General features: G+C 33.2%; 16 protein-coding genes across 35 annotated transcripts; 10 read left to right on the top strand and 6 right to left on the bottom strand.

The window, feature by feature from the left end:
- The first annotated feature begins 4,339 nt into the window (after positions 1-4,339).
- Positions 4,340-7,324, top strand: LOC123218564 (transcription factor bHLH162-like). 4 transcript variants are annotated; one of them, XM_044640053.1, is made up of 5 exons: positions 4,347-4,543; positions 4,629-4,985; positions 5,080-5,178; positions 6,014-6,045; positions 7,074-7,324. In XM_044640053.1, the coding sequence occupies exons 1-3, from the start codon at positions 4,424-4,426 to the stop codon at positions 5,164-5,166; spliced, it is 564 nt and encodes a 187-aa protein (XP_044495988.1). In that variant the 5' UTR covers positions 4,347-4,423; the 3' UTR covers positions 5,167-5,178; positions 6,014-6,045; positions 7,074-7,324. The 4 variants fall into 4 exon arrangements, with proteins under 4 accessions (XP_044495989.1, XP_044495988.1, XP_044495987.1 ...); XM_044640054.1 differs by lacking the exon at positions 6,014-6,045 and having other exon boundaries at positions 4,340-4,543; positions 4,635-4,985; XM_044640052.1 differs by lacking the exon at positions 6,014-6,045 and having other exon boundaries at positions 7,083-7,324.
- A 1,991-nt stretch (positions 7,325-9,315) lies between these two features.
- LOC123218487 (eukaryotic translation initiation factor 3 subunit D-like) lies at positions 9,316-13,155 on the top strand. The gene is made up of 2 exons (XM_044639951.1): positions 9,316-11,138; positions 12,769-13,155. The coding sequence occupies exon 1, from the start codon at positions 9,421-9,423 to the stop codon at positions 11,134-11,136; it is 1,716 nt and encodes a 571-aa protein (XP_044495886.1). The 5' UTR covers positions 9,316-9,420; the 3' UTR covers positions 11,137-11,138; positions 12,769-13,155.
- Positions 13,156-18,086: 4,931 nt separating this feature from the next.
- Positions 18,087-19,495, top strand: LOC123218486 (non-classical arabinogalactan protein 31). Its single transcript, XM_044639950.1, has 2 exons — positions 18,087-18,587; positions 19,025-19,495. Exons 1-2 carry the CDS (start codon positions 18,143-18,145, stop codon positions 19,318-19,320), a joined length of 741 nt encoding a protein of 246 aa, XP_044495885.1. The 5' UTR covers positions 18,087-18,142; the 3' UTR covers positions 19,321-19,495.
- A 5,924-nt stretch (positions 19,496-25,419) lies between these two features.
- On the top strand, positions 25,420-26,425 carry LOC123218485 (VQ motif-containing protein 4). The gene has a single exon (XM_044639948.1). The coding sequence runs from the start codon at positions 25,576-25,578 to the stop codon at positions 26,293-26,295; it is 720 nt and encodes a 239-aa protein (XP_044495883.1). The 5' UTR covers positions 25,420-25,575; the 3' UTR covers positions 26,296-26,425.
- Positions 26,426-34,574: 8,149 nt separating this feature from the next.
- On the top strand, positions 34,575-41,134 carry LOC123218484 (protein SMG7L-like). The gene is made up of 6 exons (XM_044639947.1): positions 34,575-34,767; positions 35,870-36,007; positions 36,101-36,706; positions 36,820-36,942; positions 37,053-37,261; positions 38,774-41,134. Exons 2-6 carry the CDS (start codon positions 35,945-35,947, stop codon positions 40,794-40,796), a joined length of 3,024 nt encoding a protein of 1,007 aa, XP_044495882.1. The 5' UTR covers positions 34,575-34,767; positions 35,870-35,944; the 3' UTR covers positions 40,797-41,134.
- A 536-nt stretch (positions 41,135-41,670) lies between these two features.
- Positions 41,671-44,629, top strand: LOC123218483. The gene is made up of 3 exons (XM_044639946.1): positions 41,671-41,862; positions 41,956-42,113; positions 44,134-44,629. Exons 1-3 carry the CDS (start codon positions 41,782-41,784, stop codon positions 44,228-44,230), a joined length of 336 nt encoding a protein of 111 aa, XP_044495881.1. The 5' UTR covers positions 41,671-41,781; the 3' UTR covers positions 44,231-44,629.
- Positions 44,630-45,338: 709 nt separating this feature from the next.
- Positions 45,339-47,581, bottom strand: LOC123218481 (30S ribosomal protein S5, chloroplastic). The gene is made up of 2 exons (XM_044639945.1): positions 46,891-47,581; positions 45,339-45,769 (listed from the first exon to the last, which is right to left on the bottom strand). Exons 1-2 carry the CDS (start codon positions 47,538-47,540, stop codon positions 45,520-45,522), a joined length of 900 nt encoding a protein of 299 aa, XP_044495880.1. The 5' UTR covers positions 47,541-47,581; the 3' UTR covers positions 45,339-45,519.
- Positions 47,582-48,621: 1,040 nt separating this feature from the next.
- LOC123217955 (B3 domain-containing transcription factor LEC2) lies at positions 48,622-56,005 on the bottom strand. 6 transcript variants are annotated; one of them, XM_044639056.1, is made up of 9 exons: positions 55,803-56,005; positions 54,895-55,061; positions 52,467-52,542; positions 50,670-52,144; positions 50,506-50,580; positions 50,027-50,127; positions 49,884-49,930; positions 49,726-49,799; positions 48,622-49,274 (listed from the first exon to the last, which is right to left on the bottom strand). In XM_044639056.1, exons 4-9 carry the CDS (start codon positions 51,258-51,260, stop codon positions 48,861-48,863), a joined length of 1,302 nt encoding a protein of 433 aa, XP_044494991.1. In that variant the 5' UTR covers positions 51,261-52,144; positions 52,467-52,542; positions 54,895-55,061; positions 55,803-56,005; the 3' UTR covers positions 48,622-48,860. The 6 variants fall into 6 exon arrangements, with proteins under 6 accessions (XP_044494991.1, XP_044494994.1, XP_044494990.1 ...); XM_044639059.1 differs by having other exon boundaries at positions 54,990-55,061; XM_044639055.1 differs by lacking the exon at positions 54,895-55,061 and adding an exon at positions 54,396-54,487.
- Positions 56,006-57,009: 1,004 nt separating this feature from the next.
- On the top strand, positions 57,010-58,151 carry LOC123219573 (late embryogenesis abundant protein, group 3). The gene is made up of 2 exons (XM_044641579.1): positions 57,010-57,211; positions 57,295-58,151. The coding sequence occupies exons 1-2, from the start codon at positions 57,068-57,070 to the stop codon at positions 58,012-58,014; spliced, it is 864 nt and encodes a 287-aa protein (XP_044497514.1). The 5' UTR covers positions 57,010-57,067; the 3' UTR covers positions 58,015-58,151.
- Positions 58,152-60,718: 2,567 nt separating this feature from the next.
- On the top strand, positions 60,719-62,819 carry LOC123218144 (dof zinc finger protein DOF5.4-like). Its single transcript, XM_044639390.1, has one exon. The coding sequence runs from the start codon at positions 61,594-61,596 to the stop codon at positions 62,494-62,496; it is 903 nt and encodes a 300-aa protein (XP_044495325.1). The 5' UTR covers positions 60,719-61,593; the 3' UTR covers positions 62,497-62,819.
- An 8,260-nt stretch (positions 62,820-71,079) lies between these two features.
- Positions 71,080-73,009, bottom strand: LOC123219797 (dof zinc finger protein DOF1.4-like). Its single transcript, XM_044641785.1, has 2 exons — positions 72,857-73,009; positions 71,080-72,692 (listed from the first exon to the last, which is right to left on the bottom strand). Exons 1-2 carry the CDS (start codon positions 72,914-72,916, stop codon positions 71,709-71,711), a joined length of 1,044 nt encoding a protein of 347 aa, XP_044497720.1. The 5' UTR covers positions 72,917-73,009; the 3' UTR covers positions 71,080-71,708.
- A 6,121-nt stretch (positions 73,010-79,130) lies between these two features.
- Positions 79,131-80,441, top strand: LOC123219343 (squamosa promoter-binding-like protein 3). Its single transcript, XM_044641247.1, has 2 exons — positions 79,131-80,020; positions 80,105-80,441. Exons 1-2 carry the CDS (start codon positions 79,728-79,730, stop codon positions 80,220-80,222), a joined length of 411 nt encoding a protein of 136 aa, XP_044497182.1. The 5' UTR covers positions 79,131-79,727; the 3' UTR covers positions 80,223-80,441.
- LOC123219342 (mitochondrial arginine transporter BAC1-like) lies at positions 80,408-84,453 on the bottom strand. 7 transcript variants are annotated; one of them, XM_044641240.1, is made up of 8 exons: positions 84,115-84,453; positions 83,837-83,925; positions 82,475-82,570; positions 82,249-82,354; positions 82,057-82,155; positions 81,798-81,986; positions 81,613-81,711; positions 80,952-81,446 (listed from the first exon to the last, which is right to left on the bottom strand). In XM_044641240.1, the coding sequence occupies exons 1-8, from the start codon at positions 84,283-84,285 to the stop codon at positions 81,312-81,314; spliced, it is 984 nt and encodes a 327-aa protein (XP_044497175.1). In that variant the 5' UTR covers positions 84,286-84,453; the 3' UTR covers positions 80,952-81,311. The 7 variants fall into 7 exon arrangements, with proteins under 7 accessions (XP_044497179.1, XP_044497175.1, XP_044497176.1 ...); XM_044641241.1 differs by having other exon boundaries at positions 80,952-81,438; positions 81,798-81,987; positions 82,058-82,155; XM_044641244.1 differs by lacking the exons at positions 80,952-81,446; positions 81,613-81,711 and adding an exon at positions 80,408-80,545 and having other exon boundaries at positions 81,798-81,987; positions 82,058-82,155.
- A 2,490-nt stretch (positions 84,454-86,943) lies between these two features.
- Positions 86,944-92,759, bottom strand: LOC123219169 (glyoxysomal processing protease, glyoxysomal-like). 3 transcript variants are annotated; one of them, XM_044640946.1, is made up of 14 exons: positions 92,554-92,746; positions 92,409-92,455; positions 92,155-92,320; positions 92,015-92,062; positions 91,831-91,911; positions 91,080-91,223; positions 90,434-90,571; positions 90,175-90,278; positions 89,939-90,024; positions 89,763-89,857; positions 88,990-89,680; positions 88,313-88,505; positions 87,831-87,922; positions 86,944-87,472 (listed from the first exon to the last, which is right to left on the bottom strand). In XM_044640946.1, the coding sequence occupies exons 1-14, from the start codon at positions 92,617-92,619 to the stop codon at positions 87,210-87,212; spliced, it is 2,214 nt and encodes a 737-aa protein (XP_044496881.1). In that variant the 5' UTR covers positions 92,620-92,746; the 3' UTR covers positions 86,944-87,209. The 3 variants fall into 3 exon arrangements, with proteins under 3 accessions (XP_044496881.1, XP_044496882.1, XP_044496884.1); XM_044640947.1 differs by having other exon boundaries at positions 90,434-90,562; positions 92,554-92,745; XM_044640949.1 differs by lacking the exon at positions 87,831-87,922 and having other exon boundaries at positions 92,554-92,759.
- Positions 92,760-93,905: 1,146 nt separating this feature from the next.
- Positions 93,906-101,704, top strand: LOC123217969 (putative E3 ubiquitin-protein ligase RING1a). The gene is made up of 10 exons (XM_044639084.1): positions 93,906-94,250; positions 94,336-94,378; positions 96,177-96,235; positions 97,874-97,955; positions 98,118-98,238; positions 98,330-98,371; positions 99,912-100,439; positions 100,684-100,791; positions 100,905-101,114; positions 101,280-101,704. The coding sequence occupies exons 1-10, from the start codon at positions 94,097-94,099 to the stop codon at positions 101,310-101,312; spliced, it is 1,380 nt and encodes a 459-aa protein (XP_044495019.1). The 5' UTR covers positions 93,906-94,096; the 3' UTR covers positions 101,313-101,704.
- Positions 101,705-104,975: 3,271 nt separating this feature from the next.
- Positions 104,976-106,502, bottom strand: LOC123219809 (auxin-repressed 12.5 kDa protein-like). Of its 4 annotated transcripts, none has more exons than XM_044641797.1 (4): positions 106,186-106,502; positions 105,875-106,094; positions 105,479-105,554; positions 104,976-105,276 (listed from the first exon to the last, which is right to left on the bottom strand). In XM_044641797.1, the coding sequence occupies exons 1-3, from the start codon at positions 106,286-106,288 to the stop codon at positions 105,488-105,490; spliced, it is 390 nt and encodes a 129-aa protein (XP_044497732.1). In that variant the 5' UTR covers positions 106,289-106,502; the 3' UTR covers positions 104,976-105,276; positions 105,479-105,487. The 4 variants fall into 4 exon arrangements, with proteins under 4 accessions (XP_044497732.1, XP_044497733.1, XP_044497734.1 ...); XM_044641798.1 differs by having other exon boundaries at positions 105,875-106,085; positions 106,186-106,408; XM_044641799.1 differs by lacking the exon at positions 105,479-105,554.
- Positions 106,503-110,251: the final 3,749 nt, after the last annotated feature.

The raw sequence follows: 110,251 nt of genomic DNA, 5'->3' as shown, positions 1-110,251 counted from the left end.
TAATTTTGTTTTGAATAGATAATATGATTTGAATGAGATTCTTCATTAAAAAAAATTCAAATCATATGATATATATTAATATTTACACTTTGTATATGTGTTTATATATATTATTAATATCAATAAAACTATGTGTACCCACTTTAGGTACATAAATATATACACATTTATATGTGTCATCATATGATTGGATGATTTTAAATTAAGAATAAAATAATAACCATCATATGATGACACATATGAGTATGTATATATTTATGTATCCAAAATGGGTACATATAGTATTACTCTATTAATATATATAACATTACTCTATTTATTTTATAAAAAAAAAAGGCCAAAGAACTATTTTTTACCCAAAATATACGTTTTTCTCAAGTTTCTCCTTATTAACTTTGAAAATATCATTTATCCACCTATGGACTGTTAAATTTAACGGAACCTTAACCCCTAAAAAAATTATCTCATTTTCTCCACTAAAATTTCAAAAACTAACAATTTTCTCCAACCTAAGTTTTAAAAAACAATGTTTTCCCTCTTAGGGTTTTCAATATTTCAGAGTTAGTTTTCCGGCGCCGTTTCTTGACGACTCCTCTTCCTCTTTGACGTGACCTCCTTTCGGCGATTATGCTAGGCACGGTCGTCGACTCATCTTCGTTGAGACGTTGGTGTGCTTATTTTGATCATCATGTTTATTTCAATTTTCTTTGTCATATATTTTACTTCGATGATTATGTTTCATAGCATATGTACACAGATTTTAGTTTTCCTTTATCATGTTAACTATATATTTTCTTTATTTCTTTCTAATAATCATAAAGGGGGTGAAATTATAAATGGAGTATGAAATATTTGATATTTTGTAGGAATTTGATTTAGACATTTAATAAAAATTTGATATGGATATAAACAATATGAATGAATATTTGATTTTTGATACGAGGACAATGATATGGGTGATATAAATGACATTACGAAATAATACAAATGAAAATGATAGGAATTACATTGTCATTTGATTATGGTGTATATATTCGGCCAAAGAAAACTTGATTTTTTAGGGCGAACTGTCAAACAAATGTTGCATTGAAAAAGGCTTGCCCTGGTGTAAGGATTCTAATGAAGTGTGTATATGGTGATGATGCTTGCAGTGATCCTTGTCTCCAGAGTAGGTGAGATTTTCTACTTCCTTCTAAAACAATATTCGAAGGGAACAAATCAACATTCAAAGCTTACAATTGTCATATCCAGAGAATTTTCCAACGGTTGCCTCCTTTCATACACCAAATCAACCCATTACATTTGAAAGCCAGAATATTTGTCTCATCCCTTTTCCTCAATTCACACACACAACCACAATCTTTGAAGTTAAGATGTGGTCCATTTTTATTTTTTTAATTTTATCTGGAAAATAACAGTAATTCGTCTTGGCTCCATTGATAAGTGCCAAAGTGACTTTTGGGAACAGTTGTTGCTTTTCGCTGTGTGTCTCGACGTTTTTCATGTTTTGCTTGGAGACAACAAATGGGCAATGCCATATATGTGAATGCTGAATTAGGGTTTCTTAGATGTGATTATTGTCTTGATGCAGAAGAGGAGAAGTTGTCAATGCCATTGTCAGCATCCTCACCCTCGTCAACCACGTGTTGCATGGAATCAAAACAGACCAATCAATTATCTCCCTTTAATTAAACATGGGTCTTCCCTTAATCAAGTTTTAAACCATCATAAAAGTGAAATCATAGAACACGAGTTGTAAAATGCAATTAATTAATTTGAAAGGTTAAGATAAACACGTTTTCCCTTAAAAGGTCGACTTATAATTACATCTTTCCGCTCTTGAAGGATACAAAATGGGCATGGATAGATTTCGTTTATTACAATTGTTAATTGATATGTTAACATCACTAAAAAAGAAAAAGTACTTTTTATACATCTTTTTAATGATTACAAATGGTATTTCATCACCAAATTTCTATTAAATATTTAGTTATATTAATTTCAAGATTAATAATTATAAAAAAAAATTAATAAAGTCATGACAAACAAAAGTTGCCAGCCAATTGGTCACATGCGATTTCAACGATATCGCATCCAAAGCAAAGCCATGTGATTCGGCTTAAATCATGCCTCGAATGATGAGATCTGAAAAGATATCAGTTATCTACGTATAACTTAATTAGAATCATATCCTAACGATATGATATATAATAAAATTGTATTAAGATAATATGATTTAACTTAAATCATATTATCCCAAGTGTGATTTAGTCTGAATCATATTAAAATGACGTAATTTGGACTAGAATTAAATTAATGGCACTATCCCGTACATGATCTTTATCAAATTGTATCATCTTAGGTGCCCTATGATAAAGTTTGCACAATCTTGGTTAGGGTTTCGATATTTTTCGATTAATGACAAATTAGCAAATTAATTAGTTAGGTAAAACTTAATTACCTTGGCACATGAATTTTACTTAAATTTGCATGACATGAGATGTCTCATTAGATGAGGTCATCCTGCTCTCATCAGCATACCCATGGAATTATTTGTCACGCAGCATTAGTCTAACCCACATTCTTGACTTATAAATGAGATCTTACTTGTATAAATAAAATTACTTTAGACAACTTTTTTCTAACGTGATTAGGCCGGTGCTCATTTAATTACTATATGCTAGTGTTTTTCACGCTTTATTAAAAAAACAATATACTATTAATGCATTGGAATTTGTCCATGTTTTAGCCATGGTTTTAAAAACTATAACAAATTAAATAATTTGATCGGTTAAATTATTAATTATTAATCAAATTAATTAAAATATATATAAAATTGGATTTAATTTATTTAGTATGAAAATTTGAATTTTTTTAAAAAATTTCATTATAAAAACTTGAATTAAGATTTTATTTATTATATTTGAATCTATATATCCATAAATTAAACTTATTTTAATGTTAAATAAATTAAATTATATATTTAATCATATATTATATAATTTTTTTTATATAATTTGAACAATTAACCGATCTGACCACTTATCAATCAATTTAACTATTGATACATAAGAATAATAATATAATATATTATTATATGATTAAATAATTTTGAATTAAAAATAATTTATAAATTATTTAAGTACCCAATTGCTTCCTTAAAAATGGGTAGAAATAGAATTGCTCAATTTTCCAGTAAACTCCATTGTTCTATCTATCTGAGTCAATTCTGCACACAATAAGTGACCAATTTGTTGTCAATGAAACTCTGTTTGTTTTCCATGGAATCGTTGTCATAGTGGTTGGTTTCATCACTCCTCTTGAACATCAGTGCACGTAAGAAATTTAAGCCAATTTAAGAATTAATTGCAAGACCTGAGACTTTTTAGTCTACCATCCATCGCTAGCCCGGTTGACTCGAACAATTTCTTGAATTTTCTTTATGCTTTCTCATATATACGAGGTTACCCCATGTTGTTTTGATTAGCAGCATTAATTTGACTAACAATTTTTAAATTCACACCATGGAATTGATTACCAGGATTTTGCTTTCCTTTAGTGTTTTTCACGCTTAATTAAAAAAATTATGTCCAGTAATTTAAAGCTTCCCAATTGGCTCCCCCACTTGGGCTTTCCATTCACGTTTACCAATTTGTGATTAATGTGCGTAACTATTCTGATTAGTTTAATTATTAATTTTGATATATCGTCATAAAATTTTAAATTCCTCCTACATGAGTAGCCACCTTTATCATTTTAACTACTCTTTATTATTATGATTAGAGTTTGTTCAAGTTTAAACTTAGTTTAAATAAGTCTAAAATAAGTTTAGTTTAAATAAGATCAAGTTAAAATTTAAATTTGAGAGTAATATTTTCAAATTTAAGCCTTAGAAGTATTCGGTTTATAAAGTTTGTAAATTTGAAATATTTAATTTTAATACATTAAAATAATATTGTTTTGATTAATATACATAATGATACTATTTTAACATTAAATTTGAATTTAAATTTAAATTTAACTCTATTTCAATAAATTAAATTCGATTTTAAATAAACCTAAATTCAAATTTAATTGAATTAAATTTGAACTCAACTCGGCTTAAGCAAATCAAACTCGAATTTAGGTGCTGCTCGGATACAGTGCCAGTTGTGATTCACGGATTCCTTTAAGGGGTAAAGCCCAAATGCATACAGTTGTCACAGTAAATTCCTGGAAAAAGACGGTCTTCAGTAGGGCCATGGCAGCAAGAACTAGCCCCCACCACCCTCTCAAATCAGCTAGCTTTTATTCAGTAAAACGTCATGACATTAATTGTGCTTGCCTTTGGTTGGCTTTTCATGATAAAAAACAAAAATGAGCCCTCCACCAACCTTCTGACAAACATCTTTTAAGTTTTCAAGTATAGAGAGAAAATATTTTCATGGAGAACAACCCTAATTCATCTAGAACTGATAGAAAAACTATTGAGAGAAACAGGAGAAATCGAATGAAAGCCCTCTATGCAAAGCTCAATTCTCTTGTACCTCATCAAACCCCTACGGTATTTACACTTCTGCAAGTATAAAGTAATCAACTCATAATGTTAGTTTTCTTTTTCCTGACTAGTTCTCATTCTGTTAATGGAGTTTCAGGAAGCGACATCATCACTTCCTGATCAGTTAGATAAAGCGGCGAACTACATAAAAAGGCTGCAGATGAACTTGGAGAAAATGAAAGATTGGAAAGACAGCTTAATGGGAATTGAGAATCGGCCTTGTAGCAGAACAAGCATGAGTAGTGGAAGAACAATGGAGGGATTTAGATCACCACAAATTGAGGTTCACGAAATGGGTTCAGCCATGGAGGTAGTTTTGACAACTGGATTGGATTTTCAGTTCATGTTCAATGAAATGATTCGTTTGATTCATGAAGAAGGGGCTGAAATAGTTAGTGCTAGCTTCTCCGTTGTTCATGATTCTGTCTTCCACACCATACATTCAAAGGTAGAAAATCAGGCTGAAATATATATTACGTATAAAACATTTCATTTCATTTTTTCCAGTTGATTTGAAAATTTTTTGGCTTAAAATTGTGCAGGTTGGAGATTCTGATCAAGTGGGAAATGAAACAGCTAGAATATCTGAGAAACTAAAGAAGTTCGTCCACGATGCTACTGCGTTTTGAAGTATAAAAATGGTGATTTCTCTTTAATGGAGATATTAAAATTACTAAGTATCTTTGCAACTATATCAAAACCTAATGAAATTAATGGATAAACTAGTATAAATGCATCACTTATAACTGCAGATCTTTCATTCTAATTCTTAGCATTTTGGGTTGATTCTGTAGATGAAATTTATAGTCCAGCCATAACATTGACCACCGACCCTTGTTAAACCGTGTTAATTAAAACTTAATGCTAACTATTTTATTCTAGTTAAGCTAGAAATAGATGCATGCTTCTGTTTGTATTGATTTCTTTGTGCACATTATACATCTATTGCATCATCTACATTGATGGGCATATTGGATGCAATTAAATGAGTGGTTCTTGGAGAAAGAAAATCTGGAGAGGCTTACACAGATAGTCTTGTGGACCTTGTGGTCTCCTTAGATTAATACATAATCTCTACACCTCATCTTCCTTGTTCGCATTTGTTCATTCAAATATCTGGCTTGCTTCCTCTATTATGAAGTCTAATGTTTGTGTTTAATGGATTCATTAGTTTCCAATTTATGACCACTGGTTTTGAGAGAGGGTTAGAATACTACATGAGAAAATAATAAAGAAAAACCTCGAGCACAGCCATTGAATAACTTGAAGTTGGCTGTGCTTATGTTAACTGGTTAAGAACTTAAGATTAGTCAGGCAAGAATAAGTTGAAAATATTAATAAAAGAGTAGGTTTAGCTGTCCTATAAAAGAATTAAATTTTGATAACAATATCATATGAGTATGTACACTGCGTATTCTGAACTTCTTCATGCATTAAATTTTAGATTTGCCTCTTGATTAGTTCTTTTTTCTTCAGTTGAATCTACTAAACCAACAAAGTGAAGACAGGTTGGCTGAGGGAAATATTATTTCAAGGGTCAATGTACTTTCAGGGGTTCAATCAAGAGGACCCATTTCTTTGTGCCGTACTGGTCCCTATGCACCATACAAATATACGTTCTTTCAAAGGGTTCATATCAACAGGCCCCTTTTTTAAACTGTGGTGTACATACACAGCTCTTTTCTAATTGGCCAAAGGACAATATCCCACCCAAGGTATACCGTTTTCTCAATATTCCCCCCCGTTAACTTTGAAAATCTCATTTATCCACTTGTGGATGGTTAAAACTAACGGTTTTAAGGATAAAATCGTTATGTTGTCTGTATTATAAAAAATAAACTTAAATTTGATTTAATTTTCCTCCCTAAACCCTAAAAACTAATAATTTCCTCCAACCCAAGTTTTAAAAAGTAGCATTTTCTCCCCTAAGGTTTTCAATTTTTTATATTCAATTTTTTGACGCTGTTTCTTTCTCTTCGATGACCTCCAGGTGATACCTCTGTCTCTTCGGTGCGGTCTCCTTTTGGCGACTTTCCTGAGAGTGATCATCGACGAAGACTACTCATCTTTGTCGACATCCACTCCCAGGAGAGCCGTCGGAAAAAGATCGTGCCGGAGAGAAAGAGTTGTCGCCTGAGGTTGTCGGAGAGGAAAAAACGGCACTGGAAAATTGAATTTGAAAATTGGAAACCTTAGGGGGGAAAATGTTGTTTTCTAAAACTTGGGTTAGGGTGAAATTATTAGTTTTTAGGGTTTAGAGGGGGAAAATGATATAACTAACAGGCTCAGTTAATTTTAACAGTTTATGGGTGGGTAAAGGGGATTTTCAAAGTTAACGGGGGAAAACTTGGCAAATGCGCATACTTTGGGTGGGAAATTGTCCTTTGGCCTTTCTAATTTACAAAAGAAACCCATTAAAGCCATCTCTACATAACACACATATATCTTTTTTACCTTTTTTGATCTTGATTGCTTGTATATGGCTATGGCCATACCTTTCTAAATAACTTCACTTTTGGTTTTATCATTCTTCAAGCACTATCAGGCTCTGCATTGCATGAATTCAAGAGAAGCTGAGTTGGCTGCTGACTAGGACCAAGTGGCAGATAACTAGATGAGGTGGGTTGCTGAGCCAAAAAGTGAGGAGTGCAATATGATCTGGGGCAGTTTGTTATAAATGCTGGAGTTAATTTTCTGGATGAACTGTGTACTGTCATTTTGTAATCTCTAAGCCGAACGTTAAAAGAAATCAGTTTTTCTAGAATTCATGAAGGAAGTGTTCTTCTAGAGGTCAATTATTTATTACTGAATATGTCAACAATATAATTAGATTAGCAGATGATTTGCTTGAGACAGCACAAGTCTTCAAGATGTGTATGCACTTATGCATGCTAGCTCATAAGAGCACAGTTGAAAGGTTAAATGCTATGAGTAGCTTGGGCCCTAAGCAAAATCTTATGGCGAATTTTCACAGAATCACTCTGGAAATATATAGTTTTATTATGAAGCCAAACCAGTCTCAAAACAATTCTGGGTTCAAAGTAGGTTTTAGAGGTGCTAGAGGTGGTGGAAATCAAGGTGGCATAAATTATGAGCAATACTATATATACCTATTTTTTATATATAATTGTGTACATATTTATATATGTTATCATATGATTGTGTATTATTTTATCTTTAATTCAAAATTACTCAATCATGTGATAACATATATAAGTATGCATATATTTGTGAATAGCATTGGAATAAAACTTAAGGTTTAACACTTAATAATTGACCCAAGAACAAACATTCTAAGTTAAAAGAACGTACATTCTAAAATTATTTCAATATTTGAATGAACTATTCTTGAATAGAACGAGTTGATTAAAGAAATTCTTTCTTAACTTTAATCATATGAAACGAACATTCTATGTCTAAGTTTTTTTAGCATAACATCTAAAAAAATTGTTCGACACCCCCCCCCCCCAAAAAAAAAAAACCCATAGGATTAAAGCTTTGGAATAGACATTCCATAAATTCTGTAGAATTTTATCAATTCAAATTAATGTAATTGTTCTTGGTGTCTAATCACAAATCAAAGGTGCCTTCTCATTTCCTATACAAGACATGATCAATTGAGTAATCATTCACTTAACACACTTGACTTCTTTTACTTGATACATTTATTTTCTGTAGAATTTCTCAAAGAAGTACTCAGTTTTTGTAAACTAAAAGTTTTTGGTATCTTAGAAGTTAATTTCCATTATCTCAACATTGTAAATGAGTAAATATAACTTGAAAGAAAGTGTTTCATGCCCTCAAAGTTCAAATTTTAACTTGGTAATGGGATATACGAAAAGAACTACTTTTAGATTCAATTAAAAAGTTGATCAAATTTTAGGACAAAATATGAAAACAAAATACAATATCTCATGATATTAAAAGGGACTATTGAGAGATAAAGATGAACGTTGATATGCTTATTTTGTGCTTTGTCTACCTTAATTGCTACCGTGGGTAGTTAGCTTCCTTGACTTATATGCGAGTCTCTTCAACTAATCAAATTGTTCTTTTCTTCATCCGAGTTTATTAATCTTTCATGTTCCTCCTACTGAAAGACGATATAGAGAAGATTGAAAGTATTTTAGTTGTCTTTCTATAGATGGGGACTTCCTTATCTTCATTTCGAGCTAAGATAGTCTAGACGTTTGTATGTTATTCTTTGAAAAACGGGGGTTCATGTATGATGCTTAATCACTCATCACCATTCTAATAAACTGAGTTCTTGAGCAACAATCCACAAGAATAAGAATTCGATTTGAATTTGTGACTTATTGACAAAACGATATTGTTTTGTCTAATAATCAATAGATCAGTGTCGTTTTAACAATTATTTAATGTAATTCAAATTGAGTCATAAATCAAGTTTGAACTAAATCAAATCATCCACCGACTTATAAGTCAAATTGAATTAAATTCTCTCTAGTTTGAATATATCTTGATTTCAAAATCAAATCAAATCTCTTAGTTTGAATTTTATTCGAATTCAAGTTAAACAAATTCGAATCAAACCTACTTAAACCTAGGCGGCTTTTGAACTTGAGTCTGCATGGTTTTTGGGTCTAGCCCTACCTTGGGTTATATAAATATCTAAAAGACCCCTTGTTTAAGGACTTCTAGACTCAAACCAAATCTCTTGGTATATTTTGATTTGGACCTAATTCATATGCCCCAGCCCAAATCAAAATCTTACCCAAACCCAAATCAAAAGCTTACCCAAGCTCAAATCCGAAACTGAAAACGGAAACTGAGAGAATAATTGTGTAAGAACTAGGGTTTTTCAAGTCCTCATAATAACAGCACTTGCCTTCACATATCGAATTTACAACTCAGTCACAGTCATGACGTCCGGGGAATTTGAGATAGGTGCCGTGCCTTTTAACGCCGACGGTTGGGGACCGCTAGAATCCAGCACCACCGCCACCTCAACTCTCCCTCTTCACGTGCCGTTCGCTCCTTTCTCTCGCTCTGAGAAACTAGGTCGGATCGCAGATTGGACTCGAAACGTCTTCGTTAATCAATCTAACCGGCCAAATACAGGCAACAAGAACCCGGCTGACACTGTTTTCGATTTTTCTGCTGACGACTCGTTTCCCCTGTCTGCAAATCTTGATGAGGATTCCTCCTTCCGTCTCGTAGATGGAAAGCCCCCGCCCCGGCCCAAGTTCGGCCCGAAGTGGCGGTTCAACCAGCACAACCGACCTCAGCTCCCGCAACGCCGAGATGAGGAAGTCGAGGCTCGTAAACGCGAGGCAGAGAAGGAGCGGGCCCGCCGAGATAGGCACTACAATCACAATCGCTCGAATATTAACCAGCCGCGTCGCGAAGCCGCAATTTTCAAGTCGTCGGTTGATATTCAGCCCGAGTGGAACATGCTTGATCAAATTCCGTTTTCGACTTTCTCCAAATTGTCGTTTAGTGTGCCGGAGCCTGAAGATTTGTTGCTTTGTGGATCTCTGGAGTACTACGACAGGTCGTATGATCGGGTGACGCCAAAGAATGAGCGCAGACTCGAAAGATTCAAGTATAGGAATTTCTTCAAGGTGACTACAACTGATGATCCAGTGATTAGGAGACTGGCGAATGAAGATAAAGCTACTGTTTTTGCCACTGATGCGATTTTGGCCACGCTTATGTGCGCAGCGAGGTCAGTTTATTCGTGGGATATTGTAGTTCAACGAGTTGGCAATAAATTATTTTTTGATAAAAGAGATGGGTCACAGTTAGATTTATTATCTGTGCATGAGACTTCTCAAGAACCGTTACCTGAAGCTAAAGATGATATTAACTCGGCCCATTCTTTGGGTGTTGAGGCTGCTTATATAAATCAGAACTTCTCGCAGCAAGTTTTGGTGAGAGATGGGAATAAGTTGACCTTTGATGAGCCGAATCCATTTGCTAATGAAGGAGAGGAGGTGGCTTCAGTGGCTTATCGGTATAGGAGGTGGAAGCTTGATGATGATATGTATATTGTTGCAAGGTGTGAGGTACAGAGTGTTGTGGATGTTAACAATCAGAGGTCATTTTTGACATTGAATGCACTTAATGAGTTTGATTCGAAATACTCTGGTGTTGATTGGAGGCAGAAGTTAGAGACTCAGAGGGGTGCTGTTTTAGCCACTGAGTTGAAGAACAATGCAAATAAGCTGGCAAAGTGGACAGCACAAGCGTTGTTGGCAAGTGCTGATTTGATGAAATTGGGATATGTTTCAAGGGTTCACCCACGTGATCATTTTAACCATGTGATATTGGCTGTTATGGGGTATAAGCCCCGGGATTTTGCAACCCAGATTAATTTGAGTACCACAAATATGTGGGGCATTGTGAAGAGTATTGTGGATTTGTGCATGAAGTTGAACGAGGGAAAGTATGTGCTCATTAAGGATCCGTCTAAGCCACAAGTGAGGATCTATGACGTTCCACCAGATGCATTTGAGAATGATTATGTGGAAGAACCCTTGCCTGAGGAGGAGCAGGTGCAGCCACCTGTGGAGAATGTCGAGGGAGTTGAAGCAACTAACGATTTGGAGGATAAAGTGATTGACTCCCAAGCTTAGCAGTAAGATTTTGTTCTTATTCCTGTTTATTTTGCTTTAATAATTGTTGTTCAATGAGTTATACCTTTTATGTTTCATAGCTGTCTAATTTCTGTCCTGAAGTTGTAGCTGTCGAAATATTTAATTAATACTTAAGGTTTATGCTTGCTAATTCTTTCTGAATTCTAATTTTAATGTGCTAAATTGTAAGCTCAAATTTCTTTAATGAATTGATAGGTTCCAGTTCTGTTGCCAAATTTGGCTTTAGCATTTTATGTTACGTCCTTTCTGTGTTTTTGTTGTGCAATAGATTCATCCAATAGATTCATCTGAATTAAGTGCCTAGGTGCCAAGGAGAGTTGAAGTAGTGCTATTTGTTTTCCTTCATTCTAGGGCTATCTACTTAGTTGAATTTGTGTCATTTTTTCCTGATTATTCATCTCAAAGAAATTCGTTCTTTGTTTACTTGAGTTGAAATTGCTATTTGTCCACCTAGATACAATCTTTCACTTGCTAATTTTAGAAGGTGATTCTACAAGCATGATTTTGTGTCCTGATTATGATGTAATATAGAAGTAGACAACTTCGTCAGAAATCTGGATCTAGCATCAACAAGATAATTGTTATCTTAGCTGATTATGATAACTTGCAAATTAGGCTGTTGGTTTGTTTTCATCATTCAAGTACAATGTCATGCTGTTTCAGAAAATTCTTTGATTTTCTTACTTCTGGCAAGCGTTTTCTGTTATGGAGACTTACTGTTTCTTGATTCCTCTATTTGGCCCTCCAGTCTATTTAATATCTCTTGCAATTTCTTCTAACTAGTTCATAGTAATAATATAAGTCTTGATCTGGCACGAACAAGATAATTATTAGCATAGCTGATTATGATTACTTGCAAATCATTTGTTTCTATCACTGAAGTATAACATCACAAATTTGGATAGAAAAATTAATTTCATATTTCAAATGTAAAATCTAGAGGAAGGGAGGAGATGGTATCTATCCTGAAAGCCCTTAATTTTAGCATCAAATAAATATGCTAGTCTTTTGAAGGAATTGTGGATTTCCATTCTTCTATGATGTGATGTGTCATATGCAGCTAATGAGAGAACTCCTTGCAGTAGATTTTGTGATTAACGTTATATATCTGATTGTTTGCTTGGTCTGGAAGTGATGAATGGGTGGTATACTCAGTGAGTGTTGTGTATTTTAGTTACATATATAGGTCGCTTACGTAGTGTTGTTTATTTTAGTTACATGTATGGGTCAATTACACAGTGTTGTGTTTTTTATTTACATGTATAGCTCACTCTCACTCTTCTTGTTCTTTTTCATATTCCATTTCTGGCTTTATAAATTCCGAGAGTTTAAAATTGCCTAATTCTTGATTCTTTGAACTTGTCAGGGTATTTCATCATATGACATATTTATTTGCGTAATCTCTTCTGCTTGTTGAATGCTAGTTATTGTTTGAAAGAATTTTTTGAACAAGTTACACACCTTCAATTGTGTAAATGGTAGAGCATGCATATGTTGGTTTATATATTGGCATTTATTCCAAAAATTTTTATATTCATTTGTTGCTCAAATTAGAGGTAAATTTTTTTTTTTTTTGAAATTAAGAGAGCCGCTGGTGACTGGTGTTTGCAGGGTTGTGACACGTCCAGGCTTCTAAGCTCCAAGCATGGCTTGCTTCCATTTTGATGTTCTTAGTTTGCAGATGGATTTGGGTAGTTGAGCAGGATATTTTGTTCAAGAGTATATTATCTTTTTGGCATTGTAATGCTAGAATATATGAATGAGGGATAAATGAACCTGTTAGTTGTACTTGCTGTCTTGGGGTTTCTGTTGAAGTGCATAGCTGAGCTAGCCACCAATACATGGATTTTTCTCAACAGATAAATTTCATTGGGCGTGGAACTTTAATGTGTCCAAATCGGTTTGGTTTTGGGTAGAATGAAATAACTCTGAATGTTAATTCTACAATTTATGAACCATTTCAGTCCAGTCAAACTTAACTGAATGGAAATTCGACGATTTGATTTGTCTGGTCTGTTTAGCTACCATTTTTTACCAGAACAATAATTTTCAAGTTTAAACTTCACTTCTTTTAAAACGATATTAGGTAAAAATACAAATAAAAAAATTTATATCCTCGTTAGCTCAGTAATATTACCAGAGTAATTTTTGATAAACCCTAAACAAAAGCTTCCCGTTTGCCAGCCTTGACTCTTCACATGACACCTAACGTATGAACCAGGGCTTTATGCGCATACATATCAATGATGAAATGATTTGAAACCATCAGTTAGCATTCTTTGCCCATCGTCATAGCATTTGTCTTTAGCAGGCCATCATTTGCAGCTAGGATTATCGCAGGAGCTTTCCCCCTGCAACCACAAATAAAACTCTCGGACCCAAAAATGCTACGCCCAATTGATCTCGTCGATACCAAAACGGAAAGCCGACATTTACGAACAAAAATGTAAAATGAATAGTTTATATATATATATATATATATATATATATATATATATATATATAACTAATACACTCTTGCATGATCCAAAGTTCATGAAGAAGATTATTATAAGTAGATTATTGGATTTATTTTTATCTAATTGTTTACGAAAATCCACCTCGATGCTCCATTTTCATCGATCTTGCAAGCTTCCCAACAATAAATCAAATATATTCGTTATTTTAATTTCACTGATAGAGCTGATTAATTGTAAAATCTAATCTCGGTTAAATACAACAGCTGGTTGATTAAATGGCCCTTGGTTGGCAGTCACCTCCGCAATGGCCGCAGCTCATAAATTTCTCTTGCCTAGTCAATGAAGCAAGCAGCCCTCAACCCTAAGCAAGTTTAACTACTTATTCTAATGCTTCAAATAATTTGACTTTCTTCTGTCACATGGGATCATTGAATCCCGTGAGCTTATTATGTTGAATTTCAAGGCTCGATTAAATTCAGGGAAATGCTAGAATATGCTCTTCCGTTAAACTTGGGATAGTTTTCTTTAATGATAAGTAAAATGATTGAAACAGTTACTTCCATTACCTACCAATTCTTCTTTCTCGTTATTATTATTATTATTTGATAAAAAATCCTATTTAAACTGAATTATTTGATTAAAATTAAATTAATCATATTAAATATAATAAATCTTATATCTAATGATCGATCGTATAATTATTAAAATAAATAAATTAAGAGCTTAATATATGTTATAAAAAAAAAACTTAAACCCACGCTTTTATATATAAAATCTCTCCTCTTTTGATTTATATTACTTTTTTTAGATTTTCTTTATCGATACCTCTAGTCCTTATCACCCATGAAGTGCTTTTACAAATTTTCTTTTTGATTTTAGGATTTACATTTTTATTATATTATCATGCATATAAGACCGCTTTTAATTTTCTTCAAATGATAAAAATGTTTTTCATATGTACAATTTTCTAGGGACCAGGGCGACATTAAGCTACAACGGTAATGTTTTAGTTTCGAAGACTTTCATGATCCATTTCTATAATAGAAAAAGATAAATCTTTTCATGGATCTAATTTACAAACTTTAAAATATATATTTAATTTGTTTTTTAATTTTTAAAAATCAATTATGTCAAATTGATCCGTTTACCTTCTTAGCATAATCCACCATATATATATATATATATACTTTGACACAACTTATAAATTATAAGTTATTCAACCCTTTGTCACCTCAATCCATGATACAATATAGACAAAATACCTTACATTTATATATAGTACAAGTAGATAAACTTTTGGTTATTATAACTATTCCTCATTATCTTCTTAATACGTTTTTTTCATCGTTAAAAAATAAAAATTACTTTCTATTAATAATTGACGTTAAATTTTTAAGCAATATATCAAACTCTGAACTACCAAATTGTAATAAGAAAACTAATAACATAGCAATGGGCGTGTAGGTTTTTAAACAACATATCAAGCCACTTTGAAAACATCACATGTGTAACACTGCATTATTTTCAATCACATGTGACTGGCAGTGTGAACACACTACACACCGATGACCTTCCCCTGGTATCCTAAGCCACCAGAACAAATTATGGGTGAAACGAACTTCCCCTGGTAGCTTCAATCACCGGAACGTCACGGGCCACATGTGTGATTTCACATAATTAAGTAAAATTCTATCCTTATGACTTTAATAAATTTGGAAATGAAGGTCATCATCGTCATTTCCAAAGTTTCAATCTTTACTTTATGCAAAAATCATATAATCAAGGTGAAAATTAATTAACCCAGTTTCATTCTTTTCAGGTATTATAAAAGTTGGCATTTTATTGTTATTCGGACTTCACATGGTCTTAATATTTTCTCGTCAAATATAAATGACCAAAGAATTATTTCCTTAACCCAAAGAAAATAGTTGAAGCGGTAAATAAAAAGGATTACGAGGGTGAGAGTAAAAATTTAAGAGTAATGTTATACGTATTTATTTTAAATATATAAATTTATATACATTTATTAATATTATTATTTGATTAAGTGTTATTTTATTTATAATTTAAAATTAGTCAATCATATAATGACACATATAAGTGTACATATATTTATATATTCAAAATAAGTATACATAGTTTTATCGAAAATATAAATCCTATGATGATATTTCAAGATTAATTTATTTACTTATTTGTAATGATTGATGAACCAATTACGAAACCTAAATTTTTTTTTTTTACGACAAACCCTATTTTAATTAGATTATCTTTTAAGATTGCACTAATCATATTGAATAAAAAAATTTTAAATTTAGTATTAATTCTATAATTATTAATTAAATAAATTAAAAATCTAATTTTGATATAAGACAAACAAGCCCTAAATTCAAATTCCTTTTCTCAGGGATTTTATTTTCTTTATCATTTCAACTATTTTTTGAGGCCATTAAATCCAAAATTTCACCTACTTCACCTGCTTGGTTAAAATTTAAATCCGAGATTATAAGAATAACAGTAAAAATTTAAATCTCTTATCGAGGTATTTCAAAATTAGTTTTTTTACTTATTTACCATGATTGACTAACTAATTATGAAATTTCAGATTTTTTATTTTTTATAAGAAATTTCATTTGAATTATTTGATAAAATTAAATTAATTATATCAAATAAATAAACCCTAAATTCATTAATTGAATCCCACATTAAAACTCTCTCTTCATTAAGAATTTCAAATTTTTTTATCATTCTATCTATCATTTGGAGACCATTAAATCCAGACCTTCACCTATTTCACCTGCATGGTTAAGGACAAAATAGTGGGTTAGTATTAGGAGTTCATGATTCTTTATTAATATTTCTAGCCCATAAAGCGGCTGCAATTCTGTCTTCTTCCTGACATTTCTTTTGTTTGATGTCTTTTCTATGCTTTGCTAGAGATAAGATGAACCCAGCTACCCACCCCAATGCCACCTATGATTGAGTCAAAGGTGGTGTTTGTATTTTAATATTTTCTTATGAGCTGGGGACAGGGCTTCAACGGTGAAGTTCTCTTGGCTCCATGCTGACTATGCACTTAATTTATTTGTTTACCCATACCATACCCTCCTCAAACGTCTACAAGAATACGTTTTTGAATGGAAGTAGAGAGGGGAGGATTCAGAGATCGAAAGGCTCCTTGGAAACTTCTACTTTGCCTTGCAAATTGTGCAGAATTTCAGAGCCTACTCCGACCTCTGCACGTGAACCTCTGAGCCACTTGTCGACTCCATTACATGGAAAAATGTCGCATTGATTCCGATGGTTTTGAAGACACCCATTGTTGCTTTTTCCTATTTTTTGAATTCAAATGATTAATTTATCAGCTCTAACGGAAATATTTGAGTAATTAAAAAAAATTATATATATATATAAAATATATAAATTCAATCTTTTTTTTACTGATACGTTAATATCAAACTTTTAATTTGTCTGATATTTTAAAAAACTTAAAAAATGATTATAAAATATATAGATTAAGAATAAAAATAAATTGACTAATAAGACAATATCAAGACTAATCATTTGTTTAAAGTATACAAAAGTCTCTTGGCTGGAACTACAAATGAGTCAAATCGTTCACAATTTGACTTGTTTATACTCAGAATTTGTTTAGTTAAATTGAACACTCGAGTTTAACGAGTTGAGCTTGATTTCAAATTGCTTAAAGTTAACTCCTAAGATAAGCTTGAGTTAGATGTTGGCTATCTCAGTTAACTCGCGAACTCAATCCTCAATTTGAATAAAATAACAATAAATTTCTAAAATTTTTAAAATTTTCACTTATACTTTTAAAATCTTAATTTTCAATTTTAAATATAGAATTAATTGATAAATATATGAATTATAAGGTTAAATTTTATTTATTTATTTTTTCAATTAATTGTTTTAGTTAATTATTTATTTCTTTTAAGCTTGAGTCAATATCTTACGGTTCAACAAGCTTGAACTTTGTATATATATAACTAAGTCAAGTTTAAACTAAATACTATTTAAAATAATATTTTATTATTTTTAAATATTAAATTTGTGTTTAGTTGAAAACTTTTTTTTTAATCTAATTGAAGTTGGAAGAAAATTTTATATTTTATAATTGACTCCAAAATTACAAAAGTCATGAGTTTTGATTTTAATATACAAACAGTAAATTTCAAACCGATACCCGTTGGGGTAGGGGCATACATTTTCAAACATGTTTGAACTATTTTAATAATTGTCTTAAAATAAGTAAAAATTAAAAAAAAAATTAATAAAGATTCCATTTATATATAAACCTAATCAAAAGAAAACGTTGCATTGTTCCTCATTTTGCATGCAATTTCTCTCTCTTATTTCAAAATGATACCCCACCTATTATGAAAACCCCATGTTTTGTCATCAAAAACCGCAGAGAATCACGGGTTAAACCCCTATAAATCTCCTCGTTTCTTCTACGTTTCATCATCTCTCTCCATTGCTCTCTCTTCCTCTGCCATCTGTAAGAAATTATGGCTAAAGCTTTTCTCTTCCATCTCTCTCTGCTCTTACTCAGCTCCTACACTGTTTTTGCTGATGAGGGTGAGAGTGTCGTAGCTCAGCCACCTAACCATCACGGAGGCTACGCAATTGCACCAAGCCCCCACCACCATGGCCGCCAACACCACAAACATGCTCACCCGCCTGCCATTACACCTGCTCACTCTCCCTCTCACCCACCTGCTACCGCACCGGCTCACCCTCCCTCCCATCACCACCATCACGCTCATCCCCCAAGCCATGCGCCCGTTCACCCTCCAACCCCTCATCCCCCTAGCCATGTCCCCGTTCACCCTCCAACCCCTGTTCATCCTCACCCTTTGCCAAGGTCTTTTGTCGCTGTTCAAGGCGTTGTTTATTGCAAGTCTTGCAAATATAAGGGATCTGACACTCTCACCGGAGCTTCACCCATTCTAGGTAAGTTTAAACTTTAAAGTTCAAAACTTTTCTTACTTCATAGCTGAATGACACTCTTGAAATCCGTATTCCTTTTAGATTTTACCTTTGTTTGAAGTTTGAACACAATGTTTACCGTGATAACATGTATTTATGTTTTGTTTAGCATGCATACATATGTTTGCATACACATTTCATGGATGTATGATTGTACATAGATGTCAGAGATGGGTTTTCTCTTTCCTTCTCTTAGTTCTAGGTGCATGGAACCACGAAAAAGGCATTTGCTGGCTTTCCTTTTTTCATGGTGTTTCTTTTAGGCGCATATGCATTGTCCTTTTCTTTATTTCAATTTTCAAACCACAAGCGAAGAAAATTAAAAAGGAAAAAAAAAGTAAACAGTAAAAGATACTGACACAGCAATTAAAATAATGGCAATTATCCATATTTTCTTGCAGGTGCTACTGTAAAGCTGCAGTGCAACAACACGAAGTACCCACAAGAGGGCGAGGCTAAAACCGACAAGAACGGCTACTTTTTCCTCCAAGGACCAAAGACAGTCACCAATTACGGAGCCCATAAATGCAAAGTCTCACTAGTCTCATCGCCAATGCCGTCATGCCAGAAGCCATCTCTGCTCCATGGTGGAGCCACCGGTGCCGTGTTAAGGCCGGAAAAACCGTTTACGGCCAACAAGCTTCCGTTTTTCCTTTACTCAGTTGGGCCATTTGCTTTTGAACCCAAATGCTATTAAATTGTTGTTAACTAATAGTGTGTTCTCCATTAGCCGTTGTCATTTAAAACTCCAGATCTGTTTTTCGACATTTGCCCATATTGAAGGATTTAAGTTAATGATGTAATGGAGCTTGCTTTACAATAAATTATGTATTGTCGGTATATTTTATAAATAAACTGACTTTGTTTTTTCATTTTTTGTTTTAACTATAACAATTGGGCAATGTTTTTTATAATTAAACTCTCTTATTTAATAAATATAATATAAATTTTGATATTAATCAATGGGTTTAACAATTTAATTTGTTTCGAGATACAAATTGGTTTCATGTATTTTTATATTTATAAATTATTATATAATTAATTATTATTTTATATTTAATTTAAAATTATTTAATTATTTAATAATATATATTTATTTGTATTTTTTAAAAAATATACCATTATCCTATTTCCTCTCGAAGACGACACTGTGAATATAAATATAGCAACTTGAGCAACCAAACGAAGCAGAGTAAAGGGTAAATCTTTTGATACGAAGAGCGGTCTCCCTCATGGCGGACATTGAAATTTCTAAAATTAAAACATGTCACATATTGGAATCGTGTCTACTTTTTGGCTAATGATTTACATTTTTTATCTTATTAAATCAATTTTCCACTCACATAATTAATGCTTAAATTACATTTTTCACCCGAATAAACCATTATTTTTATCCACAATTTAACTACATTAATGGAAATAATGGTGGCAAAAAAATAAATTATTATATCAATTTTAATTATTTTATTCTTTATTATTATTATTTTTTAATAATTCTCATTGGGTTTGAGTTTGGGTTGCTAGTGTTCCTAATGGCTTTCACATGTGGTGATTTCGTTGAGTTTCGGTTTAGATGAGTGACGGTTACGATAATTAGAGTTTATAAACTTGAATTATATGGTTTCAAACTTGTAAAAATGTTAAATTGTTATGTTTGATATTTCTGATGGTTTTTAGTTTGACTTTAGATGAATAACAAAATTTTCAAAGATTTGATTTGGGTAGTTCGGATTTGAACTTTGAATAAATGACTGGTATTATAGCGTTAGTTAGTAAATATGTGTATAATTTGTGTATTATTTATATTTTCATATTATTTATGTACTAAATACGTTTAAAAGAATTTTTGAATCCAAAATATATTAAATACGTATTTTACACTCTTCTCATATTAAACATGAATTATATGTCGTATTTTATGTTTACTGTATTTTTGTCATATTTTTGAATTTTTGGGTTAACTTAAAGTATAAAATTGTCTTTTTTATTTTCAATTATTTATGAAAATGTCACTTTCATTTAAAAAGAGCCCAACAATATTTCTTTCTTAATTCTCATATTTAATTTTGTGTTTTTCTCTCTTATGGCTTATACAAAGACTCACTTTGATCTGAAGTTTTAAATCTAAGTTGATTAATTTGTTTATTTTTCTCAACTGATTGATACGTTACTTATTGTACAAAAAATTTTGATTATATATTTTGTTATATTAAGTTTAATAGTTAATTAAATACTTTACATTTGAGTTATTATATTAATTTTCAATAGGAAATTTATGAAAAGTACTAAAATTATTATGATATTATCATATTTTTATAAATATATTATTGACGATATGTCATATTATACTCATATATACACATTTTATATTTTACTCGTTTGCAAATTTGAGGGGCTTTTTGTTACAAATGTGTTTTTCATTATTTGTCGTATTATATTAGTATAATTCATGTACCATTTTTTTCTATTTTCGTATTTACTAACTAAGATCACAGCCAACTTTTTTAAATCTAAATTATAATAAATGAAATGTAAGTTTTTAAATTTATAAAATAGCTAAAATGATATATTTAAAATATTAATTGAGGTCAGTTTCTTAAAAAAAATTAATTTAACTTTTTAAATTTTTTAATAATAAAATTATTATGACATAAAAATGTGAGTTAATTTTCAGTGACAACGTTATCAGTATTTTATAATATTATATAATATATATGAAAAAATGATATATATTATGAAATATATTATAATTAATATGATATAATTGACGTATCATACGATATAATATTATCAATATGGATCAGTATATTTTTTACAAAAAATAATGATATAATAAAAACACATATAAAAAATTTTAAATTTTTAAAAGTGTATATGATATTTTTTATAATAACGAGATATATATTATTTTTAAAATTATTTTATTTTTTAAAAATTATATAATATTTAAAATATAAATATAATATATGATTCAACAAGCCTGTTAAAAGTTAACCTTGGTGGGACAATTAATATCATAATGTCTTTGGCGCGTATTTGGGTCAAGGAAGGAAGATACAGACGTTAAAGATTGTGGGGCTTAATAATTAGATTGAGTTGAAATGATGGCTCCGCCACAAAATGATGGCACGGACATCCCAATGGATACTCCTCACTATGCTTTGTCGCGACAACATCATCTCATTGTACGAACTTTGAGTCACACTCGGGTCATTTATGTGCAAGGGTAAGTTCATGTTAATAATTAGATAAAGGATTTAATCCACTTAAAGATTTTTCTTTTAATCTTCAAAAATTTATATACTCACTAAAAAGTTAATCAAATTAATAAAATTTATTAATTTTAAAATTTTATATATTTATATTTTTTCAAAGATATTTTTTTTATGATGATTTATTTCTCCGATGATCTCCAACCGTTATTTATTCTTATCAAATGTATCTCTCTTTTTAATATTGTCAACAAACGGTCTTTCTAATGTTATTGATGAAGAAATCATCAAACAACGATGACAAAAACTCTTTATCCACAAAAAATTTTTATCGTCGATGAAGACCTTGTCATTGTCTAAAGACAAAGAAGGTTTGTCTTTATTAGAAACAAAAACAAATCGTCTTAATTCTCTAATGATTTTTTCATCAATGGCATCGAGAAGACTCTCTATTGATAACATTGAAAGGAGAGACATGTCAAAAAAGAAGATACGTTGTTTGGAGATCACTAAAGGAGTCAACCATCACTGAAAAAAAAGGACACCCTAAAGGGGAAATATTACTTTTTAAAACTTTGATTGTAACATAGCTTATTTTCCTTATTGCGATGAAGGAGATCTAATGCTCGAGTTATTGATTGAAGTTGCACTTGCCCTTTCCGTTGCCCCAGCTAGAACCTCTAATTCTCCTGGTTTGGAGACAATTACAGAAGAGGAAAGTGAAGAATTGAAGGCTTGTAGAACAGGGGGGGTATTGCTTTTGTATCTGTCTGCTATTTCCTCTCTTGGTATACGCTGGCCACTTAAATTTCTTGATGTAGGTAATTTTGTGTTTTATGTGCCCATTGCTATCAAGCTTATGAATTATATCATTGTAGGAATTTTTTTTAGGCCAAAGGATTATTTCCCACCCAAGGTATTTCACCCTTCAATTTCTAAAAACCCAAAGACCTATTTATAACCAAATCTCTGTTAAAAATCTCAGTTAGGGTTAAAGATAAAATCGTTATTTATTAAAAAATTAAAGTTTTATTATATTTTTCTTTTCCATATTTAAAAACTTATATTTTTCTTTCAAGCCAAAGTTTGAAAAATGACAAAAACTCCCTTAGGGTTTGTTCTTTTTCTTCTGGCGTCGATTTCTTCTTTCCCGGTCATTGGTCGTCCTCCCTTTCCCTTTATCTCTCCTCCGATCTCTCTCCCTTGCCTTTTTGACTGTCTTCAACCGGAGACAAAGACGAAATCATTTGACAAAGACGAACAGTCTTTGTTTGAGGCCCTAGGGAACAAGTCTTTTGGACCTTTTTTTTTTTATTTTATTTTGTTAACCTGGGAACTCTTGCAGTTAACCTTGGTGAACCCTTCATTGTCTTTTGTTAATATAATTTTTACTTAAAAAAAAAAAAAGAAAAAGTTTCTGAGGTGAATGTTCAATTCTTATTGTTCAATCAGAGAAAGAAGGTAATGAAATTGAGATGGGTCCATATGTGATGCTAGGCATAATTAAGGTGATTCAATAATGGAGGAAAGAGCAGAGAATTGACTGAAACTGAATGATGAATGATGATGGAGTTGCACAAGAAAGAATAACATTTTTGTTTTCTATAACCAATGTTACTCAAAATCATTCATCCCTTTCCACTTTTCTGAGAGTCGTGTAAATGTCTTTTATGGGTCCTATTTTAAATTAAACAAAAGAAAAGAGCAATATTAACGAAAATGATATAATATAAAGTTAATCTTCTATTATTTAACTTAATTATAGATTGATTGAACGCAATAATTTAGAGCAAGTTCAAGAAGTTTGAATTTAGACTGAAGCCATGGGAAAAACCAATCCAATCCATAATTGGGCCATAGAATGCTTCATTGGGCCTGAACAGTGACACAAGCCCATTTATATTATTTATTTTTTATTGCATTACTTAGTTATGATTTTTAGTTTATATATATATATTTTTTGACTAAACTAGTACTAATTTGGTAAATTTGGTTTTTTTATTTATTTTTAAAAATATTGGTGATATTAAATTGAATAGAAATCAAAATAAAAAATATAAAAAAACTTTAATTTATTTATTATTTTGTTTTAAAAATACGTATTATATAATCTGATATAATATATATTATAAAAATTGAAATTTTGAATACGTAATTCAACTAACTACGTGATCTCTCCGCAATTAATGGAACAAATTCACCATTAAGCCACTCACTAGCTAATCTCTTTGTCTTCTTTAATTAAGATTACTCTATTTAATAAGATTCACTTCAATGCTTTTATTTGACATTTAGTCAACCATTTAATTAAAACACATAATTGATCAATTAATTGCAAATTTAGTTATAATACTTGTTTATTATGTCTATCATTTAATGATATATTTTTGGGAGAGTTGGTATGGATTTATACAAATATATGGGTGAAAGTTAATTGAGAAAGTAATACTTTAGAGCATTACAGTTTCCAAAAGGTCCACAAACTGGTCAACATTAAATGGAGCCGAACACGGGGAGGCTTGGCTCAATTAGAGCCCGATGCGGGACATAAGAATACTGAGAAAGGATAGGATCTGACCGAGATGTACTTAAAATAGTTACAAGACAAAAGACACTTGAAATAATCAAAGGGGGTCATGGATTGGGCCTACCAGGGATTATTTTATTTTATTTTATTTTGTTACGAAGAGAAATAAATAAACAAACAAATAAATAAATAAATATGGACCAGGGAAGGAAGAAAGGAAGGATCATATATGTAAAATAGCATAAGGTAATATTTTAATTTAATTTATAAAGTGATTTGATGCTGTAACATAAAGAGAAAAAGAGAGGGCATTTAGTATAATATTATAAGTAGGTTGCCGTAGTCAGAGAGACTCAATGGGCCCCCCCCCCCCCCCCCCTCCCTCTCTGCACCGCAAGTCAATGGCAAAATTTGAAACTTTTTCTGACGATTTCCTTTATTTCTCTCTCATACTCACACAAATGGCCCTACCTTTTTTTGTCTGAAATTCCATGCACCTCCAATGGCGTGTTACCAGTTGGACTTTCACTCTACTCTCCACCATTCTCATTCTCCACGCGCCTCTTCACTTTTGCCACAAAGGAGTAAAGTGTTACGGATAATATCAAGTTTAATTATCCCTTAATTTAAATTTATAGGATAAAAATTAAAGGTAATTTAAATTAAATTTAAATAAAAATAATTTAATTTAAATTTATATTTTGAATTTATAATTTATTAACAAAACAAGATTATTTTATTTTTATCTAATAATAAGTAAAATAATATTGTTTCAATAATTTATTTATATAATTTAAATTAATTATAAATCAAATTTGAATTAAATTAAATTATTTATACTATTTATAAGTTAGATTAAATTGAATTCTTTTTATCTTAAATTTAAATTGATTTTCCAATAAATCAAACTCTTTCATTCAAACTTAGTTTAATATGAATTAAATGAATTTAAATTAAATTAACTTTTAAATCCGAACCAGCATTTAGAAAAGAGTAAAGTGAGGGAAAGGCGGTGTTCAACACCTGCAAGTGAGTGCGTGGGGACATGATACGCAACCCAGCCCAAAACCCCCCACCAAAACATTTCTTACCAAACCGAAAGAAAGTCTTCAGTTTCCATCCTAATCTCATCAATTCACTCAAAGTCTTCTCTTCTTCCTCATCGCCACTTCTGTTTTCTCTCTTCCTTTCTCATACGGAACCAGGACCAGCCATGGAAGCCTCACCAAAGCACCATCAACAAGACAACGGCCTAAACCCGTCTCTCCTTCCTTCACCCAAAAGCTACAGCCCGAACAGCAGCACCAGCAGTAGCCCGCCCACCCCCAAACCCATAACCAGATCCGACTCTGCCAACCCCTACCCCACCACTTTTGTTCAAGCTGACACTTCTTCCTTCAAACAAGTCGTTCAAATGCTAACCGGATCCTCCGAAACCGCTAAGCTTGCTTCTAAACCCGCTTCTCAACCCGATTCCAATTCTACCAAAACCCATAGCATCCCTCCCATCAAATCCATACCCAAAAAACAACCATCCGGCTTCAAGCTTTATGAACGTAGAAATTCTCCAAAGAACCTTAAGATCAACCCTCTTAACCCCAACCCATTTCTCACCTCCGGGTTTTCTCCTCGTAAATCCGAGATTCTGTCTCCTAGTATTCTTGATTTTCCTTCTCTAGTGCTTAGTCCGGTGACCCCGTTGATACCCGATCCCTTTGACCGATCCGGAGCCGTTAATTATATCAATAAGAGTGGTTTACACACAGACAGTAGTAAGATAGATAGAGAAGCTGAAGAGAAAGCTATTAAAGAAAAGGGGTTTTATTTGCACCCGTCACCGAGTACAACGCCGCGAGATGCTGAGCCGAGGCTGTTGCCACTTTTTCCAGTGACTTCACCTAGGGTTTCAGGTTCTGCAGCTTCTAATTCTTGAATTATTCTGAGTTTTTTTTCTTAATTTTTTCGGTGTAAGATTTTTATGTATTGTTGGTAATGAGGGGAGAAAAAATAAATTTGTAATGTTGAATATTTGCGGAGAATGAGAAAATCAAGTCTTGCTCTAATTGTAAAATTTTAACCTGTATCGCTCTGTCTTCCTCTCTTTGTCGAATGTTTGTACGATGATGAGCTTTATTGAACTAGAGGGTCTCAAAATAATTAAGAGGTAACATTTAGAATCCATAGAGTAGAATTTTTTTCCTTCCCATTTCTGGTCGAATTGAAAAGGGTATCAGATGGTTCTTATTTATTTCTTGTTAAATTGATCTGTTACAGATGGAAAGTTTTTTATTTTGGGAAAATTGTAAAGTTGCAGAAGCAATAACTTTAACTTCAGTGAATTGGGTTTTTTTAATTGCAATGAATGCAGAGATGAATGATTGTGATCCAACAATATTCAGTTCCATTACTTCAAGAAATTAATAAACATTGTAAGAAGTGCAGGTGCAGAGCAGAGGGGGAGAGAGAGGGAAATGGGAAAAGTGTTGTTTGTACGAAGTGGCCAAAAAATAAAAAATAAAAAATAAAAAATAAAAGCAGCTAGCTTTGGCAAGCTGTCAATGATAGTGTAGATAAATGGGCAAGGAATCTTGACTCTTTTGTTTTGTTTTTGCTTTGTGATTTAAAAAGATGCCAAATTGGAGGAGTCGTTCAATGAATATATGTGCATCTTTTTTTTTTTTTTCACTTTATATCATCATTGGCTGGGTGCACACCTTCCTCATCTGGGACGCTGGTTAGATCTACTATTGTCTATCAAAGGTGATGGTGGAATGGAAATTCAACAGTGGAGATTTGATGGTTGGGTCCCAGTCAATCTAGGGTTTAGGTTAGCTTAATGAAGATTTGGATTTTGATGATTGAAACGGTGGAATTGCAAGGTGGGGAGAGAAGATGGTTGAATTTGAACACAATTAATGAAGGACCCACTTGGATAATTAGGAACCGCGGAATGAAAGGGAAAGAAATGGTCCCATTCTTGGTAGCTAGTTGAATTGAGTGAGTGGACATTTAAAAAAGCAAAAACCAGTCTTTTGAATTGGTGTGCGAAGAAATAAACCAAACAAGTGGGGTGCTTTCATTACTTAACTGGGGAATTTTATTGAAAACCCTATTTGATGGGTTAAATCAAATATACTAAATACTTAAAATTTCAGATATTATATAAAAAAATTTATTAAAAAACCCCCCATTTAAATCAAATTGTTTATTTAAAATTGAATTAATCATATTGAATAAGTGAAATGTGAATAGTTTTATAATCACTATATCATGTAAATGAAAAGTTTAATTTTAATATGACATGACCAAGTCTTAAAATCAAGCTCCTTCACTTTAAGATTTCACATGCATTGTAAGTTATTTTTTAAAATTAAAAGTTTAATTTTGATTTATCATCTTAATTAGAAACCTTTTTATATAGGGAGTTCAAATTTTTTATCCCTTGAATTGAACTCTGTTTTATGCGGGTCTTTCTTTCTTTGAATCTAACACTCGAGGCTGTTAACTTTTTGACTAACTGGGGGCATGAGAAAGTGCAGGTGTGGGAGTGACAGTGAGTGGGTCTTGTGATGATGAAAGAAGAGAGAGTGAAACTGATTCAATGGGTAAAAGGCCGTAAAAACAGACTGCCCACTGGCCTCTTATGCTTTGTCTTCTTTGTTTTTGTTTTTTCTTGTGTGCGTTACACTCATTTTCCCCTTTCAAACTTCCATGTGCATTGTTCCTGTTTCCCAATCATCATCCTTGCGCTCTTCTTCTTCCTCCTTGTCAAATATTTAATTTCGGAAATCCGTCTTCTTCACGTGCACTGTCCATGTAATGACAACTACTTATCGACAATGTATGGCTAGCTAATGGCTCATAAATAGTAGTCAAAGTTTGACAATGTGAAAATGAAGGCGCCTTGAAGTTTCTAGGAAGTTAACACGAGAAAATTGGACACTAGAAATGTCTAGATAGGCATTACATGGTGGAGGGCTCTCCGTCAAAGATAAAATTCTAACCCTATATAAAATGTTACGTTTTGACTCTCAAGATAACTTAATGGGCAAAATAAGAACAATTCAAATAATAAACGAGAGAAATTTCATATACAAAAATAAAGATTTAAAATTTTATCAGTAAAGTCTCGAAAATCAGTTTGAGTCAAATACTATTTCTTTGTTAAAAAGGAAAAAGCTTACTTCCATTATTATTTATTTTTCAGAGAGATTAGATACATAATCTCCCTTCATTTTCTAACTTGATTTAACCTCATTATAGATGCTTTTCAAATTATTTTTATAATATCCTAACGGTATAGGGCTGCAAATTGAAGACATTGGTGTACCATTTCATGCAAGCAATTACTTTGGATGCCCAGTTTGATCAAGAAGCCTTCTAGGTAAAAAAGGTCAAATATCTTGTGTGTGTAATTAAGAGAATATATAAGATCCGATGGGTTTACCTGTTTGATTAATACGGACGATGTTTCTGGTTACCAAAGAAAAAAGTCGGAAAGATTTGTAAATCTTCAATAGCAAAAGGTTAATGTCTAAGATCATATTTTTTATGATAAAGTCAACGATTTAACATTTGTTTTTTCGTGTGTGTGTGTGTGTGTCTCTTTCTATATATATATTAAAATTTTAATAAAACTATGTATATAAAGTTTGGGTATCTAAAAAATGTTTTATTATGTGATTGAATAATTTTGAATTAAAAATAAAGTTATATTTAATCACAATAATAACATATTATTTGAATATTCAATTAGATACTTAAAATTGGATACAAATCATATTGCTCTTAAAGATTGTAAAGGAAGGTTGATGGCCGATCATCCTCTTTATGTTGGCAGAATTCAACAAGTTTTTATCTCTTGTTTCAATTTATTCCATGCACTAGGAATGCGTTGGTTTCAGGTTACTAATACATGTATGGATACAGTGATGGACATTGATCCATTCACTTTCTCTATCTCTCACCGTTCATTGCCCATTCAACCACTTAATTTGGGGAGAATTAACCTGAGAGGAATTAGCCTGAGCACCAGCCCTACAATTGTAATAAGGTTGACCACGTTTTTAGCATGGAGTTTGGTAAGCAAATAAGGCACAAACAGTTGCCATTGCCGTCAAGATAGATTACGTAGGTACTCTTACAAATGATGCTATTGATGATCAACAACAACTACCCACTATTCTACTAGAAGTTCCAACTAGGAGGGGTCTATAAAGACCGGCATCTTTCTACCGGGTATTCTCCTAATGAGTATGGGCTTTTGACCGATGGAGTAGAAACCTAGGATTTATAAGGAGATTGTAGAAAGAAGTGGGCTGAAGTAATGAATGACAAGACAAATTTTTTGCACGACAAGCAAACCTTTAAGTTGGTGAAGTTGCCAAAAGGTAGGAGAGATTTGAAAAAGTATTGGGTTTATGGATAAAGCAAGAATAGAGCATTTCTCTCATCCATGGTATAAATTTGATTGGTTGTTAACTTGTTAGGCTTTAATAAAAGAAGGGTAAACTTAAAAGTAATCTTTTGTGAAGATTGATTTTCCTTCATGTTGACTTGCAGGAAAAGAAAGAAAATTATGTTTGCAAAGTAGAGAAGCCTATATGGGTTCAAAGTTAGAAATAAGTTTTGAGGCAACCGTATAAGAAGTTTGATCATGTTATGGCAGGGCATGACTACAAGAACAACAAGGCTAATATACTTTTAAAAATAGTAATAATATAATCGGAGTGTATATAAAAGTTTTAAATTTTCAAAGATGTTTGTTATATTTTTCAAAATAATAATATGTCAATTTTATTTTTTTATTATTTTATTTTTAAAAATTATATCATACAATAATTGATATATAATACGTAAAATTAATTTTTTGATATACGATATAATATACTATTTGCTATACAAAATCATTATTTTTATATATTATTATTAAATTTGGAAACATTTTGCATTGAAATGGAACTTTTAGGTATGAGAAAACCCAATATCAACATTTTTTTTTTTTTCTAATTCTTTATTCTTTACCCAAGGACATGTGTTGGTAATACATATATATATAGATATAGTCATTACATTCATAATTCGTCTTGCACATTCAACCACTTATTGTTGGAACCAATCTTAGCGACGTTTAGCCCTAGCCCCATTTCTACAATTGAAGTAAGATTTACCACGAGTTCTACAAGGAGTACTGTCGGCTGATAAGGCTGAGTAACTCAGATACGTCGACCTTCCTCCGAGTTGTCGACGGCCACTCCAAGACTCCATTGAGTTTTCATCCAACATCTCCCTCGTGAAATGATCCACGCTGGCGGCTTCGTTGAAGGTGGTCAATTCGGCCACCATCAGCACCGCCGAGAGGAGGAAGATCAACAGTAGCTTAGAACTCATGATTTTTCCACAACTTCAATAGACGAAATTAATGGTGTTTTCCTCCTCTTCGTGAATATAAAGAGGTTGTTTTGCAGTGAATATAAAGAGGTGGTTCTCAAATTCTTCGCATAAAAAAAGGATTTAATTAGAAAATTTAATTTAATTTAGTGGCTGTTAATTATTTGATTTAACCTAAACTAATTATAGGTTCTCCGTTTTTTTCCTCTTACTCCTCCTCAGTTTCTGCGAATTAGTTGCCTCCGATATTTAGGGCTAAGAAAAAAAAATAAAAATAGACTTATTAAACAAAAATATTTCATTAAAAATTCACTTAATTATTATTTATGATAAAATTATCAAGTTTTTCTTTTTTTAGCTCTTCATTTGTTTGTTTTTCTATTTTCTATTAATTATTCATGAAGTCAAAGAAAAAAATATAAACAAATATATAATAGTTAAATCGTATATTGAAAACTTAATTTTTCGTATTATGTATTAAGTATTTTATTCTAATTCAAGAAATGGTTTAAGATTCAACGATTAACAGTTTAGGGTGGAAAGAGGTAGTTATTAAAGATAGAGATGATGGTCGGAAAGGCAAAAAAAAAAAAACGTAAGTTTAAAAGGAAAAAAATGATATTTTAAAAATGAAAAACTTTAAACAAATTAAGTTATTAGCTTTTAAAATTTGAGAGATAAAATTGTATATTTTTTAATATTATTATTAAAATAATAATTTTACTTTTATATTTAATTAACAATTTTAATAGAAGTTTAAGAATTAATAGGTGTTGAGATTTTTAAAATCGAAAAAGAAATGGGCTAAATCTTAAATAAGAATAAGTCTTTTGCCTTAGGAAAAAAAGGATGACCTTTAAAAAAGATAACGAATAATTAATAATGAATTTCCACTATTTTGGTTTCTCAAAAAAAAAAACACTTTACTTTAATTAAATTATTTTTTTGAATTAAATTTATTATATCAAATAAATAAAATTTTAAATATAATAATTAACACTATAATTATTATATAAAATAAATTGAGAAATTGATGTTAATACGACATTGGTAAACTTCTTTCCATTTTTAATACTTCAATATTTAAGTCATGTGATTAATTAATTTGTCCAATATTTTTCAAAACGATTGTTAATCTTTCCTTTTCTAAATGGTATTAGCTAGATTTATCTCATAAATATCAACCCAGAAGGGTCCATCTCCTCAACTAATTAACAAATATAAGTCTAAAATATATATAAATCAAAACCTAATCAATCTAAAATAATATTTAATATAATCTCCAACCCAATAATTCCCACCTAAGAAATTGACTTTTGTCTAAGTATAAATGTGAAACGGTTGCCTCCTCATTATTATCCCACTCATTATGTCAAAAATTTACTGCTTAAACTAGAGCATTTCGGGGCAAGCGTCTGAATTGGGTTTAAATGGTTCAAATCACAGACATAGACTAAAAATAGACCCATGTGTGTAGCGCAGGGACACTATTGTCAACTTTTTTGTTCTTTGTTTGTTTGTATTTATTGTCAGCCTTGACTTGGTATTGTAATTGGCTAATTTCATCGTTAAAAGGCTTAAGGATTTATTCCCACCTCAAGAATTCCCTAATATCAAGTTTTTACCTTTAAATTATAAAAATCTTAACACTTCTGATAATTTCAAAGATAAAATCATTATGTTATTTATAAAATTAAAAATAAATTAAAATTTTATCTTTTTTCTCATTAAAATCTTAAAAACTAAAAATTTATCTTTTAAATCAAATTTAAAAAAATGATATTTTCTTCTTAAGGTTTGGTAGCCTCTCTCTCTTAACACATTCTCTCTCTTCAACGATCTCTTTCCACTTAATTAGACACTCGATCAGCATCTAATAAAACTTACGAGATAAAGATCTCGTCTTGTCTTCTCAAACGTCTTCTTGTAAGAAGATAAAGAGTTTCATTTTTTCGACAAAGCTTTTTGTCTCTTAGGCTTCATTTGATGTCAATTGGATGTCCAATTGAATGGAAAAAAATCATTAGAAAGAGAAAAAACTTCGAGAGAGAGAGACTACTAACAATGACATCGAAGATAGTATCGAAGTTTAAAAATTAAACTCTAAAAAGAAAATATTATTTTTTAAAACTTAATCTATGGGAGAAATGGTTAATTTTTAAGATTTATGAAAAAAAAAAAGATAAAATTTTAAAGCATTAGAGTCATGTTAATTTTAATAGTTTATAGTTTATGGGTGGATAAATAGAATTTTCAAAGCTAATGGAAATATCATTTGACTATATTTGGGTGGGAACTAGTCCTTTGGCCTTGTCAAAATAGCATTTCAATCCCTGCATCCATTGTCTTCGTTCGGGGACCCATGAACCGTGCGTTATACGACATCCACTGTTCCCCCTGCAGCAGCGCCTCTCTCTCTCTTTTCCGCGTCAATCTCACTCATCTGTCCATTCACCCACGTTTTTTAATATATAAATATATATTTTAAATTATTACAATTAAATTTAAAAAAATGAAAAATAGCTAGTAAAGTTGCGTGGATGATGGCCAAACTTTCTCGGCGCCGTATTTGACAACAACGCAGTCGCAGAGTACGACGTGGTTCATGACGACAGTTGGCCAATTCTGATGGCGGCAGCTACAGCTAGAAAAAATATAAATTATTCGTTTTTAATTTATATTTTTATTCAATTTATATTTTAAATATATTATCCTAAATTTTTAAATTTATAATGTATTAAATATATATTTTATATATGCATATTTTTTTATAATACAAAAATATGTTTTATATTTTAATTAATTATTATAATATCATAAATATATAAAATAAAAATTTAATTTTTTTATCCTTTTAATATATAATCTCTCTTAATAATATTTTATGATGATCGAATCTTAATTATATATTATGTTATATTAAACTTAATTATCAATTAAATACTTTACATTTAAATTATTAATCAAAAGATTTATGAAAAATATTAAAATTATATTATTAATGATATACTATATTAAACCTCTATATATTCATATTTTTTATGTGTTTGAATTTGATAACTTTTTTTTATAAATTATCTTATTATTTATCATATTATATCTATATAATTTTTATACTATTTTTTTCGATTCGATAATATTTACTAACTAGGGTGACAAGGAGGAGACTCCCAACAACTACTTCAAACATTTCTATTTTTGTAATTTTCATTAATTTTTTAAATTTATGTAAAATGTAACCCACCTCTATATTGTAAAATGTAACGCTCATTAAACATTTGGGGTAGAGGGAAGCTCATCAATGTCGAAAATAGTAGTTGGAGATGAAAAAAAAATCTTAAGATTTGAAAAGAAAAATATAATTTTTTAAAATTAAAAACTTTAAATAGTAGTGAAATTATTAGTTTTTAAAATTTATAAAAGAAATGTAATGAATTTTATATATTTTTAATATTATTAATAAAATGATGATTTTATTCATATTTTTAATAAAAAATTTTAATTTTAACTAATTTATAAACGAGATTTTAAATTTTTTAAACTTTATATGTGTGTATTAGAAGATGGTATGAAAATTGGAGTGGAAAATAATCCTTTGGCCTTAAATAAAATTTTACATAAAAAGAAGGAGATTTTAAAAATGACTAAAAATAGTATATATCTTTATAAAGAGTGAGACAAAAAGGATGGCTTAGCTTAAATTGCAAGGGATCCCCTTCATTCACTCAAGATTATTTACTTTAATTTATTCTTGTCTTTATGATGCTAATTATTATTAATTTGAAATAATTAAAATTACTTAAAACAAAAAACAAAAAAATTGGTTGGATGGTTTTTGGTCTTTCTCTTTCTTGAGTCTCAGCATCAGCCACCTTTTCCTTTGTCTGATTCACACAACTGAGGGGTCTTTATACTTCTTGCAGCTTCTTTTCTAACTTCTTTCTTGCTTCCCCTCTCTCTTGTTTCTGTGCTTCTGTTTGGCTAGTTTTCTGTCAGTCTGCTTCAAACTCTCGCTGTAAGTTTTTAACTTTGGTGTTTTTGTTTCTGCGTTTTATAAGTGATCCTTTTGTTCTATTTTCTTCTGCAATTCTTTTCTTTTTGGTGATTTCTTGGCGCCTTATATTCTGCCTTTGTTGTTCAATTTGACATGTTTTTTTTTTTTTTCCTTTTGAGTGTTGCTATTGTTTGCGAAGGGTGTTGTTTATTTGTTAGCTTGAACTTTATGGGATGATTTTCATGTTTTAGTAAACTTCCTGACTTTTAGTTCATGTGGGTTTCATCATTATTTTCATGTTCATGTTCCTGTTTCATGGCTTTTCCTTTGCTGGATTGGTATCTGGGTGGTGGAAAACATGCCTTTTGTTTAATTAATTTTGATTACTCAAAGTCAAACTACCCCATTTCTGTATGTTGTATGTTTAAAGTTTTTGCTGTTAACATTCTTCGTTCATCGTCTTCCTGGAAAAGTTTATGCTTCATAAAGTTAAATTCTCGCAGGGTTTTGCTCATTCGCTTGATAATTTCGTAGAATTCAGTTTATAGTAGTTACTCACTGAATTTTGGGGGTTTATGTGTTTTTGTTTGTTATACTAACACTGGATCGACTCCAAATTGCTCTTTTTATGAGGTTTCTTCTTTAGTTGGCATATCTGTAATGTAACTTCTTTTAAGTGCTTTCAATGCTGAATGTGTTTCGTGCTCTTAATAGTTTGAAGGTGTCTAGATGTTCTTTCAGAAAAACTAGCAGTTCCTTTGTGTTTTACGAAGAAACTGAGCAAGTACAATTTGCTACTGAGTTTTACAATTGCTATGGTTGTGATGTAAGAAAGCTTTCTAGAGGATGGGTTTATTATCATGAATACTAATTAATGTTAATCAGATCAAATTTGTCCCAAATGCCTTTTAGCGGATGGTTTCTCTGATGTCATTTTTAGTCTGGACTTTGAAATATTCTGTTGCTTAAATTTTACTTGCACATGACTAGAATTGCAATGAAATGCAACTTTTAAATTAAAATAAAAAAAATCAAATCTGTCTGTTCATGTTCTTCAGATTTTTTTAGTTGTGAATTGGCTTAATCTCTTTCATTGCCTGATGGTTGCATCATCAATTGACAGGCCAAATTTGCAATGAATGTGAATATTCTATGCTGAGATCACAGAGTGGCCCCAGAGAAGTTTCCACCTGTAATCATGAGCAGCAATTCGCCTGTTTCCCTTAAATATCAGAAAGGAAAACCCAATGTACTTGTTGAGGTACAATTTTCTCTGCAGTTGTTTGTGGTTGTTTAATAGAAAGCTTTTGCTCATTTTAGTTTACTCTTGACTCTAGTAATGTGTTGATTTCAGGTTGCTAATACAGAAAAACAGTTATGGACGTTGATCTACTCAAAAGGTTTATTGAACTTGGATGTTAAAGAGTTGTACCACAAAGTCTGCTCAAGTTATGAGAAAATTCTACTGAATGATTATGATCAGGCAGAGCTTCAGGATGTTGAATTTTCTCTCTGGAAACTTCATTATAGGCACATTGATGAATTTCGCAAGAGAATAAAGAAAAGTTCTGGTAATTCAGATGATACAACATTCACAGTGCTGAAAAGTGTTGCAAACTTGCAGAAAAGCTATGACAATCATATAGAAGGATTCAAATCATTTTTGTCAGAAGCAATTGAATTTTATCAAAATCTGATAGTAAAAATTAGAAGATGTTATGGGCTCCCAGAAGAATATTCCTTCTTTAAGAAAGATGGCATCTTCATGACTGTTGAACCAAAAAAATTGCAGAAATGCCAATTTTTATGCCATCGCTTTTTAGTTTGTCTTGGGGATCTTGCTAGGTACAAAGAGCAGTACGGAAAATTTGGTTTAGAAGAACACAATTGGTCAGTTGCAGCCACCTACTACTTGGAAGCTACAATGATTTGCCCAGATAGTGGAAACCCCCAAAATCAGGTATTTCACTATCTTTTTTGGACTTGGAATCTGTGTTGCTATATAGGTTTATATGAATGACTATACAATGCTACTAATTCAGCTTTTATACTGTTAATCATGTTCATCTTTAGTTGGCAGTGTTGGCAACTTATGTTGGTGATGACTTCCTTGCTTTGTATCACTGCATAAGAAGTTTAGCTGTTAAAGAACCCTTTCCCGATGCTCTTAATAATCTCATTTTACTGTTTGAAAGGGTAAGACTTGATTTTTTTTCCTGTTTCTCTTCAATAGATTTTATTGTTCTTCATATTAAGTTCTATTATCAGTTGTTGGCAGTTCTCAAGTGCTTCTTATGGTATTACAGAACAGAACATCAGATTTGCATTCCCTTTCTCGAGAGGCCTGCTTTGATTTCTTAAAACCTTCTGAAAGAAGCAGTGGTCAGATTAAATCACGATCAAGTACTGATGTTTCAAGTTGCAACATGTTGAAAGCTGAAAATATTTTCTCTGTGGAGACAGCTTTCTGGTCACTTGTCATTAGAACAATGAGTTTCTTTTTCATAAAATCCAGGTACTAATTGAAGCAACTTTACTTCAACAGGTTTAGTTCATTTTAAATTTACTTGTATGATTGTGATTTATATAGTTTCCTTAGTTGCATATATATTGAATGCACTTATACTGAATTTCGCTTACTGTATTGATATTTCCCCATTTTGATACACATTCGTTTATGATAGCCCCTCTGATCCTACCTTTTTCCCTAACCAAATTATATCATCATAACCTGAATTAAGCAAAAGTAGAAATTCTTTCATGTTGAAAAGGTGTGAATATGTGCACTTTGGTGCTAGAGATGTTACTAGAATTAACCAACTCTTGATCTGATATCTCCTCGTGTCTCCATTTCTATTAGGTGCAAAATATAGGCCTGAGAGCTCATATGATTTTGTCAAAATTGGGAATTTTAAACAGACATAGGGCTTTAACTATTATTATGAAATGACTCAATCTTATAGTAGTACCATCATTCATGAAGAGTGTGTAAATATTCCCTTAAAAACATTAGCCTATCAATTCTTAAATATATATGGATGGATTAGTTATATAGAAACTTCGAATCAAAAGACCATTAGTTGCCTTTGAGTCAACTTTTTACAATGAGTGTTTTCTTCATATAGTTTCTCAGCTGCAGTGGATTTGAGTAATTTGTTTTTTTCCTTAACTGAGTGAAACTGTAACATAAGTAGTTACTGCCTTTTGCTCATTTGGAAAAACATGTAGGCATACTTCTTATGCAAACTGTATCTTCTGTTTATATATTCTTTTACCTTCCCCTGAAGTTTCTTGTTTCACTGTAGCTGTCTATTAGTAATTTCTTAAAATAGAAATATCTTCAAGTTATATCTTGTTGGATGCCTACCTCTTTGAATTTTATGGAATTGCACCTAGTTTCCCCTTTTTACCATTTGCTTATCTCCTATTATAAACTAATCTTGCTTTATCGTTCAATCTTCAAAATCTTTTGTGAATTGTTGCTAGAGAATTTAAAAAATGGTTTTTATCTTTTAGCCATTTATATATAATGGTTAGCCTTTTAAAATTGGACAGAATTTAATTTTGCAGTATATGGTCATGTGTGATACTTAAAGCTGTTAGAAGAAAAGCAAATGTTTTGAAAACCCAGGATTGTAGGATTAGTGGCAGTAATTTCTTTAGCACTTGTTACATATATACACTGCTTCTTCATGTAAAAAATGTGCTTTAAATGATATTAAAGGACTTAAAAATGATATCCAGGAATCATTAAGCTGGCTGAAGTCACAACCTTAGAAAAACCAGAAGCATTACCTCAGATAAACATCACTGCAAACTGTACTGTAAATATGCGGACAAGTCAAAATCATGCTTGGCACTTAGTCTTAAGCTACTATGCCTTACTGTTCATAGACTTTCTTTTCAATCCCCCTAATGAGTATGGGAGACATTGAAATACCATTCAATGTTAGACGCTACTGTTTGTATGCACATTCCTCTTTCCCTTTCTTGTTGATGTTTTCTACCTTATTTTGATGCTATGCAGTTTGGAGGACTTCCCTTGTACTTTTGCATCTATGATGAGAGACTTGGACTCAATGCTGGAACTAGATGATACAAAACTGGTAGCCATGCTGGCGTCCTATGAGCTGATGGGTTCAGCTATAACAGGCCCCTTCAGAGCCCTTCAAGTGGTTTCTATATTTATTTTTATTGTGCAGAAGGTATTTATTATCAGTGAAACAAAACTGTCAGAAGATAAAAATGATTTACAGGAGCTTGAGTTGACAAGATTTGCATTGACTGTCACATTCATTTTCATGGGGCGCCTTGTTGATAGGTGTTTGAAGTCAAATCCGTTGGATTCTTGTCCCCTTTTACCTGCTGTACTTGTTTTTGTGGAGTGGTTGGTGCCAATGCTTGATGAAGTAGAAGCACATGGGATTGACGGCAAAGTTCACAGTGCTATGTCTTACTTTTTTGGCGCTTTAGTTGGCCTTCTAAAGCAGTTTAATTTTATGGGTGAAGTCTCAAATCCAGTGAGGACTGCTCTGTGGGAAGACTATGAGTTGAGGGGCTTTGCCCCAGTATCTTGTTCTCATGTGGCGTTAGATTTCTTGACTGATTGTGGACGTATCCAGAGTTTGGAAAGTGGAACTAAGTGTCGTGCTGACCGTATAATCAATGCTGCAATGAAGATTGCAAACCGATTAAATGGTTCTCATAGATGGATAATCTATGACAAATCAGAAACAAAATTCTATGCAGCAGATTCAAATGTAAACTCAGATGGAGGAAAGTCAGAAGTAGAGTTGACCACTGATCTGAAAGTGAAAGAGCCTGAACAATATATATTCAATTCTGCAGAGGATTGTGATAAACGAAGCCTTGGGGAAAACTCAAGTAGCTCTTTTGTGGATAACAAATCTGCTGCCGTGGAAGAGGAAGAAGTCATTGTTTTCAAGCCTCTTACAAGATATAATTCTGCACCACTCTATCCTTCTATCCATAAAAAAGAGTCAGAATGTCCAAAGGACATAGAGGAGCAGAATGCATCTCCTGATGACTGCTTGCGTCGTGCCACATCACTGCTTATAGCACAAAACCAGAGCCAGGGTTATTATCCTTCAGAGTTTCATTTTGACAACGCACCATTTAAGCAGCTGGAGTCTTCTCTTGTAAAGGAATCTGGTACACACTCATTTTTTCAAACCCCTGTCTCTGCTGGGCCTCCCTCCCTCAGCGCTTGGGTCTTTGATAGAGGAATTGTTGATAATGATAAAGAAAAAGGGAGAAGTGATATAAATAAACATGGTTTAAGCCCTATAGATGAAATAGCTTCTACTTCTTTATCTGGTCTTTCCATCAGAGGACATGAAGGTTCTGTTATTGGTTCTAGGCAAGATTATGCAAGCAACTGTTACTCCTCTCCTTATTCAGTTCCATTGCCTTCAGCCCCATTATTGCCTGACAATGCTGCTTGGTTTGATGCTGTTCAACCGAGATTTTCCAACTTCAATAACACAGGGAGCATCAATAAAACAGGTTCCCATGTTGATGCATTACAATTAAGCAGCTATCCAACTTGGGGTGCTACTCATGATCCACTTTATTATGGTTCTGCCATTCCTAGTTTCGAGGATGGATACCCTCCATTCCGTGGAATGTCTTCATCTGAATGGCTTCGTCAATACAGAGAAAATCAGAGTCTTGATAGGGCCAATAGCCATTCATGGCCTCTGCATTCTTATGCTCCCAGGAACTCTGGCAACTTTAATGGGCAAGATGCTTCCTGTTTTTTTCCTTCTAATCAGTGGGAAGCTCCTTTGGCTTCAAACCAAATGATTTATACGACACCGTTGCATCCAGGGTTCCACCAAGTTCATGATGCAGATGAACACAGAAGGGATAAACTGTTTCATGGTTACCAGAGACTGCCCCCTTATGGTTGTGGTGTTGCAACAGACTTCAGAGAGGAGCCACAGCCGCTTTTGCAGTATCTGAAACAGAAAGAATGGTTAGTCCGTCAGGATTCAACCCTGAGAAGTCCTTCATATATGGGAAACTGAAAGTTCTGTACATGTTGATATGAGTATCCTACTGGTATGGTAAGTCAATTTGAAGAAGTTAACAAGGCTGTATGAATTTAGCCAATATGTGAATATTTATATTGTACTTTGATATCTGAAATAGGTGTTAAATTAAAGAAAGTTTGTGGAGAAGATCCCACTCTTTACATAGCAATAGCATCTAGATTGTTGATGTTAATTTTCCAACAAGTATGCAAAGCTAGACCAAGCCCAAGAAAATAATTGTGATGATTGGAATTAGTGGAATGATTTTGTATCCAATGTGTTAAGAAGTAGTAATAATGTAACCACTGATATATTTAATGTGCTTCTGTCAACTGTTGGGTGTTTGCCTTCTTGGTTATATTATTTACAATTTTAGAAAGAATTTCAATTTTTTATTTTTTATTGATCAACGACTTCATTTGTATTTATTAGACGGATAAACTCAGGATATAGTGATTAGAGTTATAACTATTGTATTAGATAAGTTAAAATTTCGTAAGTGTGATAAAAATTCAAACTCAGATTTCTTTCGCTTGGACTTATATCTCTAATAGTTGGAATATTATTTTGCGAATTTGATCAAAAAAGAATTTAAATATATAATAATTGCCCCTAATTCTTAGGATACGAGTAAGAATTCAAAAACTTTTCGTCTTTTTATACAGACAAATAACAGAAAGGGTAAGAATTCAAAAACTTTTCGTCTTTTTATACAGATAGATAACAGAAAGGATTTGAAAACTCTTCATTAGGTACAGGTGGTTAAAATAATTAATTTGCAAAAAATTATAATTTATTTTTTCACATAAGTATGGTAATTTTGAAATTTCTGTTAATAATTGTCTTCAGTTAAATACAAGCTCCATTTAACCTTCGCTTGGGCAATCAAATCCGGCAGTTTGGCCCAATTATACTCATCTTTCCTTGTCTTCTAACTCTGTCGCACAAGCGCTGTAACTTCCGATCTAAAAAGGCAAAAATGGAGAACGAACAATACAAAAGGACAGATTATTCATCAGCAGAAGCAGTGTTACTTGGAGCTCTTGCTCCTGGTGTGAACGTTCGTGCCATTATGATTAATCTCTAAATTACGATGTTTTCTTTCTTGGGTAACTGTTAATCAATCTTTCTGTTGCTTTTAATTTGATTTCAGGGTCCCACATGGACTACCCTAAAATCAGCGTTTTTGATGCTGGGTTTATGTCTGATTGTCATGTTGGGCTTAGCATTCGCTTCAAGTGACTCCTCATTGTTATTTCATGTTGGGTTTCTTGTTTTAATTGCTGCCTCCCTCTTCTTCCTTCTTAACTGGTATACTACACCTCTTTCTTATAAAAACCCGTTCTTTGAATTTTCACTTGTTTATTTGTGTTTTGCTTGCCCTGAACTTGCAATTTTGTTATTAGTTGCTATTTTTTTTTTTTTTCCCACTTTCTTTGAGTTTTATCGCATGCCAACATCATTCTTGTTTATGTATGTTGTTTTATGAAGGATGTTCTCTTTTGCAATGCGTTATGGCTCCTTAAATAGCTCTAATATTCTGAGGGTGGAGTGGAGTATGATCAGGCTTGTGATAGTTATATTGCAAATTTGATTTTGAAAAGATAGAATGTTCAGTAGGAGAGAATATCAATCGCGGATTATCTTTAGTTTTTTTTTTTTTAATTTTATTTTTTTGAGGTGATAGGGTTATTGATAGTCTAGAAGCAGAATAAAAACCATTAATGTCAGGTTGTAGAAACATAATTTGGCTTTGCATGTAAGTCATATGATATTCTACGTTTTTAAGGCTTGCTATTTTCTGAATGCTAAAACGTTGATAAAATTTTCATAGTGTTTCATACATGTAAATTGTAACGGTTAAGTAGATATTGGCCCTTTGATTCTAGCCTGTACACTTTTGCTTTTTAGGCTTAACATAAGTCTTTTAATGAAGCACATATGAAGACCTAAATAACTAGATCCAGACTGTCATTCCTAGCAATATGGAATTTGACAAAATGATATACCCTCTGTCCTACTCATCATAAAAATAGTGTTTTCAGTCTTGGTACCTGTATACAACAGAACTAATTGCCTTATGTTCTTTTGCAAGGGGTGCCGTTCCATGAACATATGACTGGTTCTATAGCACATTCATTTCTTATATGCTACATGAGATGTTTCTTTACTACTTATATTTGTGTGGATTCTATTGGAATTTTTGCATCAAACAAGCTTTGTTTCTAGTAGACTTCAATATATATATATATATATATATATTTTGTTTTCTTTATGTAATTAGCAGTTATGCAGGCTGTTACTAAACTTTTACCATGTTTTTCTATCTCATACAGTCAACTTCAGGCATTGGCAACTTTTGTTATATTACAGTTAGATAAGGGAAATACAAAGTTTAAAATCTCATGAAAGCTGTTATCAGTTCTATATAAATTCCAGATTTTTTTTTATGCTCCTTTGCCCCTTGTTTTTTAGTGATTTTTTTCCCCTTCTGGATTAAGAGTGCAAACCTGCATATATCTTTTATCCTTGTAGCCTTTGGGACCGCATTTTAATCTATATAAACAGTCATAAGCCATGTACAAGGTCCAGATTAAAACAGTTTTGTGATCCTTTACTCCATCTCTTTAATAATTTTCTCCTTTAGTCTTTCCTTAATTTATTTATACATACTATGTCCTTGTATCCTTATTCTGCTTATAGTGTCCTTAGACAGTGTTGTCTAATCAATGGGTATATGCTATTATCTCAAAGTGTTCCTAGGAATGGATTCTGTTGACTATGCTTTATGGCTTCTAGAATAGTTCCGGCTGGTCTCAGAGTAGATATCTTTGTCTGCCTTTTGTTTATACGGGGTTTCACTGTTTTTAACATGGTAATTTTGATGTCATGTTATTAAATCATGGGCTAATCAAGCATGCTAAAGGTGAAAAGAGGGGTTAGCAAAACTGGTGGAGCATTAGAAGTTCTAGTGATAAGTCTTGAGTTCAAGCTTCTGCCACATTTAAGAAACACTTTAATTAATTACTTACCCAAAAAAAAGCATGCTAAAGGCACTATTTAGGTAGGCAGTAAAAACTGAAAACTCATCAATATCTTTGATTGTAGTCTGGTAATGTTATGTTACATGCTTTCCTTATGCCTGTCGGCAGAAGAAAATGGAAGGCTACTTAGTTCATTTTATATCTATAGCAACTAGTGTTGACATAATAACTTAAGGATGCATTTCTATTCTTGAATATAATAGTGAGCATAACAAAATCTTTAATCATGTGTGATTGAAAATTTTTAAGCTGAAGCTTCTTGAGGCACTGATTGAATTCTACTGCAGGTTTCTTGGGCAAACTGGTCTAGTTTCAGTTGAACATCAAATGCAGGAGATGGACTTGGTGCCAAATAATAATCAGAGAAACAAAAAGAGTGAATAGTTTTGTTTTTAATATTACTTAAACATTAAAAGTGAAGACATTATAAACATAGGAGATACTCGTAAGAGATCACTTGTGACAATTTAAATGCAAGATAGAGACACATATGTGATGCACTCATCTGGAAAGAAACAAGAAGATAAGATTCTAGTTCATCCATACTTTCGATGAGAATCACGGTGGTTTGCAGCAAATGCCGCCATTAGCCTGTCGTTTGGTTCTTCTTTTCGTCCTTCTTTTCTTCTATTTTTTCTTTGGGTTTGCAGTTTTTGCCCTTGAAGAAGCAGAAACATGAGCACCAAGGCACTTGAACAAGAAACTTCATATCTTTGTGTGGCTTTTGATCTCAATTGTTTGGAAAACTAACATATATATAGAGCTTCAGCCTTGGTTTTCTCATTCCTCCTGTTCCTTTATTCATTCATGTTATTGGATGCCATTCCTATCTATCACAGAGTAGAAGATGCTTAACTTCTTGATTTTCATATTCTTAGCCAATGGCTGTCTCATGCTTAACTATGCGGGTCATGTAGCTATTTGCGTTTAAGATGAAAAGAAAATTCTAAAGGCTGCCTTTATGGTTCTTTTCCACATGGAAGATCTTTCTAAGGGAAATCAGCCGTCTGATTTAGAGGAAAGACTTGGTAACTTGATGCATGCGTATCAAAGAAGCTTAACAGGGACTTCTTCCATGTCAACTACAAGCAAAAATTGGAGAAAAAAGACAATAATATTTGATATTCCAAATCCTGAACTTATCAAGGTGTCTTATCCCATTAACAAGAGGATTAATTCGCCTTTGTATAAACAAGAGGTGTATGGTACCTTCGTACATTATATTAGGTACTGACTCCTTATAACAAGGAAAAAGGCAAAAATATTGCTTATATTGCTTTGTACCGCTAGTTTTGCAAGCCGCATAACTTGACTCTCAGAGTCACACTCAAGTCTCAGTGTAGGACTGCTCCAATGGCAGCTTCATTTCTTGTTTACACATAAAGTAAACAACCAAGAGTTACTAGCCCAAAAATTCATCAGCAACCTTTCCTAGATTGATACCAAAACATCAAAAAGCAAAATTAATGATAAAATTGAAAAAACGAAAAAATCATAGAAGCTTAATGCTGCATTAAAAGGAAACAAATTGAATTAAATTATACAATCTGAGTTGCCGATTTGCTCCAAAAATACATGTCTGAATTTTGTTTTTGGCTGTTTGCATTGCAAAAATTGCACAGAATCTACAGTACAAAAGGGAGAATAAAGTGATCAACTAAGCAACTTCTAAATCACTTCCACAGTTCTTCCATTGGTATCCCACGTTCACAAGCAACATCCCGGAGCTGCCTCATTTTCTGCACTGCAACAATTGTTGCTCTAGCATTATTGAGGGCATTGTTACTTCCGATTTGCTTTCCCAAAGCATTCTCAACACCTGCCATTTCAAGGACGATTCTCACAGCACCTCCAGCAATCACTCCGGTACCAGGTGAAGCAGGTCTAAGCATCACCTTGGCTGCCCCATAATCGCCATCAGATCTGCCATTTATTTTCTCAACAGAATCAATAACATGCAGATATTCGTAGAATGTACTTCACCAGTAAAACATATTGAAAAAGAACAAGCTATTTACTAACTTCAACTATAATATGATAAAATTTTAATTACATTCCCTAATCCTCTGGCCATATACATTGGAATATGTCAAGAAATCTTTATCCCAGTAAATTCTTTCTTGCATAATATTTTCACTTCCTGATGATGAGTTATGTGAAGCAGAAGGTTCACAGCACTCATCATGCAACAGAAGAGTTCAAAGGAAGGTAACTCCACTCTGGTTTTTTGAAAGTGTTCAAAGCTCCATTTCTCAGCTTCTAATAGCTTCACATGTATACTTAGCTACTTGGCCAAGTAAATTCAATAACTTTCTGGCTAAAATGGTACATGGAATTGCCAAAAAACCATAAGAACTTCGTAATCGTCCATATAGGTTTGCTTTACTCAGCCTCCACCAGGGTAATTCAGCATTGCCAGACTGAATTCAAAGCCATATTTGATTTGCATATATCATCACCACTTAGAATCATGCAAGAGACCCAGAAGAATTATTTAAATTAATTCTAGAAACAACCAAGCAGATTCAGGCAGTTCTTTAACCAACCAAATTGTAAGTTAACTCTGCTGTGATCTTAAGTTCTAGCTGATCTATATCTTCAAAATATGCACAATAGGAACATAAATCTACAGATAGAATGTTGTGATTCTAGAACTACCATATAAGCTCTACAACAACACCAACGACCAAAAACCAGAGATTCACCATAGATCACTACACTGATAGGATTACTGATTCTCAAGTTGCATTTATGACTAAATAAAAAAAATTCCCACCAAAGTGATTGAAAATTTTCAAACCTCTATATTCAGTTTGACCTTATACTAACTCAACTTGGAGACATTAAAAGAATCATAGACACAACATGCAAACACATAGTCCCCTAATCTAGAGTTCACAGTTAGCAATCTGCATCACCAATCAGTTCGACTACAAATTCTATACACATTCATGGTCAAACCCACTTGTTAACACACAATCCAAAATCAACAACCAACTAGCTAATACAGCAAACAACAATATAAAAGAATCAGCAATAATTACCTATGTGGGAAGGTCAAGTATTTAGTCATGGGTACAGTAATTATATTCTTCCTAGCATCTACAGCTGATTTTTGAACAGCATCTATAACCTCTTTAGCTTTACCCACACCAACACCCACTTGTCCTTTCTTATCACCAACCACAACAATTGCTCTAAAACGCAACCGTTTCCCTCCTTTCACCACTTTCGTAACTCTCCTCACTTGAACCACTCTCTCTTCGAAACCGTCCTTAATTTTCTCCTTCTTAATTTTTCCCCACTTTGTTGTTTTTTTCAAATTTTTGTCCATCACATAAACGTCATTTCCAAGAACAGAGACTCCCGAATAGGCGGGTCCGTACAGGGCCTCGTAGGCGGCGGCGATCTCCTCCTCGGTTTCTTCGGGGTATTCATCAAAGTAGGGAGGAGGAGTGTAGTCCTCAGGTGGAGTAGGTGGGTCGAAATCGTCGTCTTCATCAGGATTATAGTTGTCGAAGAAAAAGGTGTCAATGTCGTCCGATTTGCTGGAGGCTCGAGTTGTGAGAGTGAGTTTGGGGAGTTTTGTGGGTTTTAACGACAGAACAGAGAGGCGTGGAGTTGTACGGAGAGATAAAGAGAGCGGAGAAAGAGCGGAGAAAATCGGCTTTGTTGTCGTAGCTGATGCTGCCATTGCCGTGGATGGTGCTGAAGAGATGGGTTCTGTGAAAGATTTATGGCTTATCCAAAAGTCTCCAAAGGTGAAGGGTTACACAGGCCCAAGTTACATTGTGTATAGGCCCTTCCTCTTGCCGCCTTGCCTTCACTGGATCAGCACAAGCCCATGGCACCGACCTTTTTTTACAATGAGCCCATTGTCTTTCCGTTTAACTGAATTTAGTCTAGAATAATAGAATTATAAATTTAAAAAAATAAAAATACCAAAAAGTACTAAACTTAATTTTTCAAGGAAATAAAAAATTAAAAATTAAAAAAAAAATTAGTAAAGAGTGATTAATATATTCCCATCACGTTTGGCCTAAAAACTTTTTTTCACCTGTTGAATGTATTAATCATATATTTTATATAAAAAATATTATTTTGTTAATGGAAAAATTTACAATAAAAAGGTTAAATGTCAATTTAAAAAAAAAACAAATAAAATCCAAATAGAAATTATATAAATAGAGTAAAAAAACCCAAATGTTGTTTTTTTACTGATGCGTACATGATGTGTCATCATATAATTGGATGATTTTGAATTAAAGATAAAATAATACTCAATCATATAATAATATATTATCTATATATTCAAATTATATATAAAAAATATGTAACACCTAATATTGTTTTATGCTCTCAAAACCGACTCCACCACAAACCCAAAGCCATACCTCCATTGTCGACCATCTTCTCTCTCCCTAAAGATTCATCCCCTCTCTTCACAAACAAATTTACGAGCATTTCAAATTCTTACACTTGAGAAAGGCAAAATGGAAATTGATTGTTTAATTTTAAATATTATTATAAATCAAAATAAAGTTTCAATTCAATGAAAAAAAAAAAAAGGGACATATGAAGAGATAAGAGCTTAGTTTGTTTTTATATGTTATAATTAAAACAACACCGTTTTATTATTAGATTTGATACTCAATTTAATATATATCATATGGTTTTGGATTTAGTTTCAAATCGATTTTGTTTCCTTGAATAGGTGGAATTAGAATCATAATTGATCATTTTCCTCAAAATTAGAATCAAAACTTACTTGAGTTACCTTGGTTAATTAACTTTAAAATTGGTAATTTGTCATCTTGACATAAATATACATAATAGTTCTGTCTTGTTACAATTTCCCCATCTATGGAAAATTCTATCTTCTCTATATCCTCCCCAAAATCACAAACAATCATGTATAAAAATGAAAACTAATTAATCATATAGGCCATGGCATCACTACTATAGACTATGAAAAAATATCCCTACCCTCAAGGCATGAAGCTGTCACTCATGCTTAAAGTAAAAAATTATACCTATTGACATCTGGTAACATCCCCAGACCACCATAGCAGTCGTCCGTACTATTGCTGTTTTGTGATGGTTGTACGGACGCCTCCGCCGAATAGGGATGGATTCCCATGTGAGTAATGTTGTTGGACGGACCATCATTTGCTTCGTCAGCCTGTCTATATGAAGAAGCACCATGCATGGGCAATGCCATGAGGTTGTATGCTTCTTGTTGTTCCTTGTGTTTAAGTTGTTCTATTAGCAGCGCCAAAGACGCTTCTTCCTCGTCTCTAGCTGGCGGCATAGCTTGAGTTTGATAGTTGTATGAGCAGTTGTGGTTCATATAATTTCGTTGTTCATATGATGATGATGGTTCGGCTTCTAATCTACCCAGTTTTTCCACCTTCTTAATGGAGAAATACTGCCCCTCAAATAGAAAAAAATTCATTGTTAAACACAGGTTAAAGATTACACAGTAAAAAAGAGAAGCACCCAAAAAAGAGATATACAACGGTTGATGCTAATAAGGCTAATGTTCCATGCATTGCAGGTGGGGTTTATCTTACAAAAAGCTGCAGAATTGGTGCTCATCCTAGCTGTTTATTAAAAGGGCAGATGTAGAATTGTGTTACCAACACATCATCTGCTACATGTAAATAGAACAGTCAAATTTTTTGTCCATTTTAGAGCTGTTTCTTTTTGTCATTTTGTGTTCACATTCTGCCAAAGAATTTCGTCATCAATACAGAAGAGGTCAAGAGGACTATTGCCGCCCACTTGAACAAACGTTTTAACCGTTCTAGCATTTTCATAATGCAACTTTAATTGTCAAACAAATCTGAATAGTATGGTAATAAGGAAGATTAACTCACGAGGTTCTTGCTCTCATCCTCGTAAAGAGTGAGGGAATCTCCTATCTGTAGCCTGTTTTGCTTTACAAAATCTCCTGTAGATTGAAAAAGAGAAAATTCTGAGCTTGAAAAAATTGAGAAATTCTAGATATGAACTTCCCTCATTAAGTGGGACTTACCTGTATTTTCAAGAACATACATTCTGCTTTTATTATTAGACCAGTACCTGCGTTTAACAACAGACAAAACTCTATCATCAAGTAGCAGTTTCAAAGACAAATCAAATGAAGAAAAAACAAAAGTTGATATAGATGGTACCCACTTGAACTTAAGAGTCCAGAATTGCTCAGAGAAGGCATCTCTCATCACTACTTGAATTCCTTCTTTATCAGAGAGGCTTGGAAGATTCTCCTCAGCTTCTCTCTGGATTAACAATGCAAAGAATGAACACATTAGATGACTATATTGTAATGAAACAGTGATAAAAATAATTGCTATTGTTAAAAGAGTAGTAATAATCTTTCCTTTTACTTTTTGCTTCATTTTGTGTGCAAGAATCGAGAAGTCAGAAGGGGGGTTATTCAGCAGACTGGATCATAACTATGATGTGGTGTGGTGATCAATAAAACAAATCAAATGAAAGAAGATGGTTGGCTCGTTAGTGTACTTCTTTTCTCTTATCATCTTTTCTCGGAATGGAAACCAGAATATAGCGAAAAACAAGACCAAAACAAGAAATATTTGACTACACAAACAACGGCCGGCCCTAAAACACACCTAAATTGATTGTAAAAACCACACCTTTGGAAGAACAATCCTTCCAAGAGACCCCACATCACTGTTTTTTAATTCCTTCCTCAGCAACACTCTCAATCTCTGCATGAAAATTCAAATTAATTTCCCATTGAAGAACATGATAACTAACAAAAATTGAGATCTCCAAGTAAGATCTTTCACAAACTCACTTTGTTATCTGGAGTGCAGAAGTTATACAGATCTCTGTTAGTTTTGGTGTTGTTATTGGTGTCAGCACCATACAATGCAAGTCTCCTTGCATCCATATGAGTTGAGGGAGACACAACTGAAGAACCTCCTGAAGAAGCATTTCTCTGCAAGCTGAGACTCCTCTGGCGTGCTAGTTTTCTCTTAATCCTAGCAATCTTAGTCCTTTGTGCATCTAAACTCCCTCTTTGTTGCTCCTTCATCACCCCATTATTTGGTTGCCAAGAGCACGATCCCGCAGATACCTCATTAGCAGCTCCAATTTCGATCCTGTTTTGTCCATACCACACAGGATACACAGGATATGCAGCAAAAGATTGAGTGGCTGCCTGTTCTGGAGGGTATGGGCAGGAAAATTGCATGCTTTGATGAAAGGGTTGCAAACACTGAGGTGGTAAGAAGTACTGTGGTAGTGTTGCAGGCAATGTTGGACGGAAGTTCACCTGTTCAGAGTTAGATAACTGAGAATTTTGAGAAGCTATGTTTGTTTGTCTCATGTTCATGATGGCCGAAGTGGCTGTGGTGCTAGGTTGTGAAGAAAAGTTGTTAGCCATTTATATAAATGCCGCAATGGCTGTGTTTTGGGTTGGGGGTGTTGGTGATCAAAGAAGTGTTGGATAGAGCAGAAGTGTGTCTGTCTGAGTGTATAAGGAGTACTAGCAGCATATGTAGTGAGTGCAAGTCTGGTTGAAGAAGGTCGTGGTGGTGCAAGATGTTGCCAGTGCAGAGAGCCCAGGTGTCCAAAAAGCAAGCGAAACGCGTCAAGTGGTGCAGAAGAGCCGGTGTAGAGAGAGAAAAAGCCATGGAATGGTAAAAAAAAACTGAGCAAATTAAAGTGAGAAGCTGTAAGTGAAGTGAACAAATGAGGAGAAAGAGTGGGTTAGACCAATGGTGAGGCGTTGGTGACAAATGGTGGGAGGTCGGTGGCTTCGGGATACCCATCTGCCCAGTAAGAGAAGGAGATATAGTTGGCTTCAAAAACTTGGCGCCACCCTCCCCTTAAATGTGGCAGGCTTGGGCTCATCTTGCACAGAACACCATGCACCTAAAGCCTCATCCCATTAACTCATTCTAGCCTCTAACACACAACACAAAGTTAATATGAGAAATTATATGCCACTGCTTATTTCTTCAAAATCTGCCTCTCATACTAAACAGACAACAAGGTAATATCAAAGGTTATTTTATTGGTTTAAGCTGTTTTAAGATTGTTTTTTATGTTTTTATTTAAGCGTTTGATTGTAATTTAGATTTTTTATTATAAGTTTACGTAATGTATGGAATGTGAGTAAAAGGTTGAAGTAATGTTTGGAATGTGAGTAAAAAGAACAGCTGAAACCCAAGAAGATGAAACTGGTTGTGCCTCTGCTCTATGGCATTGCCATTTTGATGCCTTGTTAGGTATCAGTTTGGCCATTCCTCCAGGATCAAAGTCACCCTGCATCAAAACTCTTTCTTTTAGCAAACTAAATAAAATGCCTTGCATAAACAAAGGGAACACAGCGTATAATATTCTATTACTGATAAAAAAAAAAAATTAAGTACTTTATACTAAACTGTGTACAAATAATTCCCTAGTGGAATCACAGGCCTCTCCTTTTCCCTAAAACTGAGAAGAGAGGAAGGCAGGAGCACAAACATAAAAAATTTTAAACAACAGTTGTTTACTCAATCTTCTGCAGTGAGATGTTGAAGACTTTAATTATGAATTGGCAGAAATTATACCCAGTAAATGACATGTTCAGGTAGAAAAATCTCACCTCAGATGCATGTGATTTAAGTTCCTTGCTTCTCATTGTTTCCAGCAGGTGAACCACTAATCAAAGTTGCTAAAAACTGCATAATATAGAAGAGAAATTGTAAGTTCACTTATTTACCTATGCTATATATGCATTACAACTGCAGCCTGCAAAAGAGAAATCACCATGTATCATATATCATACTCTTACAAGCTATAATGAAAAACAAAATAATGATTTTATGAAAACTTGTCTGCTTAGAAAATTTGAATTCAGAGACAGAAAACATAACAATTCCAACATCAAAGCATTTGTTAGTGGAACATTATCATTGTGTAACATAGAAATTATCAAAATTGCACCATAATTTCCCTGCATCCCATGGCGCTACTTCATTAACATAATTAGAACATCCAGACCACTATATCAATAAAAAAAGAAAACACTGATCATGATCAAACTAAGGTTTTGTCTTTCCCTCTGGACGACAGACCTAGAAGATTTTATCACTGTCTTATTTCGAAAACAACAATCCAATATTTTTTATATGCTTTAGGAGACCATATAGGTTAATTCCATTCATAAGAGTTGAACAAATATATCTTCAGTTTGTACAGTAACTAGAATAGCTTCGTATATCACAAAGTTAGCTCCTAGTGAATAAATATACTCAAAAGGAAGAAAATTTGGAGTCAACTATTGCTCAGCTGATTACAGTTTTCTCCTCAGGTAGTGCCAAAAGGAAAAATAATTACACAAGGCATATTTGGTACATTAGTATCAATTAGTATGCTGTCAACAGTAAATACAATTTAAGTTAAAAACCTCTAGATAAAGAAAGCAAAGACCAGTCGCTTTAGTGCCAATTTGAAATATAAACCATTAAGTATCAAAATCAACCCATCAAGGAAGAAAAAGATGTTAGCAATTTTTTTTTCTTGCAAAAAAAAAAAAAGCCATGAAACATAGGTTTTTCATTAAGTACTTACAGTGGACAAAAGAAACAGTTAAAACACAAAAAAGGGTTGGTTGGAAACAGAAAGAAAATGAAAATTTCTTTAACTTTTGATCAAATATATAACTATCTTCATGTATGAATTAAATATAAGATTTATAAGAATCTGGACTTTGATGGAAGGATAGAGATAGAATCTACCAACAAGAATTTATTAACCATTATAAGGTAAGTAGCAGCAATCATTTAAAAAATCTATATGATGCATACAAGAGAACTTGATAATATAAAAGTTACATAACTGTCTAACTAAGTGAAAAGGAAAGAAACAAAATATTTTGATAGCGATGACTATCATAAAAGCAACTTGCTTTACTGATATGCAACTGAAATTGACAAAACCTGCAAAAGAGATGCCTGGCTTATTGAGCAACTCAGAAATTCTGTGTTTGTAGAGGTATAATAAGTAAAAATCTGTGGAGGAGGTTATGAGAAGAAAAGAAAAGCTTTGTAATGGCTACAGGCAATAAAAGTAGTGATGGATGGATTTGTGAAGAGACTCTTGCATCACTTATAGATCGGTAAAGATGATCTGCATGCTACAGACCAGCCTGGGTTATAACACCTGCCTAAGTGGGATCAATAGCTGTCAATGACTAAGAAGAAACGCAGATCACGTTGAGCCACGGAACTTTTGCTCTGTAAAGACAATATGAGTAAGGCAGAATCAATTTATCATGCACATCCGTTGTTGTTACTCGTACTTTGGAAACTGAAATTACAGAGTCATTTCTTGGAAAGCATAAATTGACAAACAAATCCTGCATTCAAGAAACAAACGGAGTCCACCAAACCTCGACCTTCTAGAAGCATCAAATTAGGCAGAAGCCATGGCAGGAGCTCATTCATCTAAAATTAGTTCAACAAAATCCAATTCTTTCAAGAGTTCTGGATTATACAAAGAAATAAGAACTTTTAAATTATAACTAAAATACCAGAATTGTGGTAAGGATCACCATCTCATCAATGCCGGAGGATCATTTGCGAAAGTGTTAAAGTTATATCATTTTTTCCTTTTCACCAGCATCTATAACCAATACACCAACATTAACAAATCACTATGTGATTTGGACAGTCATATCAAACTTAAAGCCATAGCAGTCAACAAACAGAATTTCTAGACTACATTCAAAAAAAAAAAAAAACCTTAAATTTAATTCTGGTTTTCCAAATTAATTGGCTTTCTTGATTATGCAATGTAATTGTGATAATAATCTGATTTTCCTTTAGGATCATACTTAGGATAGAATAGTGCTGCTTGAATTCTAGGTTCTGTTTGCTTCAAAACAGCAACAATGTTGAACCAAACAGAAGTTGGGCAGACAAAAATGATGGTGATGGCAATGGCAACAGCCATGATGATGACAAAAGTCAATTAACAGATTACTGACTGCAAGCGTAGAATTTTACTTACAGTCTAAACTGAAACTTTACCAAATTTATATTAGCTACGGCATATGCAAATTTCAACATGATTTGAGACACAATGTAATCTAAAAGGGATTGCCGAGGAGAAGAGATTTGCCTACTAATAGCCATATCTAGACCCAACCCTCAAGTTTACACAAGAAACTCCAATCCACCTTGATAATGCTAGCAGGCTGCATATAACATTACAAAAAGGACTCCTAGTTAGTACTGAACAGAAATTGCAATACTAATTATACGAGTCAGTGATTTCTAGATGGTGAATATAGAAATAATTGCTGGAAATATAATTGAATACATCGAATTCGTCTTCTTCTCCTTCTTAATTTTAATAACTTCAAAGACTAAATATCCTAAACTATCCTGGAATGCAAAACAATTAACATATTATGCTGAGTTTGAACTTATGTTCAATATTTAATCGTTTTTCCTTCTAAAACAAATCCACCAACGGTGCATTTGGAGTAACTTAAATGTATATCCATGAGAAAAAATTTGTCCCAGTTTCCTGGAAAAACATCCTCCAATTGTTATATCATTTAATTAGAGACATTGAAGAAAATCCTTGTCAAATCCCAGCAAACGCATAATGTTTAACTGCATTTAGTCAAGCGATAACGACCCAACAAGCGATAACTGCATTCACCGTGATTCCAGATACCTAATTAATTGATCATGAAGGTATAAAACTCAGCACATATAATGCAGTAAATCTCGAAAAAAATATAAATTACAGCTTCCATTTCTTTCTTCAACATCAAAATGTGCAGTTATTACTTCAAACCAATCTGACTAAACGCTTTTATTTATTAAAAGTATGCACTCCTCAAGTCTACTTGTATATATGATACATATTATAAAACAGGTTTACCGAAAACAAACCAACAAGAAAAAGGAAGTTTTGGGATTCTTACCTAACCTAAACTGGTGGCCATAAAAACTTCTCCAACTTCACTTGGTTTGTGTAACGTACTCTTCCAGTCTATAACACCATGCCATAATAGGCAGAAGCTTTACACTTGTCCACACAAAACTCTAGAAATCAAACATGTGATGAGTCAGGGTCAGGGAAAAGGGCCCTGGAATTAACGGATCAACCCAAACAAACTTATCCGCCGTAATGGATATATATTAGTCAAGTAGTCCAAACAACCTCTGTACAATAATTAGAGTCTATTCTCTTCTCAGCTAATAATCTACCGCAATTTACCAAAATTTAATGCGATTAACATTTTGAAATTAAATTAATCAATGATAATAGTAAGTTAATGTATTTTTTAATTTACTAATCTCGTTATTTTACTAGATTTTGTTGGATAGTCCGTGGGTTCTAATTATTTGTTCCAGGTAAAGAATTACCAAAAAGACCAATCTAAGTGAATAGTAGATTGCGTTGTCTTATTGGATGCATAAATCACATTTCTCACCCAAAATTGAATTTTTACTGTAGAATTATGCCGTCAGAAAATTAAATTATTATCATTATGACCCAAAAATAGCAAAATTACTGTATCCCCATCAATCATCAAATTTGTATCAATATTTTCTTGCTTCTCACCACCTTTATTATCACTATCATAGTTTCACCCACTAATCACAATAGATAGAGTCTTTAAGTCTATATGTGTGTTGACAGATCATTTGTGAGGTTCATGAAACAATCAATAAGTTGTGATTGTTTAGAATATCAACAAGGTTTTTAAAATTGTAGAGACTGAGTTGTAAATTTTTAAATTTGTAAAAGAGTTAAATTGTGATGTTTAAAATATAAAGGTGAAATTTACAAAGAAGCTTTTAAAATTTTTTCAAAATTTTTGGACGACTAAATTATTAATTTATCCTTAAAGCATTATCAAAGTTTTATTTTGAGTGAAAAAAGTGTAATACATGCAATAAGGGGGTGAAAAATATATTTTTTCCAAATCTTGGGTGGGAAAGTGAACTATCAAATATTACTAAACGATAAAAGAACACGTGTTGACTAGCTATACCACCCAAAAAGGAGGCAAACAACGTACTCGCCACGTGGCGAAATACTCCACGCGTTTATCTAATAGGTTGCCACCTTCTTCATAGTTTACACTTTATTACCATGCCATGCTACGCTGCCATTACCAGATTTCAAAGAGCAGGGCAAAACACAGAAGAGAAATACTCAACATTCGTATTCGGACTAACCATGACTTCCATCTCCATAACCAAGGGCGGCATCTTCAACCTCTCTAAAGGTTTCCCGAAAACCTCTTCTCTTTCTCTATCTACTCGCAGAGTCTCCCGCGTCTGCTTCTCTTCTCCTTCCTTAAATTATAACTACAATCATGAGGTAAATATTTAGAGGCCATTCACCTTCTTTTTTTAATAATTTTTAGTGATTAATTGTTTTCTTTATTGATTCTTCAACTTCAGGGCCGAGATTCAGTGGAAAGGGCCAGAGACTCGAGGGCTGATATGCCCTACGAGTCAAGGCAAACAATGAATGAGACTGATGAAGCAAAGGAAGCTCTGAAAGACGCAACGGAAAGATCTAAACAACGTGCACAGGAAATGAAGGAGAGAGCAAAAGAGTACGGGCAAGAAGCTAAAGAGAAGGCCAAAGAAGGAACTTACAGAGCCGAGGATACTGCAAACAGCGCTAAAGAGAAGGCAAAAGGGTATGCAGAAGAAACCAAAGACAAGGCTAAAGAAGGAACTTATAAAGCAGCTGAGACTGCACAGAGCGCGAAAGAGAAGGCAAAGGAGTACGCCAATGAGACAAAAGACAAAGCCAAAGAAGGGACGGAAAAAGCAGCGGAGAGTGCAGATTACACAAAAGAGAAAGCAAAAGACGACGCGCAAGGGGTGAAGAAGAAGACCGGAGAGGCTACAGAGACGGTGGTGGAGAAGACCAAGGTTGGAACAATCAAGGCGGCGGAGACGATGCAGAATATAGGAGAAAAAACAAAAGAAGCAATGCAAGGCGCATGGGGCGCCGCCAAAAAGACTACACAGAAGATTAAAGAGGCTGTAGTTGGCAAAGACGACGACGACGACGACGACATTTATAAAGAGAAGAAAGTAGATGAAAATGTTGATGATTTGAGGAGACGAGCAGGAGGATATGATGAGAATAAGAAGAAGAAATATTAATTAAATGTTTTGTTTTGTTAATTAGCTGCAAATAAGTTGGAGGTGGGTTTGGTGCAACTCACGACATGGTAGATGATACTACTTTTGTTCTTATTTTCAAGTTAAATAATAATAATTTTACTTGTTCGTTTTTACAATATTTATGTAAAGATTGAAAGATTAATAATATTTAGGCCAAAAGACTATTTCCCACCCACGTTTTGATATGATTCCAAAGTCCTGCAAGGTTCAAAATACTTAAAGCCTTCCTCGTTAGTAAACTCTTACTCTATAGTTAATTGAAGTTAAAATTTGTCTGTTATAGGTACGAATAAAATTGTTATTATATTAATAATATTAAAAATATATAAAATTTATTATATTTTCTCTCTTAATTTTTTAAACTGATATTTTATTTCTATTTAAAGTTTTCTTATTTTAAAAAGTCATATTTTTACCCCCAAATCCTAGGCTAAGATCTTTTTCCCTTTCGGTTACCATTTTTGGTATCGACGACTTCTCTTCTCCACTCTAAACTATTAATTGATGCACGAGAAGCATTATAGAGTGAATTTCTTCGTTTTTGATAAAAAGATCTATTCTAAATTGCTTTCTATGCAATCAATCAACGGTTTAGAGTGAAGAAAGGAGATCATTGGTGTTGGAGATGGTGGCTAGAGAGGTGAAAAAAAATTTGGAGATTGGGGAATGTGACTTTTCAAAGTCAAAAAACTTGATGCAAAAGTAAAGTTGTTAGTTTTAAAAACTAAGGGGGAAAATATAATTAATTTTATATTGTTTTAATATTATTAGTAAAAAAATGATTTTACGTTTACCTCTAATAGAAAATTCTAACCATAATTTAGCTATAAGTGGAATTTTGAGTTTTTCAAACTTTACGAGTTTGACTTCGAGAATACATTAAAACTTGGGTGAGAAAAAGTCCTTTGGCTTAATATTTATAGTTAGACTATTTAGAGTATATTTTTTAAGGACATAATTTGGTATTGTTATTTTATTTTAATTCAAAATTATTTAATTATATAATAATATATTATTTATAAATGAAATTACATCTTAAAATGTGTAGAGATAGTTTTATTGTTATATATATTATAAGTAATGTTATGTATGCATAATTTTTAATATGTAATTAGAAATGTAAATGATATTTTATCATATGAGTAGATATTGTCATTTAATGATGTAATTAATTGTATACTCAAAAATATGTATATAGTTTTATTATTATATGAATAAAGCTATGTGTACAGATAAATTATTAAAATTATTTGTACAAATTGAAGTAAATATTTGTGATTGAATAATATAATTATTTATTTTTTTCTTACTTTAAAATTCGCTAATCAAATAAGATAAGATTGTACTGTTATAATATTTGGATGATTAAATTTAATAAAAATCATACGTATATATATTTTTATTACATAATTAGATATAATATGATAAAATAATAATTTACATATAATGTGCTTATTTAATAAAAAAATTATATACACAAATAATGATGTGTCAATATATATTAGATATTAATTTATTTTTAATTATCTAATTATATAATGGTATATTATTTTATATATATATAATTATACACATAACATATAATTGTATAAAAAGAAAATTGTAGACACATGGCATTACTTGTAATTTTAACATGAAAATGTCAATTCGTTAATAATGGATTCTACAACTAAAAATGGACCAAGTGAAGCCCAGTAGACATAGGGAGGCCCACACATGGCAGACAAAAGTCTTATACAAACTGGGAAATAAGTAGGGGATGGTCCAGAATCCGCACGAGGAGGATGATCATGATGATGATCAAACGCAATAATAAAAAATAAATAATAATAAAGGGAGGGACTAGGGAGTGGAGTACCTATAAAGAATAATGGAGCAGAGATACACTGTAGCAAATAGAAAGGGAGAGTTAGGGAACCGGAAGCGTTTGTCCACAAAGTGGTGGCTGTAGGAGCAGTTGTAACCCCTAACGGACAAGGTCACGGTCACGGTCACCGTCGTCACCCCACTTCACTTACGTTGCTTCCGGGCACTAGCCAGTCCCCCTACTTTTTCATACTTTAATTTTTAACTCAACATTCTACTTTATGTATTTCTCCAGCTGATGTTATTTCCGCACTCACTTCCCATTGTTTTATCTCCCCAAACTACCCTTCTGTTACCACAAATGTCCACCATTAAATTTATTCATTTTGCCATTTGGTCATGGCTTGAAATGAAGCACATCCATTAATGTTAATTAAATCAGGTATTATATTATGTATAAAAATTTTAATTTTATGTATTATATATCATATATTATATGGTATTATAAATTATATATTTTAAAAATAAAATTATATAAAAAATTTTAGTTGATACATCATTATTTTAAAAAATATTATATATTTTAAAAAATTTAAAATATTATATGTATATTTTTATTATATTATTATTTATCTAAAAATATGAATCCATCTCATTTGATAATATGGATATATGATAAGACTTTGCAATTGAAAGAAATTAAACTATTTCTATGTCACTAAAATTTAAAATAGTTTCGGCAAATATTGTGGAGGGGGGTTAAAATGGTCTGTTTATAATATGGATGGGTGTGAACATCAAGGAAGACGAAGCGGAGTTCAACGGTAGGAAGAGAGTGAAAAATAATTTAAGAAAGAATTAAAAAGAAGAAACAAAAAGAAAGAGAATAGAAACCAAGACAGAAATTTTAGTAAGTGGAATGAGAGAGAAAAGACAAATAAAAAGTGAAACAAGCTGAGTTCTGACACAGCCCACCACCCCCATTGACCACCGCCACGCCACCCTTGTTTGGCCACAGCAGCCGCCTCTGTTATACCTCTTCCACTGTTTCTATTAGATCTCTCCATCTTTATATTTTTCTTTGGTCTTCACCACTTATTACTTAAATATTTATTTTATTATGTTGAGGGTTCATGGGCAGAAGAGAAGAGTGAGATACAGTGAAATCTTTCTCGAGTTGGCTCTTTCATGATGTATTTGGTGTTCTGATCAAGAAACTGAACTGGGGTTCTTTGATTCTTGTTTCATGTTTCCTCTGGCTTGCTGTGAGATGGGACTGAACCTGAACTGAACCTTTTTATTATAATTAACTGTACTGTACTTTTACCGAACCAAAATCCATCCCCCCCTGTAACTCTCTATTATTTCTGCATACCAGATTGAGACCTCTCCTCTGCGGACTTTGCCCACGCCCGACACCCGTACACCACCACCCTCTTTGAATTAATATCTCTCACTGTAGATATTATCTTGTATGCATCTGTGTGTCATAGGAAGATAGTATTTTTCTGAGAATCTAGAGAGATTTTGGAGTATTGGTTGTTATTTTGGTGCTTTGTGAAAGTTTGCATAATTGAGACACCTTCGTTTTGGTTTTGTTGTGGGTTTTTGAGATCGCATGCAAACAATTGCCGTTTGTTTGCAGTTTGTGCAGATTCTCAACGCACGTTGAGTTTGAGTTCATTTCTAAACCAAAGCCTGCATGCTGCAAATCAATAGATAGAGGAAAATTCAATCTTGATTTTACAAAAGATGCAGCGGCAAGATAGAGGAGGGAGTGAAGAGAAGAAGCCGGTACAGAATCAACAAGATCGGAGACTGAAGGTGATACAAGGAGAGAATTCACAACAACTGCAGCAGCAGCAGCCCCAGAAGTGTCCTCGTTGCGAGTCTCTAAATACAAAGTTTTGTTATTACAATAACTACAGCCTCTCTCAGCCTCGTTATTTCTGCAAGACTTGTAGAAGGTACTGGACTCAAGGTGGAACCCTAAGGAACGTTCCTGTGGGAGGAGGTTGCAGGAAAGGAAAGCGCACAAAAACCTCCTCTTCCGGTGAAAATTCAAGATCTTCTCACCCACACCCATCTCCACCTTCTCAAAATATTCTCTCTTCCAGTCCGGTTGTTACAAGAAGGGCTAACGAATCTAGTAATAATTTGGCTACGCCTTCTTCAATTTCTTCCATGGGATCTTACTTTCCAGGTGGTGGGTTCTTGTCTTCTTTAGCAGCAATTCAACCTTTGAGCCAACCACAATCTTTTAATCAGAATCTGAATCCAGCTCTAAGTGTTGGTGTTGGTGATCATACGGGAGGGTCTTCAAATTTGGGTATTTTGCAGGGATATGGCGTCCCTTTTGCGCAACCAACACAATTTTACCAGATAGGTAATAGAGAGAAGAGCGTAAATCCCATTTATCATCCGCCTGAAGAGAGCTTGATTCACTCTGCAAGACCTCCAAGTTCGTCCCAACATGATTGGCATCAAAGCTTCATCAACAATACTAACCCTAATGCTGCAGATACGGCTTTGTGGAGTATCAGCACCAGCAGCAGCCCCCACACTAATGCCAACAGTAACAATACTGGCCCTGTTTCTGGTTCTCTGAACCGGAATCAATGGCCTGATCTTCCAGGTTATGGCTCTCCTCCTTGATTAATCTCAGCTTCATATATAAAGTATCTTGCAGCTCCCTCCAATCTCCAAAGAATGGACAGAAGCATAAATTCTCTTGAGGAATTTTTTCCATTGTTATACAGAAAAAAACAACCTCAAATCTCTATAAAGATTTCACATTTGTGTTTGTATTGATATCTATGGAAGAAGAAAAGCAGCAATGGCTTTGCTTATTATAGAGATTTTCTGGGTTGAAAATTATGAAGATTAGCTTTGCTGTTTTAGAAATTCTGATTAAACTTAATAAGTTGTATGTTTTGGTGAACTTTGATTTTCTTAATTTATTTCTGCTTTTTATTGTACATGAATATTAATTTTCCATCAAAAAGAAATGTAGTTTAATTATCTATGGTTTGTTTTGCAAAGAATTGAAAGCTAGTATTATTGTAAAAGAGGTGAAGAAGAATAGGTAAACAAGAGTGCATGGGATAGTGGAGCTAATAGTTCCCCTTCGTTGCATGTGGGCGACTGACATCTACTCATCTTTAATGTTCATCACTTTACCTTTCTTCACTCCATCCGAAAAGCTTTGATCTAAAATTTACTCATTCTTTTTTTTATCCCTTTCTATTCTATTCACCTTGATGCATTCATCCATGCCCATGCATTCATCTATTTAGTTCAATTTATGCTGTTTGAGGTTGACGTAAAGGATCAAATGGCTTATGCTGAGCTGCATTGCATGGTTTTACATGGTTTTGGTTTGAGTTGATTAGGAGGGAAGCATACCTAAAGCGGATGGAATTATTACAACATAGGTTTCTCCAACGAACAGAAAAGCTTTAATGTAATAATTTAGCTATACCTGTAACATTTGACCATCAAGAATGCTTCTTTAATTATTAACTTATGAATAAATAAATAAATTAATGAAGGAATGGTAGTGTGGATGATCCAGAAAATAGATAGAAGCGGGGGGGTGGCGTGGGTGGGGGCGGGAGGAGGTGGGTATTGTTTATTGTGGATTCCAAGTAAAGGAAATCTTAGGCCTGGCATGGTGAGATCTCTGTCCAGAGCATAAAAATATGAAAAAACGTGAGAGGGGTTCTTGGGATACCCCAACAATCCCAATCACTTCTTTACCGTACACCACACTAAAGTTTTTAAACTCTTTCTTCTTTGTTAAAATGAAAAGCCTGTTCCCATTTACGTTGTACTTTATTTTAATTGCCATGTTTAGGCCTTGGAGGGGTACTCTGATCAGCAAAATAGAATTGATCACTGAATTTATATTTTATATATTCAAAAAGATGATCAAATTCGGGTGAGTTTGTTGTTTTAAAAAAAAATTATCACATTTTTATTCTTAAACTTAATATTTATTAGTATTAAAGCTACTGATAATTAGGGTTTAATTTTTCATGATTCTTTGAAAATAATAAATGTTTATATATGCTAATAAAATTTACGAATAATTTTATAGATTTATAAGAGAATAGAGGCCGTTTCTTGTTTCGAAATATTTCTTCATGAAAGAGAGAGAACGAATTTTGGGTTTCACAAATATAGAAAAAGAGCTTGGGGAACGAGTAATCATTTTCCTAACACAAAACCGAAAATTCCTCATGCTTTTCCATGTTTAAATCAAATTGAACGATTTCAAAAAAAAAAAAAAAAAACTTGTACCATATATATATATATATATATAAAAGACGAATTACACTGATCTAACCAATTAGGGTGAGCCACATAGCTCTCAACTTTAGTGAGATAACCACAATTTACAATTGGCAATGAATTAAAATAGTCTTCCCCCCCTCGAGCTTTCTGATTTTGATTCTCTTTATTTATTTTTTTAAAAATAAATTAATTCCACCATTTATATTATTTATTATTGAAAAAATGTTCTTAAAAATTTTATATAATTTAGATTATATTTTGTTTATAAGGAAAATAATTTAATTGGTTGATCACCATATTTTTATGTTATTGGTGGTCATTCAAATGAATTTTGGCACTCGTTTTCATGTGAGTATAAGGTTCATATTTTGCTCAAATGCGGACAAATTAAAGCTTCCATCAATTAGGATCCTAAATGAGCAAAAGCAAACCATTGCTTTTTTTTGTTATTTTTCTTCGACGAAGCAACCTTTACAAAAAGCATGATGGCCTCAAAAAAAAAAAAATTGACCCAATCATTAACAAAATTGAAAATTATCTATTTGGTAATCAATTAATTATGTTGAAGGGTAAAATTATGTAATTATATATATATATAATATAAATAATATATTATTATATAATTAGATAATTTTAAATTAAAATTAAAATAACATCTAATCGTATAATAATATATTATTTATATATTTAAATTATATTATATATATATATAATATCATTAAATTAAACTTATATTTTTAAGTGTGTTTGGCATTTATGAATAAATTATAATCATGGCATTTTTTTTAATTTGTATTTACAATGTGGTATGCACATATGTTATATTATGTGATTATTTTTTGAAGATAATTTTTATTTAACACATGACTTTATCTTTTGTTCTTAAATAATTCTATTATGAAAGAAACATTTGCTTTGTCTTCTTTGAAATTGGTGTAAGCATCATGAGAATATGAGAGGATCATATAAACTACTATTTTCTCATTCGTTTTGGTAACATGAATATTTGCTACTTATTTTTTATATTTATCTGTTTTTTTTTTTTTCAGCCATGTTCTCTTTGATTTATAGCTCAGGTTCTAAAGCAAAAGTATCATGGGAGTCTCTCTCAGTGGGGAACCTAATTTTCGTCCTTTACACCTTTCTTATTTGTAATGTTGTGATGATACTGAGGTGGGTTGAGGATGAGGTTGAGGTTAAGGTTGATGACAATTGCATGGAAGAACAATCCAGTGTCTAACTTTAACACCACATCTGCATTTACATGATGTTCAAGTGTGGGGGCTCTTTCTCTTTCTCTTTTCTTTTTCTTCTACCTTTCTCTTCTTTCGAAAAATATCATAGCATGCACAAGTGCGCCTTGCTGGCCCTACTTTCTTGCATCATATCTTATGAGAAATTGGAACGAAGGTCCCATTCCCCCATCATTTGGTCACTTGGTTTCGTAGTTGAATTGGATTTGACCATGAGTATTGGCTAATGGCTAGCCATCACGTTTTATAATCAGAGCTTTTGTAATCTTCATAGTTAAGCAGAATGAGTATATATGATTCTCAAAATGTCTTCTTCTCCACGTGTTTGCCACTTCAGTCACCACACAAACTGGTGGTGAATCCACTGAGATAGATCGCGATATGTTTAGTAGGCAGTGTGAAGGTGACAAGTTTGAGTAATTACTCTATACTACTCTTGACTAATTTTATAGCCATGGCCCTGCAAAACCATTTCATCTGACTATAATTACTCTATATTTGCTATAATTTTAGAATAAAGCTAACCCCCTGAATTATACCCAACTGGAAACCACATGTTACATAAAGGGCGGTGCATGCGGTGGCCACCACCCTAAGAAGCTGTTGCCAACAGTCCCTGTTTCCACACTTCAATACAGAAAAATTCAGGTGTTATTTATGACTGCATAAGGACGTTTAGACATGATTAAATGAGAGAAATAAAAAGGTCAAGAGGCTGCTACCCACCTCAAAAGTAAATCGAGTACTTCATAGCTATACGATAAATTAATAGGACAAGACTTAATGGAGGTTTTTATGGTCCCAAAGGCCTGTCTATGACAGGTACAAATTATAACGAAAATCGATTTATTATTAATATGAAATTTATTGCCGCTGTATCATTAGGTTATTATTTGGCAGTTTAAACTTAATATTCTAGAGAATTTATTTTTCGATATATATATGGATTAATCCAATCTCATATATTAATTAATAAGGCCTCTAAAGTCTGAACTTCTAATGCTAACTTAACTAAGGCAAAATATAAATAAATAAATAAATAAATATATATATATATATATATATATATATATATATATATATATATATATATATATATATATATATATATATATATATATATACTATACTATACTATATGTAATTAAATAATTAAAAATAATTTTATCTTTAATTTAAAATCACTCAATCACTTGATAATATATATGAAATGTATACTTACTTATGTATTTAAAATAGGTATACATAATTTTTACTGTTATATAATCTAGCAAAATTTTCTAATCATAAGAAATATAAAGAATAGCTTTGCGATTGGATGTACTTTCTTGCATCTTGCTATGTGTCAAAATATAGCCATACGCAGTGCCCACACTACATTATCAGGTGGCTTATTGTCAAAGCAACTCCATCGCATCACACAAGATCTATGTGCCACTTTCGATGCCTAGTAGTGAATTGTGTTCACTTTGACTTCAATTGGCGTTTGCAAGCCTCTCAACTTAGTCAATTACCTAATCCTTAGATTAGAAGCTAATTAGGGTTTCAAGTTAAGTCTAGACTAAATAGATATCCAGTTCAAGCTTGTTAAATACGGTAAAACTATTTACCAAAACAAAACAAAACAAAAAAAAAGGATAAAATTTAGAGATGACAATCAAGCCTCTAAATTGAGTCTTCAAACCAACGGGGAGAAGATTTTTCAATAGGAATGGGGATATAGATAGAGATAACTAAAGTTCTCACAGTCAAGAATAAAGATAAATATATGTCCAATTCATTCCCTCCTTGATTTCTCCCATTTCCTACATATCTCCTAAATTTTATATATTGAACCTCTTTAAAAATTTTAAATTATTATAAATATCCATTGACATTAAATAAATATTTTATCATTTTCTAAATGAGAATGGGGGAGGAGAAATTTTTTAGTAGGATAGGAAAATGAAGGGAAAAGAAATTTTCCTAACAGAGAGAGGATAAAGATTCTCATTATCTTCGTACCAAGGATAGAAGGGGAATGAAAAAAAATTTTGCTTATGAAAACAAAGACAAAGATTAAAATATTTGTCCCTTACTTCGCCCATTGTCATCTCTAAATTAAAAGTACATAAAACTATTGGATCTTGGCTTCCAACGATAAGAAAGAATAAGTAATTTACATGTTGAAGAAGGCGATGGAGAATTAGGAGTGTAATTGCTATAAAATTTCCATGTCAAGATTATGTTGACCGAATGAAGATTGGATTACTAAAGAATGGCGGTGGGGTTTTGCTTGAAAGAGAAGGTTTGACGCATGAAATGGACCCAAAGACCTTCACCAATATTATTCTTGCGTGAAGAGTATGAAAATGTAGCATCACCACTCCAATTAATTCTCTCTAATTATATTAATAATTCTCACCGCCACCACCACAACACAACTGTTCTCAGTTTCTGCCCATTTATTTTCCTCTTATATATTGCCCTACCTGTCCTCTTCTATTTGGCTTTCGAAAAGGAGTCAATTTTATAATGTAGTTGGTGGGTATAAGAAGCTTCTTAGCATGACTAATTAGTTCTTTCACAATATTGGGTGTGTGTTATAATTTGAATATATAAATAATATATAATTATATAATTATATATTACTTTAATTTTAATTAAATATAATTTTATTGATGTTCAAAGCCAAAGTTAACGTAATAAAGTAAAATTAATCCTTTAGATTTGTGTCATGATGTTGGCTGAGAACCCCTCAAAAGTCAAGAAATTTTAAGATATAATATGACTAATAAAAACATTATTATTAATTTTACTAGTGAGATTCCACACTGGTTAAGGTAAAATTATTCGATCATAACTAAAGGTAAAGATGATAAAATGCTACAATGAATAGGCTGGCTCCTTTAGCTAAAATAATATTTAATTAGATAAAATAATAATTAATCATATAATGACATATAATCTAATGATCAATTAAGTTTTAAAATTAGTGATTATAAAATTGGTTAAATATTAAGTTTAAATTTAACCTGCTTAATGTGTTGGCTCTATGCCGAAATATAGAGTGAGTTTTTTTATATTATATTATATTTGTCGAGTGATCAAAGCCTAAACTTTTGCAGCACAGTGGTGGACTGGATCTCAAGTATGGACTGAGTTAAAAGCAAGCTCGAATATATTCTATTCAATATATAATTGACAAAGAGTATCAAATGTTTATGTCGTTGTTCTCGTTTATGGCCTGTAGGCTGTAGCTAGTCATCATTTCATTTGCAAGAGGAATTCAGTTTTTCCTCTTCTTGGGTCCAGTGCTGTACATACTATGATATCATTTCTGCAGTGTTGACGATCATGTGGTATATAAAATGAACCTGCCTTCAAGTTTCGACATTAGTCGTACAAAATCACTGAATCTACACCAAGATAGGCGACTGCAAATTGAATTTATAAATAAGAACAATGTGCCCCAACAACCATTAATTGAGTGATCATTATTGAGATTAAATTAGTTTAAATCAAAGTCAATGATAATAACGAAAATTGGTCCCCGCCGGCCACTGTGTATTGCCTAGCACATGCTAATGATAAAAAATTTTCAAAATTAGGATATGATTTAAACTGAGTCAAACTCGAATTTAATTCAGTTTAAGCGATGTCAAGTTCAAGTTGGAGCTTGTTGAGCTCCTTGTAAAATTATTCAAACTTGATTTGAAACTATATCTGAAAAAAAAAATGATTAAAACGGCATTGTTTTAATTTATTTTTATTAAATTTTTTTAGGTTCATGAGCTTTTTAAGCTAAACACCACTTAAGTTCGAGTTCAATATTGAAAATATTTAACTCTCAAGATTAAACTCGAACAATTTTAGTTTGAATCCAATTCTACTCAAAATTGGCGTGCATGGAAGCACAAGAGGTCAACAATTTCAAAACAACATGACAAGTCCATCGCTTCTCTTAATTTTCTTCTCCAATACTTACTGCCTGTCTCACACGACTGGTGTTGAATAGTTTTGATTAATTAATTCTTTAATTGGGGCCATGTGGCTCCCCCCACGCCCCGTCTTCTTTCTCTATTCCAACAAAAACCAGACTTTGTTTCAGCTAAGATTATTCAATGCCAACTTCTGAAAGAAGAAAATCTTGCACAAATTGCAGATGTGATATATTTATATGAATAACAAGAGAAAAAAAAATATAAATTACAATAATAATAATTAGAAAATTTTGTAGAGTATTAAAACTTTCAAAATAAAGGTTTGAGTTTGAATTTTTGTCATACTTATGAAATCTTAATTTACTTTATACAATAGTTATAGATTCAGTTACTGATGATCATCTGTTTGATTGATATAAATGTTTGTGTATCTTCCTCCTCAACAACCACTTTGCCAGGCCTGTTAAGATTTAATATGATTATCGTTGCTTCCACTTCCAAATAACACAACCTTTATTTTATAGCTTTGTAAAGCCACTTTGATCACCATCAATGCCGGCCTCTCCAGCTTGACGCCACCACCATAGATATCTAGCTATCTTAACATGCGTCAATGACTTATTGTGGTTGGTTCATTGCTTATTATTTGAACTTTTAAGATGATCATTGATAACACATGCGTAGTGTTAAAGGGGTTGGTGGAAGGTTTATGTTTGATTATTGCAAAGTGAGACTGCTGGGCCTGCTTTAATTAAGGTCTTAATTTGCTAATTATTATTAACACACTCGATCATCATCACCTCTAATCCAACGCAATGCTATTAACTAACTGATCAAATTGGTGGTTAAAAGAATGCTAGAGGCAAGAAGAAGCTAATCCAAAAAGCTTAATTCAAGCTCTTAATATGTTCAATAAGAAACAAAGGTAATGAAGAGTCTACATACATAGCTAGAATATAAAAAGATAAGAAAAACTTAACTAGCTATTTGATAGAGTTGCCTGGCTCCATTAACCCTATCCAATTGGTCTTCACGCGTGGATTAATTAGTCTCAAGACTTTTGTTTTTCGACATTATAGTCGAAGTCTCTGAAAGGAGAAGCAAGATACACCTGCTCTAGAATGACAATGCCCAAAAAACACTAATGAAGATCTCACATCAAAGGGATAACCCAGATGGAACCTATGCCTAGATAGCCAATTCAATTATGAGCTCCACTTTCAGATTCATAGATTACAAAATTATTGCCATAGATGACACTAATATGATCGGTTCATTTCTTTAGATTGCTTGATATATAAGTTACAGCACCAAATTCAAACTACTTAACAAACTCTCAAGTAATCATTCAGCAGGCAGTCGTTTTGGTAGGTGCAATAAAGAAACAAAACCATAATCTTAATGGATTCATAAATAGATTCTCCATATATTCTTTCAAGAGAGAAATGCAGTCCTTGTTAATGGAGCCAGTCGCGTGATGGACCAAAATCCAGATTCGTTTCAGAACTTGCCGGGGTGAAATCATAACATACGTAATGCTTTATGTACCTCTTCTCTATATGAGTAGGTACTAAGAAATGAAAAACTTTACTGCCATTACTAAAATCCAAATAGAAACTACAAGGACATTCTGGTTTTTGTTCTTGACTCCATTTAAAATTCAGGGTGAAACTTTACTAAGTATAGGAGATTTGAAGCTATCAGCATTCTTGTAAAAAAAAGACCATGAATCCTTAACAAATATGAAACATCAACAAGAAACAAAGTCAACAAAATAAACCACTAAAATTGAACACCCAAATTGTTACAACAAATTAATTGATCCCCCCCTCTTCTATACCATTATACCCAACCCCTTTCCCCTAAACCCAAAAAACAAAAAGAGTAGAGTATAAAATTAATTAGTTTCGAATGTGATCCTCACTGAGGACTGCAACATATACCCCTCCAGTAAACCTCCAATCCCAACCTTATAACAAATACATTACAAAGGAAAACCCATGTCATACTTATGCACATACAAAGTAATAAGACCGATCGACTTACTTAACTAAAAAGTTGCACCAAGGAGCAAGCCCTTTATCTCTTCAACACTGTAGGTAGATAGTGGAGATGAAGAAGAGGATCCGAGGTTCCTCTCAGCGCAATCACCGATGTCAACCTTGATGATAAAACTAATAGGCTGAATTGTTGCTGCTGACATGAACACTCCGATCCAAGCTCCTTCCATCTATAATATGCTTCAGTAATAACATGTTCTACTCTCGTTTTCTTTCTTTTTTTTTTAAATCTTTTGGAAATCAGAAGTAATGAGCTAAACCTGAGCTACTAAAAATGCCAGATATGACTAGGTAAAAGAGGGAGACAAATTGAAAGGAAACGATGTTTGGATTTGCTAGATCAGAGAACTGACTGAGGACCCAATATTATTAGATGGATCATGCCAAGCGCCGACAGAAGTTGTATTCCAGTATAGAGATGGATCTGATAACCCGATTGGCTCCATCTGATTCTGGCATGCTACATTCCAATCCATCCTGTTTTGGCCCTCTTCCACTTTCACTTCTTTCATTGATATCCTGGCTCCACCATTGACCGTCATTTGCAGATCTTCTAAGGATGTTATGGAGTTGAAATGGTTGGGTACTTCAGCGCTTTTTACGCCATTGTTGATATACTTTTGGTAGTGAACAGTAGAAGCAAGCAAAGGAGCCATAGTTGGAGAAGCAGCGGTGACAGAAGGTGAAGAACCGAAAGTGGAGTAGGTACTCGAAAGAAGAGAAGTTGAAGTAACTACATCATGGATTTGCTTAAGTGGGTCAAAGCCATTTCGATAACTAGTAGTACTATCAGAAGCATCACTAGAAATGAACCCAGAGGAAAACCCTAATCCAAGAGCATTCAACTGAGGCTCTAGGTCATAGCCAGAAACAGTGTCTACGCATGAAACCCTTGAATTAAACCTAGAAAATGGAAGGTTCATTTCAGATGGGTTTGTGGGTAAACCATAAAACAAAGAATTGATATGATTTGAGGTTGAAGAAATATCAAGCTGGTTTTGATTAGAAGGATTAGGGCTTGCACTAGGAGTTGAAGATGCTCCATCAATGGAAGAGGAAGGCCTCTTCACACGCTTGTTTTTCCTGCAACCACCACCAACAGGAACATTTCTCAGAGTTCCACCTCTTGTCCAGTAACGTTTGCAGGCCTTGCAAAAGTGTCTCGGCTGTGAAAGACTGTAGTTGTTGTAGTAACAGAATTTGGTGTTTGAGGAATCACAGCGAGGACACTTAAGAGGTTGTTGTGGAGGTTGATCTTGGCCTGGTTTCTCCATAAGCCTACTTGTGGAAGCCATCAAGTTTTTCTCATCTATCTGATTCTGCAACCAAAGAGGAAGAAAGCAAGAAAAAGGTCAGGTTGGTGTTTATAGGGTAAATAACAACACAAATAAAGATATTCTCATCCAAAAGCAAAGAAACAAATATGGGGGCATGTTTTGTCCAATAATTGAGTGAGTAGTGAGGGAGAGAGAAAGAAAAGAACCCGTGGCCATTCGTTAGTAGTTGAAGAGATGACAAGCATCTTCTCACAGTTACCCAACATTTTTTCTCTCAGAGGAATAGTTGAAACAAAGAGTAAACAGACAAATAGCCGGTGGCAACGTGAGTCTTTCTTGATGGGGTTGAAATATCATGTCAGTGAGATAGAGAGAGAAGGAAAGTGATTAGCACAAGAGAATTATGGCATTATTGATCTAATTTCACGTGATGGGTCTGGCCTAAAACGAATTTCAGTAGGTATTTGTTTAATGCAACTTAAAAAAATCAAAAGAATATAAAGTACATTCAAAATCGAAGAAGAAGACAGAGAGGTAAAGCAAGCATAGTTATTAACAGATGAATCTCGAGAGGTTCAAGAAAAAGAATTAAAAAAGAAAATTACATTACATGAGACTGCGCACTTCGCAGCACTACGTAACATTCCTTTGTATAGATGGAGGGAATCCCTAGAGCACAATACCCAATACAGCAAAACCCACTTTCAACTTTTTTTTTAATTTCTATAATTTACATAAATACTAATAATTATGATTTTTTAAACATTTATATGCATTTTTAATAATAAATTTAATCTATATATAATTTAAATCTTAATCTCTAAACTTAAATTAAATTGTTTTGATAAGACGAAGGTTAAAAGAATAAACTTAGTTCTGAGAAAGATTTTACTGCATCATGTTTGAGTATGCAGAGATAATTTAGCCATAATTTCTTCCTCAGATATCAGATTGAGATGAATTCTGTGGCTATATAAAGTTAAGAGGCAGAGTCACAATTGATTTATTAAGAACTCAGCTCAATCTATTCATTTAAAATGTGTAATTTCGATTGCAAGTGACAGGTTCAAACATGGTAGTTTGTAGGACGGATTGAAAAAACAAAAAAAAAAAAAAAGAAAGAGCTTGAGAGGGATTCTTAATACAAAATAATTAATATGGTTTAATTTCCTTGATCTAATCATGCCAGCACTTGAATAACTAATAACAACCTAATTATCAAGCGTATACATGGTAAAGGTTAACTGCACATTTTTTGTATTTTCTTGGTATGTACAGTACAATATATCAACATGGCAATATGAACATGCTTTTACTTTTAATGAAGAATGTATAAATTATTTACTGAGAGAATTTGAAAATTCCAAGAGAAAAGGACAAGAGGGCTCCATGTGGAAGTCTCGTTTACACCTCATATTCAAAAACACAACACACACAGCAAGACCACAAGACCAGACCAGACCAGACCATTTCACTTTGTTCTTCTCTGGTCTCTCTAGCTAGCTGTGCATAAATTTCATTCCTCTCTCTTTAATGGGCAATGGGCAATGGGCACGGAGCCATGTGGTGGGCAGCTCATCTCATAAGGAAAAAGCCACACACAGTTTGGGGAACAAACGGATTTTGTAGTCTATCAAGGGATCTTCTCCTCCTCCCTAACATCCCATCATTATTCTTCTGCAGTCTCTGATCGATCATCCTTTTACTAATCTTATTACATTATCTACTGACCATATAGCTATTTTTAATCTAATTTAAAATATGACTGTCTCAAATCTTACCCCTTAACGTACTACATCGGCATGTTACAGCCAGATTAATAAAGATTGTCCTGTCAGTTCAATTTCCTAATTCCCAAAAGTGATAGGATTCTACATGCTCCCCCAACTTGCTTTTGTTCATCTGGATCTTCCCAAAATGGTCAAATGGGTCAATGATTATTCTGGAGATCCAATGGGATGTAATCTTCATGTCTACATTATTATGTGATGACAAACTAGGGTTAAGGTTCATCACCCTGCCACATAATTAGGTTTATACAGAAGAGAGGCTGAGTTGGGTTGGCCAAGATGTGACATATATGAAATGAAACCCACCTCCTAGGCAATCAAAAACAAAACAAATGATGGCGTTGCTACTAAGAAAATCTGAAACGGATTTAGAAAGGGTAATATATTTGTCTTTATTAGATCGGAAGGTGATGGTAGGATTAGAGAATATTATGTCAAGAGTAGTATTTATAACGTGAAATATTATAACAATGATTTTAAAATCAGAGTAGATAGATTGGTTTAATTGATTAAATTAAGAATCAATTTTAAATTTGATTTAATTAATATAAAAAATTATTTTTATTGAATTAATTAAATTTGATCAAAAATTGAGTTTAATCATATAAATTAATCAAAAATTAGATTTGATCAAAATATTAAATATTTTTTAAAATTTTAATTATTTTTGAATAATTTGATTATTTTTTATTAAATTGAATGAATTTCTAAAGATTTGTAAGAAAAAATAAAAGAAAAAAGAAAAAATATTTCATATCCATTAAAATGTTTTATATAGATAATAATTTACAGAATTATTTTTTTATGTATCATGAGATTGAGACTTTTTTATTTTAATTGTTTCGTTTGAATCAAATGAATAATTATTATTATTTAAAAATAATATATTCTAATTTCTATAGATGTGAGTATCTTGATTAATTTTATTTTTTTATAAATTTTTAAGTAAAATATATTTATTATTATTTAATAATAAATTAAATTGGTTGATTTTCTGATTGAATCGATCGAACTATGAACTAGTGAGATAATTAATTCGATCATCGATCCGATTTTAAAAATATTGGATTATAACGTACATTTATATAGGGATATTTAAATATGTTACACCTTATCTCAATGTTAATGGTATATATAAATAGTTTAGTCTAATTAAATAACAAAAAATTATATTATTGGTTATTTTTCTTAACATTGTAAGAATAAATATAATATATAATACTCCAATATAATATATTATAATAAAGTTTATCTCTAATTTATTTGTATTATAATTACAAATTTAAGTGATTGTAGACCTCTAAAGTCTAGAGTTTACAGTAAAAAATTTTCTAGGTTAACAAAAAAAAAAAAAAACTCTAATATATAATAAAATATATAGTTTGTAGGCTCATAATAAAATATACACTTTAGAGATCCATGTAAGTGTTAAAACATGGCTTCAATAATACTAATAATTACTATTTTATTAGATTAAACTGTTTTCATCCTTCGTAATTGAAACAAAGTATCACAAATCCGAACCCTTAGCGGTGAAAACAAAGTATCAGGTAAATATATAAAAAAAATAAAAAAAAAAGTGGTGATAATTGATTTTCAGGTGGCAATGGAGATGGCAAATGGGTCCTGCCTACCCACCCAAAACCACTTACCATTCCACCACAACTGACGAGATTCCAAATTGGCAAACATGAAAGAAACCCAACATGCACGATAAAGGGTAACCTGTACATCAAGATTTTTTTTTTACAAAGAAAATTGGGACCAATTAAAGCACGAAATCCCAACCCAACTGTGCCCACTAAACTCTCTTCTCATTGCACCCTAAAAAATGCCCAGACAAAGATCTCTCTCCCATCTGTTTTCTCAACACTTGAGCCACTTATTTTCCCCAAACCACCACCACCCCTTTTTCTTCATTGGAAAATGACATTCCTCCTACCTAAATCATAGCGTTTCTCTCCTTAATATTTGTATATTTCTCTTTGAAATGACAAGGGCTAGTTGGATTTTTCGTTCAAGTTAAGTGCTCCTCTTTGAAACTTGAGGTGCTCGAAAGTTCAAGATGAATGGGAATGGATGAAATAGTTTGTTAATTCACATTCAAAAAAAATCGAATCCCATTTTGTGATGTATCTATCATGTACCATCCTGTACTTTTATTTTTATTATATATTTTGATCGATGGTGATCACTATTTAAAAGCTCATTCATTATGTCGAGTGGAACAACACACTACATATTTTAGTTGGCATCATCATGTAAAGTGGGTATCATCAGTGTTCTTGGTTTGACATTTAAAGCCAACAAAATGATAATCAAAACTTTATATATAATTAAAAGGGTCACATATATAATACATATAGAAATGACAGAAGCATAGTGGAGGGTAGATTGAATGGAGAGATGAAGAAGAGTCAAACCTGGGAACTTTACCCTAAGTAGGAGGAAAAAGCATGGAAAATTCTGGTGAGCTTCTGGTCATACATTCAAAGTCTTTAATTAGATCAGAATCCACTCACCATATAAAAATATTTACATATTAATTACAATCTCTTATAATATATAGTTTAGTTTTAGATAAGGTGTTAATTAGCTTTGGACTGTTGCTTATAGAAGTTTCAAGAGCCGCCTGTCCTGTGGGGTCTCAAGAATGTTGTGGGAGACAATCCTTCTTTTATTTTTATAAATTTATATCCATTAGTCTAAACAAATTAATTTTTAATATATTTCTAAAGAAAATGACACGCACCAATCACAAATGGTAGTTTGAGATCGGTGATCTAAGTTGATATAGGAGGTGATGTTGAAACTTCACAGTTACTCTAATTGATAATTAATTATAATTAAGTACCAGAAATGAGCAGTGAGTGTGAGAAGAGACATTTAATATATTATAATTATAATTAATTCCCCTTTTATTTTTATAAATTTATATCTATTAGTCTAAACAAGTTAATCTTTAATATATTTCTAAAGAAAGAGACACATACACCAATTACGGATGGTAGGTAGAGATCGGCGATCTAAGTTGATCTAAGAGGTGATGTTGAGACTTCACAATTACTCTAATTGGTAGTTAATTATAATTAAGTACTGGGAATAAACAGTAAGAGTGAGAAGAGTGGGATCCTATTATATATAATAGATATTTTATAATATATTATGATATAAATAAAAAATAACATGTATTTTAAAATATATTAAATTAATATAATATAATAAATATTATATGATACGATATGTATTATATAATATATATTACTGATATAAATTAATACATCTTTTTAGGAAAATAGTAATGTGATGGAGATGTATTGGAAATTTTTAAAATTTTTAAAGAGTTTTCTAAAATAACAACATAATAATTAAAAATTTTATATTATTTTATAAATATTTTATTATTTTATTTAAAAAACATATCTTACAATAGAATATACCATGAAAAAAATAATATTTTTGATATATAAAATGATACATGTATATATTATTGTTCATTTTCTTAACGGTGACCAAATTGCATGCTCACCCAAAAGTATCATTTTCAGTGGACTTTAATCGGTTATACCTTAAAATCTTATTTCTGTGAAAAGGGCACATGAAAGTAGAATTTGGGTAGGCACAACTAGATTGGAGATTTTGGGTTGGCTCATTGGTGAAAGCAGGCTTAAGGTCTTGGATCCCTCTATTGCGCCCACACGTTTCGTCTGAGTGGCACCGTGCATAATTGTCGTGTAATTTTGGACCCTTCCTCCAATTGAAGATAAGGCTTTGCATCATTGGTTAGGCCATCTAACTTCTCGCTACAATAACACAAGTAGCTGGCTACGTAGGTAGGCTCTAGGGCATATTAGATTTGACAGTTTCAGTTTCCAATCGTCAAAATCATAACCCTACCTAATTTTCCCGCGAGTGATTAAATTTTCACACATAAATCATGCCATTCCATCTAAAATTTAACCTAATTTAAAAAAAAAAAAAAGAAGTTTTATAATCTCATTTTAATGTTTAAAATATAATAGTTTAATTATTATATATGTTCAAAAATTAATAATCTAATCTAAGTTAAGTTTGGAAAGTCTAATGACCAAAATTATCATCCATCTAAACTCAAACTTATCAAATCTGTTATTTACCTAACTCATTAGAACAACCACTCATCCAAACTTAGCATATACCCACCAAACCTTAAACATAACATTTTGACCGTTTTACATGATTGAAAAATATATAAATCATTTATCTCCGTACGATCATGTCTCATATATATATATATATATATATATATATATATATATATATATATATATATATATATATATATATATATATAGCTATTTATATGACAAGGTACAGTTAAATTTTATTCTACTTGAAATTAGCTGAATGGAACACCTCCATTAATGCAATTTAATCAATTGCAATGGCATAGAGTGGTCCAGCATGGTGAAAACATGAGTAAAAATTTCTCAGTAAAAGAACCTATAATTATGAGGACTGCCTTGTCACTGAATGAGGCTTTTCTTTTCGTACACACGGCCCAATTCCCGAACGATTTCAAAATCCAATCAACAACCCAGGCGTGCAAATTTCTTATCCAAACAGATAATGTAATAAATAAAAATAAATCACCATGAAAACGAGCAAGGAGTATAAAACAAAGAACTGGGTTAATTAGTTGCAGAGATTTTGATAGGTTGTCGACGATAAGATTAGATCTAATTTTTAGAAGTGACAAATCAGAAATGGGTCCTATCAATACCTGAAACTGATTGAACTTCAAATTTATCACGTTGGAGCTTCAAATGCATTCAATTCCCTCGTACAAACTGGGACCAATCCAGCCAAATTCGCATAAGCGCAGTGGTCCTGTCCTTTTCGATGACGATGAAGATGATAATGTAACTAGCTGTAACGCCCGCCTGCCATATATATAATTATTTGTATTGATGTGCCCAGCGCCCACTGATTCAGTAACTGCTCTCTCAGTGGAAAAACATGGAATTGGCCCCTTCCCAGAAAAAGATTGTCAATTGTAATAAACAGAGCGGCTCCCACATTCATGTCAATGCCTTTGACGTACGTGAGAAAGGAGCTAGCGTCCACAGAAGTAAATTTTGTTCAGACTGTAAACCAATCAAAGTTATTGATAGAGAAAGAAATGTTAACTGGTGATCCTTCACATATTCTTCTCTTATTTCACCTTATCGGGAATTTTGATTTCTTTTAATAAATCTTGAATAATTCTTCTCCCCCCATCTCTGCATCTTCTTGCTTGCTTCACAACATGATGGGCTCGAGCAAGGCCAAGGGAAAGGGAATGAAAGAGCTGGTGACGGAGGAGGAGGAAGAAGATGATGATGAGGATTCTAGTATTACTGCAGGTTTTGACGAGGATGATAATAAGAAGAAAAGTAAGAAAGCAGCGACCTCGGTTTCTTGTCAGGTGGATACTTGTACGGCTGATATGACCGACGCCAAGCGATACCATAGGCGCCATAAGGTCTGTGAAGTCCATGCTAAGGCTTCCGCCGTTCAACTCGCTGGTCTTCAACAACGTTTTTGCCAGCAATGTAGCAGGTTCTTTCTAAACCCAAATTCTTCTTCCATAGCCCATATTCATGATTCTTTGTTCATTTTTGTTGCTCATTATTAACTATGTAGGTTTCATGAGCTGTCGGAGTTTGATCATGCGAAAAGGAGTTGTCGACGGCGATTGGCTGGACACAACGAGCGACGCCGCAAAAGTTCATTTGAGTATCATGGAGAAGGCTCCAACTGAAAAGAAGTAAAAGATGCACACAAATGGACTACCAGACCTCTCTACCTCCACAATCAGATATTCAACAGTTTTAAGGTCTAATTTTCTGTGATATCTGTGGAATCTGGATGCTCTCTCTCTTCTGTCAAAAATAATGTTTTCTGTCCATCACAACACACCATTTTCTAGATGGTGTGCCCCATTATTGCCAATAATAAACATTATGGTTTCAAGCTACAATGTCATCTGCTTATGCTTTGCACTGACCACATTTTACCACTACTCCATTTCACCCAACTTTTCTGTTGAGGTTCCTGTTCCATCCACATAGCCATTTCAATGTTCTGCATGAATAGAAATGTTATTTTACAAACTTCATGCAGATTGATGATCAGGTAATCGTTGCCATAAACTACATGTACAAACAAATTGTACAAATCACCCAATTAAATATTATCACGTCAATTTATACAAATAAGTTTATATATATGATATTACTCAATTATTAGAGCTAGATCAAGAATATCCAATCGACCGGGTTTCTAAATAAAGTAGCCCCCAAATATTCCTAAATTATGAAAAAAGGTTTTTTAACTTTTTTCACAACAAATTTTCTCCTTGTAAATAATTCCGTGAAAAAATAGAAAAGAAAACTTGCCCAAAAACTTACAACATGCAACTCAGATTTACTAGCAAATTAAACTGTCAACAATAGAGTAAGCTGAGAAATCCAGGACGACATATAATAAGTATTGCTAGTCATGAAGATTTCACTATTTTCATAGAGGCCACTGCAGTGAAGTAGAAAATCACATGGTGAATTGCCATGACCAAGTTCAGCAAGCTTGAACAGTGTATATGATTCAGGGACATTTACAAAACAATTCCGAAATCCTTTCGGTATTGTAAAATAGGTAAACTATTATGGCCCCTGATAATAACAGAAGTAGACAAAATTGACAGCGCAATTGCCATTTGTTTGTCCAACTACTCTACACTAAATGATCACTTTGACAGGTTAGAATATGCATTCTTCCTTTCACAAAAATCAAGCTCTGATACCACATGAAATATCCGCAGATAAGCTATGTAGTAGATGGAGTAAAATCCCTAGTTATGCCTGATCCCTAGCAATTGTATGGCTAGCTCCCAGGTGACAATGGCAGCTGCATTAGCAGGAAAGGCCCTTGCTATTGTAGGACCTAAGCCTGCATAGCATCCCTTCAATCCAGCTCTCCTGTAAATCTAGAAAAGCGACAGAATTAACATCTTTCTTTAGTGTTTTGAAAATTCTGGAGCCCTTTCTATACCCTGCAACTCTCCCTCTCTTTATGCCTTTCCCAGAGATGTGGGTTAAGGGGTAGAGAGGTTTGGACTAGAAAAGAAGATAGAGGGAATAAAAATACTATACCGAGTTCAAAATCTGAAAAGGATTTCTAGTGGAATTTTTATCAGGATCAGTCTGGATAATAGTTTTTGCCACAACCAAAGGCAAAACGGCTGACCAGAACTATGAAACATAAATGATAAAAACAAAACTTAATACTGTAAATTGGTTCACAAATGAAACAGTTGTAAGGGTGTCAAGGTGCTTACAGCTACACCACCAAGACCGCCACTCACAATCCCAATTCCCATGTCAATCAAGTTTCTGTGATCAGATGAAGCAGCTTTAAGTCGTATATGCATGTAATAACGAACATTCTCATAGATGCTGGAAAAGACAGCATTTCCCAAAGCTTCTCTTAACAGTGTTGTTGATCCCCCACGAAATATTGCTGTAACCTGAAACAAATTCCATCAGCTCAACGATTACCCAAAACTTTTTGTTTGCCAGAAGAAAAGAATTTACTCACCCTTCACTTTTTACAGTTTTAAGTGCACAATCAAGAGGACTAGTGTATCTACTGGAATTTGGAACCAAAGAGTCAGTCCCTTGAACTTGCATCCTACACTGGAGAAGCTCAGTGTTTCACAGATACTGTGGGTAACAATGTTGATTATAGAGGAAAAATAAAGTATGATATGTAACTTCCCAATCACTTACCTTCACTAACTCAGACGGACACAAAACAAAACTGATAACAGATCCACCAAAAGCAGCGGAAGGAATTATTACTTGGGGTTGAGGCCCATCGTTTTTGTGCCACTCCCTTAATAAGGAAAAAAGGTTCATACATACATAATTAGATGAATCGACACCTTGAAAAAAATATATCAACAAAATCATTGAAGTACTAGTTTGTAGGTATCTCATCAATAAATCTACAAACCTGCAGAATTTGTTTTGTTTGGGAGTAGATGCCAAAAAGCAGTGAACTCTCAAAAGCCATGCCAAAAAAAGATGGTGTTGCTCCCCTGTACAGTACCTGTCAATGACAACAGCCAGTCATTATTCTGGAGAAGACATAAATGTGAAGAATTAAGGGCCAAAGAGAAGGAAGGGTGCCAAAGGTTATTGAAAATGCCATGCTAGAGTAATCTAAGTATCAAACACGGTTTAACATTCTGTGGGATATTAGAGAGATCATCAATTGCAACTATAATCATGCATCCTATAGCCTACTATTTATAGACCCATTAAAAGTCAGCAGAGTTGGAAACAGAGTGGTGAAGGACCTTAGAATGAGACCACCATATTGGCATACATACTCACAGTTGATACACAGTCATCACACATGGATTAAGGAATACATAACATTAAGCAGAATTGCAACATTGCATAGTAAATAGGTCATAGTAATACATAAATAGGCCATTCAGTTTCTCCGTCTACTTCTTGTGATTATGAGAGAAGTTTCTTAAAAAAATTATTATGACCAAATAAGACACGCATTCTCAGTCTGAAAAACCAAAGAGATACAATATGAAACAATAATTTTAGACATGAGGATTCACCACATGAAATTAATATGAAGAAAATTAACCACAATTATACAATATCATATATAACATTAATTCAAGAAATTCTCATCAACTCCCTTTCTCTCCAGTATGTATGATGACTAGGAGGTAGTAAAAATGGCAAAAGTAATTATTAAAGCTACGGTCATTAAAGCCTTGGATATTTTAACCATCTCCAATGTGTCCTAATTTGGTCCCATAAAGTTAACTAAGACACAACTCATGACGAAATCAAGGTATCCCAACATTTTAACTCATGCATGCAAACAATGAAAGACACTTTTCAAATTCAAAGGCAAAGCCTGTAATCAATAAAAGAAAAATGAAACTTCAACTTAACCTTATCAAACCAGGGTACAGGGAGGAATGATCTGAAAGCCACCCTAAACTTAAGAGACTAATGATATCTGTCAGTATCAACACAGCATGCTAACAAAGAATTACAACAGCATACAATAATGAATTCTTTTCAGACTCTACTGTTTTTTGAGGGCTTCCTAAGTAATTGCCTCACAATCCCAAAAAACAAATTCATCAAACAGAGGGTTTGTTCACCAAAGCCCCAACATAAAAGAACTTATCATATTATCAATGAACTTCATAAATGTGGTAAAAACAATTTCTACCCAAATATATGTAAATCTATCAATTAAAACCAACATAAGTAAGAAGCAACATCTAATTGTAAGTTCATCTACAAGAAAGACGAAATTAAGACAAAGAAACATAACCCGTCAGTGCTTAGTGTCCTTGCAGTGCAATGCAATCCATTCTTGTACTGAATCCCATGAGTTTCAGTATTGTGTTCTTGCAGCTTCACCTAATAAAATTCACCACATACCCATATTGAAAAAGTTCCAAAACATCAGTAACTAAACTACAATCCATGCAATCAGCAAGAAATTGCAAATAAAATGAACAATACAGAAAGACAAAGACGGGGTTGCCAAATACATGAGTAGAAAACTGCAAGCACAATTCTGTGAGTCCAAGTGTTAGAATTAGTTACCTTGACAGTATCAAAAGGATGACCGGTAATAACAGTAGCAACACCGGCCAACAAGCCAGCGACGTACTCCTTGTAACCGGAGCTCCCTGCCATTTGGAATCTTTTAAAGTCTTTACTTTCCTCTAAAACTGTTGGGCTTTTTGTAAAGAAGTGAATGATTGGAGACAACATCACGGGCCACTCTGTGTCTCACTTGTTAGTATCAACCACCACCATGAGGAGTGGAAATTGCGGCTCATTCCGCATTCTAAAACAAATTAAAACAGTTGCCAACTTTTATTTCATAATTTCCTTCTCTGGACGCTGGATGAAGTCCGTCCTTCCACGTTTTTGCTATAAAATAAAGGCCAAATGACTATTTCCCACCCAAGGTTTGATGTTTTGTCAAGTTTCCACCCTTTAACTATAAAAACACCAAACACTCACCCATGGCCTGTTAGATTTAACAAAACCATAATCTCTGAAAATTTAATCTCATTTTCCCCCCAAAAAGTTTAAAAACTAACATTTTTTTTTTAAGCCAAATTTGAAAAGATCTCATTCCCCCCCCCCCCAAGGTTTATTTCCAAACCTTTCACTTTCTCCGCCGCCATCGCCGGTCGTCTTTCCCTCTCGACAGTTTCTCTTCCACCGACGACCCCCCTCAACTCCACCCCAATACATACGCAGAGAAAAATCATCTGGGAAGAGAAATCGTCTTCCCAGACGACGAAGACGAGATCAATTGATCTCGTCTTTGTCGTCTGGGAAGACGATCCAGACGACGACGACTGGGGATAAAGTTTTTTGTCTTCCACGGCTTCTTCGACTCTGATCGGATATCCAAATGAGGGGAAAGAGATCGTCGGAAGGAGAGGATGCTTCGGGAGGGAGAGGTCATCGGCAATGGAGCCAGAGATATCACCAGAGATTTCAAAACGAAACCCTAGGGTGAAACTGTGATTTTTTAAAACTTAGGTTGAAAGAAAATTTTAGTTTTTAAAATTTAGGGGGCAAAATTAGATTCTATTTTAGTTTATTTTTAATATTATAGAGAAAATGATGATTTTACTCTTATCATCGTTAGGGTTTTGTTAAATCTAACCGGTCATGAGTGGGTGTTTGGTATTTCCATAGTTAAAAGATGAAAACTTGAGAAAACATCAAACCTTGGGTGGGAAACAGTCGTTTGGCCTAAAATAAACTACGCTGCCCTTATTTTTTAAATTAGATCAATGTACTTTATCATATTGATCAAAAGTTTGAATTTTTTTAAATAAATTAACTAAATTTAGTGATTAAGAATTATTTCAATGTAAAAAGCAAGCATCTTTTGCGTTGATTCTGGGTACTCAATGAATCTTATCAATGTCAAATTGCTATATAAATTGGGCAATTTCGCATAGGCCAAATGACTATGTCCCACCCAAGTTTAAGTGTTATGGCAAAGACACACTTGCAATGTTTGAAAAACTCAAAATCTTATTCATCCATTAAAAATCTCAATTAGAATTAAGGATAAAATCGTCTTTTAACAAAAAAACTAAAGTTGTATTCTTTGACCCCCCTCCGTTTGAAAATCTCACAATTTTCCTCCACCTGAAGTTTGAAAAATCAAAATTTCCCCTTTAGGTTTTGTAAATCAAAGTCAAAGTCGGAGATGGTTGTCTTTAGTGACATTGGCTCTCCCTCCCAACTCAACTCTTCCTACCGATCACTTCCCAACTATCGACGTAAGCTATTTCCTCCGACGAAGATGAAATCGTCTTCGTCTAAGATGAAGAAGATTTCGTCTTCGTCGGAGATAAAGATGATCGTCGAAGGTCTCAAACAGAAACGATGTAGCCATCTAAGACCATCAACCGTGGTCTTCGTCTTCGATGAAGACAACCGTTGAAGGTCTCAGACGAAATTGTCTTCGTCCGAGATGAAGACACTCTGACGAAGACGATTTCTTCTTCGTCGAAGGACATAGCCTATGTCAGTGATTAGAAAGTGATTGACAGAGAGAGTTGAGCCCAAATGGAGAGCCAACACCACCGGAGATGACCATCTTCGATGACTCCGAGTGTGATTTGCAAACCCTAGAGGAAAAATTTTGATTTTTCAAACTTCAGGTGAGGATTGAGTTATGAGATTTTCAACTTAAGGGGAGGAAACGTAACAAAATTTTAGATTTTTAAAATTTTTTATTAAATAACTATTTTACCCTTAACCATAACTATGATTTTTAACAGATGAATGAGATTTTGAGTTTTTCAAAACTCATTGATGTGACTTTGGGATAACACTTAAACTTGAGGGTGAAATAGTCCTTTGGCCTTTCGTATATGTCAAGTTCAAAGTTGTCGTCACACTTGACAATTTGTCAAGCTTTTTGAACACTTATTTAGAGATGAACAAATATTTTATACATATATTTTTTATACATAATTTAAATACATAAATAATATGTTATCATGTGATTGAATATTATTTATCTTTAATTTAAAATTATTTAATCACATAATAATATATTATTCCCATACCCAAATTATATACTAAAAATTCGTATACATAGCTTTATTGTTCAAGTATAGAGATAATGTGCAATAAAATAATACTAATAATATATCATTTGAAAATCTAATTGAATACTCAAAACTGAATGTACATAACCTTACTGAATAAAATTTATACTTGTTCACTTCCCCGTTTACAAGCCAACAAAAATTGACAGAACAAAGGGACCTTGAATTTAACAGATTATTAGTATATGATTTCTGTCACAGACTCAACAACAATAGATAACTGGGTAAGTATTCTTGGCTATGGAGTTATTGTCATTGGCAAAATTTTATGGGGCAAGAATGAAAGAATTTCATATCCATCTAAAGCTCTATTATACAAATATTGCTCTCACAGTGATACATAGTACAACAAAACACTATTGTTTTGAACACAACCTCCCTGTCACATGTATCTCAAAACTGATAGAGCCACAAATATCCATTCCCAGAAAGAAACTGAAATTCTCGGAACAGTATCAGGCAAAGTGAAACTCACCATTACATTGGACTATGAAATCAGATTCTGATTATATATTCCTTTTTAGGTACAACATTGATGCCAGTTAGTCATAACTTACTACGGGAAATCTCACTAGCATTTTTTTCTACCTTGCCCATGTGAGGTGACCCTTTTAGAACCTCTTGACGTTCAGCAATGAATTTGGCAAAACGTGAACCTTTCCCGTCTTTGTTGGCTTCCAATAGTGACTGCGGCAGATGAGGTAAAGCAGGATCTGGCTTCGGAGATAACGGTGGCATCAGTGCCCAGACTGAAGCAAGGTGTTCATTTGGTTGGTCGAGTTTTTTCAGAAGCGAAAGATCCTGCATATCTGTACAAGAAAAAGAAGACCCATAAGATTCACAAGCATCTCCCCACCTTCAGCCATAAAATCATCAATTTCAGGACAAACACATGGAATGTATGTGATTAATCTAGTTTTTAAGTATCAATTTGAAATGTGTTGTATCTCTGCAATGCCGTATTATCTATATATAGTGAGAATACATAGACTTTAATCAAATATTATTTCCAAATTATTTGTTTTGGTGCAGTGGCACAGAAATATTAAGAAAACACGACACGACTGGGATCAAGGCTTAATATAACTGCACAAATTTCTCTTATTGGTTATTAACATAACTTTCAACAGTGAAAATGTCATCACTAAAAAAGTATCAAGGCCTAACCTCTTGAAAACTCAAAGATAGGAGTCAACACTGCACATGGAATGCTGAAGTTCAGATGTGGTATAACTGTCCCTCCACTATGCCTTGCATTACTGTATACATCCCATTAGATAAGTTCAATATGCAAGCACCGAAAATTTATTAACCAACAAAATAAATCTTTTTAAAATTTACTTGTCAAAGTTCATAATGAAGGAAAACAATTTGACCAACATAAGTTTGAGATATTGCAAGAATGACATTATTGTTTTCAGTTGACACAAAATTTCATATCTACAGGCAAACAGCATGTGTTTCATATTGAGTATTGTGAAAGCTCTTAAAATGTAGTCTGGAATCTCTCAATTAAAACTTCACATCAGTGATAACGATGGACGGGAATTGATATGATGGTCTAGAAGTGATGACAACCATAATGTTAACCAAGTGAAACAACTTGGCAACCTAAACAAATTCCTTTTGTACAATCTAACTCACAGTACCTTGTAACAAGTCCGATCATATGACCATCCAAATTAACAACTGCACCACCACTGCCACCTGGATGAACAGCAGCAGTTGTTTCAAGCATTACTGGACACCCTGAATCCCCTTGAAGAATAGATTGACAGTAAGGGGGTGACTTTACTTTGACAACTTTTGCTACCACCCCACAACAAACAGAAGCAGAAAGGCCTGCAAAATTCAAAGCAGAAATGCAACTAATTTAAAGATAATATTTGGAATCTACCAGATACTCTGATTTTTTACTCTGTAAAAAATTGCAAATATAAAACATGATAAGGAAATAAATCGTCATGGAATGAATCCTTCTACTGCATTGCATAGGTAATGTCACATATTAAACAGTATATGCAGAAGTGTGAATAATGTGGTTAGTCATTCTGAAACATCCTCTTTTTTGGATTGGCAAATGTCACAAATTAAACAGTAAAACTTACAGATAGTATAGTCTTTAGACCAAGCAAGTTGAGAATCTCATGAACCACAACAAGATTCATAGTTATAATTTTCTAGGCTTAAGGATGGCATGCTATACATGAAATAACTTACACTTGCCAATCTTAATTTATCACATGCACAAGAAAGCAGAAAGGGCTTATAAAAGTATCACAGTCAACAGCACTGAAAACAGAGAAATGACAAAGTTAGGCCTCACCACATCGTGGTCCAAATAATCCATGTCCAATGACATATGTAGTTGATCCTACAGACAGGTGAGCAAAATCTGCAACTATAGGGCAAAGCTGATCAGGAACATATTCAAGCTGCAATAAGGCAACATCCAAAGGCCCCTTACAAACATATACTACTTTAGCATCACACCAAATCCAAGGCTCCCCATGGTCCAGACGGACACGTATGTTTCTATGGCCTTTGAAAAACGAACTCAAATTATATGGTCTACTTTGATCAACAGAAGAATCCACCAATTTTGCTGTGATTGCTGCAGGCTCTTCAGATGCAAAGATAAATTCCATAGATTGATTTCCATATTTCCCACCACTTACAGTTGTTTTCCCAAATCTCCATGGTTCTAACAAGTGAGCATTTGTCAGTATCAAGCCTTGATCATTGAGCAGAACACCAGATGCCCAAACACCATCGTCAGTTGTAATAAGACAAACAGACGCCATTGCCTTCTGAACAGGTAGTGGAGATGGGAAACAAGAAGAACAATGCCCATACTTATAGTATGACCCATTGGAGTCATGGTGGCTATAAAATGATGAGTTCCCTACAGCATTTAAGTTTCCCTTGTTAATATGGAACTCTTTTTCTGCATTTTGAGGCTCCTTCTGCAGCAAGTCACTGCAAGCAGTTGCAATGGCTTCCCACGGAATCACCAGCTGTTACCCAAGACTACAGTTGTGTATGATACAATAACCTTGAGATAATTTAACAATAGCTGAAATTTTTGTTGCAGAGTACCTGAATTTCAGCACCGCCATTCTTTTGCCTTAATGGCCTGTTCAAGATACCAACCAACTGTGCATGTTCACCAAAAACTGGACCACCTTCCATTCCTGATAAATTTAGTGAAATCTAAAATCAAAATCTGAATGGCAACAAATGACCACAAAAACGTAACAGAGAAATGCTCACACCAGGAAGACACCGAATGTCTGCCATCAGCAATGATTGCATGGATGATCCAGGAGGATAGCAGTTGGCAACAGTTCCCATGGATATGCTGGTTCAAACAGCTAAAGAATTAAATAGTGAAAATCAAAAGAATTTTCAGCCATATTTAGAGAGAGATATAACAATAGAAAGGTGTTCCACAATGTAAAAGTTTCAAGAACCAAACCAAAATAAAAACTTAAGAATGAAGGGACCTTACCTATTAAAGAAATGCATGGGTGAGAGGACACCAAATGGAGAGCCCACGGCTAGAAGGAAATTCCCCCTTTTACTTGAGGGCAATATGGCAATGTTTGGTAGATCCTAATTCATAAAAGCTTTCAAAATTAATATATACCTCAAGAATGTATGTGTACATATGAATGTACCAGAAGAAAATCTAGTGGAATTTCATTTGTTATAATAGGTTATCCAAAATCATATTAATAAGAAAGGAAAGAGCTAACAGCAAAACATACCTTCAAATATGAGGAAACTCCAAGGATAGCAATTCTTGTAGTTGACTTGCCCAAAAGACTTTGATCACTTGATTCCTCAAGTGGCAGATGCCTAAGACTTTCATCTAATGGTTTGCTATCATGCTCAACCTGAAAAGTCTAGTTAAAATCACCATTACATGCCATTGGAATAAACATAATGACATGAAAAGATTAAGTTTGAATGGGAACCCATATTCCTTTCTTTTTTCCTTAGGATTAACGTTCTCAAAAGAAAGCAGTGATTCAAAGAAAGTGTTCTAAATGACATAAGATATGAAAAATACTATTCAATTATTTGTTCAAACCAAATCATTTCATAAAGACGCGGGCCCCTAAATAAGGAATATGCAGTAATAATTTGAAGAAAAGAAAACACATATTTGACAACTTACCACTCAAATAACTCAATGCAGCTAGCTTCAATCTAATACTTCAAACAGGAATATAACTTATGGCAGAAGACTTTAAATTATTATATGTATACAACCTTGTAGAAATTTATTCTAGTTCATATCAACTCTAATATAAAATACCGATACAAAAGACATATTCAAGACAAAAATTCCAAAAGTTAATCTAACATAGGCACAAGCAAGGAATTTTAACAACCTCACACGATACTAACCTGAGTTATAATAACATCCATCAAGGGCTGAGAACCATTATCGTGTGAAGCTAGGGACCAACCAATCTCCCATCGGTGCTCCGGTGAGCCTGAAGAAGCTTCAATAAGTGATCGAAGAGCAAGGGAAGATACAGGAATGTCAACCTTCACATTGCATTGATCCCCAACATCAAAAGCATATTACATGCAATTTTATTTTGCCAAGTGTAATAAATTTAAGGAACAACAAAAGCTCAACAAAACGTTAATTATTATCTCCAAAGCCACAGATAATTATAAGCATTTAATGTGATAATATAATTTAATTTGAAGTACATCACAACTAATGGTAGCATAGAATAACTTATATTTCAGGTAATTTTGAGATTCATATTGCTTAATCATATTCCACATAAAAAAATGAAGCCTCAAATCACAGTCATAATCAATATGAGCTCATCACATATATTGGAAGTATCACCAAAGGTGAATGGTATTATTCAGTAGTATTATATCACAAGTGCCACAACTTGAAACTTTGAATTTATCATCCACCAAATGGCTATTTCCATTCTCTAAACCCCCAACTGAATATGCACCTAAGAAACTATGATAATCATATCAATTAATCTCACAATGTTTTAAAACTCCCATTTGTTGCCAAAGAAAAGTGAGAAAATACAGCTGATATCAAATCAACAAACAATTAAGACCCAAATTATAAGGCTCTTGAACTTTCAACTAAAAATATGCAGGTAATTTGAACACTCACCAACATTATAACTTGTGCACTAACCCATCCGGTAACTCCTTTATGCAGACCCTCATGTTCTATCTCCAACCCCAATGTGCCCTATAGATAAAAGCAATTAACACATCATATACAATTCTATAAATCTACTTTAAAAAATATTACCAACTTCAACTAAATAAAACAATTACATATCATCTTATACCTCCAGCATAACATCAACCTGAGCACCCAAAATCAACTCTGGACGGCCCTGCAATAAACAATAAGCGCCTACAATTATTCTAAAACTAACAAATGTTATCAAGCAAGCCTGAGCTAGAACCAAAATGATAGAATTTTGACCTCAAAAACATTCTGCTCTCTCTGTTGCATAGTCAAAAAAGGCTCAACAACAGAAGCAGCAGTCACGACCAATCCACGGACACCCCAATTACGTTCGGCCACGTCAACATGGTAGATGTTATTAGGCAGTAACATCCCAGAAGCTGAAAGTGTCGTTTTTCCGGAACTAGAACACATTACACACCAAGAAAGCAGTCAACACAAAAACGAAAAAAGAAATTAAATTAAAATCAAATCAAAATAAGTCAAATTACTTGAATTGATGGAAAGCGTGGTTTCGCATCTTTAAACCTTTAGGGTCCTACAGTTGTATGAAAGAAAAAGAGATGGATTATTCAGGGACAGGTTAGAAAATATATATAAAAAAAAAGGAACATATTAAGTATATACGGAACTTACAGGGCCTTGAACTCTGACCAAGACACCGAAGTTCCGCGAAAATTCAGCCATTTCTGAGAAACCCATGAGGATTTGGCCGCGGTTTAGAGGTTTTCTGCTGCTGTGACTTACTGATAGTAAGTATTTTGGATTGAAATGAGATCGAGTCGGTCGTTTTGGAAAAATAAACCAAATACTAGCTGAACGGCTAACGAAGTAGCCAAGAGAAACGACGGCGTTTCGTTCGTCATCTAGATGTGGTGGGGTACTAACAAGAAAACCCAGCAGATATAATAAAATTCCAAAACAAATAATAAAAATATCCAAAAGGCCGTTTGGTTTCAAGATTTAACGATTACCTTATAAATTTATCTTTTATTATTTTATTTAATTTATTAGTAATAAAAAATTATGATAATTTTTTATTACTAATACATCACATATATTAAAAGATTATTAAAGTAATTTTGATTTTATTATAATTATATTATTATTATTTATTAATTTTGTGAGAGAAAAATAAATTTATTTTTAATTAATATAATAGATAATATAAAAAATATTTTAAAATAATTATATTTAAGGACATTTAAGTAAATTATTTACTAATATTTTTTTATTACCTTTGATCAAACACAATAATTATTTATAGTTATAAATTTTTATCAAACATAATAATTATTTATACCCAATAATCTTTTAAATAATCTATCTTTAAACTAATTTCTTTATTTTGATAATAAAATATTATTCAAACCAAACACCTGTAAGATTAATTTTATTATTTTTAATATATTATAAATTAAATAATAATTTTTATCTTAAAATTTAATTAGTTTCATTAATTTTAATCATTTATAAATAAGCATTTACATTTTCAATAATTAATAGATACTAATTTAGAAAAATAATAAACTTTGAATTAGAATAAGCCCTTATGCCTTAAATAAATAACAAAGGGACAATTAAGCGTTATATTTACTTATCATATTACAAATATCAATGCTAATCTATTATCAAGGGGACCTCAGGCCCCTTCCAAACTTATTTAGAAACAATAAAAGGCACAAAGCACTTCCAATACTTAATAGTAAGTGTCAAGACCTTGTGATTAAAGTATTAAATATGGCAATAATATAATCCGAATATTATTTTATTTTTAATTTAAAATTATTTAATTATATAATAATATAATAATATATTTTATTATATATTTAAAAATATATATAATTTTAATAATATATTGTTATGTTATTAAATGAATAATTAACCAACCCAAACTAATATAGAGTTCCGTACAAATACAGGTGTGTTATACTGTATAAATGTACAGAGTTATACACAAACATAAGTAATAAATACAAATTCGGTAAGAGAAGCACGAGCCTTAACCTCCCTCAACCCATCCGCCTCTTTCTCTCTGCACAGGTCAAGCTATATTCTTCCTTCGCGCTGCCTTTCTCCCCTACACAAATCACCAACGATCCTTTTCTTCACTTTTCTACATATAAAGATTCTCACATTTAAGATTTTTCAAATACACCCACTGCAACGCTTACTCACAATGCCAGCTCAGAAGCGTTCCTACGATAACTCCTCCGTTCTCCCTCCCGACGACGCTCATGATTCCTCGCCACGCCACCACTCCAACAACCACCACCATGATGAAGCTAGTGCTGCAGGAGCAGCTGCTGCTGATGCTGATGTGGATGGTAACGGTACGTATTGTGTGATTATGTTATTGTCATTGTTATTCTTAAGGAAAAAGTATTTTATAATTTTCTTCCCGTTTTGTATTATCAGAATCTGATCGAAGCTGTTCGTCTGGTAACGAGGAAAAAGACGAGTGAGTTTGTTTGTTTCTTTGTTTGTTTCGTTAGTTTTACTCGTTTTTGAGCTTGATTGCGCGATCTGCATGTTCTGTGTTTCTGTTTCTTTCATTTATGACTACGTTCAACGAACTTCGATATGGGTTTCGTGGGCTATAATTTGAGGTTCTGTTTTGCGCTAGCTTCTACTCGTTGAAAGAGCAAAGTTTGGATTTTGTGTTGAACGTGATAGTATGCGTAAAAGTTTTTGTTGTGATTGGTTATGTAGCTTCTACTTAGCGGTTAAATTTTGCATGGGTAGTTGATTAGAAGTGTTGTGGCAGTGTAACGGCTGGGTTGCGTTTGAGGTGTGGGTAACACCTCGTACATCGATTGAAGCTTGGTTTGGTAATGCATTTTACTGGGTGGAAGACAATTCTGTTGTTGTTTTAGTCAATCGAGATGCCATGGTGATAATGCTGTGTGCTGTGTTGATTCATGGGCCACAGTGTTGGCTTGTGTGTCTCAAAGATCCATCGGAACGTTACTGTAGTCCGTATTAGTTTTCTCGAAAGCCCCAGATGACTCTAGTGGTAAAACAGTTTCATTTTGATGCATAGCCATTATGTCGACCACTAAGCAGCAAGATCAACCAAAAGATTGATAAACATTCTTACTTTGCCTCTTTGCATTTAATGCTCTATGGTGGCAATTGATATTTTGCATGTTGTAATTAAGTGTTTTTTGTACAGTCTTAGTTGCCTTCCAGAGTCCAGTACCTTTTTCTATTCACACTTCATGTATGTGAGAATCATGAGCCTTTATGACTGGAAAGTTGGAAGTCTAAATCAAAGCACTAATAGGCTGTTTTAACAACTTTAAAATTTTTCTCTGTAAACCATTTAATCTGCAGCAGTGTCACGCTTAATGTCGAATGATGGTGTTGATCGGTTGAGGAGAATGTGAATATATGATCAATTTATTAAATCTTTTCATTAAGTACTTCTCTAGATGCTGATGCAGAATTTGTTGTAGATGATCTCTGTTATGATACTTGAAAGAGAATGCGTTTGATCTTTTAGAAAGTCAGACTTTGGGTTTCTTATGGTATTTTTTAATGGGTGCCACTGATGTTTCACCTGGTCAATTTAAGCCACATGTTTCTTTGTTATGAAGCCTGATGCTTGTGAAGATTGGTCAAATTAGGGGTTTAAAATTCCCTTTTGTAAAGGAGGGGAGCTTGCCTTCTTACACTATGGCTGTTGGAGGCTCTAATTACTGGAAATTCAAACGACTTTCTTGTTAGATTGATTATAAGGACCACATTGCTGTCAAATTTATAGTGTAAACTCTGTTTCGAACTTGTATTTCCATGTTTTAATGGGAAATGTGCAACATGATCTATGTATCCATTGTCGCTTTGTCATTGTTTATTGATCCCATTTGTTGTGTTTACTTTGGAAGGTTTTTGTAAGTCCAAGAGTGGCTACTTTCGTGTTTTATGTGACTAGACACACTTAGAGGAATTAGTAGCAACCAAGTTTGTTGTTGACATAATTTTTCATGATATCTCCATATGATGATTACATTTGCCTGTGTGTAAGTATTATGATGTTCAGTCAGACCAGATGAAGGTTCAAACTATTTTTTTCTACAAAGCATGTGCCTTATTCAATCACTTGACTCATAGAATCTTGTCTAATTCATGTAACTACTAATAAGTTCTAGAACACAAAATTATGTATGATAAGAAAAGAGATAGTTACATTGTTGAAACTATAAGTTACTTGTCAGTCCCTGATATGCTAATATGCTTGCATTGGTGTTTCTTTTCAGGTTTGTCCTAGTAAAGTTGTCTGATATACGCAAGGAAGTGCAATGTCCTATTTGTTTGGGTAAGATTCTGGGATGCTTTATTAACTATGTTCACTGTCTATATATTCTATGAAAATTTTGATCTTTGGGTGTGCTCCTAGGCTTTATATTTTAAGTTTGGATTCTTTTAGGACTTCAATATTCTACCAACGAATGTTATTTTAACTTTGCTATAATGATATATTGTTATGTTTTCATCTTTCTGTTGCATACAAATTACATAAATGTGCTTTTAGGGTGGCTCATCACTGAGACATACAACATGGGTCTTTTGTATCTGGTGACTCTTTAGAAGCCAAATGAGCTGATTAGTTTGAGTCATTTAGAAGCATTTTATGAGCCATAAGCTTCAGCTGTCAGATACACTGGAGATCTCTGGACTTGTCACCTGGTGGTGTTGCCATTTTAATGAAAATCTTAAATTTAACTTGCACCTTCAGCTTGCTGAGTTGTACCTCTACATTTGTTTTTCATAACTGAAGAGTTTTTATCATTTCCCATCAACCAGAGGAGATGATTAATTGAAACAAGAAAAGTTTCTATATAGTTTCCCTCATGGTTTTGAATGGGTCGTACTTGGATTAGATACTGATCAGTGTTGGTCTTTGCAAGAGTGTGTAGTTTTCTTGACATAGGTAAAGTATTCATTGAATGTTATATAACCCACTGATTAGCAGTTCCATTTACAAATCTATACATAGTCTTCATGTGGATTTATAGTATTTGCCATTTGTACCTAATATGAAGTTGTGGGTTGCTGCAATCTCTTATATAATTGTTCAAAAGTATTCAGATATTTTGAACAATTATATGAGAGAGTGTTGTTAGAATTTATTGGACTAAGGTATTAAAATTATTCATATTTAGACTCTTCCCTAATAGCTCGAGTTGTTTGGTCAAATGGTTACTTAACATAATGATAGAGCTCAAATTCTCAAGTTTGATGTCGCATGTATTTCAATTCACTCATTCAAATCTCATGATTTTGTTTTCTTTGCTTGACAGTCTTTGAATCAATTGACTTTAAAATTGGATTCTTGTTACACATGATGAGTCTAATAAATTAGGCATTTAGTTAACTAGCTAATAGCATAATCTTCTGGTGAGGTGATAATTTAATAATAATTTTCTGCTCAAGCACGCCAAAAAGATCTTTGCTCAACAGTTATAAGTACTTTTATAGGTAAAATCTTTCATATCTTTGCTCTTCTTATTCATGATTAGCACTTCCATTTCCCAATTTAAAATTCTTTAGAAATTCACATTCTTCTCTTGTCCGTCTTTATTTAGGTACAAGACAATTAGCCATTTCAAACTTGAATGTTATTTTCTTGCACTTATTCATGATTCTTTAACAGATTATTTATTTTAGCCCGCTTTAAGTTTTGCAAGCAAATCAAGTGAAACAGCGTAACGTGACTTAAAAACCAAAATTTGACATCTTAATTGTTATTATAGCAGCCGATTAAATTACGGATCTATTTGAATAGTTCATTAACTATCTAAAAGGATACTGATTATTATTGTGATTGAGGTGATTAAGAGCTTTTTAGTTCTTCAGCTAATTTGTATAAGTGACACGAGATCTTTTGTTTCTTAGGATTGATGAATAAGTTTGAATTGTAGAAAATTATTGATTTACCATTTTTTGTGTCTAGGTATCATTCGCAAAACGCGGACAGTTATGGAATGCTTGCATCGTTTCTGCAGGGAATGCATTGACAAAGCTATGAGAATGGGGTATGGTTAAAGTATTCACCTTCTCTTTATTCATTTTCTGAAACACTGAGTGTTTACAAATCCCTGCCAGTTTTGTTTGAGGTGATCTTACTTAGTCAAGTTCAAATGTGAAGCCTAAAAAAATTTTATTTTATTGAAAATGTTAATAGAAATTCATTGCAGGAACAATGAATGTCCTTCCTGCCGCACACATTGTGCTAGTCGTCGCTCTTTGAGAGATGATCTAAACTATGATGCCTTAATTGCGGCTTTGTATCCAAATATTGACAAGTATGAGGAAGAGGTATATATTAATTTATTTATTGTATTTCAAAATATTAACTTGAACCTTATTTGGTTGAAACTCAAGGTTTCATCTTGAATACTTCGTTTAGGAATTGGCTTTCCAAGAAGAGGAGACAACTCGCAACAAACAGGTGAGATATTGCCAGTTTGATTATGCTTATAGGCAGAGTTAGTGTTTTCCTTTTGTTCCTTTTGAATGCTTGTGAAAGCTCAAAAGTGATGTGCATTCTATTTTTCTTTTGTGATTATATGCCACTTTTCTTTTCCTTTTGGTTCTTTATGCATTATCTAAGGAATAGCAGTCATTTCTCTAAAGAGAGCAGAACAGGTGAAATGCTTAAGTGATTATTTGTCCTGTAGATTGAATCCACCGACTGACATTTAAACTTTAAGATTTATAAAATTGTTATTTGAACAATGCATGCCTTCATTGTTGTATGTAAACCCTTTGGTTATCCATGTGTCAAATTTAAAACACAATGAAGTATCTTGCACCATATTTCAACCATCTGGTTTTAGGTTTTTTGGTGGGAGAAGGACTATTTCCCACCCATGTTTTGATGCATTCTCAAATTGGCACCCACGGCAGATGAAAATCCAGTTTTCCCACCCGTGAGCTGTTAAAATGGATGATTTCTGTTTGCATAAGGGTAAAATGTCTATTTTACCCTTGTTAGATGAAATGACAAAAATGCCCTTCTGCAAATTCATCCCAAAATTGTTGTGAGGGTTTCTTTCACCCCCCTTAGGTTTTATAAACTAACATTTCACCCCCAACCTAAAGTTTTTAAACTTTGAAAACTAACATTTTCACCCCCAAACCTAGGGTTTCCAAATTTTTCAAAAAACAGCCGCCCCCCATAACTTTCAAAACTAGCAGTTTCACCCCCATTTTCAACTTCATCTCCCGACGTCGTCTCCGGCGTAGTCACCTGCCTCCTCCTACTGCTGGTGCGACGACGGTGGTGGCCGAAGAAGGAAGAGATGGAGATCTCCTTCTCCTGGTGCACGGTGCGACGAAGAGACGGAGATCTCTTCGTCGCACAATGCGACGAAGAGACAGAGATCTCTTCGTCGCACGCTTCGTCGCTCCACCCAGACGACGAAGGACGACTCTTCGTCGTCCTTCGTCGCTCGTCGCGTCGTCCAGACGCTACGACGAAGGACGACGAAGCGTCGTCCTTCGTCTGTTCTTCCAGATCTGGACGACGCTTCGTCGTCCAGATTTGGGCGACGAAGGGTCGTCCTTCGTCGTCCTTTGTAGTCGGAGATCTCCCATCGATCGATTGCAGCGGCCGTCGGTGGTGGCCGGAGAAGGAAGCAAACCCTAGGGGGTGAAATTAAACTTTTCAAACTTTGAGGATGGGTTAGTTATTACTTTTTAAAACCTGGAGGGGGGAAACGGTAATATTTAAAAGTTTTAAGGTTTTAAATAGCAAATGACGATTTTGCCCCTGTCTCTAACTGAAAAATTGGACGGCAGTTTGGTCACGGGTGGGAAAACTGGATTTTCATCTGCCGTGGGTTCCAATTTGAAAATGCATCAAAACATAGGTGGGAAATAGTCCTTCTCCCTTTTTTGGTATGTATTCATAATGCAATTATATAGATGTCTTCCTTCACTCTCTTGTTATTGCTTGAAGCTATTAAATTTTTAGTTTCTTCAAATAGATCCAAGCTTCCATTGCACAAACTTTCCAGCGGCAAACAGAAGCTCTTGGCCGGAAACGGACTACTAAACCCTCAGCTGCTGCATTTGTGAGGAGACCAAACAGTCGTTATCGAGATACTCCTCTGGGGAGGAGGAGAAATTATCGAACAAATGAACTTCAGGGATCTGATGATAATGAAGATGCAAACGGGGATGCAGGCAATAATTCGTCTTCTGCTGATGAACGCTCAACAGAAGTTAGACTAAAGAGAGCCAAGAGATGGCTTGGAGCTCGGTTTTCTCAATCTTCAGCTGCTGGTAGTGCTGATGGAGGTGGTGATGAAATTGACTCTGAAGTCACTAGAGAATCGATATGTGCATCTGCTGGACTCATTGGCCCTTCAGAAAGGCTTGCCTGGGGCAAAGGTGGCATGCGGTCTCACACACGGCATGGCAATGTGAATGGTAGCAATGGTAAGAATACCAGGAACAGCCGCCTCTCTAAAATAGTTGATTATTTCCGGAATCTGGAGCAAAAAGATGACCAGGTAAGATTGACTTTTTGTTGATAGTGCGATTAATATGATTAGAAATCTTTCTTATTTGTTGCTTTAAATTGATACATGCTATTAACCACACTGAGTCCAAAATTGATTTTGTCATCAATGGGCATACTGTTGGCAGCTTCTTAATGATTGCTGTGTCATGAGATCATCAGATTATCATGGTTTTTTCATAGATTCTCATGTTTTCTTTACCAGCATGATTTGTCAATGACCATTTTTTTTTCAGTTGGATATCCACCTCATGCTTGTTTCTTTTGATGAACAAAGAATCCCAAGTTTGCAACAGCCATACCTGTGCTGCAGGCCTACATTGTCGGTGAGGCACTTGTGTCAGGTGGTACTTCTTCTATCCTAAGCTTCATTTTCTATTTGACAAAACCTTTTTAAATTTTGAAATCATTTTGGCTTTGCTACTGAAATTGACGTTTAATACCCTGTTTGTGGCAGTATGTTGCTCTCCACACTGCACAGCAGGCCAATGAAATCGAACTATATCTAGTAAAAGAATTGCACACCAAACCCAACCTTCCAGCCTCTGCAAACTCTCCAAGTTCTAACCCTAGTGTGATAGATCTGGGCAAAGATAAGCTGCAAGTTTTAGACGAGCAAGAAACTTTGGCAGGCCTGAAAACACAAAATTTCAGCCAAGGCCAACTGGTGAGCTCTCTTGCACATTAACTCCAGTTCGCAGTTTTATGCATACAATTCAAATCTTCAACTTACACACAACAGAACATGCAGATATGGTAGTGTTACTCCATCATAGTCATTGTTTCATAGTTGAATATTAAACTATTCCTTTATTCTACATGCTTTTCTCAGCTTCTGGCGTATCAGAAAAATTTGTTGACCTGAAAGTGGTGACTGACAGACATTGTTGCTGGATTTGTCATCAAGAAGTAGCTGTTAATGGTGTTTTTAGAAAGCAAAGGATTTTTTTTTATATATATACACACTTAAATCAGTGATCACAGGTAGTTTTCAGTTGCTCCAAAGTAATTAGTCTTGTTATATAATAAGTAAGAGGGGTTTTAGATAATTAAAGGTACACATAGATTGTTTCAGAAGTAAGAAATTATCGGTGTTGTCATCCAAGTGGGTTATTGTAACTGATGTAATATCATACATATATATTTTTACTTCAATTTCCTACTCGGTGATTGTAATTGTTTATATCTACACACTGTGCTTTAAATTCGTTGTTCCTGCTTTGCCATTTTATGAAGAGGCAAGTTGAATCTGCTTTAGCTGATGCCTGAACATGAGACTGTACTATAATCGACTTCCATAGAAGTCCCCTTCCGATTAACTGAGGGCCTGTTCTTCTTCTGTAAGAAGAGCCATTGTATTATTAACCATTTGTTCTGAAACTTTGGAATTATCCAACACAGCTTCATCCATAAAAGAGGAACTTCTTACATCCACATGTAGCTACTGGAAGTGCCGTTAAAAAGAATCGGAACTATCGACACTAAAGATGCCTTTAAATCCCCATGAACAAAGCCTTAATTCAGGATCAGTGACTAATAAATCTTGCATGTGATTATTATTATCAAAAGGCCAAAGGACTATTTCCCACCCAAGGTATGATGCATTCTTAAGTTTCCCCCATTTAACTTTAAAAATATCAAATATTTACCCATGAGCAGTTAAATTTAACGGAACTCTTACCTTTTAAAATTTTATTTCTTTTTCCCCCCTAAACCCTTAAAATTTTATCTCTTTTTCCCAGGTGGAGATGAGGTCGTCGTCTTTATCTGGGAAGAAGAAGAGTTTTGTCTCTTGACGAAGCTCTTCAACCTTTTAGGCGAAGACGACGCTAGATATGGGCCGATCGGCTTTTCAGAGGAGAGAAGAAAGGTCGTCGGAGCATGGTGCTGCATCGGAAAGGCTTCATCATCGGTGATGGCATCGGATTTAGTGTCGGGGATTGAAAACTAAACCCTAGGGGGGGAAATGCTATTTTTCAAAACGTGGCCTAGGGGGAAATTGTTAGTTTTTAGGGGTTAGAGGGGGGGGAAAAAGATTAAATTTTAATTTATTTTTAATATTACAGATAAAATAACGATTTTACCCTTAAATCCGTTTTTTTTTAACAATATATGGGTAGGTAAATAGGCTTTTTAAGTTAACGGGTGGGAATGTGCAGAAAAAGTATACCTTGGGTGGGAAATAGTCCTTTGGCCTTATCAAAACATTAAGAAATTTGGGATGCCATAAAAGAGCATTCGAATTTAGAGCTAACCCCTATTATTAAATATGTACTCATTCCTCAGAAGAAAATATAAAAAAGGCCAAAGGATTATTTTCCACTTAAAGTATGCTGATTTTCTAAAGTTTTCTCTATTAACTTTAAAAATCTCATTTATCCATCCATAATCGGTTGAAATTAACAAAACTCTAACCTTTGAAAATTTAATCTCATTTTCCCCTCTATAAGTTTAAAAGTTAACATTTTTATCCCCTAAGCCAAGTTTGAAAAAATTACATTCTCCCCTATGGTTTAGTTTCAAAATTTCATCACTTTCGTTAGCGCCATTGTTGGTCGTCGCTCTCTCCCGAAGTCTCCTTTCCTTTGACGGTCTATCTCAACTCTACCCCAACCCCCTCCGACACCGAGAGACATCGTCTTGAAAGAGAAATCGTCTTTCCAGACAAAGACGAGATGACTCATCTTCCTTTGGGAAAATGATCTCTCTTCTCAAATGACATCTCTCGACGCCGAAGGGATTAAGGTGGAGTTAAAGTAGACCGTCAGAGAAAAGAAAACCGTCGAAAGGGAAATACGACCAGCGATGATGCTGAAGAAAGTGATGGAATTTTGAAACTAAACCCTAGGGGGGTAATGTGATTTTTTTAAACTTGATTTAAGAAAGAAAAGTTAGTTTTTTAAATTTAGGGGGAACAATAAAAATATATTTAAATTTATTTTTAATATTAAATATAAAATAATAATTTTACCTTTAAAATTAACAAATTTAAATAGTTGTAGATAAATAAATAAAAATTTTAAAATTAATAAGAAAAACTTAAAAAACCAACCTACTTTGGGTGAAAATAATCCTTTGGCTATAAAAAAGGTGGTCTTTTTAGAGAAAGGTCCCACAGGGTCAGCGCAGCTGCAATATATATGGCCAAAAGACATTTTCCCACCAACCCAACCCAAGGCTCTATGCAAACCTAATCCACTGAAACTCTAAACTTTTACCAAAAATCAGTTAAAATAATAAAAGTAGTTAATTTTAAAATAAAATTATTATTTAATTAATAATATATTAAAATAATAAAATATTATTTATTTTTTTATAAATTTAAAAAACTAACCATTTTTCAAAATTAAATTTCCCTCTTAAAGTTTCTTTTTTCCCTTTTTTTTTATGCTAAAATCTACGACTTTGCTCTCTCTCTCTTTTTTTGACACATTTTCAATATTTTTCTCTCGTAATAATTTGTTTTCGTTCAATGATAAAGACATTATCTTCATTATTGAACAAAGGTATAAATCATCGTTATTAAATAACAAAAACAATTTATCTTTGTTTCAAAATAAAGACAAGTCACTATAAAAGAGAACATGTTAAAAAAGAAAAAGAGAGCAAAATCATCCATTCTAACATCAAAAAAAGAGAAAGACTAACCTCAGAAAAAAAAAAATAAAATTTTAAAATTAAATCTTACAAAAAATTATTAGAAAAATATATAATATTTTATTTTTTAATATATTATTAATTAAATAATAATTTTATTCATAAAATTAATTATTTTTCTTATAGATATCATAATCTTAAAATCATATTTATAACCGATATTAAATCAAAATATTTATTTATATATTAATTATCGTCAAAATTTTTAATTAAAAATAAAATAAAATTATATTTTTATTCTTAAATCTTAAACTTTTAAAATTTAATTTCTCCTGTAGATTTTAAAAGTTAACCCTTCACTCTATTTTTTAAATTTAAAAAATTTATTTGTTTCCCATCTTTGATCCGCACCATTTCAACTAAAAACTAATGCTTTTCGCTTTTCTTTCAAATCCAACCATTAAACACAATCCCGATTACATCGCAATCTGAATAATAAAAAGCCATCCTTCGAAAAAAAAAAAAAAAACTGTCATTTCTTCTCTATTATCATTCAGATTTCTTACTGTCATTAGAAATAAAACCTTTAAAGAAAAATTTCCAAGTTTAATTATAGTAAAATATTATTAATTTTTTACATTAATAAAAAAATTAAAATTTTATAATTTAAAAATATAATATCAATTTTACTTCTAATTTTAATTAAAAATTTTAATAATTTGAAGATTACTAACATTTAGGCGAAAAATTGCCCTTAGGCTTTTTTATTTAGCCCTTTTTAATTTTAACCCTAGCTAACTGGGGCCCTGTACCTCGCACAGTTCTCTGCACTTCCTTATCCATAACACGTGGCAGTATGCCACATATTATCAAAAGAAAGATAAACTCAAACATAAATAAAAATAGATTGATTATCAAACCGAGAACGACATTCACAGATGCAAATTATTTTATTTTGCTAACAACAAAGTAAAACAGCTCATCAAAACCCCACATCACATTATCAACATCATACATGTCCCCGTTATTCTACTACTCCATACATCCCTCGGTCAGCTCCCTCAGTCTACGTAGGACACGTTACACATTAACATTACCCTTGAAATAACATCACCACTTGTAGAAACCCAAAAATTAAAAAAAAGATCGTATTTACATAAGTAGGCAACCCATCCCCATCCACATCATCACCTCAGTGATGGTTCTTGCTCCTTGTCTCCCCACTGTACATCCTGCAATCATCACACACATCCAAACTTTCATATCAGTATCAGATTTTTTAGCAAACCCACATCAAAATAAATCACAGCCATCTGATATTGATCATAGAAAACTTCTCAAGTAAATCTAAGCTGTGGGATCACAAAAGTAGCTACTGACTGTGGTCGATCCTTTTGATATAATATACAATATAAAGAGTAAATGAGTAATTACTGAAAAGATCTATTTCAACGCGCTCATCAGGCAGACTGCCACGTTTTCCTCCCTCCTCCTAGCCCTTGTTTGGTCGCTGAGAAAACGGTGAACGAGAGAAACAAATACAAAAACACGTACTTAAGCCTCATGTTTAATTTTTTTTATCAGAACTATACTTTAACGTTTTCTTTTCTTTTAAACTGAATCATGTCGAGAAAATAAAAATTATAAGCTTTATTTAAACAAAAAAAAGAATGAACTTGAATATCGTCAGAATAAACAGATACAGCAAGGGAAAAGTTAAAGCTGCTAACTTGAACCATAAATAATTTGCTTGGGAGCCAAACAGAGCACCGGTTATTCCAACTTAACAGATTATATACAAGAAGATGAAAACTTGGGTTGTGTACGTACCAGTCATAAACAGTGGGCGAGTTGGGATGAACGGGCTTGTCAAACATCTGAGCACCAATACCCTTAGTGGCAAGGTTGCTACCTGGGTGGAACACGCTCCTCCACACGTTCTCCTTACGGGCCGTCGCCGGTGTCGTTGGTGTCACTGGAGTCGTCGGCGTTGTTGAACCTGACGGCATTGACAGAGACCTCTGGAACTTGCTCGACTCCCCTTCACCATCTATGATCCGTTTCAGTTATCATCACATAACAAACTATAGCGCTTATAAATATTAGAAAAACGTAAGTGGAGTTTAATTCTATACGTATACCTTTGACGTTCGAGGGCCGAGTGGTGATCTTCCTGAGCTTGCCAAGACCACGTTCAGGGTGGGGACCTCCGAAGCTGTCATCCCATAGCTTATCCAGAAGCATCTTCACTACTTTCTCTAAAGCTCTCCTCTCTCCTTGAACGCTAGTAATATTATTAGCTTAGCTCTCTGGTTTTTATAGAAACATGGACACCTAAATATCTCTTACATTAAAAATTGATTCTTCCAATAATATATTGACTATTTCCAAGAATCGTTTATTGCTGCATATTCAGTGGGAGAATAAAAAATGGGTGAGTGGCTATAGTAAATGGTGGAGTGGAATTTGGAAAAGAAATGGATAAGGTTGAAGACAGAGAAAGAAGGGACCCGCGAAATAATATCTACTCCAGATCTGGAGAGAGTCATTGCTGGATCTGTTGACATGTGTCACTTAATTTGTCGCATTCTTTGGAGTAAAATAGGGTCCATGTAAAATTAGTCAAGCGCTCTGATTTTGAAACGTGGAACCCACTGAGTACCCTTCAGCTGGGTTGATATCTGATCTGAAATTTTATAATGGATTATGTGACTGTTTAATAGGTAATTATTTTTTGAAATTAATATGAAATATATAAATGTAATGAAAATGGTTGTCCGTGACCACAATTTATCCTAACTCAATTCAGATCAGTGTCTGGTCTGATTCGAATCTTCTTATTTTATCAAAGTTTATTTAATCATCAATTTTTCTTTTTCTTAATAACTTTTATTTTATTCTTTTATTATTTTTTGTATTTTTTTCTATTTTTATGATTTTTTTTTTTGTAATCTTTCTCTCTTCTCAGATAATACTAATCACCAATTAAGTGAATTAGATTTAATTTCAAACGAATTAAATTTGATTTTAAATAAATTTATTTTAAATTTAAGACAAATTTAAATTAAATTTTATTTAATTTGAAATCATCACTAAAGCCGAGGTTTTTTATATTGGTGCGATAAATCTCTCATGTGATTATGATATAATTGTCGTTTTAAGCCCTAGGGTCACACTCTAGTAAGTTCCAGCCAGCAAGTTAGAGCCAAAAAATAGTCAGACAAAAGGGTGAGAAAATTTTTCAAAGGGCAAAACATTGTGTCCCACCCAAGTTTTAATCAACTCTCAAAAGTATATCAATATCATTTGAAAATTTTAAACATTATTTATGGATTAGTTTCCATTAAAGTTAAAATAAAATCATTATTTTATTATTAATTTAAAAAACTTACAATTTCTTTTCTAAATTAAACTTTGAAAAACAATATTTTTTTCAAGGGTTTTTTCTTTCATCTTTGATAATTGGATGTATTTCTCGCCATCACCATCTTCTTCTCTAGTTGTTGATATTTACCAAAAAAATTTCATCATACAAAGAAAATTTGTCACCTTTATCACTTTGGTCGGACGAACACAGGTCAATAGATAGCATCAAAAGATTCTTCTGATACTAATTTGTTAGTTAGACAATATTAATTCATCTTCATTTGATGAAATTGGTTATGTGGAAACGTCACTCAGGAGAGAAGAAGATGAAGAAAAGTCCAACATATAGTGAAAATGGCAATTCGGTCATCGAAGATGGAAGAACTTACTCTTGGAGAGGGGGAAATGCAATTTTTTTAAATTTAATAATAAAAAAATTATTAATTTTCTAGATTAACAGAGAAAAAAATTATATAAATTTATAGAATTTTAGAGGCTAGAGGTATTTACCTTTACCTTTAATAAAATTAATTTATAAGTAAATATTTAGATTTTTACCTATGTTTTTTAAATTAAAATAAAATTTGGGTGAAAAAGACCTTTGGCCTTTTTTAAAATAATCTTATGGGTGGAGTGGGAATATAATATGGAATCCGTTCAGTACAATGAATTTATCAAGTTGTTAAACTTTTGTTGCGGCATCAAGTAAATTATTACCATTAGTGGATGTCTTTGTCTTGAGCTCATCCACCCATAATCATGAAGGCACATGATGCTTTGTCACCTAAAGATAAGACCACAAATATCCAGCACCACAGTCAAATAGCTATGGCCAATGTTAAGAATCAAATTAAGCGTAATTATCAAATTAATTTAACTACCACTCCAGGTTTACACGACTATAGTTAAAAAAAAAATGTCATATTTATCGAATGTTTAAAAAAATATTAACAATCGAAAATAACAACAAACTATCTTTATGAAATTAATTTACGGGTATAACCAGTTTAACTCCACAATCGTAAATTATGTCTCTGGATAACTTTGTTATTGATTTTAGGCTAATTTTAACCATTTCAAGAGTTAATGTATTTACCATCTTCACCACGGTAGAACTAAGCCACTTTGTTGTAAATCCTTGACGGGTTTGTATGGACTTAGAAAATGGGTAGATGCTGTTTTTGTAAAATCCTGCTTATTGGAGGAAGATTTTCTGTAAATTCTTGATGGGAGATGAAACAGGGAGGTGAAATTCTGTAAAATCTTGGTGGTTTGGAAGAAGTTTATAATGTGCAATTTTTATGACTTGCACAACGGGGTCCAAGCGAAGGGTCTCTTTTATTACGGCATCGAGATATCGACAAAGTGGCAACTACTAAATTCAATTGGAGAATGTGACTTACACCCACCACCCTATCCAGTCCGCAAATTCAGCAGCTTATGTCAATGCGTTTGTATATGGATACAATCATTTATCTCTATATTATCACTTGCTGATTAAACTGATACATACGCAAACAAGAAATAGACATCTGGGTAGACTTGTCAGTATTCGCTTCTCCAGTGCAATCCGCACTCCAGAAGCCCACAGATTTCCAAAGGGTCCATTAATTAGAGAGAAAATCGGTTGGCGCTTAATCCTGAGAGGTTCTTGAATTAAAAATGGGACTGCAGTGGAACGGACTCAATTATTTTCCATTTGGGTAAAGAAGAAGAATATGTGCTGGCACAGCAATGGCTGAGGGAAGAGAAACAGAATCTCACTGACAAGTTCGGAATTGTTTCTAAGTTAAAAAGACTCCCAACTTAAAAGGTTAATGTGCAGGTTAATTGGTTTGCAGGGATATCCTGTACATCCCACATGTATTATCTAGGGTTAAAACTTACGATATCAGAGTCATCATCACTTCTTCCCATTGTGAGAGTCAAGGTTTTGGATTTTGGTGGTATGTTAGAATTCCAAATATAAGGTATGAAACTAAAATCTTATATTGAAAAGTATGAATTTCTATTATAGGATTATGTCAAGTCAATTTACCACAATTAGTGGCTACAATACACTAAAAGCACAAGGGTGACGTTGAATGTTTGGGCCCTCCATAGAGATCCTGAGTTCTGGGATAATCCATTGGAATTTAAACCTGAGAGGTCCTTGGATGATCCTGAGAAATTTGATTAGCTGGGTAACAATTTTCAGTATATGCCATTTGGCTGTTGTGGGGGGTGGGGGGTAGGGGTTGGGGTGTGGGCGGGGGCAACAATGCAGAAGAAAAATAAGTTGCTTCCTTACAAATTAAGTGAAATTCACATGACAGATCATTTCTCTACTTTTCTAGTAATTAGTTTTTTTATTTCACTTTATCAGCCTAAATCCTTCTAAACTAATAAGCATGAGAATGGTCAATACTTAACAGTCTGCACTCATCAGTAAGAAAATGACATGATGTAACTGAGACAACAGTACCAACCAAATTTTACTTGTTAATCTCGTAAGTATCAGCACTTGAACCATTTTTGGAATCATATTCAGCAAAATACAAATGAAATCATCCAAATGCATTTTGTTAACAAACTTCTACCATCAAAGAATTATTCTTTCTAATTTTACCAATTACCTGTTCTCAATCACCTTTATTGATTTCCTTCTACTTTGTTGGTAAATCCCCCATACAGCAGATGCATCCACTGAGGGAGACATGGAAAAAAACAAAAATTAGAACAAAACAAAATCCATCTTTCACATTAAATTACCAGCATATAACCCCTGTTACCCTGTAAATGAATTTCGCAACTTGATCATCAATGGCAAAACTCCTTCAAAACAGGATTTCTATTGACGCT

This window comes from Mangifera indica, chromosome 6 (assembly GCF_011075055.1).
Source record: "Mangifera indica cultivar Alphonso chromosome 6, CATAS_Mindica_2.1, whole genome shotgun sequence".
NCBI classification, from domain to species: Eukaryota; Viridiplantae; Streptophyta; class Magnoliopsida; order Sapindales; family Anacardiaceae; genus Mangifera; species Mangifera indica.
The sequence above is the reverse complement of the archived record's forward strand: the minus strand, read 5'-3'. Positions and strand labels throughout refer to the sequence as shown.

What these genes read in the sequence shown, in the direction of transcription:
- LOC123218486 (XM_044639950.1), top strand. Translation starts at nt 18,143, where the DNA reads ATGGCTAAAGCTTTTCTCTTCCATCTCTCTCTGCTCTTACTCAGCTCC. An exon ending in CGGAGCTTCACCCATTCTAG is followed by an intron (nt 18,588 to 19,024) that starts GTAAGTTTAAAC and finishes ATTTTCTTGCAG; the next exon opens with GTGCTACTGTAAAGCTGCAG.
- LOC123218487 (XM_044639951.1), top strand. Translation starts at nt 9,421, where the DNA reads ATGACGTCCGGGGAATTTGAGATAGGTGCCGTGCCTTTTAACGCCGAC.
- LOC123218481 (XM_044639945.1), bottom strand. Translation starts at nt 47,540, where the DNA reads ATGGCAGCATCAGCTACGACAACAAAGCCGATTTTCTCCGCTCTTTCT. An exon ending in TACTTGACCTTCCCACATAG is followed by an intron (nt 45,770 to 46,890) that starts GTAATTATTGCT and finishes AATAAATGGCAG; the next exon opens with ATCTGATGGCGATTATGGGG.
- LOC123218485 (XM_044639948.1), top strand. Translation starts at nt 25,576, where the DNA reads ATGGAAGCCTCACCAAAGCACCATCAACAAGACAACGGCCTAAACCCG.
- LOC123218144 (XM_044639390.1), top strand. Translation starts at nt 61,594, where the DNA reads ATGCAGCGGCAAGATAGAGGAGGGAGTGAAGAGAAGAAGCCGGTACAG.
- LOC123219342 (XM_044641240.1), bottom strand. Translation starts at nt 84,285, where the DNA reads ATGTTGTCTCCAATCATTCACTTCTTTACAAAAAGCCCAACAGTTTTA. An exon ending in GTCCGTCTGAGTTAGTGAAG is followed by an intron (nt 82,156 to 82,248) that starts GTAAGTGATTGG and finishes GAGCTTCTCCAG; the next exon opens with TGTAGGATGCAAGTTCAAGG. An exon ending in GCGGTCTTGGTGGTGTAGCT is followed by an intron (nt 81,712 to 81,797) that starts GTAAGCACCTTG and finishes TATGTTTCATAG; the next exon opens with TTCTGGTCAGCCGTTTTGCC.
- LOC123219169 (XM_044640946.1), bottom strand. Translation starts at nt 92,619, where the DNA reads ATGGGTTTCTCAGAAATGGCTGAATTTTCGCGGAACTTCGGTGTCTTG. An exon ending in GAGAGCAGAATGTTTTTGAG is followed by an intron (nt 92,063 to 92,154) that starts GTCAAAATTCTA and finishes TGTTTATTGCAG; the next exon opens with GGCCGTCCAGAGTTGATTTT. An exon ending in CCCATGCATTTCTTTAATAG is followed by an intron (nt 90,025 to 90,174) that starts GTAAGGTCCCTT and finishes TGTTTGAACCAG; the next exon opens with CATATCCATGGGAACTGTTG.
- LOC123217955 (XM_044639056.1), bottom strand. Translation starts at nt 51,260, where the DNA reads ATGGCTAACAACTTTTCTTCACAACCTAGCACCACAGCCACTTCGGCC. An exon ending in GAAGGATTGTTCTTCCAAAG is followed by an intron (nt 50,128 to 50,505) that starts GTGTGGTTTTTA and finishes TTGTTAATCCAG; the next exon opens with AGAGAAGCTGAGGAGAATCT. An exon ending in AGGATGAGAGCAAGAACCTC is followed by an intron (nt 49,275 to 49,725) that starts GTGAGTTAATCT and finishes TTTGAGGGGCAG; the next exon opens with TATTTCTCCATTAAGAAGGT.
- LOC123219573 (XM_044641579.1), top strand. Translation starts at nt 57,068, where the DNA reads ATGACTTCCATCTCCATAACCAAGGGCGGCATCTTCAACCTCTCTAAA. An exon ending in ATTATAACTACAATCATGAG is followed by an intron (nt 57,212 to 57,294) that starts GTAAATATTTAG and finishes CTTCAACTTCAG; the next exon opens with GGCCGAGATTCAGTGGAAAG.
- LOC123219343 (XM_044641247.1), top strand. Translation starts at nt 79,728, where the DNA reads ATGATGGGCTCGAGCAAGGCCAAGGGAAAGGGAATGAAAGAGCTGGTG. An exon ending in TTTTGCCAGCAATGTAGCAG is followed by an intron (nt 80,021 to 80,104) that starts GTTCTTTCTAAA and finishes TTAACTATGTAG; the next exon opens with GTTTCATGAGCTGTCGGAGT.
- LOC123218564 (XM_044640052.1), top strand. Translation starts at nt 4,424, where the DNA reads ATGGAGAACAACCCTAATTCATCTAGAACTGATAGAAAAACTATTGAG. An exon ending in TACCTCATCAAACCCCTACG is followed by an intron (nt 4,544 to 4,628) that starts GTATTTACACTT and finishes CTGTTAATGGAG; the next exon opens with TTTCAGGAAGCGACATCATC. An exon ending in TCCACACCATACATTCAAAG is followed by an intron (nt 4,986 to 5,079) that starts GTAGAAAATCAG and finishes AAAATTGTGCAG; the next exon opens with GTTGGAGATTCTGATCAAGT.
- LOC123218484 (XM_044639947.1), top strand. Translation starts at nt 35,945, where the DNA reads ATGAGCAGCAATTCGCCTGTTTCCCTTAAATATCAGAAAGGAAAACCC. An exon ending in GTGGAAACCCCCAAAATCAG is followed by an intron (nt 36,707 to 36,819) that starts GTATTTCACTAT and finishes GTTCATCTTTAG; the next exon opens with TTGGCAGTGTTGGCAACTTA. An exon ending in TCATTTTACTGTTTGAAAGG is followed by an intron (nt 36,943 to 37,052) that starts GTAAGACTTGAT and finishes ATGGTATTACAG; the next exon opens with AACAGAACATCAGATTTGCA.
- LOC123219809 (XM_044641797.1), bottom strand. Translation starts at nt 106,288, where the DNA reads ATGCTTCTGGATAAGCTATGGGATGACAGCTTCGGAGGTCCCCACCCT. An exon ending in TCGGCCCTCGAACGTCAAAG is followed by an intron (nt 106,095 to 106,185) that starts GTATACGTATAG and finishes AACGGATCATAG; the next exon opens with ATGGTGAAGGGGAGTCGAGC. An exon ending in TCGCCCACTGTTTATGACTG is followed by an intron (nt 105,555 to 105,874) that starts GTACGTACACAA and finishes CCGTTTTCTCAG; the next exon opens with CGACCAAACAAGGGCTAGGA.
- LOC123217969 (XM_044639084.1), top strand. Translation starts at nt 94,097, where the DNA reads ATGCCAGCTCAGAAGCGTTCCTACGATAACTCCTCCGTTCTCCCTCCC. An exon ending in TTGACAAGTATGAGGAAGAG is followed by an intron (nt 98,239 to 98,329) that starts GTATATATTAAT and finishes TACTTCGTTTAG; the next exon opens with GAATTGGCTTTCCAAGAAGA. An exon ending in CGGTGAGGCACTTGTGTCAG is followed by an intron (nt 100,792 to 100,904) that starts GTGGTACTTCTT and finishes TGTTTGTGGCAG; the next exon opens with TATGTTGCTCTCCACACTGC.
- LOC123218483 (XM_044639946.1), top strand. Translation starts at nt 41,782, where the DNA reads ATGGAGAACGAACAATACAAAAGGACAGATTATTCATCAGCAGAAGCA. An exon ending in CTCTTGCTCCTGGTGTGAAC is followed by an intron (nt 41,863 to 41,955) that starts GTTCGTGCCATT and finishes ATTTGATTTCAG; the next exon opens with GGTCCCACATGGACTACCCT. An exon ending in CTCTTCTTCCTTCTTAACTG is followed by an intron (nt 42,114 to 44,133) that starts GTATACTACACC and finishes ATTCTACTGCAG; the next exon opens with GTTTCTTGGGCAAACTGGTC.
- LOC123219797 (XM_044641785.1), bottom strand. Translation starts at nt 72,916, where the DNA reads ATGTTGGGTAACTGTGAGAAGATGCTTGTCATCTCTTCAACTACTAAC. An exon ending in CTACTAACGAATGGCCACGG is followed by an intron (nt 72,693 to 72,856) that starts GTTCTTTTCTTT and finishes CTTTGGTTGCAG; the next exon opens with AATCAGATAGATGAGAAAAA.